The sequence below is a fragment of the Scyliorhinus torazame genome, chromosome 21 (genome assembly GCF_047496885.1).
Source record: "Scyliorhinus torazame isolate Kashiwa2021f chromosome 21, sScyTor2.1, whole genome shotgun sequence".
Classification (NCBI taxonomy): domain Eukaryota; kingdom Metazoa; phylum Chordata; class Chondrichthyes; order Carcharhiniformes; family Scyliorhinidae; genus Scyliorhinus; species Scyliorhinus torazame.
In genome coordinates, this window is record NC_092727.1 from 134038871 (window position 1) to 134183049 (window position 144179).

General features: G+C 54.4%; 1 protein-coding gene across 2 annotated transcripts; it reads right to left on the minus strand.

Moving 5' to 3' along the window:
* Nucleotides 1–3900: 3900 nt before the first annotated feature.
* On the minus strand, nucleotides 3901–111480 carry cntnap1 (contactin associated protein 1). 2 transcript variants are annotated; one of them, XM_072487709.1, is made up of 25 exons: nucleotides 111375–111480; nucleotides 108691–108784; nucleotides 108637–108644; nucleotides 103500–103693; nucleotides 102446–102593; nucleotides 93329–93532; nucleotides 82411–82595; nucleotides 67801–67944; nucleotides 64308–64584; nucleotides 63697–63846; nucleotides 53796–53967; nucleotides 51996–52102; nucleotides 47285–47407; nucleotides 40557–40760; nucleotides 37969–38125; nucleotides 37668–37795; nucleotides 36567–36761; nucleotides 35948–36166; nucleotides 34520–34759; nucleotides 29401–29628; nucleotides 26120–26253; nucleotides 22733–22826; nucleotides 20708–20935; nucleotides 17426–17473; nucleotides 3901–5511 (listed from the first exon to the last, which is right to left on the minus strand). In XM_072487709.1, the coding sequence occupies exons 1-25, from the start codon at nucleotides 111421–111423 to the stop codon at nucleotides 5321–5323; spliced, it is 3921 nt and encodes a 1306-aa protein (XP_072343810.1). In that variant the 5' UTR covers nucleotides 111424–111480; the 3' UTR covers nucleotides 3901–5320. The 2 variants fall into 2 exon arrangements, with proteins under 2 accessions (XP_072343810.1, XP_072343811.1); XM_072487710.1 differs by lacking the exons at nucleotides 93329–93532; nucleotides 102446–102593; nucleotides 103500–103693; ... (1 more) ...; nucleotides 108691–108784; nucleotides 111375–111480 and adding an exon at nucleotides 75059–75306 and having other exon boundaries at nucleotides 82411–82546.
* Between the last annotated feature and the right edge of the window lie 32699 nt (nucleotides 111481–144179).

The window sequence follows — 144179 nt, forward strand, 5'->3', positions numbered from 1 at the left end:
CAGTGCGGCACTCCCTCAGTACTGACCCTCTGACAGTGCGGCGCTCCCTCAGTACTGACCCTCGGACAGTGCGGCACTCCCTCAGTACTGACCCTCTGACAGTGCAGCACTCCTTCAGTACTGACCCTCTGACAGTGCGGCACTCCCTCAGTACTGACCCTCTGACAGTGCGGCGCTCCCTCAGTACTGACCCTCGGACAGTGCGGCACTCCCTCAGTACTGACCCTCGGACAGTGCAGCACTCCCTCAGTATTGATCCTCTGACAGTGCGGCACTCCCTCAGTACTGACCCTCTGACAGTGCGGCACTCCCTCAGTACTGACCCTCTGACAGTGCAGCACTCCCTCAGTACTGACCCTCTGACAGTGCGGCACTCCCTCAGTACTGACCCTCTGACAGTGCGGCGCTCCCTCAGTACTGACCCTCGGACAGTGCGGCGCTCCCTCAGTACTGACCCTCGGACAGTGCGGCACTCCCTCAGTACTGACCCTCGGACAGTGCAGCACTCCCTCAGTATTGATCCTCTGACAGTGCGGCACTCCCTCAGTGCTGACCCTCTGACAGTGCGGCACTCCCTCAGTACTGACCCTCTGACAGTGCGGCACTCCCTCAGTACTGACCCTCTGACAGTGCGGCGTTCCCTCAGTACTGACCCTCGGACAGTGCGGCACTCCCTCAGTACTGACCCTCTGACAGTGCGGCACTCCCTCAGTACTGACTCTCTGACTGTGCAGCGGTCCCTCAGTACTGACTCTCTGACAGTGCGGCACTCCCTCAGTACGACCCTCTGGCAGTGCAGCGCTCCCTCAGTACTGACTCTCTGACAGTGCGGCACTCCCTCAGTATTGATTCTCTGACAGTGCAGCCCTCCCTCAGTACTGACTCTCTGACAGTGCGGCACTCCCCTCAGTACTGACCCTCTGACAGTGCAGCACTCGCTCAGTACTGACCCTCTGACAGTGCAGCGCTCGCTCAGTACTGACCCTCTGACAGTGCAGCGCTCCCTCAGTACTGACCCTCTGACAGTGCAGCACTCGCTCAGTACTGACCCTCTGACAGTGCAGCACTCCCTCAGTGCTGACCCTCCGACAGTGCAGCACTCCCTCAGTATTGACTCTCTGACAGTGCAGCACTCGCTCAGTGCTGACCCTCTGACAGTGCGGCACTCCCTCAGTGCTGACCCTCGGACAGTGCAGCACTCCCTCAGTATTGATCCTCTGACAGTGCGGCACTCCCTCAGTGCTGACCCTCTGACAGTGCGGCACTCCCTCAGTACTGACCCTCTGACAGTGCGGCACTCCCTCAGTACTGACCCTCTGACAGTGCAGCACTCCCTCAGTATTGATCCGCTGACAGTGCGGCACTCCCTCAGTATTGACTCTCTGACTGTGCAGCGGTCCCTCAGTACGACCCTCTGGCAGTGCAGCGCTCCCTCAGTACTGACTCTCTGACAGTGCAGCGGTCCCTCAGTACGACCCTCTGACAGTGCGGCACTCCCTCAGTACTGACTCTCTGACAGTGCGGCACTCCCTCAGTACGACCCTCTGGCAGTGCAGCGCTCCCTCAGTACTGACTCTCTGACAGTGCGGCACTCCCTCAGTATTGATTCTCTGACAGTGCAGCCCTCCCTCAGTACTGACTCTCTGACAGTGCGGCACTCCCTCAGTACTGACCCTCTGACAGTGCAGCACTCGCTCAGTACTGACCCTCTGACAGTGCAGCGCTCGCTCAGTACTGACCCTCTGACAGTGCAGCGCTCGCTCAGTACTGACCCTCTGACAGTGCAGCGCTCCCTCAGTACTGACCCTCTGACAGTGCAGCACTCGCTCAGTACTGACCCTCTGACAGTGCAGCACTCCCTCAGTGCTGACCCTCCGACAGTGCAGCACTCCCTCAGTATTGACTCTCTGACAGTGCAGCACTCGCTCAGTGCTGACCCTCTGACAGTGCGGCACTCCCTCAGTACTGACCCTCTGACAGTGCAGCACTCCCTCAGTATTGATCCTCTGACAGTGCAGCACTCGCTCAGTGCTGACCCTCTGACAGTGCGGCACTCCCTCAGTACTGACCCTCTGACAGTGCAGCACTCCCTCAGTATTGACTCTCTGACAGTGCAGCACTCGCTCAGTGCTGACCCTCTGACAGTGCAGCACTCCCTCAGTATTGACTCTCTGACAGTGCGGCACTCCCTCAGTACGACCCTCTGACAGTGCAGCACTCCCTCACTGCTGACCCTCTGACGGTGCAGCGCTCCCTCAGTACTGATTCTCTGACAGTGCGGCGCTCCCTCAGTACTGACCCTCTGACAGTTCGGCACTCCCTCAGTACTGATTCTCTGACAGTGTAGCGCTCCCTCAGTACTGACCCTCTGACAGTGCGGCACTCCCTCAGTACTGATTCTCTGACAGTGTAGCGCTCCCTCAGTACTGACTCTCTGACAGTGCAGCGCTCCCTCAGTACTGACCCTCTGACAGTGCAGCACTCCCTCAGTACTGACTCTCTGACAGTGCGGCACTCCCTCAGTACGACCCTCTGACAGTGCAGCACTCCCTCACTGCTGACCCTCTGACGGTGCAGCGCTCCCTCAGTACTGATTCTCTGACAGTGCGGCACTCCCTCAGTACTGACCCTCTGACAGTGCGGCACTCCCTCAGTATTGACTCTCTGACAGTGCAGCACTCGCTCAGTGCTGACCCTCTGACAGTGCGGCACTCCCTCAGTACTGACCCTCTGACAGTGCAGCACTCCCTCAGTACTGACTCTCTGACAGTGCGGCACTCCCTCAGTACGACCCTCTGACAGTGCAGCACTCCCTCACTGCTGACCCTCTGACGGTGCAGCGCTCCCTCAGTACTGATTCTCTGACAGTGCGGCGCTCCCTCAGTACTGACCCTCTGACAGTGTAGCGCTCCCTCAGTCCGGACCCTCTGACAGTGCGGCACTCCCTCAGTACTGATTCTCTGACAGTGTAGCGCTCCCTCAGTACTGACTCTCTGACAGTGCAGCGTTCCCTCAGTACTGACCCTCTGACAGTGCAGCACTCCCTCAGTACTGACCCTCTGACAGTGCAGCACTCGCTCAGTATTGATTCTCTGACAGTGCCGATCTCTCCCATCACTGACATTGATGGTTTCTGAATGAAGCAGTCACTGGGGAGGAATAAAAACATTCAAGGAATCAGCTCTGTTGCCAAAAATCTAAACCTAAAGGAGCTGAATTCCCCTCAGTGATGCCAAATGTTTAATATACACATTTCTCTTTGCCACTTTGCTCGGATATTAATGTTGAAACTGAGCTTGTGACTACATCAGCGTCACACCTGCTGCATTTTGCACTTGAGCGAAACCAAGTCAGTCTCCACTCCATTCCGATACGGTCATGTCTCATCAATCTGGTTAATTCATCGCCTATCTGCCCACTGACCCACATTTCCCATTCTGCCAGCGCATCCATTCCAAAATCCTGACAATACTCGCCACCTCCTCGCACCGCCGCCTCCTCCTCGCACCGCCGCCTCCTCCTCGCACCGCCGCCGCCTCCTCGCACCGCCGCCGCCTCCTCGCACCGCCGCCTCCTCCTCGCATTTTTTTTTTTTTACACAGAGGGTAGTAGGTGCCAGGAACTCGCTACCGGAGGAGGCGGTGGAAGCAGGGACGATAGTGACATTTAAGGGGCATCTTGACAAATACATGAATAGGATGGGAATAGAGGGATACGGACCCAGGAAGTGTAGAAGATTGTAGTTTAGTCGGGCAGCATGGTCGGCACGGGCTTGGAGGGCCGAAGGGCCTGTTCCTGTGCTGTACTTTTCTTTGTTCTTTGGTTCAGTTTGGAGCTCAATCTCAATGCCAGTTAGCCCTGGATTACAACCATTTTTTAACATGCCCAGCAACCAAACTATTGATGGCATGAGTTTAATACATAAAATGCACAAATAACAGAAACATTAATAAAACCGTTACATCAACTGGAAAGACAATGTTAGACACAGTGAGAAAGGCACAGAGGCAGACAGAATAGAGTGAAAGGGTGAAGGGAGAGAGATGGGGTGGCCAGGAGGAGAGGGAGAGGCACCAGTTTGTGGATTAAATCCTCTTCAGGACACACTTTGCATTCTGTCAGCGTTCTTTCCACTTGTTGACATTAGTGTCAGTTCAATCATCCAGCCAATGGTGTCAGAACAGGAAGAACCTTTTCCAGTTTTGTGGGGGGGGGGGGGGGGGGGGGGGGGGGGGGGGGTAAAACAACCTCAATCCAGTCTAGACTAACGCAGTCTAACAGCCTGAATCCAGTCTAGACTAACAGTCTGACAATCTGAATCGTGTCTAGACTAATACCCCCTGTGACAGCCTAAATCCAGTCGAGACTAACACCCCCTCTGACAACCTGAATACCGTCTAGACTGACAGCCTGACCCCAGTCTAGACAAACATTGTCTGACAGTCTAGACTAACACTGTCTGACAACCTGAATCCACTCTAAACTAACACCTCCTCTGACAGCCTGACTCCAGTCTAGACTAACACTGCCTGATAGACTATATGCAGTCTAGACTAACACTGCCAGACTAAATCTAATCTTAACTGACATGTGTGCTTCTAGTTTTTTCAACAATGGCAGTATTGCTGCCGGCCGATAGGGCAGATATTCTTGGTGTGACCCAACACTGGACGTTCTGTCGCTGAATGTGAGAGTGGGCCGTGTGGAGGAGGGTGTGGGGGCAACATTGGCTCACAGCCATTCACACAAAGCCCAGTCAGAGGCCTCATCATCTGCTGCACCCTCTCAATTTCATTTGCTTCACTCACTCCAGGATGTTACAGCCATTTACAAAATATTACAATAGGATTTTTAAACAATGTTGACTCATATTTGACAAAAAAGTAAAAATACAATGCAAGTGATTGTGTCTGTCAAAGTGAGGTGCATATTGCAGATATTGGGCATGCACTAGGTTAGCCAATAGTACAGCAGTGCATCGATTATAGTTTTAACAAGGATCCCAGTCCCCGTGTAACTAGCAGCAATAATTCATAAATAGATATGTTTATACTCATTTGTATCCTTAATTAGCAGCATTAGATTCCATATGAACTTTAAAAAAAATGCCAATTAGAAATATCTCCTCAGGTGAGAATACAGCACATTTTACCATAACCATGTGTTTTGGCTTTGTAAATTATTTTGCCTGTTTTTCTGTAAATAAACCTTGTTCACAAATCAGGAATGTTGATCAGTTGAGACAGTAGAACATGGAGCTCCATCTTAATCAGAGATTTTCTTAACACTGTCTCTTGGTAAAACACAAACTCAGTTTCAACTATTCGGTTTTAGTCTCTTCCAGGATCTGTGGAAGGTTCTGGTCCTTCTTCAGTGAGGTGTGTTTGGGACTCTTCGAAGGCTCGAGGGGTTTGGCCTCATTAGTGTGATAGCTGCCCTTGTGACGGTAATAGTAGAGGAAGATGAGCACCAAGAGGGCGAGGATGGTGAAGAGGATGACAGCGACAATGACTAGAGGAGAAAAGGACATAAACCAGGTTAGTGGAAAATCAAAGCACATCATTGCTGCCCATCTGGGCTCAGAAACTAGCACTTCTCCCAGAGCCTGGCAAAATAAGGTTGTTTATACTCTTTCCCAAAAAATATATCAAACAAGGGGCTGGATTCTCCGTTTTCAGGACTATGTCCCCACGCCGTTGTGGAAACTGGTCTTTTACTCCAGGAAAACTGGTGTCAAAAGGTCACAGATCCACCATTTTGCAGGGGGCCAGCAGGCAGCAGCCGATATGGCCCCCAGCACTTCCGGGTCAGAGGCCACGCATGCGCGGGGCGGTGGCCTCCAGCAGCCACGCGTGCTCCATGACAGACTCAGCCTGCGGACCTGGACCGCTGAAATAGTGCCCCCGATCGGCCGCTCGCCCACCCCGGACCGCCCGCACACATAGCCCCCAATGAGGCCCCTCCCCCCCTCCGATCGGCCCTCCCCCGACTGTGGCGGCCCCGGACTGATTCGGACCAGATTAGAACCATGCCGCCGGGAACCCGGTCGGTCAGGGATGGAGAATAGCGGGGCAGGCCTCAGGCCTGAGGTGGTGAATACTCGGTGCGGCGTACTCCACGAGTCCGCCGCTTTTCGGGGCACCGGACCCGATTACGTGCGGGAAAGTTGATTCTCCGCCCTGTCACCGAACGCGATTTCGGAGTCAGGGTGTCAGGGTGCGGAGAATCCAGCCCATCATCTTTTCTGAACAGATTCGGGCTGAAGCATTAAACCTAGAATGACATGTTTGGTCCTGGTCAGAGACACAAAGAATATTTTCCAGTTCAGGAATCAATCCATCAGGGAATCCTTGACCCTGACCCACCTTCTCCTCCCCTCCCAATATGCCCTCCGAGGGTCAGTATTTTCACTCGTGACGACCACAGGGATGAACAGATGCAGTGATGTATTGTCTAGGTGGTAGTCAGCTGCAGCCTGTCAGCCTGTTAGCAAAGCAAACAAGAGCCTTAAGGCTATTGGGACTCCTTCACACAACTTTCCAGAAGCTCTTGGAATTGCTGCCCAACTAACCAAGCTCAGGAGATGCCCCCTGTTGTGCCCCTGGCTCCTGGCACCAGACCCGATCTGTTCAGAGTCCATGCCAATGGCTCAAGACAACAAAGTGAGGTGGGTGTGGGACGGCAGGGTGCACGGGTGGGTGTGGGACGGCAGGGTGCACGGGCGACATGGCCCAGATACAGGCGAGGCAATAACCAGGACCCAACGTTACTTCTCTGCTTGTTCTTGAGAGCAGAAAATGAGAAAGAAAAGGAAGTGAAAGGTTTACAAACCAATTATCAATATTAAACCACGGCTGCAGGTCACAAATAGATAAAGCTTTAAATAGTGGGGCAAAGAATCACAAGAGAGAAAATATGGTAACAGGAAACAACAAAGTAATAGAAGAGGGCAGCAAATGGGTAATAAACAAGATAGTGACAGAAAGGGACGGAACGTACAAACGTGAGAGTGGGCATCGCAAAAAACTTCACAAAAAATAGTTTACGGCCTTATATCTGAATGCTTGCAGCATTTGTAACAAAATGGGTCAATTCTTAGCACAGATGGCGTTAAATCTGTGACCTGACCGGCTTACAGAGACATAGTTGAAAAGTGACCAGGGTTGGCACCTGAATGTTGAAGGGTATTTGAATTATTGGAATGACAGGATTCTAGGAAAAGGCAGGAGAGCTCTGTTAATTAAAGGTGACATTAGTTCAGTATTGAGAGATGATCTTAGCCTGAAAGATCAGAATATAGAATCAGTTTGGGTAGAGATGAGAGAATAATAAATGTAAGAAGTTGGTGAACCTATAGAATTCTTTACCACAAATATATTTGAGAAGGAAATGGATTTCTGGACACTAAATGCATCAAGGGATATGGGGAGAAAGCAGGAGTATGGCATTGAGATAGGTGATCAACCATGATCATATTGAATAGCGGAGCAAGTTGGAGGGACCACATTGTGGGCGTTGCTGGCTGGGCAATACCCATCCCTACTTGTCCTTGACAAGGTGGTGGTGAGCTGCCTTCTTGAATTACGATGTGGAGATGCCGGCGTTGGGACTGGGGTGGGCACAGTTAGAAGTCTCACAACACCAGGTTAAAGCTCCAAAAGCTTCTGATGTCAAACAAACGTGTTTTGATTTGATTTATTGTCACATGTACCGAAGTACAGTTAAAAGTATTTTTCTGCGGCCAAGGAAAGTACACAGTACGTACGTAGTAGACACAAGAATAACCAACAGGGAACAGTGACAAATGATACATCAACAAAACAGTGATTGGTTACAGTGCGGAACAAGGGGCCAAACAAAGCAAATACATGAGCAAGAGCAGCATAGGGCGTCGTGAATAGTGTTGTTACAGGGAACAGTCCGAGGGGGAGTCGTTGAGGAGTCTTGTAGCTGTGGGGGAGAAGCTGTTTCTATGTCTGGATGTGCGAGTCTTCAGACTCCTGTACCTTCTGCCTGATGGAAGGGTCTGGAGGAGGGCAAAGCCTGGGTGGGAGGGGTCTCTGACAGTGCTGTCTGCCTTCCTGAGGCAGCAAGAGGTGTATACTTTAACCTGGTGTTGTGAGACTATTTCTTGAACTGCTGCAGTTCCAGAGGTGGAGGTACCCTCACAGTGGCTTATGTTAAAAGAACCACTAGGCAATCGCAATGATAAGGTTTGAAAGTGAGAAGCGTGGGTCCATAACTAGTGTTTTAATCCCAAATAAAGGTAACTGAGGTTATGAAGGCTGAGCTAGAAACTGGTTTAAAAGTAGAGCTGCAGTGGCAGACCGTTAAGGAGATTTTTAATAATTCTTAGCAAAGATTTATCCCAATGACGGAAAATCGCCTCTTTGAGAACGATGTGCCATCCATGGCTAAATAAAAAAGCCAAGGATAGCACTAAATTCAAAGAAAACAACAAATCTGCAAAGATTTCTGGTAGAGCAGAGGATTGGGCAGACTTTAAGAACCAAAGACAGAGGGTGAGATTCTCCGCCGGCGGGATGCTCCGTGTGCCGGCGCTCGGGGGGGGGGGGTTCCCGACGGCGTGGGGCTGCCCCACAACGGGAAACCCCATTGACTGGCCGGCGTAACGGAGACTCCCGCCGGCGGGTCGGGGCAGGAATGTGGGGCTGCGGGGAGGAGAATCCCGCCGGCGGGTCGGGAATGTGGCGCTGCGGGGAGGGGAATCCCGCCAGCGGGTCGGGGCAGGAACGTGGGGCTGCGTGGAGGAGAATCCTGCTGGCGAGTCGGAGCGGGAATCTGGGGCTGCGGGGAGGAGAATCCCGCCGGCGGGTCGGGGCGGGAATTTGGGGCTGCAGGGAGAAGAGTCCCGCCGGCGGGTCGGGGCGGGAATCTGGGGCTGCGGGGAGGAGAATCCTGCCAGCGGGTCGGGGCGGGAATCTGGGGCTGCGGGGAGGAGAATCCCGCCGGCGGTCGGGGCGGGAATTTGGGGCTGCGGGGAGGAGAATCCTGCCAGCGGGTCGGGGCAGGAATGTGGGGCTGCGGGGAGAAGAGTCCCGCCGGCGGGACAGGAATGTGGGGCTGCGGGGAGGAGAATCCCGCCGGCGGGACAGGAATGTGGGGCTGCGGGGAGGGGAATCCCGGCGGCGAGTCGGAGCGGGAATGTGACGATGCGGGGAGGAGAGTCCCGCCGGCGGGGCAGGAATGTGACGCTGCGGGGAGGGGAATCCCGCCGGCGGGGTCGGGGCGGGAATGTGACACTGCGGGGAGGGGAATCCCGCCGGCGGGTCGGGGCGGGAATGTGACGCTGCGGGGAGGGGAATCCCGCCGGCGGGTCGGGGCGGGAATTTGGGGCTGCGGGGAGGAGAGTCCCGCCGGCGGGTCGGGGCGGGAATTTGGGGCTGCGGGGAGGAGAATCTTATAAGATCAAAAGATACAGGAGCAGAAGTAGACCATTTGGCCCATCGATCCTGCTCTGCCATTCATTGACATCGCCCAACATTCTCGACCATTGCTACACAAATATCAAGGGCGCCTACCGTTCCATCCCCCGACCGCACTTTGGGAAATCAGACCATAAGACGGTGCTCCTTCTCCCGGCATACAAGCAGAAACTCAAGCGGGAGAATCCAGCTAAGAAGGTCGTGCAGTGCTGGTCCGAGGAGACAGAAGAGCTCTTGCGTGACTGCTTAGAGACAGTGGACTGGTCCATATTTAAGAACTCAGCGACCAACTTAAATGAGTATGCCACCATCCGTCACAGACTTCATCAGCAAATGTGTGGATGACTGCGTGCCAAAGAAAGCAGTCCGTGCGTTCCCCAACCGGAAACCATGGCTCAATCGCGAGATTGACTCCCTACTGAAGGACAGATCTGAGGCGTTCAAGGCAGACGACCCTGACCTACACAAGAAATCCAGGTACGACCTCCGCAAAGCGATCCTGGGTGCCAAGAGACAATATTGGACCAAACTAGAGTCACAGACAGACTCTCGGCGATTGTGGCAAGGACTAAACAACATAACGGGCTACAAAGCGAAGCTGAACAGTATCTCTGGCAGCAGCTCACCCCTCCCCGATGAACTCAATGCATTCTATGCTCGGTTCGAGCAGGTAACCAACAATCCGCTGGCGAGTGCCCCAGCAGCCCATAATTCACCCATACCCACCATCACAGCTTCCGAAGTCAGATTGGCCTTCCTGAAAGTGAACCCTCGGAAGGCGTCGGGTCCAGACGGGATCCCTGGTCGTGCATTCAGAGCCTGCGCGGACCAGCTGGCAGAGGTATTCGCAGACATCTATAACCTGTCCCTACTTCGTTCCGAGGGCCCCACCTGCTTCAAGGAGTCCACCATCACACCGGTGCCAAAGAAGAGCCAGGCAACGTGCTTCAATGGCCCTGACATCGATCATAATGAAGTGCTTCAAGAAGCTGGTCAAAAGGCACATCAACTCCATACTCCCAAGATCCCGAGATCAACTGCAAATCCCACACCATCGCAACCGGTCCACAGCAAACGCCATCTCACTGGCCCTACACTCATCCCTAGAGCATCTCGACAACAAGGACTCTTACATCAGACTCCTATTTATTGTCTACAGCTCCGCCTTCAACACCATAATCCCAGCCAAGCTCATATCAAATCTCCAAAACCTAGGACTTGGCTCCTCACTCTGCAACTGGATCCTCGACTTTCTGACCCACAGACCACAATCAGTAAGGATAAACAACAACACCTCCTCCACAATAGTCCTCAATACCGGGGCCCCGCAAGGCTGCGTACTTAACCCCCTACTCTACTCCCTGTACACACACGACTGCGTGGCAAAACTTGACTCCAACTCCATCTACAAGTTTGCTGATGACACGACCAAAGTGGGTCAGATCTCTGATTTCTCCCTCTGTGTACATAAACAGGCGCCGGGGTGTGGCGACTAGGGGCTTTTCACAGTAACTCCATTGCAGAGTTAATGTCAGCCTACTTGTGACAATAAAGATTATTATTATTATTCAGTGGACCGGCTTCTGGAGCACCACACAATTACTGATGTACATCAGGTGGAGGCAGGAACCCCCAGGCGGGACAGCAGTGGGAAGGCTGGGTCCCAGCCTGATGCTGAGCCTCTGGTCACCCGGAGCTGATGGAGACGATAGGGAGCAGCCGGGACATTCAGAGGGAGATGTCAGCATCACTCCAGCAGGTCCATTGCCGCTTGGAGGAGTCCCAGAGGCTACGGGCACAGGAGATGTCGGTGACAATGAGTGGCACCGAGGCCAACACTGCCAGGGTGGTGACCGCAGTGGAGAACCTGGTGCACGACGTTGGCACCAGATGTGTGGGCGGCACCCTCGGGTGAGTGGGGGCAGCACCCTCGGGTGAGTGGGGGCGGCACCCTCGGGTGAGTGGGGGCGGCACCCTCGGGTGAGTGGGGGCGGCACCCTCGGGTGAGTGGAGTGGCACCCTCGGGTGAGAGGGGAGGCACCCTCGGGAGAGTGGGGGCGGCACCCTCGGGAGAGTGGGGGCGGCACCCTCGGGTGAGTGGGGGCGGCACCCTCGGGTGAGTGGGGGCGGCACCCTCGGGTGAGTGGAGTGGCACCCTCGGGTGAGAGGGGAGGCACCCTCGGGTGAGTGGAGTGGCACCCTCAGGTGAGTGGGGGCGGCACCCTCAGGTGAGTGGGGGCGGCACCCTCGGGTGAGTGGGAACGGCACCCTCGGGTGAGTGGGGGCGGCACCCTCGGGTGAGTGGAGTGGCACCCTCGGGTGAGAGGGGAGGCACCCTCGGGAGAGTGGGGCGGCACCCTCCGGAGAGTGGGGCAGCACCCTCCGGAGAGTGGGGCAGCACCCTCGGGTGAGAGGGGCAGTGGTGTACACTTGTACGAGAAGGTGGTGATTATTGGTTTCTTGTCATGCTACGGCGAGATCCCGATTTCGCCGACGGAAGCGGCTGGTCGGATTGCAAACTGTTTGGCACCTGGCGCGGATCTCGTTTTTGGCCTCTCCCGCTATTCATCGGCCTCGTTACGCTTGAGCAAGTGTAACGAGGCCAGAGAATCGTGCCCTGGTCTCCTTATTTGAAAAAAGATAGAATTCCATTCGGAGCAGAGAACATTCACTTGGCTCTTTCCTCAGGTGTGGAGCGAATCTTATGAAGAAAGGTTAGACACATTGGGCCTGACCCATTGGAGTTTAGAAGACTGAGCTTTATTGAAACATAAAAGATCCTGAGGGTGTTTACAGGGTGGCTGCCAGAGAATGTTTCCTCTTGTGGGTAAACTCAAACTCGGTGACAGTTTAAGAATAAAAGGTGGGCAGCACGGTCACAGTGGTTAGCACTGTTGCTTCACAGCGCCAGGGTCCCAGGTTCGATTCCCCGCTGGGTCACTGTCTGTGCGGAGTCTGCACATTCTCCCCGTGTGTGCGTGGGTTTCCTCCCACAAGTCCCGAAAGATGTGCAGCTTAGGTGGATTGGCCGTGATTAATTGCCCTTAGTGTCCAAAAAGATTAGGTGTGGTTCCTGGGTTACAGGGATAAGGTAGGGGTGTGGGGCTTAAGTAGGGTGCTCTTTTCAAGGGCCGGTGCAGACTTGATGGCCGAATGGCCTTCTTCTGCACTGTAAATTCTATAAAACTATGTGTCCCTTTAAGACAGAAATAGTTTCCCCTGAAGGGTGACCGATGTGCACAATTCTCAGTGAAAGTTGGTCATTCAATTTATTCAGGCTGCGTCGAACAGATTTTTGTTAAACCCAGGGAGTCAAAGGTTATGGGGGCCAGACAGGAGGTGGAGATGAGATCACAGATCAGCCCTGATCTCACTGAATGGCGGAGCAGGCTCGAGGGGCCGGATGGCCGACTCCAAATACTCCATGTGGAACATAGGACATAGAAAAATACAGCACAGAACAGGCCCTTCGGCCGACGATGTTGTGCCGAACCTTTGTCCTAGATTAATCATAGATTATCATTGAATTCACAGTGCAGGAGGCCATTCGGCCCATAGAGTCTGCACCGGCTCTTGGAAAGAGCACCCTGCCCAAGCCCACACCTCCACCCTATCCCCATTACCCAGTAACCCCACCCAACACTAAGGGCAATTTTGGACACTAAGGGCAATTTATCACGGCCAATCCCCTAACCTGCACATCTTTGGACTGTGGGAGGAAACCGGAGCACCCGGAGGAAACCCACGCACACACGGGGAGAACGTGCAGACTCCGCACAGACAGTGACCCAAGCCGGAATCGAACTTGGGACCCTGGAGCTGTGAAGCAATTGTGCTATCCACGATGCTGCCGTGCTGCCCTTAAGAACAAATAAATCTACACTATATCATGTTACCGCAATCCATGTACCTATCCAATAGCTGCTTGAAGGTCCCTAATGTTTTCGACTCAACTACTTCCACAGGCAGTGCATTCCATGCCCCCACTATTCTCTGGGTAAAGAACCTACCTCTGATATCCCTCCTATATCTTCCACCTTTCACCTTAAATTTATGTCCCCTTGTAATGGTTTGTTCCACCCGGGGAAAAAGTCTCTGACTGTCTACTCTATCTATTCCCCATATCATTTTATAAACCTCTATCAAGTCGCCCCTCATCCTTCTCCGTTCTAATGAGAAAAGGCCTAGCACCCTCAACCTTCCCTCGTAAGACCTACTCTCCATTCCAGGCAACATCCTGGTAAATCTCCTTTGCACCTTTTCCAAAGCTTCCACATCCTTCCTAAAATGAGGTGACCAGAATTGTACACAGTACTCCAAATGTGGCCTTACCAAAGTTTTGTACAGCTGCATCATCACCTCACGGCTCTTAAATTCAATCCCTCTGTTAATGAACGCGAGCACACCATAGGCCTTCTTCACAGCTCTATCCACTTGAGTGGCAACTTTCAAAGATGTATGAACATAGACCCCAAGATCTCTCTGCTCCTCCACATTGCCAAGAACTCTACCGTTAACCCTGTATTCCGCATTCAAATTTGTCCTTCCAAAATGGACAACCTCACACTTTTCAGGGTTAAACTCCATCTGCCACTTCTCAGCCCAGCTCTGCATCCTATCTATATCTCTTTGCAGCCGACAATAGCCCTCCTCACTATCCACAACTCCACCAATCTTTGTATCGTCTGCAAATTTACTGACCCACCCTTCAACTCCCTCATCCAAGTCATTAATGAAAATCACAAACAGCAGAGGACCCAGAACTGATCCCTGCGGTACGCCACTGGTAACTGGCATCCAGGCTGAATATTTGCCATCCACCACCACTCTCTGACTTCTATCGGTTAGCCAGTTCGTTATCCAACTGGCCAAATTCCCCACTATCCATGCCTCCTTACTTTCTGCATAAGCCTACCATGGGGAACCTTATCAAATGCCTTACTAATATCCATGTACACTACATCCACTGCTTTACCTTCATCCACATGCTTGGTCACCTCCTCAAAGAATTCAATAAGACTTGTGAGGCAAGACCTACCTCTCACAAATCCGTGCTGACTATCCCTAATCAAGCAGTGTCTTTCCAGATGCTCAGAAATCCTATCCTTCAGCACCCTTTCCATTACTTTGCCTACCACCGAAGTAAGACTAACTGGCCTGTAATTCCCAGGGTTATCCCTAGTCCCTTTTTTGAACAGGGGCACGACATTCACCACTCTCCAATCCCCTGGTACCACCCCTGTTGACAGTGAGGATGAAAAGATCATTGCCAACGGCTCTGCAATTTCATCTCTTGCTTCCCATAGAATCCTTGGATATATCCTGTCAGGCCCGGGGGGCTTGTCTATCCTCAAGTTTTCAAAATGCCCAACACATCTTCCTTCCTAACAAGTATTTCCTTGAGCTTACCAGGCTGTTTCACACTGTCCTCTCCAACAATATGGCCCGTCTCATTTGTAAACACAGAAGAAAAGTACTCGTTCAAGACCTCTCCTATCTCTTCAGACTCAATACACAATCTCCCGCTACTGTCCTTGATCGGACCTACTCTCGCTCTAGTCATTCTCATATTTCTCACATATGTGTCAATGGCCTTGGGGTTTTCCTTGATCCTACCCGCCAAAGATTGTTCATGCCCTCTCTTAGCTCTCCTAATCCCTTTCTTCAGTTCCCTCCTGACTATCTTGTATCCCTCCAATGCCCTGTCTGAACCTTGTTTCCTCAGCCTTACATAAGTCTCCTTCTTCCTCTTAACAAGACATTCAACCTCTCTTGTCAACCATGGTTCCCTCACTCGACCATCTCTTCCCTGCCTGACAGGGACATACATATCAAGGACACGTAGTACCTGTTCCTTGAACAAGTTCCACATTTCACTTGTGTCCTTCCCTGACAGCCTATGTTCCCAACTTATGCACTTCAATTCTTGTCTGACAACATCGTATTTACCTTTCCCCCAATTGTAAACCTTGCCCTGTTGCACGTACCTATCCCTCTCCATTACTGAAGTGAAAGTCACAGAATTGTGGTCACTATCTCCAAAATGCTCCCCCACTAACAAATCTATCACTTGCCCTGGTTCATTACCAAGTAATAAATCCAATATGGCCTCCCCTCTGGTCGGACAATCTACATACTGTGTTAGAAAAGCTTCCTGGACACACTGCACAAACACCACCCCATTAAAACTATTTGATCGAAAGAGATTCCACTCAATGTTCGGGAAGTTGAAGTCACCCATGACTACTACCCTGTGACTTCTGCACCTTTCCAAAATCTGTTTCCCAATCTGTTCCTCCACATCTCTGCTACTATTGGGGGGCCTATAGAAAACTCCTAACAAGGTGACTGCTCCTTTCCTATTTCTGACTTCAACCCATATGCCTCAGTAGGGTGATACTCCTCGAACTGCCTTTCTGCAGCTGTTATACTATCTCTAATTAACAATGCCAACCCCCCCCCCCCCACCTCTTTTACCACCCTCCCTAATCTTATTGAAACATCTATAACCAGGGACCTCCAACAACCATTTCTGCCCCTCTTCTATCCAAGTTTCCGTGATGGCCACTGCATTGTAGTCCCAAGTACCGATCCATGCCTTAAGTTCACCCACCTTATTCCTGATGCTTCTTGCGTTGAAGTATACACACTTCAACCCATCTCCGTGCCTGCAAGTACTCCCCTTTGTCAGTGTTCCCTTCCCCACTGCCTCATTACATGCTTTGGCGATCTGAATATCGGCTACCTTAGTTGCTGGACTACAAATCCAGTTCCCATTCCCCTGCCAAATTAGTTTAAACCCTCCCAAAGAGTACTAGAAAACCTCCCTCCCAGGATATTGGTGCCCCTCTGGTTCGGATGCAACCCGTCCTGCTTGTACAGGTCCCACCTTCCCCAGAATGCGCTCCAATTATCCAAATACCTGAAGCCCTCCCTCCTACACCATTCCTGCAGCCACGTGTTCAGCTGCACTCTCTCCCTATTCCTAGCCTCGCTATCACGTGGCACCGGCAACAAACCAGAGATGACAACTCTGTCTGTCCTGGCTTTTAACTTCCAGCCTAACTCCCTAAACTTGTTTATTACATCCACACCCCTTTTTCCTACCTACGTCGTTGGTACCAATGTGCACCACGACTTCTGGCTGCTCCCCCTCCCCCTTAAGGATCCTGAAGACACGATCCGAGACATCCCTGGCCCTGGCACCCGGGAGGCAACATACCTTCTGGGAGTCTCGCTCGCGACCACAGAATCTCCTATCTATTCCCCTAACCATTGAATCTCCTACTACTATTGCTTTTCTATTCTTCCCCGTTCCCTTCTGAGCCCCAGGGCCAGACTCAGTGCCAGAGACCTGGCCGCTAGGGCCTTTCCCCGGTAGGGTCATCCCCCCCCCAACAGCATCCAAAACGGTATACTTGTTTTGAAGGGGAACGGCCACGAGGGATCCCTGCACTGTCTGCCTGTTTGTTTTTTTCCCCCTGACTGTAACCCAGCTATTCTTGTCCTGTACCTTGGGTGTGGTTACCTCCCTGTAACTCTTCTCAATCACCCCCTCTGCCTCCCGGATGATCCGAAGTTCATCCAGCTTCAGCTCCAGTTCCCTAACACGGTCTGTGAGGAGCTGAGGTTGGGTGCACTTCCCGCAGGTATAGACAGCGGGGGACACCGGTGGTATCCCTCACCACCCACATCCTACAGGAGGAGCATGCAACGGGCCTAGCCTCCATCCCCTCTTACCTTACAGAATATAGCTGCCCTGTGGACCAACTGAACCTCCGCCCTCCGACCCTGCTCCCAGTCAGCTGCCCTCTCGGTAAACTCCTGGCTCCCTTCTCGCTCTTTGCGGAAATGTAAGAAACAAAATGAAAGGAGCACCTTCCTCCCTCCTCACCTAACTCCCTCAGTGACCAAACTCTCACTATCGCACTCAAATGCACCAAATTCAGCACTCAGTGTCCCAGTCGGCCTGTACTCACCGCCAATGATCGCTCCTGCCAAGTAATCGTATCCAAATCGTGGAGTCTCTGAAAAGGTTTAGAATTTCAGTTGATTAATATGGAATTTACAATCGAGGCAGCTCCGTCCAATCATCTGTCTGGCACAGTTCCATCTATCCTCAGCCAACCAATCAGACAATTGGACTGGGAAGAGGAGGGGCAAAAGGAGGGGAACAAGGATGAAGATGGGGGGCAAAGGGGGGGGGAGAGCGTGGGAGAAGAGGGGACAGCGAGTGGCAAGAGATGGAGGGAGGTAGGGAGGGAGGGGCAAGGGGGGGGAGGGGGGAGGGGGGGCCAAGACAGATGTTGCTCTTGATGTTTATACGGTCCCAAACATAAACCAGAAAACCTTCCTCTGTCACCCCCACTCTCCTCTGTCACCCCCACTCTCCTCTGTCACTCCCCCTCTCCTGTCACCCCCCCCTCCCCCCCTGCCCCTCCCTCTCCCCCTGCCCCTCCCTCTCCCCCTGCCCCTCACTCTCCCCTCTGCCCCTCACTCTCCCCTCTGCCCCTCACTCTCCCCTCTGCCCCTCACTCTCCCCTCTGCCCCTCACTCTCCCCTCTGCCCCTCACTCTCCCCCTCACTCTCCCCTCTGCCCCTCACTCTCCCCTCTGCCCCTCACTCTCCCCTCTGCCCCTCACTCTCCCCTCTGCCCCTCACTCTCCCCTCTGCCCCTCACTCTCCCCTCTGCCCCTCACTCTCCCTCTGCCCCTCACTCTCCCCCTCTGCCCCTCACTCTCCCCTCTGCCCCTCACTCTCCCCTCTGCCCCCTCACTCTCCACTTTGCCCCTCACTCTCCCCCCTGCCCCTGACTTTCCCCCCTGCCCCCGACTCCCCCCACCCTGCCCCTCACTCCCCCCTGCCCCTCACTCTCCCCCCTGCCCCTCTCTCGCCCCTGCCCCTCACTCTCCCCCTGCCCCTCACTCTCCCCCCCTGCCCCTCACTCTCCCCCCTGCCCCTCACTCTCCCCCCTGCCCCTCACTCTCCCCCCTGCCCCTCACTCTCCCCCTGCCCCTCACTCTCCCCCCTGCCCCTCACTCTCCCCCCTGCCCCTCACTCTCCCCCTGCCCCTCACTCTCCCTCTGCCCCTCACTCTCCCTCTGCCCCTCACTCTCCCTCTGCCCCCTCACTCTCCCTCTGCCCCTCACTCTCCCCCCGCCCCTCACTCTCCCCCCTGCCCCTCACTCTCCCCCCTCACTCTTCCCCCCTGCCCCTCACTCTCCCCCTGCCCCTCACTCTCCCCCCTGCCCCTCACTCTCCCCCCTGCCCCTCACTCTCCCCCTGCCCCTCACTCTCTCCCTGCCCCTCACTCTCCCCCCCTGCCCCTCACTCTCCCCCCTGCCCCTCACTCTCCCCCCTGCCCCTCACTCTCCCCCCTGCCCCTCACTCGCACCCTCACTCTCCCCCTGCCCCTCACTCTCCCCCTGCCCCTCACTCTCCCCCTGCCCCTCACTCTCCCCTGCCCCTCACTCTCCCCCCTGCCCTCACTCTCCCCCCTGCCCCTCACTCTCCCCCCTGCCCCTCACTCTCCCCCCTGCCCCTCACTCCCCCCCCCGCCCCTCACTCTCCCCCCCTGCCCCTCACTCTCCCCCCCTGCCCCTCACTCTCCCCCCCTGCCCCTCACTCTCCCCCCCTGCCCCTCACTCTCTCCCCCTGCCCCTCACTTTCCCCCCTGCCCCTCACTCTCCCCCCTGCCCCTCACTCTCTCCCCTGCCCCACTCTCCCCCCTGCCCCTCACTCTCCCCCCCTGCCCCTCACTCTCCCCCCTGCCCCTCACTCGCACCCTCACTCTCCCCCTGCCCCTCACTCTCCCCCCTGCCCCTCACTCTCCCCCCTGCCCCTCACTCCCCCCTGCCCCTCACTCTCCCCCCTGCCCCTCACTCTCCCCCCCCTGCCCCTCACTCTCCCCCCCTGCCCCTCACTCTCCCCCCCTGCCCCTCACTCTCCCCCGCCCCTCACTCCCCCCCTCCCCCCTGCCCCTCACTCTCCCCCCTGCCCCTCACTCGCCCCTGCCCCTCACTCTGCCCCTGCCCCTCACTCTGCCCCCTGCCCCTCACTCTCCCCCCTGCCCCTCACTCTCCCCCTGCCCCTCACTCTCCCTCTGCCCCTCACTCTCCCTCTGCCCCTCACTCTCCCTCTGCCCCCTCACTCTCCCCCCTGCCCCTCACTCTCCCCCCTGCCCCTCACTCTCCCCCTCACTCTTCCCCCCTGCCCCTCACTCTCCCCCTGCCCCTCACTCTCCCCCTGCCCCTCACTCTCCCCTGCCCCTCACTCTCCCCCCTGCCCCTCACTCTCCCCCCTGCCCCTCACTCTCCCCTGCCCCACTCTCCCCCCTGCCCCTCACTCTCCCCCCCGCCCCTCACTCTCCCCCCTGCCCCTCACTCTCCCCCCTGCCCCTCACTCTCCCCCCTGCCCCTCACTCGCACCCACACTCTCCCCCTGCCCCTCACTCTCCCCCTGCCCCTCACTCTCCCCCCCTGCCCCTCACTCTCCCCCCTGCCCCTCACTCTCCCCCCCTGCCCCTCACTCTCCCCCCCCTGCCCCTCACTCTCCCCCCCTGCCCCTCACTCTCCCCCCCCTGTCCCCTCACTCTCCCCCCCCCTGTCCCTCACTCTCCCCCCCTGCCCCTCACTCTCCCCCCCTGCCCCTCACTCTCCCCCCCTGCCCCTCACTCTCCCCCTACCCCTCACTCTCCCCCTGCCCCTCACTCTCTCCCCTGCCCCTCACTCTCTCCCCTGCCCCTCACTCTCTCCCCTGCCCCACTCTCCCCCCCTGCCCCTCACTCTCCCCCCCCTGCCCCTCACTCTCCCCCCTGCCCCTCACTCTCCCCCCTGCTCCTCACTCGCACCCTCACTCTCCCCCTGCCCCTCACTCTCCCCCTGCCCTCACTCTCCCCCCCTGCCCCTCACTCCCCCCTGCCCCTCACTCCCCCCCCTGCCCCTCACTCTCCCCCCCCCTGCCCCTCACTCTCCCCCCCTGCCCCTCACTCTCCCCCCCCTGCCCCTCACTCTCCCCCCCCCTGCCCTCACTCTCCCCCCTGCCCCTCACTCTCCCCCCCTGCCCCTCACTCTCCCCCTGCCCCTCACTCTTTCCCCATCGTTCCTCCTCAGCCACAGCTCAGATTGATTTGCCAATTTATGAAAATGTAATGCAGCTTAAAAGGCTTTTTTATTAAATGCAAGTTGTTGATGCAACAAGGAGATTTCAACTGGCAGTAATTTTGGGAACAGCTGTTTCACAGATTTTGACCCAGTCTGTACCTGACTGTAAGGCCCAAGGATCTTCCTCGTCCAGGACTGAGGACAGAATAATGGGGATGGCCCCACAATTCGATTCCACTAACTCCCCCAAAACTTCCACTGTCCGATTGGTGTCCGTTCTCAGGGCAACTTTTAATGGGGCGATTCCGTTAAAGTTGACTCCAGCCAGACACCCTGTAAAGCCTGGAGTGTTAAACCTTTGTATCTCTGGATCCAGGACACCGACCTCTGTCCAGGAATAATCAGCAAAACACAATAAATCACCAGAGGAAAGCTTGCACACAGTGTACACGTCAATGTTAAATAAACTGGAGAAGACTAGTGACCACCGATAGATATTATCCACATGGACTTCCAGACACATTTAATAAAATCCTTCACGAGATGACCCTCTGACAGTGCGGCACTCCCTCAGTACTGACCCTCTGACAGTGCAGCACTCCCTCAGTACTGACCCTCTGACAGTGCAGCACTCCCTCAGTGCTGACCCTCTGACAGTGCAGCACTCCCTCAGTACTGACCCTCTGACAGTGCAGCACTCCCTCAGTGCTGACCCTCTGACAGTGCGGCACTCCCTCAGTACTGACCCTCTGACAGTGCGGCACTCCCTCAGTACTGACCCTCTGACAGTGCGGCACTCCCTCAGTACTGACCCTCTGACAGTGCAGCACTCCCTCAGTACTGACCCTCTGACAGTGCAGCACTCCCTCAGTACTGACCCTCTGACAGTGCAGCACTCCCTCAGTACTGACCCTCTGACAGTGCGGCACTCCCTCAGCACAGACCCTATGACAGTGCGGCACTCCCTCAGTACTGACCCTCTGACAGTGCAGCATTCCCTCAGTACTGACCCTCTGACAGTGCGGCACTCCCTCAGTACTGACCCTCTGACAGTGCAGCACTCCCTCAGTACTGACGCTCTGACAGTGCAGCACTCCCTCAGTACTGACCCTCTGACAGTGCGGCACTCCCTCAGTACTGACCCTCTGACAGTGCAGCACTCCCTCAGTACTGACGCTCTGACAGTGCAGCACTCCCTCAGTACTGACCCACTGACAGTGCAGCACTCCCTCAGTACTGACCTTCTGACAGTTCTCCCTCAGTACTGATTCTCTGAGAGGCAGCTCTGCAATACGGGGGAGCCCGGGCAGGGGATGGGGTCCCGGGGGGAGTCGGGGCAGGGGGTGGGGTCCCGGGGGTAGTACAGGCAGGGGGTGGGGTCTCGGGCGAGCCCGGGCAGGGGGTCGTGTCCCAGGGGGAGCCCAGGCGGGAGGTGGGGTCCCAGGGGGAGCCCGGGCGGGAGGTGGGGTCCCAGGGGGAGCCCGGGCGGGAGGTGGGGGCTCGGGGGGGAGTCCGGACGGGAGGTGGGGTCTCGGGGGGAGTCCAGACGGGAGGTGGGGTCTCGGGGGGAGTCCGAACGGGAGGTGGGGGCTCGGGGGGAGTCCGGACGGGAGGTGGGGTCTCGGGGGGAGTCCGGACGGGAGGTGGGGTCTCGGGGGGAGTCCGGACGGGAGGTGGGGTCTCGGGGGAAGTCCGGACAGGAGGTGGGGTCTCGGGGGAAGTCCGGACGGGAGGTGAGGTCCCGGGGGGAGTCCGGATGAGGTGGGGCCTCGGGGAGAGTCCGGATGAGGTGGGGTCCCGGGGGGAGTCCGGATGAGGTGGGGTCCCGGGGGGAGTCCGGATGAGGTGGGGTCCCGGGGGGAGTCCGGATGAGGTGGGGTCTCGGGGAGAGCCCGGATGAGGTGGGGTCTCGGGGAGAGCCCGGATGAGGTGGGGTCTCGGGGAGAGCCCGGATGAGGTGGGGTCTCGGGGGGAGTCCGGATGAGGTGGGGTCTCAGGGGGAGCCCGGATGGGGTGGGGTCCCCAGTCACTGACCCACATCATTGAAGGTGCCGCCATGACAGAATCCAGAGGAGGCTTCCTCAGTTCCGTGGCCTGCGGAGAACCCTAAACTCAACTCAGTTCAGTGAGAGCTGCGATTGGAATAAATGGGCAGAGAAACCGCGGAACATTTTATAACCTCACCCATTACTCGACCCAGGAAAAGGGACCGCGGAGAATCAAAATTCTTATCTCCCCAGAGAGAAATACGGTCTCTGACAATTGGATACTCGTCCACCTGGTGGAAAAGCAGATTAAAGACAAAGTTGCAAAGATCATAGAATTTACAGTGCAGGAGGCCATTCGGCCCATCGAGTCAACACCGGATACTGAAAAAGCACTCTACTGAATCATAGAATTTACAGTGCAGAAGGAGGCCATTCGGCCCATCGAGTCTGCACCGGCTCTTGGAAAGAGCACCCTACCCAAGGTCAACACCTCCACCCTATCCCCATAACCCAGTAACCCCACCCAAAACTAAGGGCAATTTTGGACACTAAGGGGCAATTTATCACGGCCAATCCACCTAACCTGCACATCTTTGGACTGTGGGAGGAAACCGGAGCACCCGGAGGAAACCCACGCACACACGGGGAGGATGTGCAGACTCCGCACAGACAGTGACCCAAGCCGGAATCGAACCTGGGACCCCGGCGCTGTGAAGCAACAGTGCTAACCACTGTGCTACCGTGCTGCCCCCCCCCTTTTTTAACGATACAGTACCTGTGTTTGATCCGGGTCCAGTACCTGTGTTTGATCCGGGTCCAGTACCTGTGTTTGATCCGGGTCCAGTACCTGTGTTTGATCCGGGTCCAGTACCTGTGTTTGATCCGGGTCCAGTACCTGTGTTTGATCCGGGCCCAGTACCTGTGTTTGGTCCGGATCCAGTACCTCTGTTTGATCCGGGTCCAGTACCTGTGTTTGATCCGGGTCCAGTACCTCTGTTTGATCCGGGTCCAGTACCTGTGTTTGGTCCGGGCCCAGTACCTGTGTTTGATCCGGGTTTGATCCGGGTACAGTACCTGTGTTTGGTCCGGGTCCAGTACCTGTGTTTGATCCGGGTCCAGTACCTGTGTTTGATCCGGGCCCAGTACCTGTGTTTGATCCGGGTCCAGTACCTGTGTTTGGTCCGGGTTTGATCCGGGTCCAGTACCTGTGTTTGGTCCGGGCCCAGTACCTGTGTTTGATCCGGGTTTGATCCGGGTACAGTACCTGTGTTTGGTCCGGGTCCAGTACCTGTGTTTGGTCCGGGTCCAGTACCTGTGTTTGATCCGGGTCCAGTACCTGTGTTTGATCCGGGCCCAGTACCTGTGTTTGATCCGGGTCCAGTACCTGTGTTTGGTCCGGGTTTGATCCGGGTACAGTACCTGTGTTTGGTCCGGGTCCAGTACCTGTGTTTGATCCGGGTCCAGTACCTGTGTTTGATCCGGGTCCAGGACCTCTGTTTGATCCGGGCCCAGTACCTGTGTTTGATCCGGGTCCAGTACCTGTGTTTGATCCGGGTTTGATCCGGGTACAGTACCTGTGTTTGATCCGGGTCCAGTACCTGTGTTTGATCCGGGTCCAGTACCTGTGTTTGATCCGGGTCCAGTACCTCTGTTTGATCCGGGTACAGTACCTGTGTTTGATCCGGGTCCAGTACCTGTGTTTGATCCGGGTCCAGGACCTCTGTTTGATCCGGGTCCAGTACCTGTGTTTGGTCCGGGTCCAGTACCTCTGTTTGGTCCGGGTCCAGTACCTGTGTTTGATCCGGGCCCAGTACCTGTGTTTGATCCGGGCCCAGTACCTGTGTTTGATCCGGGTCCAGTACCTCTGTTTGATCCGGGTCCAGTACCTCTGTTTGATCCGGGTACAGTACCTGTGTTTGATCCGGGTCCAGTACCTGTGTTTGATCCGGGTCCAGTACCTCTGTTTGATCCGGGTACAGTACCTGTGTTTGATCCGGGTCCAGTACCTGTGTTTGATCAGGGTCCAGGACCTCTGTTTGATCCGGGTCCAGTACCTGTGTTTGGTCCGGGTCCAGTACCTCTGTTTGGTCCGGGTCCAGTACCTGTGTTTGATCCGGGCCCAGTACCTGTGTTTGATCCGGGCCCAGTACCTGTGTTTGATCCGGGCCCAGTACCTCTGTTTGATCCGGGTCCAGTACCTCTGTTTGGTCCGGGTCCAGTACCTCTGTTTGATCCGGGTCCAGTACCTGTGTTTGATCCGGATTTGATCCGGGTACAGTACCTGTGTTTGATCCGGGTCCAGTACCTGTGTTTGATCCGGATTTGATCCGGGTACAGTACCTGTGTTTGATCCGGGCCCAGTACCTGTGTTTGATCCGGGTCCAGTACCTGTGTTTGATCCGGGTTTGATCCGGGTCCAGTACCTGTGTTTGATCCGGGTCCAGGACCTCTGTTTGATCCGGGCCCAGTACCTGTGTTTGATCCGGGTCCAGTACCTCTGTTTGATCCGGGTCCAGGACCTCTGTTTGATCCGGGTCCAGTACCTGTGTTTGATCCGGGTCCAGGACCTCTGTTTGATCCGGGTCCAGTACCTGTGTTTGATCCGGGTTTGATCCGGGTACAGTACCTGTGTTTGATCCGGGTCCAGTACCTGTGTTTGGTCCGGGTTTGATCCGGGTACAGTACCTGTGTTTGGTCCGGGTTTGATCCGGGTACAGTACCTGTGTTTGGTCCGGGTTTGATCCGGGTACAGTACCTGTGTTTGGTCCGGGTTTGATCCGGGTACAGTACCTGTGTTTGATCCGGGTCCAGTACCTCTGTTTGGTCCGGGTACAGTACCTGTGTTTGATCCGGATTTGATCCGGGTACAGTACCTGTGTTTGATCCGGGTTTGATCCGGGTCCAGTCCCTGTGTTTGATCCGGGTACAGTACCTGTGTTTGATCCGGGTTTGATCCGGGTACAGTACCTGTGTTTGGTCCGGGTCCAGTACCTCTGTTTGGTCCGGGTACAGTACCTGTGTTTGATCCGGGTTTGATCCGGGTCCAGTCCCTGTGTTTGATCCGGGTACAGTACCTGTGTTTGATCCGGGTTTGATCCGGGTACAGTACCTGTGTTTGATCCGGGTACAGTACCTGCGTTTGATCCGGATTTGATCCGGGTCCAGTACCTGTGTTTGATCCGGATTTGATCCGGGTACAGTACCTGTGTTTGGTCCGGGTCCAGTACCTGTGTTTGGTCCGGGTCCAGTACCTGTGTTTGATCCGGGTACAGTACCTGTGTTTGATCCGGATTTGATCCGGGTACAGTACCTGTGTTTGATCCGGATTTGATCCGGGTACAGTACCTGTGTTTGGTCCGGGTCCAGTACCTGTGTTTGGTCCGGGTCCAGTACCTCTGTTTGATCCGGGTACAGTACCTGTGTTTGATCCGGATTTGATCCGGGTACAGTACCTGTGTTTGGTCCGGGTCCAGTACCTCTGTTTGATCCGGGTACAGTACCTGTGTTTGGTCCGGGTTTGATCCGGGTCCAGTACCTGTGTTTGATCCGGGTCCAGTACCTGTGTTTGATCCGGGTCCAGTACCTGTGTATATATTTCCCTGTCTTGTCTTGTGATGTTCACCCAATGAGCTTTGCCATCTGCTATGTTTTCCTTTACCAGGATCCTGGTGTAGGGATTGGGAAAAGAGCCAAGCTGATATCGGAGCACCAGACTTCCTGTGTGGAAAAAGCCAACAATGTAACTGCATTGATCCCGCCGGCGGGAGTCTCCGTTCCTCCCGCAGCGCGTTCCCGTCGGCGGGAGTCTCCGTTCCTCCCGCAGCGCGTTCCCGTCGGCGGGAGTCTCCGTTCCTCCCGCAGCGCGTTCCCGCCGGTGGGAGTCTCCGTTCCTCCCGCAGCGCGTTCCCGCCGGTGGGATTCTCTGTTCCTCCCGCAGCGCATTCCCGCCGGCGGGATTCTCCGTTCCTCCCGCAGCGCGTTCCCGTCGGCGGGAGTCTCCGTTCCTCCCGCAGCGCGTTCCAGTCGGCGGGAGTCTCCGTTCCTCCCGCAGCGCGTTCCCGCCGGTGGGATTCTCCGTTCCTCCCGCGCCGCATTCCCGCCGGCGGGATTCTCCGTTCGTCCCGGAGCGCATTCCCGCCGGCGGGATTTTCCCTTCCGCCGGCAGCACATTCCCGCCAACAGACTGCCCGGCGGGGTGGGGTGGCCCCAATGGGAAATCCCACTGGCCGCCACTGAGGACACGAGGCTGGGCAGGCGGAGAATTCACCACAATGTGTTCTTCTGAATTACAGCGAGAGTGACAATAAATACAAAAATAACTAGCGGAGAACAGCTGCCAAGGTAATAACTTCACCCAGAATCTGCTGATCAAAAACATCCAACTGTCACTGGAGTGAATTGGGAGGCCATTCAGCCCCTCTAGTCTGCTGTGCCATTGGCTGATCAATTGTTGCCTTAATTCTACTTTCCTGTCTTTGACTTCCTTGTCAAACACGAATCAATGAGCCCACCTGCACTGCTCTCTGGGAAAGAGCCTCACAGTCTGACAACCCTGACAAAGAAATTCTCCTCATCGCAGACTCAAATGGGAGATCTCTTATTTTTAAACTGTATCCCTGAGTGCACACATCCTGAGGTGCAGAGGGATCTGGGTGTTCTCAAGCATCAGGCACGAAACGTTAGTGTGCTGGTGCAGTGAGTAAGACTGTTAATGGAAAGTTGCCCTTTATTACAAGAGGGATTGAATATAAAAGTAATATTTGGCTGGATTCTCCGGGATGCTCCGTTTTGCCGGCAGCCCGGGGGATTTCCCGACGGCGTGAGGCTGCCCCACAATGGGAAACCCCATTGGCCAGCCGGTGTAACAGAAACCTGGCACGGCGGGAAGGACAACCCTGGCCATATTTTTCAGTTATACAGGACATTGGTCAGACCACATTGCAAATACTGTGAGCAGTTTTAGTCTCCTTATTTGAGGTAGCCTGTCAATGTGTTGGAGGAAGTTACTGGACTGATACCGGGAACGAGCACGTTGTTTTGTGTGGAAAGGCTGGCCAGACTGGGCTTGTTTCCACTGGAGTTTAGGAGAGTGAGGGATGACCTGATTGGAGAGGGTATGATCCTGAATGCTCTTGACAAGAGGGACGTGGAAAGGATGTTTCCTCCTGTGAGTGTGTCCAGAAATAGGGGGCAAAGTTTTACCGATTCGGACAGAGATGGTGAATTTCTTCTCTCAGACTCTCTGCCTCGGGCAGCGATGCAGGTGGGGCATTGAATATTTTTCAGGTGCATGTAGATATTCGTGTTAGGTAAGAGAATCAAAGGTTATCAGGCTAAATGGGGACGTGGAGTTAGAAACACAACACATCAGCAATTACCTGAATGAATGGCGAAGGAGGCTCGAGGGGCTGAATGGCCTATTTCAGCTATTTTATATGTTTGGATGTTTGAGTCTCTCTCACAGGGGCAACGTCCTCTCAGAATCCACCCTGTCAAATTCCCTCAGGATCTTACATGTTTCAATAGGATGATCTCTCAGTCTTCTAAACTCCAGTAGATACAGGCCCAACCTGTCCAACCTTTCCTCATAAAATAACCCCCCTATCCCAAAACCCCCCTATCCCAAAATCCCACTAATCCCAAAAAAAACCTATCCCAAAACCCCACTAATCCCAAAACCCCCCTAATCCCAAGAATCAGTGGCGTGAACCTTCTCTGAATTTCTGATACATTTATATCCAAAGCTGTGCACCCATTGTGGACTCACCCTGCAGCAAAATATTCCTACTTTTATATTCCACACTGTTTGCAATAAATGTAAATGGCAACATTCCTTGACTTGGCATGTCATAACATTCAAGGCTATGGACTGGCAAATGGGGTTGCATTGGTAGGTCAGGTGTTTATCAAGCGTCGGTGTGGACTTGATAGGCCCTCTCTGCGTATCGCTCTGATGTCCGATTCCTCCTCACTTGCTGTGGCTGCATTCCAACCTGAATCAGAGACGGGACATGGAGGCCACACAGTCAGCTGGAGCTCAGGGCTGCCAGAGGTAGTAACCAATTCTCTAATTCAGCCACCTTCATTCCCTCGAGAGGAGAAGTCTTGCCGTAAACCTGTCACTGGAACCATTTTAACTGTGCCTGATTGGTCACTTTTTCACTGTGACCCATAATCCTTCACATCAATTGAATGAGCAAAAAAAATCAGAAAAGACAAAATTCATTAAATTGTGTTAATTCACCTGAGTATTAATGCAAATATTAACATGTAAGTAGATGTCTGATTGTGTAAACCTGTGTGTACAATTGTGTTGCTGCTGTACATGGGGTTAATTGTGTTGCTGCTGTACATGGGGTTAATTGTGTTGCTGGTGTACATGGGGTTAATTGTGTTGCTGCTGTACATGGGGTTAATTGTGTTGCTGCTGTACATGGGGTTAATTGTGTTGCTGCTGTACATGGGGTTAATTGTGTTGCTGGTGTACATGGGGTTAATTGTGTTGCTGCTGTACATGGGGTTAATTGTGTTGCTGCTGTACATGGGGTTAATTGTGTTGCTGCTGTACATGGGGTTAATTGTGCTGCTGCTGTACATGGGGTTAATTGTGTTGCTGCTGTACATGGGGTTAATTGTGTTGCTGCTGTACATGGGGTTAATTGTGTCTTGTAGATGACGGACAGGCTTTGGGGGGTCAGGAGGTGAGTTACTGGCCTCAGGATTTCTGGCCCTTGACCTGCTCTTGTAGCTGCAGTTTTTATATGGCTGGGTCAGTTTATGGTCAATGGTAACCCCCAGGATGTTGGTGTTGTATGATGCAGTACTGCGTGTGCGCTGCATTTACATGTTGGTGTGTGTGCTTACCATCATGTTTGATAATCACTGCAAGATAATCTCTGGAGTAGGAGCTGATGTACATGAGGACACTTGGTGGCTGGGACGTTTTGAAACTGAAGACAATTTCCTCACTGGTTGAGTTAAAATCGTGACTCAGTGGAACCATCATATTGGCAAAGGTATTTGCCGCTGCTGTAAACGGCGATTGGAAACCATAACGTACATACGTCCCGGGCTCAAAATATCCACCAATAACTGGGAAGAGAGAGATGAGAGATACAATCAGATCGAGCAGCAGAGATTTTACATCATTCTCTGTTTACAACTGAACAAATGTGAAGGGACTGGAGAAAGATAAACATTGGATTTTCACAAAGCATCACCAAGAGGACCAGTTTCACGTTTCAGCGCAATTACACTGCAGCATGGCAACGATTCAGCTCAGAGAGGAAAATTCAAGGTGGTTTTTTGAGGGTGGGACAAAAGTTTAACTCACAGTAATCAGCCATCCACACACACCCCCACACACACCCCCACACACACCCCCACACACACACACCCACACACACCCACACACACACCCCCACACACACACCCCCACACACACACCCCCACACACACACCCCCACACACACCCCCACACACACACCCCCACACCCCCCCACCCCCACACACACACACCCACACCCCCACACACATACACCCCCACACACACACCCCCACACACACACCCCCACACCCCCCCACCCCCACACACACACACCCACCCCCACCCCCACACACACACCCCCACACACACCCCCACCCCCCCCCACCCCCACACACACACCCCCACACACACACCCCCACACACACACCCCCACACACACCCCCCCACACACACACACCCACCCCCACACACCCCCACACACACACCCACACACACCCCCCCCACACCCCCCCCACACACACCCCCCCACACACACCCACACACACACACCCACACCCACCCACACCCCCCCCACACACACACCCCCACACACCCCCACCCCCACACACACACACACCCACACACCCCCCACACACACACCCACACCCCCACCACAACACACCCACACACCCCCACACACACACACCCCCACACACCCCCCCACACACCCCCCCACACACACCCCCACACACACCCCCACACCCACACGCACACCCACACGCACACTCACCCCCACACACACACCCCCACACACACACCCCCACACACCCCCCCCACACACACCCCCCACACACACCCACACACACCACCACACACACCACCACACACCCACACACACCCACACGCACACACACCCCCACACACACCCCCCACACACATCCACACCCCCCACACCCCCCCCACACACACACACCCCCACACCCCCACCCACACACACCCACACCCACACCCACACCCACACCCCCCCACACACACACACACACACAGACCCCCACACACCCCCACAACCCCACACACACCCACACCCCCACCCCCACCCACACACACACAGACCCCCACCCCCACCCACACACACCCCCACCCACACGCACACGCACAGGCACACACACCCACCCCCCCCCCACACACACACCCACACACACACACACACACACACACACACACCCACCAACACCCACCACCCCCACACATACACACCCACCCCCACCCACACCCCCACACACACACACACCCCACCACCCCCACCCACACACTCCCACACACACACCCACACACGCACACCCCCCCACACACCCCCACCCCCACCCACACACACCCCCACACACACACACTCACACACACCCCCACCCACACACACCCCCACACACACACACTCACACACACCCCCACACATACACACCCACCAACACAAACACCCACCACCCCCACACATACACACCCACCCACACACACACCCACACCCACACACACCCCCACACCCCCCCCACACACACACACACACACAGACCCCCACACACCCCCACACCCCCACACACACCCACACCCCCACCCCCACCCACACACCCACAGACCCCCACCCCCACCCACACACACCCCCACCCACACGCACACGCACAGGCACACACACCCACCCCCCCCCCCACACACACACCCACACACACACACACACACACACACACCCACCAACACAAACACCCACCACCCCCACACATACACACCCACCCCCACCCACACCCCCACACACACACACACCCCACCACCCCCACCCACACACTCCCACACACACACCCACACACGCACACCCCCCCACACACCCCCACCCCCACCCACACACACCCCCACACACACACACTCACACACACCCCCACACATACACACCCACCAACACAAACACCCACCACCCCCACACATACACACCCACCCACCCACACACCCCTCCCACCCCGTCATACCCACACACACCCCCACCACCCCACCCACACACACACCCACCCACACACACCCACCACCCCCACATACACACCCACCCACACACACCCCCACCACCCCCACACATACACCCCCACACCCACCACCGCCACCCCCCATACCCACACATCCACTCTCCCCACACCCACGTGATACATGCTCACACACCCCTCCCACCCCCCACACCCACCATCACTCCACACTCCCCCCACACCCCCCTCCCCCCACACCCACCCTTGGAGGGACGAGTGTGGGAGGGGAGGCCTCAATCTGAAGGCCGCCTGTGACTGGGGGGTGCCCCAGGCCCAGTGACCCCCCTCCCTCATCGGCTCCCATTTCCAAGACCACAACTGCCCCTCTCGTGAACCCCACCCCCTCACGGAGCCAGCGGTTTGCTCAGACAATACCACCAGCTGCTGTAGCTGGGCGACAGTCGGCATTTGCAAAAAGCCCACTAATCCCAAAACCCCCCTAATCCCAAAACCCCCCTAATCCCAAGAATCAGTGGCGTGAACCTTCTCTGAATTTCTGATACATTTATATCCAAAGCTGTGCACCCATTGTGGACTCACCCTGCAGCAAAATATTCCTACTTTTATATTCCACACTGTTTGCAATAAATGTAAATGGCAACATTCCTTGACTTGGCATGTCATAACATTCAAGGCTATGGGCTGGCAAATGGGGTTGCATTGGTAGGTCAGGTGTTTATCAAGCGTCGGTGTGGACTCGATAGGCCGATGGGCCCTCTCTGCGTATCGCTGTGATGTCCGATTCCTCCTCACTTCAAGCTGGGAATCGAACCTGGGACCCTGGAGCTGTGAAGCAATTGTGCTATCCACAATGCTACCGTGCTGCCCTTGACATGCCTAAAACATCTAAATCCTGGAACATTTAGCTGCCAATCCTGTCCCTCCGTCATAGTTCCGAGTAGTTCATCTGCCTTACCCATTACACTTCTCGCTTTGAAACAAATGCACTTCAGATCAGCAGTCTCGCTGTGTTCAGCAACATCTCCCTACATATTCTCTACTTCCCCCTCAGTTATTTCACCTTCTGACCTATTGCTCCGGTTCCCACCCCCCCTGCCACACTAGTTTAAACCCTACCGTGTGACACTAGCAAACTTCCCAGCCAGGATATTTATGTCCCTCCAGTTTAGATGCAACCCGTCCTTCTTGTACAGGTCCCACCTGCCCCAGAAGAGATCCCAATGGTCCAGATATCTGAAACCGTCCCTCATACGCAAGCTGTTTAGCAACATGTTTAGCTGCACTATCCTCCTACTTTAGAGCAGCAAGGTAGCACAGTGGCTAGCACAGTGGTTTCACAGTGCCAGGGTTCCAGGTTCAATTCCCCGCTGGGTCACTGTCTGTGCGGAGTCTGCACGTTCTCCCCGTGTTTGCGTGGGTTTCCTCCCACAGTCCAAAGGCGTGCAGGTAAGGTTGATTGGCCATGATAAATTGCCCTTAGTGACCAAAAGAAGGTTCGGAGGGGTTATTGGGTGACTGGGATAGGGTGGAAGTGAGGGCTTAAGTTGGTTGGTGCAGACTCGATGGGCCGAATGGCCTCCTGCACTGTATGTTCTATTTCTAGTTTCACTGGCACGTGGCACAGGGAGTAATCCTGAGATTACAACCAGAGAGGTCCTGCTTTTTAGCTTCCTGCCTAACTCCCCCTGAACTCCATCTGCAGGACCTCATCACTCTTCCTGCCTGTCTTGAGTACCTATATGTATTGTGACCTCTGGCTGTTCACCTTTCCCCTTCAGAATGCTTGCTGCCCGTTCAGAGATATCCTGACCCTGATACCAGGGAGGCAACATAACATCCTGGAGTGCCTTCCGCATCCACAGAAGCGCCCATTGGTGCCCCTAAAAATAGAGTCCCCGATAACTATCGCTCTCCTGCACTTTGCCCCCATAATGTAGGAAAAAGAGGGGATTGGAAATGGTGACGGTCGTTTACACGGACTGAGGGGTCAAATGTTTTTTTGAGGAAAGGAATAATAACAGCTAATTTTAAAGAGAGGGAAACAGTTTGTAAGGAGAGAGAATATTAGCCACATGATGGGGGGCAGGATGGTAAGTTGGGTGATCAGCATTTTATTGGGAATAGGGTTGAGAGGGCAGGAGGTGGGTGTCATTGTCAAGAGGGGGAATGGGGAAGATAGAAGAAAAACTGGTGAAAGATACTGTTCACAGGATGACTTAGGCCTGTCGCTGGGGTCTGTGGCTGGGGAGGCCGGGCTCGTGGCTGGGGCCCGTGGCTGGGGAGGCCGGGCTCGTGGCTGGGGAGGCCGGGCCCTGTTGCTGGGGCCCGTGGCTGGGGAGGCCGGGCTCGTGGCTGGGGCCCGTGGCTGGGGAGGCCGGGCTCGTGGCTGGGGAGGCCGGGCCCTGTTGCTGGGGCCCGTGGCTGGGGAGGCCGGGCTCGTGGCTGGGGCCCGTGGCTGGGGAGGCCGGGCTCGTGGCTGGGGCCCGTGGCTGGGGAGGCCGGGCTCGTGGCTGGGGAGGCCGGGCTCGTGGCTGGGGCCCGTGGCTGGGGAGGCCGGGCTCGTGGCTGGGGAGGCCGGGCTCGTGGCTGGGGAGGCCGGGCTCGTGGCTGGGGAGGCCGGGCTCGTGGCTGGGGAGGCCGGGCTCGTGGCTGGGGAGGCCGGGCCTCTCGCTGGGGCCCGTCGCTGGGGAGGACGGTTCTGTTGAGGAGCTGGTACCTTTATTGCAGAATGTTCCATCAAACGCACTGGAATTGCAGTCACATGTGTAGGTGCTATATCTCTCGACACATCTCCCTCCATTCTGACACAGCACCTCGGAACTGCTGCACTGTCCTACACAGCCGGCATTCACTCCCTCCGTCATATTGGCTTCACGTTCCAGGTTCAGGATTTCTCCGTTCATTTTTAGCCCACGCAGACAGCCAAAGAACGCGTCCAGTCTGTATTCAGCGGCTCCTATCACACACAACACCAACAGCCTCAGCAAGAAAGGCAGGAATATCATCACGTCTGGACTGTGAGAGATACACAGACAGTTTCCAGAGACAGACTGGAATCACATTACAGCTTCGTACCCTCTCAACCTTCTGTTAACCTCCCAACCAACAAAAAACACAAATAATACAGCAATGAATAAGAAGTAAAACGCGTTTGGGATGGAGGATTGGGGCAGATCCCAGCACATTCTCCGTTAACTAACGTCCCCACTCTGCAATGTCACTTTCCTTTGCTGACTGGCTGCTGAATGGGGATTCCAGCATCCCTGGAATTTCCTTCTATCTGTCAGGCAGGAGGCAATCCCAAACCAGGAAATCCAGCCAATTCCACAATTCAGGAACATAAAAATTTCCCTCTCCGCTCCTGCCTTCTGTTACCCACACCAAGAGTCATCTTTGCAATGTTCACGATGAACTCTTGGACTGGAATCTGATCCTCATTGCTGAAAACATTCCGGGCTTGGTTCTTCATTTCAGCGGCTAAGTGCCGGCTCGAACAGAGAATTTGTGGGCGTTTACGGTGCAAAAAATCGCCGCCGATCCCTCACCGATTCTGGGACCAGTGAGGGGCTAGCAGCGGCGTACAAACCCCCGGCCCCCGAGCCGGAACAAGTGGCCGGGTTCCGGGCTGCACAGGCGCACTGCGACGACCTGCAGCAGTCGCACCAGACAACATGGCGCCGGCCGTGCGCAGACTCGTTCCGCCATCCATGACCCCACAGTTCACCCCCTGACCACCCCCCACCGGACCCCCCAGCCCTCGCGGAAGCCCCCCCGGCCAGTGGCACGGATCCCGGCCGGGTGCGGCGGCACTGGACACAGTCCGCAGCGCCACACCGAGTCCCTGACCGCTGAGACCACACGTGTCCCACGCAGTCGGGAACCCGGCCTATCGGGGGCGGAGCATCATGGGAGGGCCGGCCAATGACGCGCCAACGGAGTTGCAACGGTGATGACGCCATTTTGGAGGGGCGGAGACTCGCAAGCCGGCGGCACACCGCCGCTGGCCCCCATTCCAGCATCGGAATCAATTCTCCGCCCAATCGGCCATTGCGATTTCCGCATCGGGCTGCGGAGAATCCCGCCCAACTTTCTCCATCGTTTTTGCCCTTCACTGGAACCCGGAGCGGAGGAATTTGAAACTTACCAACAAACAGCGGTTTTTCCAGTTTCAGTGAAACGTAGCTCTGTGGTGGCGCCTGCCTCACTCGCCATGGCAACTCATCCACACGCAAACGGGCAAACTTCACATTGATCTCCGCCTCCAGAAAATGCCAGGCGTCATCATTGAGCGGGGTCACAGACTCCACCTGCAGCTCCTCTGGCCCATCACCCACGTTGAAGGAGAACGCAACCATCATCTCGGCTGCAAAACACCGGGGGGGGGGGGGGGGTCACAGGGTCACTTACTGAACACAAGGGTCAGGGGTCATGCAGCAAACCTGTGGGGTCAGAGGTCACATACTGACCCAAGGATGGGGTTGGGTCTGGGGACAGCGCTGACCGCCGGGTCTACACCATCGCGCAATCCCAGAGTGACGGATCCGAGCTGGACCCTGGTTATCAAATCACAACCAAACAGAGAGCTCAGGAGTCAAGATGTTCACTGGGCTTCGGGCCTGAATTGTTGCCTCTTGAGCTGCTCACAATTCTGTCCCGAATCGATGACATTATTTGAATAATTCCTCACTTTGGGTTGAAACCTTTTTTTAATATGTTTCAATTATTATTTTACTCCTTCCATAATTTCAAATAATAAAACTCACATTTCAGTTCGAGCCGGATAAAATTCCTTAATCTGGAATCCTCCAGGAAGCGCCAGTGTCCGGAATTCTCCAGGAAGACCCCGGAGGAAGATGTTGTTTTAAAGTAGAGAGAAATGTCAGCACTCGGGCCTGGAGTGAAGCTGGGGAATGTTAGATAATTCCCGTGAACAAAGGAAGCTGTGTTCCAGGAACCTCCTGTGCAAAAACATTTCAATGGGGGGGGGCATCAAACAACTATTTCAATAAAATACAATCATTATCACCAGAAAATCACCAACTTCCCCATCACCTCCCACCTCCCCCCCCAATCACCTCCCCCCCCCCACCCCATCACCTCCCACCTCCCCCCCACCCCCATCACCTACCCCCCCAATCACCTACCACCTCCCCCCCAATCACCTCCCACCCCCATCACATCCCACCTCCACCCCCACCCCATCACATCCCACCTCCACCCCCACCCCATCACATCCCACCTCCACCCCCACCCCATCACATCCCACCTCCCCCCCACCCCATCACATCCCACCTCCCCCCCACCCCCACCCCATCACATCCCACCTCCCGCCCCCCCATCACATCCCACCTCCCCCCCCCACCCCATCACATCCCACCTCCCCCCCCACCCCATCACATCCCACCTCCCCCCCCCCAACCCCATCACATCCCACCTCCCCCCCCCCCCCCACCCCCCCCCACCCCATCACATCCCACCTCTTCCCCCCCCCCCCCCGCGTCCAGCAACACAACCCCATCACACCTCCTTTGGGGGTAAGAGACACAGCTCCCCTTCCCCCTAACCCCTCCCCACTCAAGAGTCCAGCATCTCCTCAACCCGCCTCTGGGGCCCCCTTTTGACGATCCCTCCCCCCCTCCGATGCACCGTGTGCCACCATCGTGCCCACCTCCAGGAACCTATCAGCTGAAAGATCATTGACTCTGTTTCTCGCTCCACACAAGCTGTCAGACCTGCTGAATACTTCCAGAATTTTCTGTGTTTATTTCAGATTTCCTGCTTTCTGCTTCATTTTAACCTGGGGAACCTGCTGCTCATGTCCATCACTCCCTGCCCATGACACCCCCTGGCCCTCGAACACTCACCATCTCCATAGCAACGCAAAGGGCCCACATTAAACCGGGCCTCAGAGCCCGAACGAAATGTGTCGCCAACAACAACTTTAGTAACCGGTAAATCCTCCTTATACTTCAGCAAACCTTGATCAGATTTCCTGTGGAAGACAGAAAGATTAATTGTACAGAGAGAGAGAGTGAGAGAGAGATCCGGGGCTGGATGGGAACAGGGAGCGAGACATTTTCCAATATCCTTAACTAAACAGAATGAAATAATAGACAGGACGGGTTGTGCTTCTTTCAGTGACAGCAATCACACAGCTAAACTCACCACAGTCCATAGTCTGCATCACAGTTGCAGTAATACTTTGGGTCTGTGCAGCTTCTGTCCATCCCACAGGCACATCTCTGACTCCCAGGACTTGCGCCTCCCCAATAGAAATGTTTCTCAGACCCTCGGCCCAGCCACCAGGAAAAAGGCAGCCCAGCTAAGAGGAGAGATCACAGAGAGAGGCAGACTTATCAGAGAGAGGCAGCCGGGGAATCCGGGAGAGGCAGGCCGGGGAATCCGGGAGAGGCAGGCCGGGGAATCCGAGAGTGACAGGCGGGGGAATCCAGGAGAGACAGGCCGGGGAATCCAGAACCAGGCCAGGGAATCCTGGAGCGGCAGGCCGGGGAATCCGGGAGAGGCAGGCTGGGGAATCCGGGAGAGGCAGGCCGGGGAATCCGGGAGAGGCAGGCCGGGGAATCCGGGAGAGGCAGGCCGGGGAATCCGGGAGAGGCAGGCCGCGGAACCCGGGAGAGGCAGGCCGCGGAACCAGGCCAGGGAATCCTGAACCAGGCCGGGGAATCCGGGAGAGGCAGGCCAGGGAATCCGGGAGAGGCAGGCCAGGGAATCCGGGAGAGGCAGGCCAGGGAATCCGGGAGAGACAAGCCGGGGAATCCAGGAGAGGTAAGCCGAGGAATCCAGGAGAGGTAAGCCGGGGAATCCAGAACCAGGCCAGGGAATCCTGGAGCGGCAGGCCGGGGAACCCGGGAGAGGCAGGCCGGGGAACCCGGGAGAGGCAGGCCGGGGAATCCGGGAGAGACAGGGCGGGGAATCCGGGAGAGACAGGCCGGGGAATCCGGGAGAGGCAAGCCGAGGAATCCGGGAGAGGCAAGCCGAGGAATCCGGGAGAGGCCAGCCGGGGAAACCGGGAGAGGCAAGCCGGGGATTCCGGGAGAGGCGGCTCGAGGAATCCGGGAGAGGCAGGCCGGGGAATCCGGGAGTGACAGGCCGGGGAATCCGGGAGAGACAGGGCGGGGAATCCGGGAGAGGCAAGACGAGGAATCCGGGAAAGGCAAGCCATGGAATCCAGGAGAGACAAGCCATGGAATCCGGGAGAGGCGGATCGAGGAATCCGGAAGAGACAGGCCGGGGAATCCGGGAGAGGTAGGCTGGGAAATCAGGGAGAGGCGGCCGGGGAATCCGGGAGAGGCGGCCGGGGAATCCGGGAGAGGCAGGTCCAGGAGAAGTGGATCGAAGAATCCGGGAGAGAGGGACCGAGGAATCTGGGAGATGCAGGCCGGGAACTCCGGGAGAGGCAGGCCAGGGAATCCAGGAGAGACAGGCCGGGGAATCCGGGAGAGACAAGCCGGGGAATCCGGGAGAGGCAGGCCGGGGAATCCGGGAGAGACAAGCCGGGGAATCCGGGAGAGGCAGGCCGGGAACTCCGGGAGAGCCAGGCCGGGGAATCCGGGAGAGGCAGGCCGGGGAATCTGGGAGAGGCAAGCCGGGGAATCCGGGAGTGACAGGCTGGGAAATCAGGGAGAGGCGGCCGGGGAATCCGGGAGAGGCGGCCGGGGAATCCGGGAGAGGCAGGTCCAGGAGAAGTGGATCGAAGAATCCGGGAGAGAGGGACCGAGGAATCTGGGAGATGCAGGCCGGGAACTCCGGGAGAGGCAGGCCAGGGAATCCGGGAGAGACAGGCCGGGGAATCCGGGAGAGACAAGCCGGGGAATCCGGGAGAGGCGGCCGGGGAATCCGGGAGAGGCAGGTCCAGGAGAAGTGGATCGAAGAATCCGAGAGAGAGGGACCGAGGAATCTGGGAGATGCAGGCCGGGAACTCCGGGAGAGGCAGGCCAGGGAATCCGGGAGAGACAGGCCGGGGAATCCGGGAGAGACAAGCCGGGGAATCCGGGAGAGGCAGGCCGGGAACTCCGGGAGAGCCAGGCCGGGGAATCCGGGAGAGGCAGGCCGGGGAATCTGGGAGAGGCAAGCCGGGGAATCCGGGAGTGACAGGCAGGGGAATCTGGGAGAGGCATGCAGGGGAATCCAGGAGAGGCAGGCCGCGGAATCCGGGAGAGGAAAGCCGGGGAATCCGGGAGAAACAGATGGGAAATCCGGGAGAGGCAGGCCAGGAAATCCGGGAATGTCAGGCCGGGAATCTAGGAGATGCAGGCCGGGAATCTGGGAGGGGAAGGCCAGGGAATCCGGAATGACTGGCCGGGAATCTAGGAGATGCAGGCCGGGAATCTGGGAGAAGCGGACAGAGGAATCCGGGAGAGGCAGGCCGGGGAATCCAGGAGTGACAGGCCGGGAATCTGGGAGAGGCAGACCGGGAAATCCGGGAGAGGCAGACCGGGGAATCCGGGAGTGGCAGACCGGGAAATCCGGGAGAGGCAGACCGGGAAATCCAGGAGAGGCAGACCGGGGAATCTGGCAGATGCAGGCCGGGAATCCGGGAGTGGCAGACCGGGGAATCCGGGAGAGGCAGACCGGGGAATCCGGGAGAGGCAGACCGGGAAATCCAGGAGTGGCAGACCGGGGAATCTGGCAGATGCAGGCTCCAGACAGGCTGTGTGGTATCTGGCGCAGGACAGAGCTACAGGAGGTTCTCCTGGTGAGTTTGAGTTCAACAGCAACAGCTGATTTCTCACCTGGGCTATTGAGGAGCCGTGACCTGTAGCAGGAGAAAGAGAGACTCTGTTCACAGTACTCAGCGGCGAGAGTTATTGCAGAGATCTCCTCCTCGGTGTTGTTGTAATATTTGATCTGACCCACAAAAGGTTTCTCCAAAGAAGATCCTATAACTTTAGTCTCGTATTGTTGGAGGTGGTAGACGATAGTCCAAGCTTTGTGCTCTGTCAATGGAGGGTCACGGGGTCAGTTCGAAGCTTATCACCTTAATCTAGCACCACCCACACTCCCCATCCCAGCATCCACTCCGACACCACCACATACTGTCTGATCTAGCACCTCCCCCAAACCGGCAACCAAACCCCCCACCCCCACTCAGGCACCATATCCCCAAAACAACCCTCCCAATCCAATCCAGCACCCTTCCATTTCCCCAATCCACTGCACTGATTTACCCACACCCCAAATCCATCCCCTCCGAATACATCACCCCCCAATCCATCACCCCCCCAATCCATCACCCCCCCAATCCATCACCCCCCCAAACCATCACCCCCCCAATCCATCACCCCCCCAATCCATCACCCCCCCAATCCATCACCCCCCCAATCCATCACCCCCCCAATCCATCACCCCCCCAAACCATCACCCCTCAAACCATCACACCCCCAAACCATCACCCCCCCAAACCATCACCCCCCCCAAACCATCACCCCCCCAATCCATCACCCCTCAATCCATCACCCCCCCAAACCATCACCCCTCCAAACCATCACCCCCCCAATCCATCACACCCCCAAACCATCACCCCTCCAAACCATCACCCCTCCAAACCATCACCCCTCAAACCATCACCCCTCCAAACCATCACCCCCCCAAACCAACACCCCTCAATCCATCACCCCCCCAATCCAACCACTCCGAATACATCACCCCCCCAAACCATCACCCCCCCGAACCATCCCCTCCGAATACATCACCCCTCAAACCATCACCCCCCCAATCCATCCCCTCCGAATACATCACAGCCCCAATCTATCACCCCCCCAAACCATCACCCCTCAAACCATCACCCCTCCAAGCCATCACCCCCCCAAACCATCACCCCCCCAAACCATCACCCCCCCAATCCATCACACCCCCAAATCATCACCCCTCAATCCATCACCCCCCCAATCCAACCACTCCGAATACATCACCCCCCCAAACCATCACCCCCCAAACCATCCCCTCCGAATACATCACCCCCCCAATCCATCCCCTCCGAATACATCACAGCCCCAATCCATCACCCCCCCAAACCATCACCCCTCAATCCATCACCCCCCCAATCCATCACCTCCGAATACATCACCCCCCCAATCTATCCCCTCCGAATACATCACAGCCCCAATCCATTACCCCCCCCAAACCATCACCCCTCAATCCATCACCCCCCCAATCCAACCACTCCGAATACATCACCCCCTGTAACCATCACCCCTAAAAATCCATCCCCTCCGAATACATCACCCCCCAATCCATCACCCCCCCAAACTATCACCCCTCAATCCATCACACCCCCAAACCATCACCCCCAATCCATCACCCCCCCAATCCATCACCCCCCCAATCCATCACCCCCCCAATCCATCACCCCCCCAATCCATCACCCCCCCAATCCATCACCCCCCCAATCCATCACCCCCCCAATCCATCCACTCCGAATACATCACCCCCACAATCCATCACCCCCCCAAATCATCACCCCCCAAACCATCACCCCTTAATCCAACACCCCCCAATCCATCATCCCCCAATCCATCCACTCCGAATACATCACACCCCCAAACCATCACCCCTCAATCCATCACCCCCCCAATCCAACCACTCCGAATACATCACCCCCCCAAACCATCACCCCCCCGAACCATCCCCTCCGAATACATCACCCCCCCAATCCATCCCCTCCGAATACATCACAGCCCCAATCCATCACCCCCCCAAACCATCACCCCTCAATCCATCACCCCCCCAATCCATCCCCTCCGAATACATCACCCCCCCAATCCATCCCCTCCGAATACATCACAGCCCCAATCCATTACCCCCCCCAAACCATCACCCCTCAATCCATCACCCCCCCAATCCAACCACTCCGAATACATCACCCCCTGTAACCATCACCCCTAAAAATCCATCCCCTCCGAATACATCACCCCCCCAATCCATCACCCCCCCAAACCATCACCCCTCAATCCATCACACTCCCAAACCATCACCCCCAATCCATCACCCCCCCAATCCATCACCCCCCCAATCCATCCACTCCGAATACATCACCCCCACAATCCATCACCCCCCCCAAATCATCACCCCCCAAACCATCACCCCTTAATCCAACACCCCCCAATCCATCCACTCCGAATACATCGCCCCCCCAAACCATCACCCCCCCAAACCATCACCCCCCCAAACCATCACCCCCCCAAACCATCACCCCCCCAAACCATCACCCCCAAACCATCACCCCCCAAACCATCACCCCCCAAACCATCACCCCCCCAATCCATCCACTCCGAATACATCACACCCCCAAACCATCACCCCCCCAATCCATCCCCTCCAAATACATCACCCCAAAATCCATCACCCCCCAATCCATCACCCCCCAATCCATCACCCCCCAATCCATCACCCCCCAATCCATCACCCCCCAATCCATCCACTCCGAATACATCACACCCCCAAACCATCACTCCCAATCCATCACCCCCCCCAATCCATCCACTCCGAATACATCACCCCCCAATCCATCACCCCCCCAAACCATCAACTCCGAATACATCACACCCCCAAACCATCACCCCCCCCCAATCCATCCCCTCCGAATACATCACCCCCCCAATCCATCACCCCCCCAAACCATCACCCCTCAATCCATCACCCCCCCAACCCAACTACTCCGAATACATCACCCCCCCAAACCATCACCCCCCAATCCATCCCCTCCCAATACATCACCCCCCCAATCCATCACCCCTCAATCCATCACCCCTCAATCCATCACCCCTCAATCCATCGCCCCTCAATCCATCGCCCATCAATCCATCACCCCCCCAATCCAACCACTCCGAATACATCACCCCCCCAAACCATCACCCCCCAAACCATCACCCCCCCAAACCATCACCCCCCCAATCCATCACCCCCCCAATCCATCACCCCCCAATCCATCACACCCCCAATCCATCACACCCCCCAAACCCATCACCCCCCCAAACCCATCACCCTCCCAATCCATCAGCCCCCCAATCCATGCCCTCCGAATACATCACCCCCCCAATCTATTACCCCCCCAATCCATCCACTCCGAATACATCACACCCCCAATCCATCCCCTCCGAATACATCACAGCCCCAATCCATCACCCCCCCAATCCATCACCCCCCCAATCCATCACCCCCCAATCCATCCACTCCGAATACATCACACCCCCAAACCATCACCCCCAATCCATCACCCCCCCAATCCATCCACTCCGAATACATCACACCCCCAAACCATCACCCCCAATCCATCACCCCCCCAATCCATCCACTCCGAATACATCACACCCCCAATCCATCACCCCCCCAAACCATCACCCCCCCAATCCATCCACTCCCAATACATCACACCCCCAAACCATCAACCCCCCAATCCATCCCCTCCGAATACATCACCCCCCCAATCCATCACACCCCCAAACCATCACCCCCCCAAATCATTACCCCTCAATCCATCACCCCTCAATCCATCACCCCCCAATCCAACCACTCCGAATACATCACCCCCCAAACCATCACCCCCCCCAATCCATCCCCTCCGAATACATCACCCCCCCAATCCATCACACCCCCAAACCATCACCCCTCAATCCAACCACTCCGAATACATCACCCCCCAAACCATCACACCCCCAATCCATCCCCTCCGAATACATCACCCCCCCCAATCCATCACCCCCCCAAACCATCACCCCCCCAATCCAACCACTCTGAATACATCATCCCCCCAAACCATCACCCCCCCAAACCATCACCCCTCAATCCATCACCCCTCAATCCATCACCCCTCAATCCATCACCCCTCAATCCATCACCCCTCAATCCATCACCCCTCAATCCATCACCCCTCAATCCATCACCCCTCAATCCATCACCCCGCAATCCATCACCCCGCAATCCATCACCCCGCAATCCATCACCCCGCAATCCATCACCCCGCAATCCATCACCCCTCAATCCATCACCCCTCAATCCATCACCCCTCAATCCATCACCCCCCCAATCCATCACCCCCCCAATCCATCACCCCCCCAATCCATCACCCCCCCAAACCATCACCCCCCCAAACCATCACCCCTCAATCCATCACCCCTCAATCCATCACCCCTCAATCCATCACCCCCCCAATCCAACCACTCCGAATACATCACCCCCCCAAACCATCACCCCCCAATCCATCCTCTCCAAATACATCACCCCCCCAATCCATCACACCCCCAAACCATCACCCCCCCAAACCATCACCCCTCAATCCATCACCCCTCAATCCATCACCCCTCAATCCATCACCCCTCAATCCATCACCCCTCAATCCATCACCCCTCAATCCATCACCCCCAATCCATCACCCCCCAATCCAACCACTCAGAATACATCACCCCCCCAAACCATCACCCCTCAATCCATCATCACCCCCAAACCATCACCCCCCAATCCATCTCCCCCAAACCATCACCCCCCAATCCATCTCCCCCCAAACCATCACCCCCCCAATCCATCACCCCCCCAATCCATCAACCCCCCAATCCATCATCCACCAATCCATCACCCCCCCAAACCATCACCCCCCCAAACCATCACCCCCCCAAACCATCACCCCCCCAATCCATCACCCCCCCAATCCATCACCCCCCCAATCCATCACCCCCCCAATCCATCACCCCCCCAAACCATCACCCCACCAAACCATCACCCCACCAAACCATCCCCTCCGAATACATCACCCCCCCAATCCATCATCACCCCCAATCCATTACCCCCCAGCCCATTAGGGCAGCACGGTAGCCTTGTGGATAGCACAATTGCTTCACAGCTCCAGGGTCCCAGGTTCGATTCCAGCTTGGGTCACTGTCTGTGCGCGGAGTCTGCACGTCCTCCCAGTGTGTGCGTGGGTTTCCTCCGGGTGCTCCGGTTTCCTCCCACAGTCCAAAGATGTGCAGGTTAGGTGGATTGGCCATTCTAAATTGCCCATAGTGTCCAAATTGCCCTTAGTGTTGGGTGGGGTTACTGGGTTATGGGGATAGGGTGGAGGTGTTGACCTTGGGTAGGGTGCTCTTTCCAAGAGCCGGTGCAGACTCGATGGGCCGAATGGCCTCCTTCTGCACTGTAAATTCTATGATAATCATCACCCCCAATCCATCATCACCCCCAATCCATCATCACCCCCAATCCATCATCACCCCCAATCCATCATCACCCCCAATCCATCATCACCCCCAATCCATCACCCCCCATCCATCATCACCCCAAACCATCATCGCCCCCCAAACCATCCCCTCCGAATACATCACCCCCCAATTCATCATCACCCCCAATCCATCATCACCCCCAATCCATCGCCCCCCATCCATCATCACCCCAAACAATCATCGCCCCCCAAACCATCCCCTCCGAATACATCACCCCCAATTCACCATCACCCCCAATCCATCATCACCCCAATCCATCATCACCCCAATCCATCATCACCCCCAATCCATCATCACCCCCAATCCATCATCACCCCCAATCCATCATCACCCCCAATCCATCATCACCCCCAATTCATCATCACCCCCAATTCATCATCATCCCAATCCATCATCACCCCAATCCATCAGCACCCCCCATCCATCACCCCCCTATCCATTAGCACCCCCCCATCCATCACTGCCCCCAAACCATCATCACCCCCAAACCATCACCCCAATCCATCATCACCCCCAATCCATCACCCCCAATCCATTAGCACCCCCCCATCCATCACTGCCCCCAAACCATCATCACCCCCAAACCATCATCACCCCCAATCCATCACTGCCCCCCATCCATCATCACCCCAAACCATCATCAGCCCCCCAAACCAACATCACCCCCAATCCATCATCACCCCCAAACCATCATCACCCCCAAACCATCACCCCAATCCATCATCACCCCCCATCCATCACTGCCCCCCATCCATCACTGCCCCCCATCCATCATCACCCCAAACCATCATCAGCCCCCCAAACCATCTCCCCCCCAACCCATCACCCCCCCCAATCCATCACCCCCCCAGTCCATCACTCCCCCAATCCATCACTCCCAGCGTGATCCAGTGATATCCCACCCTGGGGTGACAGTGCAGTGTGATCCAGTGATACCCCACCCTGGGGTGACAGTGCAGTGTGAACCAGTGATACCCCACCCTGGGGTGACAGTGCAGTGTGATCCAGTGATATCCCACCCTGGGGTGACAGTGCAGTGTGATCCAGTGATATCCCACCCTGGGGTGACAGTGCAGTGTGATCCAGTGATACCCCACCCTGGGGTGACAGTGCAGTGTGATCCAGTGATACCAAAACTGGGTCCGTGACTCCTGCTGTAGGAGGTGCCTGTCGCAGAGGAATGCAGGTTATTGGGATGTTAGCAGAACAGAATGGGCCGAGTAAAGGTGCTGGAGGAATGCAGTCAGTACCTGTCATTGTGCAGCGAACAGTAAAGGGTCTCGATGGACCACTGCCATCAGGGTCAATGGTGTAGTTTCCAGATGTTCGGAGACCCAGCTTTTTATACCCATCGCATGACTCTGGATAAAGGGCTTGAAATTGATTGAAAAAATAAAATGAGAAGGAAAGGGGGAATGAAGAAGGAGAGGCGGGAACAATGAATGGAGGGATAGAGTGATAAAGGAGGAGAAAAAGAGAGAGTCACAAACTCACTCCAGGCATAACCACAGCAACTGTATTCCCCACCATTCTGCCCAGCCACAGTCTCACACTTTCCAGTAAGTTTTGTTTTGGTAAAGGTTCAGCTTATCCAGCTGGACAAAATACCATTAACAAAATCATCAAACACTCCCAGGACAGGTACAGCACGGGGTTAGATACAGAGTAAAGCTCCCTCTACACTGTCCTCATCAAACACTCCCAGGGCAGGTACAGCACGGGGTTAGATACAGAGTAAAGCTCCCTCTACACTGTCCCCATCAAACACTCCCAGGACAGGTACAGCACGGGGTTAGATACAGAGTAAAGCTCCTTCTACACTGTCCCCATCAAACACTCCCAGGATAGGTACAGCACGGGGTTAGATACAGAGTAAAGCTCCCTCTACACTGTCCCCATCAAACACTCCCAGGACAGGTACAGCACGGGGTTAGATACAGAGTAAAGCTCCCTCTACACTGTCCCCATCAAACACTCCCAGGGCAGGTACAGCACGGGGTTAGATACAGAGTAAAGCTCCCTCTACACTGTCCCCATCAAACACTCCCAGGACAGGTACAGCACGGGGTTAGATACAGAGTAAAGCTCCTTCTACACTGTCCCCATCAAACACTCCCAGGATAGGTACAGCACGGGGTTAGATACAGAGTAAAGCTCCCTCTACACTGTCCCCATCAAACACTCCCAGGACAGGTACAGCACGGGGTTAGATACAGAGTAAAGCTCCCTCTACACTGTCCCCATCAAACACTCCCAGGACAGGTACAGCACGGGGTTAGATACAGAGTAAAGCTCCCTCTACACTGTCCCCATCAAACACTCCCAGGACAGGTACAGCACGGGGTTAGATACAGAGTAAAGCTCCCTCTACACTGTCCCCATCAAACACTCCCAGGATAGGTACAGCACGGGGTTAGATACAGAGTAAAGCTCCCTCTACACTGTCCCCATCAAACACTCCCAGGACAGGTACAGCACGGGGTTAGATACAGAGTAAAGCTCCCTCTACACTGTCCCCATCAAACACTCCCAGGACAGGTACAGCACAGGGTTAGATACAGAGTAAAGCTCCCTCTACACTCTCCCGATCAAACACTCCCAGGACAGGTACAGTGTGGGATTAGATACAGAGTAAAGCTCCCTCTACACTGTCCCAATCAAACACTCCCAGGGCAGTACAGCACGGGGTTAGATACAGAGTAAATCTCCCTCTACACTGTCCCCATCAAACACTCCCAGGACTGTTACAGCACGGGGTTAGATACAGAGTAAAGCTCCCTCTACACTGTCCCCATCAAACACTCCCAGGACAGGTACAGCGTGGGGTTAGATACAGAGTAAAGCTCCCTCTACACTGTCCCCATCAAACACTCCCAGGACAGGTACAGCGTGGGGTTAGATACAGAGTAAAGATCCCTCTACACTGTCCCCATCAAACACTCCCAGGACAGGTACAGCACGGGGTTAGATACAGAGCGAAGCTCCCTCTACACTGTCCCCATCAAACACTCCCAGGACAGGCACAGCACGGGGTTAGATACAGAGTAAAGCTCCCTCTACACTGTCCCCATCAAACAATCCCAGGACAGGTACAGCGCGGGATACAGAGTAAAGCTCCCTCTACACTGTCCCCATCAAACACTCCCAGGATAGGTACAGCATGGGGTTAGATACAGAGTAAAGCTCCCTCTACACTGTCCCCATCAAACACTCCCAGGACAGGTACAGCGTGGGGTTAGATACAGAGTAAAGATCCCTCTACACTGTCCCCATCAAACACTCCCAGGACAGGTACAGCACGGGGTTAGATACAGAGTGAAGCTCCCTCTACACTGTCCCCATCAAACACTCCCAGGACAGGTACAGCGTGGGGTTAGATACAGAGTAAAGCTCCCTCTACACTGTCCCCATCAAACACTCCCAAGACAGGTACAGCACGGGGTAAAATACAGAGTGAAGCTCCCTCTACACAGTCCCCATCAAACACTCCCAGGACAGGCACAGCACGGGGTTAGATACAGAGTAAAGCTCCCTCTACACTGTCCCCATCAAACACTCCCAGGACAGGTACAGCGCGGGATACAGAGTAAAGCTCCCTCTACACTGTCCCCATCAAACACTCCCAGGAGAGGTACAGCACGGGGTTAGATACAGAGTAAAGCTCCCTCTACACTGTCCCCATCAAACACTCCCAGGACAGGTACAGCGCGGGGTTAGATACAGAGTAAAGCTCCCTCTACACTGTCCCCATCAAACACTCCCAGGACAGGTACAGCGTGGGGTTAGATACAGAGTAAAGCTCCCTCTACACTGTCCCCATCAAACACTCCCAGGACAGGTACAGCACGGGGTTAGATACAGAGTAAAGCTCCCTCTACACTCTCCCCATCAAACATTCCCAGGACAGGTACAGCGTGGGATTAGATACAGAGTAAAGCTCCCTCTACACTGTCCCCATCAAACACTCCCAGGACAGGTACAGTGTGGGATTAGATACAGAGTAAAGCTCCCTCTACACTGTCCCAATCAAACACTCCCAGATGCAGCCTGGGGTTAGATACAGAGTAAAGCTCCCTCTGCAGCTTTTCAAGGAATGCATGGTTGAACAATTGTTTATTCCTATGACATGGGACTGTCCCTTTAAGAAATGTTTTTGTCTTATCACATGGCTTCAGTGATGTCATTGCGTGGGTGGAGCTGGGCTGTGGCTCTGGGAGTCGGTTTTACTTTTGTTTTGGTTTGGGCTTGTTTGTGGCTCTGAGTTTTTTTGCTTTTGTTTTCACATTTGGCTGCTGTATTCAGACGGAGAAGTATCTTGGGAGTGTCTCTCTGTCTTCAGTTTAAAAGGTGTTTCCAGACTGCTTGATAACTTGAAAATAAATAACTGTTTTCTGGAAGGAATTCAAAGCTGCTGTTTTGGAAAGGAAACAGGAGGATCCAGACCAGGTCTGAGTGCCGTGGGCTGGGCCACTCCTTTGAAAAGGGGTTTCTGGTATATGGGATCTTATTATTAAATTGGAACAGTTGAAGGGGGAATTTATTAAGGGTTATACATAGAGTACTGTAGCTGTGTGGGGTATTTATGTTTGTTGTTGATGAAATGCTTACTGTGTGTGTTTATAAAAATATTAACTAAATTTGTAGGATAAAATTTGTTTTTGATGAAAAGTGCTTCAGGCCTCTGTTGAATAACTCCTGAAAGGTCGGTCCTTGTGCTGATCGTAACCAAAATCCATAAACAGGTGTAGGTCAGGTGAACTCCATGATATACTTTGGAGTTTTCTAAACCCTGGCCCATAACACCTGTCTGGCACAAAAGTAAAACTGGAAAGGTGGCCAATCCATGGTTTAAAATGAAATGAAATGACAATGAAATGAAAATCACTTATTGTCATAAGTAGGCTTCAATGAAGTTACTGTGAAAAGCCCCTAGTCGCCACATTCCGGCGCCTGTTCGGGGAGGCTGGTATGGGAATTGAACCGTGCTGCTGGCCTGCCTTGGTCTGCTTTAAAAGCCAGCGATTTAGCCCAGTGTGCTAAAGCAGCCCAATTAGAGATAGTATTCGATCCAAGGAAGAAGCATACAAATTGGCCAAGAAAAACAACAGGTCTGGGGATTGGGAGCAGTCTAGAATTCAGCAAAGGAGGACCAATGATTGATTAAGACGGGGAAAATACAGTACGAGAGTAAGCTTGCAGGGAACATAAAAATTGACAGTAAAAGTTTATTTCGGTACATGAAGAGAAAAAGATTGGTGAAGACAAATGTAGGTCCCTTACAGCCAGAAACAGGGGAATTTATAATAGGGGACAAAGAAATGGCTGAGCAACTAAATACATACTTTGGTTCTGTCTTCACAAAGGATGACACCAATCAGATACCAGAAATGCTGGGGATGCAGAGAGATCAATATTAGTAGAGAAATGGTGTTGGGGAAATTAATGGGATTGAAGGCGGATAAATCCCCAGAGCCTAATAATCTACATCCCAGAGTACTTAAGGAAGTGGCTCTAGAAATAGTGGATGCATTGGTGGTCATCTTCCAGGATTCTATAGACTCTGAAACAGTTCCTGCAGATTGGAGGGTAGCTAATGTGACTCCACTATTTAGAAAGGGAGGTAGAGAGAAAACAGGGAATTATAGACCAGTCAGCCTGACATTGATAGTGGGGAAAATTCTAGAATCTACTTTCAAAGATTTTATAGCAGAGCACTTAGGAAACAGTGACAGGATCGGACAGAATCAGCATGGATTTATGAAGGAAAAATCATGCTTGACAAATCGACTGGAATTCTTTGAGGATGTAACGAAGAGAGTTGATGAAGGGAAGAGAGTGGATATGATATATTTGGACTTTAAGAAGGCTTTTGACAAAGACCCGCATAAAAGATTAGCGTGTAAAATTAAAGCACATGGGATTGGGGGAGGTGTATTGAGATGGATAGAAAACATTACTCACAGTTGTGACAAGTTGGTCCTTTATATCCCGTCCTCTCACAATCACAGACAAAATTCTCTGAGGTCTGCAGACAGATTCCTCCATGTTCACACAAATTTGGGGTACATCTGTCAATAATGAAAACAGAGAAAATAACATGAATAAGACAGTGAATGACACAAAACAATCAGTTCACAACCAACAACTATTTTGTTAACAAAAAGTTGTGCGAGCAAAGTCTCTGTTTATTCAGGGTAAGGATCACTCACTGTGTAACTGTACAGTGTCACTGTTTATTCAGGGTGAGGATGACTCACTGTGTAACTGTACAGAGTCACTGTTTATTCAGGGTAAGGGTCACTCACTGTGTAACTGTACAGAGTCACTGTTTATTCAGGGTGAGGATCACTCACTGTGTAACTGTACAGAGTCACTGTTTATTCAGAGTGAGGGTCACTCACTGTGTAACTGTACAGAGTCACTGTTTATTCAGGGTGAGGATCACTCACTGTGTAACTGTACTGAGTCACTGTTTATTCAGGGTGAGGATCACTCACTGTGTAACTGTACAGAATCACTGTTTATTCAGGGTGAGGATCACTCACTGTGTAACTGTACAGAGTCACTGTTTATTCAGGGTGAGGATCACTCACTGTGTAACTGTACAGAGTCACTGTTTATTCAGTGAGGATCACTCACTGTGTAACTGTACAGAATCACTGTTTATTCAGGGTGGGGGTCACTCACCGTGTAACTGTACAGAGTCACTGTTTATTCAGGGTGAGGGTCACTCACTGTGTAACTGTACAGAGTCACTGTTTATTCAGGGTGAGGGTCACTCACTGTGTAACTGTACAGAGCCACTGTTTATTCAGTGTGAGGTTCACTCACTGTGTAACTGTACAGAGTCACTGTTTATACAGGGTGAGGATCACTCACTGTGTAACTGTACAGTCACTGTTTATTCAGGGTGAGGATCATTCACTGTGTAACTGTACAGAGTCACTGTTTATTCAGGGTGAGGATCACTCACTGTGTAACTGTACAGTCACTGTTTATTCAGGGTGAGGGTCACTCACTGTGTAACTGTACAGAGTCACTGTTTATCCAGGGTGTGGATCACTCACTGTGTAACTGTACAGAGTCACTGTTTATTCAGGGTGAGGATCACTCACTGTGTAACTGTACAGAGTCACTGTTTATTGAGGGTGTGGATCACTCACTGTGTAACTGTACAGAGTCACTGTTTATTCAGGGTGAGGGTCACTCACTGTGTAACTGTACAGAGTCACTGCTTATTCAGGGTGAGGGTCACTCACTGTGTAACTGTACAGAGTCACTGTTTATTCAGGGTGAGGATCACTCACTGTGTAACTGTACAGAGTCACTGTTTATTCAGGGTGAGGATCACTCACTGTGTAACTGTACAGAATCACTGTTTAAAGTAAAGTAATCTTTATTGTCACAAGTAGGCTTACATTAACACTGCAGTGAAGTTACAGTGAAAATCCCCTAGTTGTCACATTCCGGTGCCTGTTCGGGTACATTGAGGGAGAATTCAGAATGTCCAAATTATCTAACAGCAGGTCTTTCGGGACTTGTGGGAGGAAACCGGAGCACCCGGAGGAAACCCATGCAGACACGGGGAGAACGTGCAGACTCCACACAGACAGTGACCCAAGTCGGGAATCGAACCTGAGACCCTGGAGCTGTGAAGCAACAATGCTAACCACTGTGCTACCGTGCTGCCCTTATTCAGGATGAGGGTCACTGACCTGGTTTAGCAGTTTCAATTTGTTTTGAATTTTATAATTCACTAACCTGTCTGTTATCCCACATGTGTTAAACAGCATTTCTGCATATCTTCCTAGTTTGCGTCGTTTTACTAGTTCCAAATCCACAAGATAATTGTCCACGTGGATCCGCTGCATGCAACCGTGGAACACACTCACATTGGAGAAACAGCCCAAGTTCCGCACACTGGAGGGACAGCCTGTGCACAGTCAGGGTAGAAAGTGAGGGTGTGTGTTAGCATTTACAGAAAGAAGTCTTACAACACCAGGTTAAAGTCCAACAGGTTTGTTTCGATGTCACTAGCTTTCGGAGCGCTGCTCCTTCCTCAGGTGAATGAAGAGGTATGTCTCCACATCATAGCATTTACAGAGACAGAGGAAAGGCTCAATTTTCAATGAACGTGACACTCCAAAATTATAACCCAATTTGGAGGAATGATTCTACAGAGGGATAAACCAACAATGGCTAACCAAGGAAGTTAAGGAGAGTATTAAGTTGAAAGAAAAAGCAGAGAAGGAGCCAAAAAGTCAGTGATAGCCCCGAAGACTGAGATAAATTCAGAATCCAACAAAGGAGGGCTAAAAAGATAATCAAGAGAGAGTAAGTAAACTACGAGGGCAAATGAGTGAGGAATATAAAAGCTGACAATCAGAGCTTCTTTAGATATATAAAAAGGGAGAGGTCAAAGTGAACATCGGTCCCTTAGAGAATTAATCTGGGGAGATAGTTTTGGGGAATAAGGAAATGGCAGAGGAGTTAAACAGATATTTTTCATCAGTCTTTACGGTGGAAGATACTTTGAACATTCCATTAACACTAAAGAATACAGGGGAGGAATTAAATACCATCACCATCACTGGAGAAGTAATATTAGACAAACTAATAGGGCTAAAGACAGATATGCCCCCTAACCCTGACGGTTTCCATCCTGGGATCCTAAAAGAATTAGCTACAGATGTAGTGGGTGCATTGGTTGTAATTTTCCAAAAAATCTTTACTCGAACTCTGGAGAAGTAACAGAGGATTGGAAAACTGCCAAAGTGACACCCCCTTTCAAAAAGAGGAGGCAAAAAACAACAACAGGTTTTTAGACAATTTGCCTAACATCTATTATTGGACAGCACGGTAGCACAGTGGTTAGCACTGTCGCTTCACAGCTCCAGGGTTCCAGGTTCGATTCCCACTTGGGTCACTGTCTGTGCAGAGTCTGCACGTTCTCCCCGTGTGTGCGTGGGTTTCCTCCGGGTGCTCCGGTTTCCTCCCACAGTCCAAAGATGTGCAGGTTAAGTGGATTGGCCATGATAAATTGCCCTTAGTGCCAAAAAAAAAGGTTAAGTGGAGTTAGAGGGTTACGGGGATAGGGTGGAGGCATGGGCTTAAGTGGGGTGCTCTTTCCAAGGGCCGGTGCAGACTCAATGGGCCGAATGGCCTCCCTTCTGCACTATAAATTCAATGATTCTATTATTGGAAAAAATGTTGGAATCAATTATTTAGGAAGTAACAGCAGCACATTTGGAAAATCATAATCTAATCGAGCAGAGTCTGCATGGCTTCAAAAAACAATGTCTGACTAATTTATTCCAGTTTTTAATAGAGGGGAACAAGTAGATGTGATGGATTTGGGCTTGCAGAAGGCATTCAACAAGGTAACTCACAAAAGGTTAAGTCATAAGAAAAGAATCCATAGTGTGGGAGATAGTAAACATAGAAAATAGGCCATTTGGCCCTTCGAGCCTGCACCACTATTCAATGTGATCATGGCTGATCGTGCAAATTCAGTGTCCCACTCCCGCTTTCTCGCCACACACATTGATCAGTTTAGCCACAAGGGCCACGTCCTGCTCCCTCTTGAATATCTCCAACAAATTGACCCCAACACTGGGCATACAGGGCCTCCATGACAGCGCGGATGCACCTGTGCATCGAGGTCTGTGAGATCCCGGACATGTCCCCGTCAGCGCCTGGAAAGACCCTGTGGCATAAAAATTCAGCACTACCGACATCTTGACGGCCACCGGGAGCAGGTGTCCTCCCCCACTCCCCCGCAGTGCCTGGTGAGCCATGGTCTAGCAGATATACCGCACTGCCTCCCTGCTCAGCCGCAGTCTCTGATGGCATGGCCGGTCCGGCAGGTCCTCGAATGAAAGGCGCTGCCAGTATACACGAGCCTCATGTTGCGCCTACATTTCCCCTCCTCATCATCCTCCTCGGCCTGTTTGGTAGCCGGGACTCCATCCTGGGCAGCAGCCACCTGTTCCGCTGCTGCCCGCTCCGCTGCTGCTCGCTCCGCTGCTGCCCGCTCCGCTGCTTCCCGCTCCGCTGCTGCCCGCTCCGCTGCTGCCCGCTCCGCTGCTGCCCGCTCCGCTGCTGCCCGCTCCGCTGCTGCCCGCTCCGCTGCTGCCCGCTCTGCTGCTGCAGCTTCTTCCTGCTCCTCGAGCAGCTCCAGCTCGTACAGCCGCAGGGCATCCCCCAGCGCTGCGGCGACCAGCAGGAAGGCCCCCATTGCTGGCTGTATTCCAATATCCATTGTCTGCAGGGAGTGAAAGGCTGACATTTTAGCATGGTGCGTACCCCCGTGTCCAACCAGGCCCACCGGGCTACATGGTGCCTTCAGTTGGCACTGCAGACTCTGCTCCCTCATGCTTCACCCCCCCCACCCGGCAGCCATGTCCCTGTTGGTGCTCGGCACCATGGGGGCCACTGGCACTGGCACCCGTCCCTGCTGCCGGGGGTACCGCCGGCTGTCGCCGCCCTTGCCAGTGCTACGTTCCGCAGCACCATCCGATGCCCCTCATAGGGGCTACAGTGGGTGTTGCCTTGGGTGGGCCGCCTGATACCCCGCCTGCAGGTGGCGGCTGATTGGGCGTGGCAAAGGGGTGGGTGCGAGAGTGGGGGCACACACATGGCCAGTGTCACTCTGCAGAACCAAGGCCAAAGTGACTGGTCAGTGGGGTGCGCAGCAAGATGGCTGCCTTGCAGGCCGCGGCAATGGCGGTCCGTGACTGGACACTGTTCAGCCGTACGGGAGAGGGGGGTGGCATCCCGGCCAGACAGCACCCGCCCCCCCAACCCTGGCAGGTTGTCCGCCCCCCCCTCCCCCCGGGCCCTGGCAGGGTGTCGTCCCCCCACCCCCCCGGGCCCTGGCAGGATGTCCGCCCCCCACCCCGGCAGGTTCTCCCCCCCCCTCCCCCCGGGCCCTGGCAGGATGTCCGCCCCCCACCCCGGCAGGTTCTCCCCCCCCCCTCCCCCTGGGCCCTGGCAGGGTGTCCGCCCCCCCCCCCCAACCCTGGCAGGGTGTCTGCACCCCCCCCCGGGCCCTGGCAGGTTCCCCCTCCCCCCGGGCCTGGCAGGGTGTGTGTCTGCCCCCCACCCCCCAGGCCCTGGCAGGATGTCCGCACCCCCCCCCCCCCAGGGCAGGGTGCTCCCCCCCTGGCAGGATGTCCGCCCCCCCCCGCCCCCTGGCGGGGTGTCAGGACCGGCAGCCCACAGTCGCTCCTCTCTGTGTCCTACCTCCTCCCTCTCCTGCATCGGGCACAACGCCGGTTTCCGATTTTTAAAGGCACAAGTGAACTGCGGCGTCGGGAACTCTGCCCATCGGAGAATCGCGGAGCCCCAGAGAATACCGGCTCAGGCCCGCTAGTGATATGCAAACGGTGTTTACTGGACGCGTGTTCTGGACCAGAGGCAGAATCTCAGAATAAAGAGGAGCCAGTTTGTGTCTGAGAGGAGGGGGAATCTCTTCCCTGGGGGTTGTGAGGCTGTAGAGCTCCGTACCACAGAGAGCTGTGGGGACAGAGTCCCCATGTATATTTAAGGCTGAGATAGATAGACCATAGGAAGTGGTTGCGGCCAAGACATTCTGCGCGGGATTCTCCGTCACGTGACACTGGAATCGGGAAACACGATTGGGTGGACATACGGTTTTGACGCCAAAATAGTGGCGGGCGCCGGTTTCACGCCAAATTGCAATTCTCCGTTGCCCCGACAGCAGCGTCAATGCGTTCCGCTCCGCACGTTCAGTAAACATCCTTTACATCTGCGAGCTCGGCAAGCGTGACGGCTGAGAGGGGAGGTAGTGCTGTGGGCTGCTGGGTCTGACACTGGCCAGGCCGAATGGGCTGATCTCCCAGGGGACTGGGGCGTGTCCAGGCACAGAACCCCTTTGCCGCGGCCTGCAAGGCAGCCATCTTGCTGCGCACCCCACTGACCAGTCACCTTAGCCTCTAGTTCTGCAGAGATCGGTGCACAGGTGCATTAATGGCGTCACAAAGAACAAAGAACAAAGAAATGTACAGCACAGGAACAGGCCCTTCGGCCCTCCAAGCCCGTGCCGACCATACTGCCCGACTAAACTACAATCTTCTACACTTCCTGGGTCCGTATCCTTCTATTCCCATCCGATTCATATATTTGTCAAGATGCCCCTTAAATGTCCCTATCGTCCCTGCCTCCACTACCTCCTCCGGTAGTGAGTTCCAGGCACCCACTACCCTCTGCGTAAAAAACTTGCCTCGTACATCTACTCTAAACTTTGCCCCTCTCACCTTAAACCTATGCCCCCTAGTAATTGACCCCTCTACCCTGGGGAAAAGCCTCTGACTATCCACTCTGTCTATGCCCCTCATAATTTTGTATACCTCTATCAGGTCGCCCCTCAACCTCCTTCGTTCCAGTGAGAACAAACCGAGTTTATTCAATCGCTCCTCATAGCTTATGCCCTCCATACCAGGCAACATTCTGGTAAATCTCTTCTGCACCCTCTCTAAAGCCTCCACATCCTTCTGGTAGTGTGGCGACCAGAATTGAACACTATACTCCAAGTGTGGCCTAACTAAGGTTCTATACAGCTGCAACATGACTTGCCAATTCTTATACTCAATGCCCCGGCCAATGAAGGCAAGCATGCCGTATGCCTTCTTGACTACCTTCTCCACCTGTGTAGCCCCTTTCAGTGATCTGTGGACCTGTACTCCTAGATCTCTTTGACTTTCAATACTCTTGAGGGTTCTACCATTCACCGTATATTCCCTACCTGCATTAGCCCTTCCAAAATGCATTACCTCACATTTGTCCAGGTTAAACTCCATCTGCCATCTCTCCGCCCAAGTCTCCAGACAATCTAAATCCTGCTGTATCCTCAGACAGTCCTCATCGCTATCCACAATTCCACCAACCTTTGTGTCGTCTGCAAACTTACTAATCAGACCAGTTATATTTTCCTCCAAATCATTTATATATACTACAAAGAGCAAAGGTCCCAGCACTGATCCCTGTGGAACACCACTGGTCACAGCCCTCCAATTAGAAAAGCATCCCTCCATTGCTACCCTCTGCCTTCTATGGCCTAGCCAGTTCTGTATCCACCTTGCCAGTTCACCCCTGATCCCGTGTGACTTCACCTTTTGTACTAGTCTACCATGAGGGACCTTGTCAAAGGCCTTACTGAAGTCCATATAGACAACATCTACTGCCCTACCTGCATCAATCATCTTAGTGACCTCCTCGAAAAACTCTATCAAGTTAGTGAGACACGACCTCCCCTTCACAAAACCGTGCTGCCTCTCACTAATACGTCCATTTGCTTCCAAATGGGAGTAGATCCTGTCTCGAAGAATTCTCTCCAGTAATTTCCCTACCACTGAAGTAAGGCTCACCGGCCTGTAGTTCCCGGGATTATCCCTGCCACCCTTCTTAAACAGAGGAACAACATTGGCTATTCTCCAGTCCTCCGGGACATCCCCTGAAGACAGCGAGGATCCAAAGATTTCTGTCAAGGCCTCAGCAATTTCCTCTCCAGCCTCCTTCAGTATTCTGGGGTAGATCCCATCCGGCCCTGGGGACTTATCTACCTTAATATTTTTTAAGACACCCAACACCTCGTCTTTTTGGATCACAATGTGACCCAGGCTATCTACACCCCCTCCTCCAGACTCAACATCTACCAATTCCTTCTCTTTGGTGAATACTGATGCAAAGTATTCATTTAGTACCTCGCCCATTTCCTCTGGCTCCACACATAGATTCCCTTGCCTATCCTTCAGTGGGCCAACCCTTTCCCTGGCTACCCTCTTGCTTTTTATGTAAGTGTAAAAAGCCTTGGGATTTTCCTTAACCCTATTTGCCAATGACTTTTCATGACCCCTTCTAGCCCTCCTGACTCCTTGCTTAAGTTCCTTCCTACTTTCCTTATATGCCACACAGGCTTCGTCTGTTCCCAGCCTTTTAGCCCTGACAAATGCCTCCTTTTTCTTTTTGACGAGGCCTACAATATCATTCGTCATCCAAGGTTCCCGAAAATTGCCGTATTTATCTTTCTTCCTCACAGGAACATGCCTGTCCTGTATTCATTTCAACTGACACATGAAAGCCTCCCACATGTCAGATGTTGATTTGCCCTCAAACATCCGCCCCCAATCTATGTTCTTCAGGTCCCGCCTAATATTGTTATAATTAGCCTTCCCCCAATTTAGCACATTCATCCTCGGACCACTCTTATCCTTGTCCACCAGTACTTTAAAACTTACTGAATTGTGGTCACTGTTACCGAAATGCTCCCCTACTGAAACATCTACCACCTGGCCGGGCTCATTCCCCAATACCAGGTCCAGTACCGCCCCTTCCCTAGTTGGACTGTTTACATATTGTTTTAAGAAGCCCTCCTGGATGCTCCTTACAAACTCTGCCCCGTCTAAGCCCCTGGCACTAAGTGAGTCCCAGTCAATATTGGGGAAGTTGAAGTCTCCCATCACCACAACCCTGTTGTTTTTACTCTTTTCCAAAATCTGTCTACCTATCTGCTCCTCTATCTCCCGCTGGCTGTTGGGAGGCCTGTAGTATACCCCCAACATTGTGACTGCACCCTTCTTGTTCCTGATCTCTACCCATATAGCCTCACTGCCCTCTGAGGTGTCCTCTCGCTGTATAGCTGTGATACTCTCCTGAACAAGTAACGCAACTCCGCCTCCCCTTTTACATCCCCCTCTATCCCGCCTGAAACATCTAAATCCTGGAACGTTTAGCTGCCAATCCTGCCCTTCCCTCAACCAGGTCTCTGTAATGGCAACAACATCATAGTTCCAAGTAGTAATCCAAGCTCTAAGTTCATCTGCCTTACCCGTAATGCTCCTTGCATTAAAACATATGCACTTCAGGCCACCAGACCCGCTGTGTTCAGCAACTTCTCCCCGTCTGCTCTGCCTCAGAGCCACACTGTCCCTATTCCCTAGTTCTCCCTCAACGCTCTCACCTTCTGACCTATTGCTCCCGTGCCCACCCCCCTGCCATACTAGTTTAAACCCTCCCGTGTGACACTAGCAAATCTCGCGGCCAGGATATTTATGCCTCTCCGGTTTAGATGCAACCCGTCCATCTTATACAGGTCACACCTGCCCCGGAAGAGCTCCCAGTGGTCCAGATAACAGAAACCCTCCCTCCTACACCAGCTGTTTAGCCACGTGTTTGTCTGCTCTATCTTCCTATTTCTAGCCTCACTGGCACGTGGCACAGGGAGTAATCCCGAGATTACAACCCTCGAGGTCCTGTCTTTTAACTTTCTGCCTAGCTCCCTGAACTCCTGCTGCAGGACCTCATGCCCCTTCCTGCCTATGTCGTTAGTACCAATATGTACAACGACCTCTGCCTGTTTGCCCTCCCCCTTCAGGATTCCCTCTACCCGTTCGGAGACATCCTGGACCCTGGCACCAGGGAGGCAACATACCATCCTGGAGTCTCTTTCACGTCCACAGAAGCGCCTATCTGTGCCCCTGACTATAGAGTCCCCTATAACTATTACTCTTCTGCGCTTTGACCCTCCCTTCTGAACATCAGAGCCAGCCGTGGTGCCACTGCTCTGGCTGCTGCTGTTTTCCCCTGATAGGCTATCCCCCCCGACAGTATCCAAAGGGGTATATCTGTTCGAGAGGGGGACAACCACAGGGGATTCCTGCACTGACTGCCTGCCCTTTCTGGTGGTCACCCATTTCTCTGCCTGCACCTTGGGTGTGACCACACTTACATAACTGCGATCTATGACGCTTTCCGCCACCTGCATGCTCCTAAGTGCATCCAATTGCTGCTCCAACCGAACCATGCGGTCTGTGAGGAGCTGCAGTTGGGTGCACTTTCTGCAGATGAAGCCATCCGGGACGCTGGAAGCCTCCCGGACCTGCCACATCTCACAGTCAGAGCACAGCACCCCTCTAACTGACATTGCGTCAATTAATTAAAATTAAAATTTGTCTTTTTTTTTTATAAATACTTTTTTTTTTTTAAATTACAAAGTTACTGTCAACTATCTGTTTCCTAGCACTAGATTTCTAATAGAAATGCGATAGCTAACTATAATATTCTCCGATCTCTGGCTTAGATATCCTCTAAATTATAATTAAGTTATTATGTTTAATTAGTTCCCAAATACTCAAAAAATTTAGGTTAGAATCCCAACCAGCCACTCAGGTCACAGCTTTTCTGTGATGTCACGGAGGCCCTGTATGCTCATTCGGCACAATACATCCATTTAAACGTGGACCGGGCCCACCAGGATTCACCGCCATGCCGGGTCCAGGGGGTGATCGACAGGATGCATGTCGCCCTACGAACACCTGCAGATGACAGGCTGCATTACACAAACCGAAAGAGGTTCTATTCGATGAACGTGCAGCTGATACGTGACCATCAGCTGCACATCGTACACGACTCCGCCCGATACCCGGGCAGTGTGCACGACGCTTTCATCCTGGCACTCAACGATTCCTGACATGTTGGAGACCCCCCCCAGGCTGGGCGTTGGCTCCTGGGTGACTGGGGTTTACCATTGCTGTCGTGGCTGATGAGGCCTATCCAAAGGCCACAGACCGACGCAGAGACCCGCTGCAATGAGACCCATACAGCGACCAGGAGTGTGATCGAGCAGTGCTTCGGTCTCCAGAAGATGCAGTTCAGGTGCCTGGGCCGCTCTGGAGGGGCCTCCTTTATAGCCCTGGGCCAGTCTGTGGGATGGGGGAATAATGACCCTCTGCCAGTGCGACACGCCCTCAGTACTGACAACCGGCTCTGCGATGAGCTCTCGTGCTCTGCATCGTTTGACAACTTCTGTCTCCTGCCCACAGTAGCACTTTCCACCGTCCACTTGGGTGATCCCTGCATGTGAGATGGCCAGTCCATCACACGGTGCCATCAGATCCCTGAGGTGACGGTGTTGGGGCTGAGTGGGGGGTGGGGATGGGACTCTGGACCGGTGAGCCCTGGCTGAACTGCAGTCCCTCAGCCAAGCTCCAGGGCATTTATCAATTTTCAACCAGATTAATTTCTCCTCTCATTTCTATCAGTTCCTCATTGTTGCCTTCTGGTTCTCCAGTATTTTGGGGGATTTCTTTGCATTTACCTCTGTGAAGATGGACACAAAGGACGAAATTCTTTGGCCTCTCCGTGGTGTGTTCCTTGGGGCTGGGAGTTGGCCGCTGGCAGAACTTTCTGGTCAATGCCGCTGTCAATCGGATGTTCCAATGTATCCCACACTGCCGGCAAACCCACAATAGGGCTGCACCACCGGCGGGAAGGGTCAGACCATCTCCCCTGGAGCATTTGTTTTGTTTCTTTGCCATTCCCTTATTCCCCATTAGAAAATCCCCCGACTCGGCCTGTACCAGGGCCACATTTGTCTTTGCTAATCTTTTCCTTTTACAAAACTGTAGAAGCTTTTACAATCTGCTGTTTTTATATAGGGCTAGTCCCAAGCAGTTTCTGGTCAGTGGTAACCCTCCAGATGCTGTTGGTGGGGATTCAGTGACGGTGATGCCATTGAGTGTGAAGGGGAGATGGTTAGATTCTTTCTTGTTGGAGATGGTCATTGCCTGGTACTTTGTGCTGTAAGTTATACCTTTAAGAAAATGCAAGAGTAAAGAAATTGATCAAATAAATTGACACCCACCTCCAAAGTAGTATTGATCACCAGTTTGTACCCGTAAAGCGTGGTTTATGCGAACTGGTGAATCCTCCTTCTCATCAATGACAACAACAACAGAATCCATCCGTGCCAGCAGCTGTACCGAGTGCCAATGTCCATCGGTCAGATTATAACCTGGCACAGTAAAGGGAGAGTTAGTCTGCTACTAACAGAATGACTCTACACCAGCCGGTAGTTCACCTTTCAGTCAAAAATCTAAATAATTGACCACCTCAGGTACCAGACCAAAACAACAATCTTTCCATAAATACATCCCATTTTCATCCCTGGTCCCCTGAAGCATCCACAATGTCTAAGAAGAGGAACCTCGGCCAGTGCCCCACAATTCAGGTACCGAATAGAGTGTCACTGGGGCAAAACACACTCTCACGTGTCCACATTCACGAAAACACACACTTTCCAAAGCATCACCAAACAACATCAGAAGGTTTGGATAATCCCTCACGTTCATCACTACTGATTCTACACCCAATAGCTTCCCTCAGCTGTGCTCTAGACTGGGTGAAGCATCTCATACCACAGGGGGGCGTCATTGAGACCTGGTTGCTGAGGGAGGTGAACCATGAATATTGTACCTGCAGCAAACTCCAGCCGTTTCTTGCCAGTCTGTTGGAACGATATGTTGATCTGCCCTTCGCTTAAACCCATCTCCAGCCAACCAGCACCTTCAGAAAAATTGCTGAAAAGAAGCAGGCCACTTGTGTCTAACGATCGGAAAGTGAAGTTGACGGACAGCTGGTTCTGCAGAGGTAGCCCTGGCACCTGAATGAAGCTGGCTGGTGTTGGGAAGGTTATCGGGTAATACGGCCGGTCCTTATCGAAGAATCTCGGGCAGTGAAATCGTACATCACCCTGAGTGAAGGAATAGATAAACACCGATTAATGACACCAACTTATACCAACAGCAGAACCATGCCTCGCATTGCCTCAATGCAGCATTGCTGTGGGCTGATACATTCCATCTTATAATGACCATGTGAAAAACTTCCTTTCTCACTTTATATCTGCCTCATATTAACCCCATGTTGACCCAATTCACCAGCGGTGAAAACAATCTCTCGCTATTTACCATTTAAAAAAACTTCAAAAACTCTGATAAATTTCCCATTACAATTCTGTGAATACAACAAAAACAGAAAATACTGAATCTCAGCAGGTCTGACAGCCTCTGTGGAGGGAGGGAGGGTGAACGGCCCGAGTCTGGGTCACCCTGACTGACACCCCGGGGACTGCAGTGGTCAAGGCGGCAGTTCATCACCTGCTGAAGGGCAACTAGGGATGTGCAATAATTGCTGACCTGGCCAGCGACACCCATATCCCGGGAATGAGGTCCGGATTATAATGAGAGGGGGGGGGGGGGGATAGGGGCCAGTGACACCCATGTCCCGGGAATGGGGTCCGGATTATACTGGGGGGGGGGGGGGGGGGGGAAGATAGGGGCCAGCGACACCCATATCCCGGGAATGGGCTCCGGATTATACTGAGGGGGGGGGGGGAGGGAGGGGGATAGGGGCCAGCGACACCCATATCCCGGGAATGGGGTCCGGATTATACTGAGGGGGGGGGGATAGGGGCCAGCGACACCCATATCCCGGGAATGGGGTCCGGATTATACTGAGAGGGGGGGGGGCGGGATAGGGGCCAGCGACACCCATATCCCGGGAATGGGGTCCGGATTATACTGTGGGGGGGGGGGGAGGGTAGGGGCCAGCGACGCCCACATCCCGGGAATGGGGTCCGGATTATACTGTGGGGGGGGGGGGGATAGGGGCCAGCGACACCCATATCCCGGGAATGGGGTCCGGATTATACTGTGGGGGGGGGGGGGGGGAGGGTAGGGGCCAGCGACGCCCACATCCCGGGAATGGGGTCCGGATTATACTGTGGGGGGGGGGGATAGGTGCCAGCGACACCCATATCCCGGGAATGGGGTCCGGATTATACTGTGGGGGGGGGGGAAGAGATAGGGGCCAGCGATGCCCACATCCCGGGAATGGGGTCCGGATTATACTGGGGGGGGGGCGGGGGAGATACGGGCCAGCGACACCCATATCCCAGGAATGGGGTCCGGATTATACTGTGGGGGGGTGGGGGGAGGGGGAGATTGGGGCCAGCGATGCCCACATCCCGGGAATGGGGTCCGGATTATACTGGGGGGGGGGGGGAGATTGGGGCCAGCGATGCCCACATCCCGGGAATGGGGTCCGGATTATACTGTGGGGGGGGGGGGGGAGAATAGGGGCCAGTGACGCCCACATCCCGGGAATGGGCTCCGGATTATACTGGGGGGGGGGGGGGAATAGGGGCCAGTGACGCCCACATCCCGGGAATGGGGTCCGGATTATACTGGGGGGGGGGGGGGAATAGGGGCCAGTGACGCCCACATCCCGGGAATGGGGTCCGGATTATACTGGGGGGGGGGGGAAGTAGGGGCCAGCGACTGGTGGACATTGACAAAGATGTGGAGGTCAGAGCTGAGAGGGGAGCTGATAGCAGCACATAGAGATTTGAATCTTCTGTTTTTGTTTTGGTTACCAGTATTCTCAGTAATTTGCTTTTATCTCTGTGAACAGTGAACACAGAAGGCCGAACAGCTGGCTTGTAATGCAGAACAAGGCCAGCAGCGTGGGTTCAATTCCCGTACCAGCCTCCCCGAACAGGCGCCGGAATGTGGCAACTAGGGGCTTTTCACAGTAACTTCATTTGAAGCCGACTTGTGACAATAAACGATTATTATTATTGAATACAGCAATGTTTTTTCTCCAAATCTCTGCTATAAACATGTCATCCAGTAGTTTCAGCGCAGAATCTGATAATGAGGAACACAGCACTGCACGTTCTTCGACAAATCTACAGCTTCACGTTATCCTCTCCCTGCCCCTAAAGTTAAGAATGAAAGTTCCAGTGAGGGGATGATGCACATACAATTCAATGAGTTATTTTCTGGCTTGCTCTACTGGTATCAAGTGGATTGTCGGCTTTTGCCCCAAGGGGCTGGAATACTAATGTGTGCAAGTTACGCTTTAGTTGTGTAGATCCCAAGTCCAGGTGTAGCACACACACGGTCTGGTGTGACAGCTGTGCGTGTGTCTATTTCACCCACCTACCCCTCCCTTTCATTTACTGCACTGAGAATTTTACTATTTTCAACCTCTTCATTTTCTAGAAAGCTCCACATTTCTCAATGTTGACCTACACAACCCGATCTATATCCACCCCTGTTCATTATTAGTTTGCTGAGCTTAATTTGGTGTTTGCAATTACTGATTGTATCCCGTCCATATCATTTCTATTTATGGTACAAGAGATCCGAATGGACTGAGCTCATTAACACTACACCCTTGTCTGCTTCATCCGATGCCGGTGCTTATGTAGTGGAGATGCCGGCGTTGGACTGGGGTGAGCACAGTACGAAGTCTTACAACCCCAGGTTAAAGTCCAACAGGTTTGTTTCGATGTCACTAGCTTTCGGAGCGCTGCTCCTTCCTCAGGTGAATGAAGAGGTACCTTCAGCAGCGCTCCGAAAGCTAGTGACATCGAAACAAACCTGTTGGACTTTAACCTGGTGTTGTAAGACTTCGTACAGTGCTTATGTAGTTACATTGTATATGTTGTGTTGCCCTATTATGTAGTCACTTTTATTCCTTTTTCTTCCCATGTACTTAATGATCTGTTGAGCTGCTCGCAGAAAAATATTTTTCACTGTACCTCGGTGCACGTGACAATAAACAAATCCAATCCAATCCAATCCAATGTTAACGTGAACATTTCAGTCTCCCACAAGGAAATGGAAAATGGCAAATTGACACAACTTGAAAGGGGGCCCAGAGAACGGGTTAGTCTGTCAGACATCCCTTTTCCTGATATTTCCCATCTTTCATATTTGCTACAAACTATTTTCAAATCACCTTTAACAGATCTGATAACTGGTTCAGAACAGGATCAGTTCTTTCAAAAATACAAACATGATTGGCAGGACGGGAGATTCTGTCAGGTAGTTGCCATGGATTTAGGAGCCGCGAACGAGTCCGACATTCATTTATGCCGGATTTTCTGACTGTTCCTTACCAGGCTCTGTGTTTGTGAATGTCGTGCTCTCGCCAGGTCAATCACACTGATATTGTTGTACAAGATGTTCTCCACACAGCCTCGGAAGTTTGGTTTGTCGACCAGTCGGAGTCTTTCAGTGGTTATCAAGCCACCAAAGAATATCTAAAATAAAGGTAAAGTGCGACCAAGTAAGAAGCTATTGAGTGAAGCAATTTAATTAAATTGCAATTGAATTCTACTAGTGTGGTACCTGGCAAGGCCGAGATTTGGGGCCCAATAAAATTCAAGGCAGCACAGTGGTTAGCACTGGGGCATCACAGCACCAGGGACTCGGGTTCAATTCTAGCCTTGGGTGACTGTCTGTGCGGAGTTGGTACGTTCTCCCCGTGACTGCGTGGGGGCTGGTTTATCACAGGGCTAAATCGCTGGCTTTTAAAGCAGACCAAGGCAGGCCAGCAGCACGGTTCAATTCCCGTACCAACCTCCCCGAACAGGCGCCGGAATGTGGCGACTAGGGGCTTTTCACAGTAACTTCATTTGAAGACTACTTGTGACAATAAGCGGTTTTCATTCATTTCCTTTCCAGGTGCCGTTTCCTCCCACAGTCCAAAGATGTGCAGGTTTGGTGGATTGGCTGTGATAAATTGCCCTTAGTGTCCAAAGATGTGTAGGTTAGACGGTGTTATGGGAATAGGACCAGGGAATGGGACTCGGGAGGGATTCTTTCAGACGGTCGGTGCAGACACAATGGCCTCCTTCTGCACTGTATGAATTAGATGAAAAAATTGGCCATCTTAAATTAAGAATTGGAAACTTTAAATCAAACTATAGTCGACCTGCAAACTGCAATCAAACTACATCCCACCCCAGGCGTCAGCGAAGGCGCTTGATGAATTATCCTCCGCTATAAATAACAGTGAAGAACACTTCCGGTTGCGGCGATGACCAGCTAAGCCGCACGTTTCGGCGGCTCCAGCTCGAACGGACCTTCGGGCTCTTTTAAGAGCCCCAACGGGGAATTTTTTCGGGACGAAACCCGGTGTGGGGTGAGACAACAGGGAGTCCCCCCCCAGCGAAAAAGAAAAATATCGGCGGCGGCGGCCAGATCGCGAAGAATCCTCGAGGACAGGGGCAGAAGGAAAAAGGAGCAAGATAGCGGCGGAGGGAGCCCAGGCGACATGGGGGCCGGACCAAGACAAATTTTTAAGACGGTGTGTGGAGCTGCTTAAGAAGGAGGTGCTGGCCCCGATGCTACAGGCAATTGAGGGGCTTAAGGAGGCACAAAAGGCCCAGGAGATGGAGCTCCGCGTGGTGGAGCAGAAGGTGACGGACAACGAAGACGACATCCTGGGCCTGGCGGTCAAAACGCTGACGCACGAGGCGCTCCACAAAAAGTGCATTGAAAGGATTGAAGTCCTAGAAAACAGATCACGGAGAAAGAACCTTCGGATCCTGGGTCTCCCCGAGGGAGTGGAAGGAGCGGACGGCGGGGCTTACGTGAGCACGATGCTACGCTCGCTAATGGGAGCTGAGGCCCCCTCGGGCCCCTTGGAAGCGGAAGGGGCTCATCGGGTCCCTGCGAGGAGACCAAAGGCAGGGGAACCACCTAGGGCGACGATCGTGCGATTTCACCGCTTCAATGACAGAGAGGTGGTTCTGAGATGGGCCAAAAAGGTACGAAGTAGTAGATGGGAGAATGCGGTGGTACGGGTGTACCAGGATTGGAGTGCGGAGGTGGCGAGAAGGAGGGCGAGTTTTAATCGAGCCAAGGAGGTGCTACACAAGAAGAAGGTGAAGTTCGGGATGTTGCAGCCGGCGCGACTATGGGTCACGCACCAGGAGAGGCATCACTACTTCGAAATGGCGGAAGAAGCATGGACCTTTATTAAAAACGAGAAACTGGATCAGAACTGAGGGACTGATGTTAGAGGGGGAATGACAATGCCGATGTATATAGAGATGTAAATTGGGGAGGGGGAGACACTAAGAAATGTGGGCGCCGGTGGGGGGGGGGGGGGGGGGGGGAGAAGAAGAGACATAGGCGGGGGATGGGGAATGGGAGTGGGGCGGCAGAGGGAGCTGCGCCACAAGGGGCGGGACAGCTATAGAGAACACGGGGCTTACTGTTCTTGTTCCCGCACCAGAAAGATGATGGCGGGAAGATAGGCGCAAGGTAGATGGGAGTTCCCCACACAGGGGGGTCAAGGAGTGAGCGGGAGAAGCCGGGGTCAGTTGAAGTCAGCTGACTTTCGGAAGCAATATGGGGGGAGCAATCATGCTAGATGGGGATCTAGCGGGGGAGGGGGGGATAGCTGGGTTGCTGCTGCAGAAATCAAAGGGGAACTGGTTAAAGAAAGGGTGGTCGGGGCTGGAATGCGCCACCTGGGGAACGGGTGGGAGCGCGGAATCGGGACGTGGGACTGGCCGAGAGAGGGTGATGGCTAGTCGTCAGGGAAGGGGGCAGGTAGCCCCCCCAGTTCGGCTGATCACGTGGAACGTGAGAGGCCTAAATGGGCCGATTAAAAGGGCCCGAGCGCTCGCGCACTTGAAAGGACTGAGGGCAGACGTGGCCATGCTTCAGGAGACGCACCTGAAGGTGGCGGACCAAGTTAGGTTAAAGAAAGGATGGGTGGGACAGGTGTTCCACTCAGAGCTGGATGCAAAGAACAGAGGGGTGGCCATACTGGTGGGGAAACGGGTGTCATTCGAAGCTAGGAACATTGTAGCAGACAGCGGAGGCAGATATGTGATGGTGAGTGGCAGACTGGAGGGAATGGAGGTCGTGTTGGTTAATGTATATGCCCCGAATTGGGATGACGCGGGATTTATGAAGCGGATGCTGGGCCGTATCCCGGACCTGGAGGTAGGAAACCTGATAATGGGGGGGGGGGGACTTCAACACCGTGTTGGACCCAGGGTTAGACAGATCTAGATCTAGGACCGGAAGAAGGCCGGCAGCGGCCAAGGTGCTTGGGGGGTTTATGGACCAAATGGGGGGAGTGGATCCGTGGCGATTTGTTAGGCCGAAGGCCAAAGAGTTCTACTTCTTCTCCCATGTTCACAAGGTGTACTCCCGGATAGATTTCTTTGTTTTGGGAAGGTCACTGATCTCGAGGGTGGAAGGAACTGAGTATTCAGCCATAGCTGTTTCAGATCATGCCCCACATTGGGTGGACCTGGAACTAGGAGAGGAGAGGGAGCAGCGTTCACTCTGGCGACTGGATGTGGGATTACTGGCGGATGAGGGAGTCTGCGGAAGGGTGCGGGGATGTATCGAAAGGTACCTGGAGGCCAATGACGACGGGGAGGTCCGAGTGGGAGTAGTATGGGAAGCACTAAAGGCGGTGGTCAGAGGAGAGCTGATCTCCATCAGGGTCCACAAGGGGAAAATAGAGGCCAAGGAAAGGGAAAGACTACTGGGGGAGATTTTGAGGGTAGATAAAGAATACGCGGAGGCCCCGGAGGAAGGACTGTACAGGGAGAGGCGACGACTCCAGACGGAGTTCGACCTGTTGACCACAAGGAGGGCGGAGGAACAGTGGAGGAAGGCACAGGGGATGAGGTATGAATATGGGGAAAAGGCGAGTCGCCTGTTGGCCCATCAGCTGCGAAAGAGGACAGCGGCGAGGGAGATAGGGGGAATTAGGGATGAAAAGGGAGCTACGGTGCGGAGAAGATAAACGAGGTGTTTAAGACCTTTTACGAGAGACATTATAGGTCCCAACCCCCGAGGGAAAAGAGGGGATGCAGCAGTTTTTGGACCAATTAAGGTTCCCGAGGGTGGAGGAGCAGGAGGTGGAAGACCTGGGGGCGCCGATTGGGGTGGACGAGGTTACCAAGGGGCTGGGGAACATGCAGGCAGGGAAGGCCTCGGGACCAGATGGGTTCCCGGTGGAATTTTATAGAAAATATGTGAACTTGTTGGCCCCGCTGCTGGTAAGGACCTTTAACGAGGCCAGAGAAGGGGGACCCTACCCCCGACAATGTCGGAGGCGGCGATATCGCTAATCTTGATGCGGGATAAAGATTCGCTGCAGTGCGGGTCCTATAGGCCTATCTCACTGCTAAATGTGGACACCAAGTTGCTAGCAAAGGTGCTGGCAACGAGGATAGAGGATTGTGTCCCGGGGGTGGTGCACGAAGACCAGACAGTGTTTGTAAAGGGGAGACAACTAAATGTCAACCTGCGACGGCTATTAGGGGTGATAATGATGCCCCCAGTTGAGGGGGAGGCAGAGATAGTGGCGGCAATGGATGCAGAGAAGGCATTTGATAGGGTGGAGTGGGAGTATCTATGGGAGGTGCTGAGGAGGTTCGGGTTCGGGGAGGGGTTTGTCAGCTGGGTTAAACTCCTCTATGGGGCCCCAACGGCAAGTGCGGTCACAGGTCGGAGTATTTTCGACTATACGGGGGAACAAGACAGGGATGCCCGTTGTCCCCATTACTGTTCGTGCCGGCAATTGAACCACTGGCCATAGCGCTGAGAGACTCCAGAAAATGGAGAGGGGTGATTAGAGGGGGAGAGGAACACCGAGTGTCACTCTACGCGGATGACCTACTGCTGTATGTGACGGACCCAGTGGGGGGGATGACAGAGGTCATGCAGATATTGAGGGAGTTTGGAGATTTCTCGGGATCTCGGCTTAACATGGGAAAGAGTGAGCTTTTCGTGATACACCCTGGGGACCAGAGTAGAGGGATAGATGGCCTACCGCTAAGGAGAGTGGAAAGAAACTTCCGATACCTGGGAATTCAGATAGCCAGTAGCTGGGGAACCTTACACAGACTTAATCTGACACGACTGGTGGAACAAATGGAAGAGGATTTCAAAAGGTGGGACATGCAGCCGCTGTCACTGGCGGGCAGAGTGCAGGCAATTAAGATGATGGTCCTCCCAAGGTTCCTATTTGTGTTCCAATGTCTCCCTATACTGATCACTAAGGCCTTTTTTAAAAAATAGATAGGAGCATCACGAGCTTCGTGTGGGCAGGGAAGGTCCCGAGGGGGTTCCTACAACGTAGAAGAGTCAGAGGGGGACTGGCGTTGCCGAATTTGGGCGACTACTACTGGGCCGCCAATGTGGCGATAATTCGTAAATTGATGATAGAGGGAGAGGGAGCAGCGTGGAAAAGATTGGAGATGAAGTCCTGCAAAGGGACGAGTTTAAAAGCACTGGTGACGGCTCTCACCAAAAATATTTACCACGAACCCAGTGGTGGCGGCAACATTAAGTATCTGGGGGGCAATGGAGGCGACAGAGGGGTGTGCTGGGAGCCTCGGTGTGGTCCCCGATCAGGAACAACCATAGGTTTGCCCCAGGGAGGCTGGACGGAGGATTCCAGAGCTGGCACCGGGCAGGAATCAGGAGAGTGGGAGATTTATTTATAGACGGGACGTTTGCGAGCTTGGGAGCGCTTGAGGAAAAGTATGAGCTGCCCCGAGGAAATTTCTTTAGATATATGCAGGTGAGAGCGTTCACGAAACAACTGGTGAGGGAATTTCCGCTGCTTCCGACACAAGGGATCCAGGACAGGGTGCTTTCGGGGGTGTGGGTCGGGGAGGGCAAAGTGTCCGAGATATACCGGGAGATGAGAGAAGAGGGGGAGGAGTTGGTGGGCGAACTGAAGGGAAAATGGGAAGAAGAGCTCGGGGAGGAGATTGAGGAGGGTCTGTGGGCTGATGCCCTAAGCAGGGTAAATTCCTCTTCCTCGTGTGCCAGGCTTAGCCTGATCCAATTTAAGGTGCTGCATAGAGCACACACAAAACGGGAGCAAGGTTGAGCAGGTTCTTCGGAGTGGAGGACAAGTGTGGGAGGTGCGGGGGAAGCCCGGCGAACCACACACACATGTTTTGGTCGTGTCCGGCACTGGAGGGGTATTGGAGGGGAGTGACGGGAGTGATCTCGAAGGTGGTGAAGGTCCGGGTCAAACCAGGCTGGGGGCTAGCTTTATTTGGCGTTGCGGATGAGTCGGGAGTGCAGGAGGCGAAAGAGGCCGATGTCGTGGCCTTTGCGTCCCCAGTAGCCCGGCGTAGGATTTTACTCATGTGGAAGGAGGCGAAACCCCCCGGACTGGAGGCCTGGATAAAGGATATGGCGGGGTTCATAAAACTGGAGCAGATGAAGTTTGCGCTGAGAGGATCGGCTCAAGGGTTCACCAGGCGGTGGCAACCGTTCCTCGACTACCTAGCGGAACGTTAGAGGGAAGATAGATGACCAGCAGCAGCAACCCAGGGGGAGGGGGGGGGGGGGGGGGAGGGGGGGGGTAAATTGTTTGGGTTTTTGGAGGGGGAGAGGGGGCGGGGGTGGGGGGGGGAGTATTACTTTGTGTTATTTGGTTAGTTTACTATGTTAGTTACAAAATGTTATATTGCAGTTATCATGTTACTTTTATTTTTATTTCTTTGAATTGTAAGGGAAAAATTTGTGTTTGAAAACTTTAATAAAATATATATTTTTTAAAATAAATAACAGTGAAACAGAACACCCGGAGGTTCACCGTGGCCGGGAACTTCAACCAGGCCAACCTCACGAGTGTGCTGCCAAATTTCCACCAACACATCTCCTGTCCCACCAGGGGCCCTAACATCCTTAACCACTGCTACACAAACATCAAGGCCACCGACCGATCCATCCCCCGACCAACAGGTCAGTAATTGGCTGGGTTTGATTTGTCCTATTTCTTGTGTATAGGACAGGCCTGGGCAATTTTCCACATTGCCGGGTAGATGCCAGTGTTGTAGCTGCACTGGAACAGCTTGTCTAGGGGTGCGGCACGTTCTGGAGCACATGTCTTCAGTACTATTGCTGGGATACTGTCAGGGCCCAGAGGCATATCCAGTACTTTCAGCTATTTCTTGATATCACGTGGAGTGAATTTTACTGGCTGAAGACTGACATCTGTGATGCTGGGGACCTCCAGAGGAGGCGGAGACGGATCATCCACTCGGCTATACATGCTGCGAATGCTTCAGCCTTGTCTTTGCACAGATGCGCTGGCCCCTCAGTCAATGAGGATGAGGAAATTTGTGGAGACTTCTCCTGGCACATTGCACAGTGAGGGGTGGCAAGGGGATGTGTACCCTCCTGACAATTGCCTCTAGGGTGCCGAGGGGGACCCTTCATGTGAGTGTGAGGTGGGGTCGGGGGGGGGGGGGGGGGGGCTTGTGCTGTGCTGAAGCAGCTCAGGTCGGGATGATGGTAGTTTGGTTGGTATTCCCATCTGCAGCCTTAATTATCACTAATTATTTCACTTCCTTTGCTATTTGCTTCCTTTACCTTGAAGGTGCACTGTGGGCCTTTAAAAGGATGTGGGTTAATCTGATGTTTGCTTGGTGTCACTTCACAGTCCTTGCTGTCCTCGTCTGAATAACTGATGCTATTATGTATATTTTCCTTCAAATCAGACATGCTCTGAGAAATATTTGCACTTGAAGTGAATGGCAGCGGGTTTACTGCAAGTGGCCGTAACACTTTTAGAAAAATCCAGTTCACTTTCTTCACCGATTCGCTGTCTTCTTTCCTAGCTTTGGAAAAATAACTTGCCATTTGTTCAAGATCAGTTAGTGACAGATCTATTACAGTCGCAGCTGTTTAACATTACTTCATAATCAGAAACAAAACCTGATTCAGAACTCTCGTCTGAATCTTCATCACTGTCATTACTATTAGATTTGGACTCCTCCTTCTTAGGGTCACCTTCAGTTTTGGAGTTCTCAGAATCTGGTTCTCTACCAGATTTTATCTTTGACAAACATCTGTGTGGAATCATTCTCGTGGAAATAAATCCATCAGTATCGGCAGAATCAGATTCACTGCCATCACCATTTGGCGAGTGATTAATGACTTTCGAAATTTCTTTTGAGTCATTTAATGCCCAATGGGTTTTCCTGATTCCCACATGCTCCGTCATTGATATCTCATGTGCTATCCGCTGTACTTCCCTCGGACTCTCTGTAATCATGGGTGAAGCTACAACGTTCACTCCTACCAAATCATTCCCCAAAAGTAAATCTACTCCGTCCACTGGGAATTTCTTAACCACTCTGACAACTGCTTGAGCTGACATTAAAACACACTCCAATTGTCCTTTATACAATGGAACAGGGATATAATCGCCACCTATTCCCTTCACTAATACTGTAGCTTTCATTGACCTCTCTGGAGGGAAAACCTAATCCTCTCCAGTAAGAGAGTTTGCATAACACCTGTGTCCCTTAAAATAGTTCTGGGTTTGGCTACATCAGTTGATGAAAATAAGGTGATCTTCCCCTGGAACAAAACCCTGCCTATCTCTCACCTACCTCGTTCATCACTCCTGCTCCCACAGCAGTATTTACCTCAGGTCTCCTAAGTCCCATTAAAGCTGCAGTCGGCCTTGTTCTCTCTGCTGCTTGCCTTAAAGACACATGTCCATTAAGCATCCAAGGATCAAAAATGATAATGGTAAAAATAAAGAGGAAATAAAGGAATAAACGGGAAAGACCCTTACACAACATAAATAAACTTTAAAAACTGACCAGGCCCACCTCAACCAATCACAGATTGATCACACACTCCTTCAGCCAATTATGAAGTAGCCTTGCCTCATTCCGGCTAATTAGAAATCAATAATATCATTGATCAGGCTGTGGGTTGTGGTTTGGAATGAGTTAATAAACAGAAGCTTTCACTGAGCAAGTGACATTATCTCGAGGAAAGCTGAAGTTACAGAAAGGAAACAGAAATCGAGGCTAGTACTCCAGAGAATCCATACTCCCCACTGGTGCTCCGAGTACCCTGACATTGGACCACCCGGGGTCCATGCTGCACCCGAGAGGGGCAGGGTGTGCACCTCAAAATCAGAATGCCCTTTTTTAAAGGGTGTTGTTGTTATGAGAGGTGGGGATCAGGGGGGCTTCACCTCCCATGACGGAGCCCCCCCCTTGGCAGCAATTGTTGGGAGGGTATTTGCCACCATTCCACCCCTCGGGCTGCTGGCCACCAGGCCCACGCTCCTCAGGACTTCCACCAATTCATGCCAGCCAGACTCTAGGCTGGGTGGGGGGCCGATGCTGGAGTATCTGACCTGACTGGTGAATGGTGCGTCCTGCCCGCCAATGGTATGCAGATCAGCTCTAACGGGCACTTCGCAGGGTCCTGCTGGGTCAGGGCGGAGAACCCAATTGGACCACTGGGACACCCGCTGTGGCAGACGGGGCCGGAGGGGGAGGGGGCACAGCCCCAATCCCGATTCCGCCAGTCGCGGGAGTCTCCTTCCAATCGGCATTCCCGATCTTCGAGGCGGGAAACAGGGAGTCCCAGCCCAAGTGCCCGAGGCTGGGTGGGAAAACTCGAGATGGAATGCCTCAGTCACATTCCGCCCTGTCGTTAGTAGGTACAACTTATTAATATCTCCTGAGTTACTTCACCAAATTGTCTCCTTAATCGTCTCCCTCAATGGAGAACGTCTGAAATGAACACAATTAAAATTTAAGTTCAAATAAATCTAGAACTTAGAGCTTTGATTCAACTCAGTAAATCGCTCGGCCATTTCAGAGTCAACCACATTGCTGTGGGTCTGGAGTCACATGTAGGCCAGACCGGGTGAGGACGGCAGATTTCCTTCCCATAGAATCCCTACAGTGCAGAAGGAGGTCATTCAGCCCATCGAACCTGCACCGACCCTCCGAAAGAGCAATGTAGGTCCACTCCCCCGCCCTATCCCTGTATCCTGTACACTCATACACACTAAGGGCAATTTATCATGGCCAATCCACCAAACCTGGACATCTTTGGATTGTGGGAGGAAACCGGAGCACCCGGAGGAAACCCGCGCGCACACGGGGAGGACGTGCAGACTCCACACAGTCACCCGAGGATGGGATTGAACTCGGATCCCTGGTGCTGTGAGGCAGCTGTGCTAACCACTGTGCCACCAAAGGAGGCATTAGTAAACCAGATGGGTCCTTAAGGTTATTAGATCTTTAATTCCAGATTTTATTTTAATTGAATTCAAATTCCACTTCTTATTGTCGTGGGATTCGGACACCGATTCACTCACCCAGTGACAATATCACTATGTCACCAAATCGCCTGTGATGCCAGATACATTGTAGAAGACTGACAGATGGTTAGTAGTAAGTGGGCTGTACACCAGCTGTATATGTCGGGATTGACCGGTTCACCAGGACAACGACACTCAAGCAGGAAAGGCTGCATCATTTAACACACACGCTCTCGCGCTCTCCCCCCTCACACGCTCTCGCGCTCTCCCCCTCACACGCTCTCGCTCTCCCCCCTCACACGCTCTCGCTCTCCCCCCTCACACGCTCTCGCTCTCTCCCCCTCACACGCTCTCTCCCCTCCTCACACGCGCGCTCTCTCCCCCCTCACACGCGCGCTCTCTACCCCTACCACGCGCGCTCTCTCCCCCCTCACACGGGCGCGCTCTCCCCCCCTCATATGCGCGCGCTATGTGACCCACACCCCCCACACACACACACACACACCCCGACACACACACACACACCCCCCCCCACACACACACACACACACCCCGACACACACACACACACCCCCACACACCCCCCCCACACACATACTCCCCCACACACACACCCCCCCCACACACACACACACACACCCCCACACACCCCCCCCACACACACCCCCACCCCACACCCCCCCCCCACACACACACACCTCACACCCCCCCCACACACACACACCTCACACACCCCCCACACGCACACAACCCCACACACACACACCCACTCCGCCACACCCCCACACACACACAACCCCACCCCCCCCACACACACACAACTCCACCCCACCCCCCACACACACACAAGCCCCACACACCCCACACCACATCCCCCCACACCCCCCACACACACCCCCCACGACCACCCCCCCACGCCCACCCCCCCACGCCCACCCCCCCACACCCCACCCCCACACCACCCCCCACCCCCCACCCCCACCCCCCCCACACCCACCCCCCCCACACCCACAACCACCCCCCCACACCCACAACCACCCCCCCACCCCCACAACCACCCCCCCACCCCCACCCCACCCCCACACCCCCCCCACACCCACACCCCCCCACACCCACCCCCCCCACACCCACACCCACCCCCCCCACACCCACCCCCCCCCACACGCACACACACCCCGACACGCACACACACCCCGACACGCACACACACCCCCGACACGCACACACCCCCCGACACGCACACACCCCCCGACACGCACACACCCCCCGACACGCACACACCCCCCGACACGCACACACCCCCCGACACGCACACACCCCCCGACACGCACACACCCCCCGACACGCACACACCCCCTGACACACACACACCCCCCGACACACACACACACCCGACACACACACACCCCGACACACACACACACCCCGACACACACACACACCCCGACACACACACACACCCCGACACACACACACACCCCGACACACACACACACCCCGACACACACACACACCCCGACACACACACACACCCCGACACACACACACACCCCGACACACACACACACCCCGACACACACACACACCCCCGACACACACACACACCCCCGACACACACACACACCCCCGACACACACACACCCCCACACCCCCGACACACACACACCCCCGACACACACACACCCCCGACACACACACCCCCAACACACACACCCCCGACACACACACCCCCGACACACACACCCCCGACACACACACCCCCGACACACACACCCCCGACACACACACCCCCGACACACACACCCCCGACACACCCCCCCCCGACACAACCCCCCCCCCGACACAACCCCCCCCCCGACACAACCCCCCCCGACACAACCCCCCCCGACACAACCCCCCCCCGACACACACCCCCCCGACACCACCCCCCCCGACACCCCCCCCGAGACACACACAGCCCCCCGACACCCCCCCCGACACACACACACCCCCCCGACACACACACCCCCCCGACACACACCCCCCCCGACACACACACCCCCCCCACACACACACACCCCCCACACACACACACCCCCCCCACACACACACCCCCCCCACACACACACCCCCCCCACACACACCCCCCCCACACACACACCCCCCCCACACACACACCCCCCACACACACACACACCCCCACACCCCCCACACACACACCCCCACACACACACACACCCACACACATACACCCCACACACACACACACCCCCCACACACACACACCCCCCACACACACACACCCCCCACACACACACCCCCCACACACACACACCCCCCCACACCCCCCACACACACACCCCCCACACACACACACCCCCCACACACACACACCCCCCACACACACACACACCCCCACACCCCCCACACACACACCCCCCACACACACACACCCCCCACACACATACACCCCCCACACACACACACCCCCCACACACACACCCCCCACACACACACCCCCCACACACACACACCCCCCCACACCCCCCACACACACACCCCCCCCACACACACACCCCCCACACACACACACCCCCACACACACACACCCCCCACACACACACACCCCCCACACACACACCCCCCCACACACACACCCCCCACACACACCCCCCCGACACCCCCCCCGACACACACACCCCCACCCCGACACCCACACACCCCCGACACCCACACCCCCCCGACACCCACACCCCACGACACCCCCCCCCCCGACACAACCCCCCCGACACCACCCCCCCGACCCCCCCCGAGACACACCCCCCCCCGACACCCCCCCCCCCGACACACACCCCCCCGACACCCCCCCCCCCGACACACACACCCCCCCGACACACACACCCCCCCGACACACACACCCCCCCGACACACACACCCCCCCGACACACACACCCCCCCGACACACACCCCCCCCCGACACACACACACCCCCCCGACACACACACACCCCCGACACACACACCCCCGACACAACCCCCCCCGACACAACCCCCCCCGACACAACCCCCCCCGACACAACCCCCCCCGACACAACCCCCCCCGACACAACCCCACCCCCGACACAACCCCACCCCCGACACAACCCCACCCCCGACACAACCCCCCCCGACACAACTCCCCCCCCCGACACAACCCCCCCCCGACACACACACCCCCGACACACACCCCCCCCGACACACACCCCCCCCCGACACTCACACCCCCCCGACACTCACACCCCCCGACACACCCCCTCGACACACCCCCTCGACACACCCCCTCGACACACCCCGACACCACCCCCCCGACACCCCCCCCCGAGACACACACAGCCCCCCGACACCCCCCCCGACACACACACCCCCCCCGACACACACCCCCCCGACACACACCCACCCCCCCGACACACACACCCCCCCCGACACACACCATCTCCCCGACACACACCCCCCCCGACACACACACCCCCCACACACACACACCCCCCCCCGACACACCCCCCCGACACACACACCCCCCCGACACACACACCCCCCCGACACACACACCCCCCGACACACACACCCCCCCGACACACACACCCCCCCGACACACATACCCCCCCGACACACACCCCCCCCGACACACACCCCCCCCGACACACCCCCCCCCCCGACACACACACCCCCCCGACACACACCCCCGCGCGCACACACCCCCGACACACACACCCCCGACACAACCCCCCCGACACACACACCCCCCCGACACACACACCCCCCCGACACACACACACACCCCCGACACACACACACCCCCGACACACACACACCCCCGACACACACCCGCGCGCGCACGCACCCCGCGCACACGCACCCCGCGCACACGCACCCCGCGCACACGCACCCCGCGCACACGCACCCCGCGCACACGCACCCGACACACACGCACCCGACACACACGCACCCGACACACACGCACCCGACACACACGCACCCGACACACACGCACCCGACACACACGCACCCGACACACACGCACCCGACACACACGCACCCGACACACACGCACCCGACACACACGCACCCGACACACACGCACCCGACACACACGCACCCGACACACACACACCCGACACACACACACCCGACACACACACCCCCCCGACACACACACACCCGACACACACACACCCGACACACACACACACCGACACACACACACCCGACACACACACACCCGACACACACACACCCGACACACACACACCGACACACACACACCCGACACACACACCCCCCCGACACACACACACCCGACACACACACACCCGACACACACACACCCGACACACACACACCCGACACACACACACCCGACACACACACACCCGACACACACACACCCGACACACACACACCCGACACACACACACCCGACACACACACACCCGACACACACACACCCGACACACACACACCCGACACACACACACCCGACACACACACACCCGACACACACACCCGACACACACACAAATTGTTGATATGTTTAAATTTGTAACCAATTTGAATCTCTTTCAACGGTACAGAAAATTTTCGCCAGAGTATATCAACCAGTGACAGCTCTAAATGGAAAACCAGCTTACCATAGAATCCAAATCCAGGTGGTCAAAATCACCATTAGTGTGCAGACGTTCAACTTGACCGTCAAGCGTGAAATTAACATCTTGCCCATAGCGCTCAATTTCAACCATGTGCCAATGTTGGTCATTGAGAAAACTGCCCAGTTTAATGGAGGTCTCGCCACTCACAGAATGGATGTTGCTGCTGCCTGCGAGGGAAATGGGGAATGCAAGAGACATAGTAACTCATAAAAATTACACCACATCTGGAAACATAGAAACTAGGAGCAGGAGGCCATTTGGCCCTTTGAACCTGCTACGACTTTCACTATGATCATGGTTAATCGTCAATCTCAGTGTCATAATCCGCATCCGCCCCTTCCCCATTGATGCCAGTAAAACCTAAAAATGTATCTCTCTCTTTCTTGAACACATTCAGTGACTTGGCCTCACAACCTCTCGTGGGAGAGAATTTCACAGGTTCACCACCCTGTAAGTGAAGAAATCTTTCCTCATCTTAGTCCTAAATGGTCAATCCTGTATCCTGACTCTCTGTTTCCTGGTTTGAGATTCTCCAAACAGGGAACACATCTGTTGTGTTGGGTGCTCTGGATCCGTGGAACACAGACAGGCCACCAATACTTCAAATAGTGCAACACTATTTTATTAAGTTAGAAATTGTTGAACATACTTTCACTGTGGGTTAACACGATGTTAGATTAAACTAAAGACCTATGCCTTGTCCTAACCAGTCGATGCACTCAGCACATGGTGAAGATCTGTGCTGCAGGCTGTGAGCTCTGTCCTACTAGGAGGCTGCAGCTCGAATGAACAGGAACTCTGATGCCCCCTGTCTTTATAGTGCGTGTGCTCTAACTGGTGATTGGCTGCGGTGTTGTGTGTGTTGATTGGTCCCGCTGTGTGTCCATCAGTGTGTGTCTGCACCATGATATACTGGTGTATATCATGACAACATCCTCCCTGCATCTCGTCTGTCCACCCTGTTAGAATTTTATACATTTCAATCAGATCGAACTCGAGTGAATACAGGCCCAGATAAACCAATCTCTCCTCATAGAACAGTCCCACCAACCAAACTGGAGGCCGGTGTCAACCTAGTGAACCTCCGCTGCACTCCCTCGGTGGCAAGTATGTCCTTCCTCGGGTAGGGAGACAAAAACTGGCCACAGTACTCCAGGTGTGGTCTTCCCAAGACCCTGTACAACTGCAGTAAGACATCGCTACTTCTGAACTCAATTCCTCTTGCAGTGAAGGCCAACAAACCATTCTCTAGCCTAATTACTGCTGCACCTCCCTCTCCACTTTCACTGAATGGTGCACTAGGACACCCAGAGCTCTTTGTGTATCCACATTTCCCAATATATCACCATTTAAATAACTTGGGCGGGATTCTCGGTTGCATGTAATCAGGGCATGTAATCGGGCGGAAAATAGGTTCCGACGCCAAATCACGATGCTCCGTCCCTCGAAAATGGCATCAATGTGACGCTTGCCGCCTGTACCGGAATACCTTAATCACCGTTCGCATATCATTAGTGGGCCCAGCCTGCGATTCTCCGCTTCCGATGGGCCAAGTTGCCGACGGCGCTGTCCACGTGTGCTCTCAAACATCGTAAAACTGGCATGGTGGCTGCTGAGAGAGCGAGAGAGAGGGCACACGGACAGTGTCCGGCACCGCCATACTTCACCGACAGCCGTGCCGCTGGCCGGGGGCTACTGCCAGGGCTGGGGGGAGTAGTGGGGGGTGGCCAAGAGGTGGCCTGTGGGATCGGGGTGGACGAGTACGGAACACCATTACCCCAGCCGGCAGGGCAGCCATGCGGCACCGCAGCCCGCTGACAGCCCTGGTGCCCTGGGTATAGGCGAGCCTCCCCGGGGCAACCCCATGGGTGCCCTCTGGCCCCAGCCGACCCATCAGCTGTATGGGCGCTCCAGCACAGCCAGCGCCATCTTTCCAGCCCCGATCAGTGTGTGTGTGGGGGAGGGAGGGGGAGGGAGGGTATAATTTAAGCGCGGCTACAGCTTGTCAGTCCTGCGAGTGTCCATCATGGACCCGGCAAATCCCGTTTTCCATGGAATCCAATGCCATTCCACAAGGCACTGGTTCTAACCTCTCACCGGTACCGGAATTGGTGCAGGTCCGTCACCGATTTTCCTGTCGTAGAAGTCCACGAATTCCCCATTGGCGTCAACACTTAGTCGCAGAAACGGAGAATCCAGCCCATTGTTTTTCCTACAAAAGTGGATAACTTGATGTCTAACCACTTTGTGCTGCACCAGCCTGTGTTTGCCCACTCACGCAACTTACCTGAATCACCGTGAAGCCTCCTGGATTCCTCCTCACATCTCACAATTCCACCCAGTTTTGTGTCTTGGCTTGGCGACCAAAGCCAAAAGGTAGTTGTCATAGAATTTACAGTGCAGAAGGAGGCCATTCGGCCCATCGAGTCTGCACCGGCTCTTGGAAAGAGCACCCTACCCAAGCCCACACCTCCACTCTATCCCCACAACCCAGTAACCCCACCCAACACTAAGGGCAATTTTGGACACTAAGGGCAATTTACCATGGCCAATCCACCTAACCTGCACATCTTTGGACTGTGGGAGGAAACCGGAGCACCCGGAGGAAACCCACGCACACACGGGGAGGATGTGCAGACTCCGCATAGACAGTGACCCAAGCCGGAATCGAACCCGGGTCCCTGGAGCTGTGATAAATGATTTGGAGGAAAATGCAACTGGTCTGATTAGTAAGTTTGCGGACAACACAAAGGTTGGTGGAATTGCGGATAGCAATGAGGACTGTCGGAGGATACAGCAGGATTTAGATTGTTTGGAGACTTGGGCGGAGAGATGGCAGATGGAGTTTAATCCGGACAAATGTGAGGTAATGCATTTTGGAAGGTCTAATGCAGGTAGGGAATATACAGTGAAGGTAGAACCCTCAAGAGTATTGACAGTCAGAGAGATCTAGGAGTACAGATCCACAGGTCATTGAAAGGGGCAACACAGGTGGAGAAGGTAGTCAAGAAGGCATACGGCATGCTTGCCTTCATTGGCCGGGGTATTGAGTATAAGAATTGGCAAGTCATGTTACAGCTGTATAGAACCTTAGTTCGGCCACACTTGGAGTATAGTGTTCAATTCTGGTCGCCACACTGCCAGAAGGATGTGGAGACTTTAGAGAGGGTGCAGAAGAGATTTACCAGGATGTTGCCTGGTATGGAGGGCACTAGCTATGAGGAGCGGTGGAATAAACTCGGTTTGTTCTCACTGGAACGAAGGAGGTTGAAGGGCGACCTGATAGAGGTCTACAAAATTATGAGGGGCACAGACAGAGTGGATAGTCAGAGGCTTTTTCCCAGGGTAGAGGGGTCAATTACTAGGGGGCATAGGTTTAAGGTGCGAGGGGCAAGGTTTAGAGATGTACGAGGCAAGTTTATTTACACAGAGGGTAGTGGGTGCCTGGAACTCGCTACCGGAGGAGGTGGTGGAAGCAGGGACGATAGAGACATTTAAGGGGCATCTTGACAAATACATGAATAGGATGGGAATAGAAGGATACGGACCCAGGAAGTGTAGAAGATTGTAGTTTAGTCGGGCAGCATGGTCGGCACGGGCTTGGAGGGCCGAAGGGGCTGTTCCTGTGCTGTACATTTCTTTGTTCTTGGTTGTTATCTTAGATTGCAACAGGATCTTGACCAATTGGCCTGTGGGCCAATGAAAGGCAGATGGAGTTTAATTTGGATAAACGAGGTGATGCATTTTGGTCGATCAAATCAGGGGCCTACTCAGTTAATGGTAGGGAGTTGGGGAGAGTTACAGAACAAAGCGATCCAGGAGTACTGGTTCATAGCTCCTTGAAGGTGGAGTTGCAGGTGGACAGGGTGGTGAAGGCATTCAGTATGCTTGGTTTCATTGGTCAGAATATTGAATACATAAGAACATAAGAACTAGGAGCAGGAGTCGGCCATCTGGCCCCTCGAGCCTGCTCCGCCATTCGATGAGATCATGGCTGATCTTTTGTGAACTCAGCTCCACTTTCCGGCCCGAACACCATAACCCTTAATCCCTTTATTCTTCAAAAAACTATCTATCTTTATCTTGAAAACATTTAATGAACGAGCCTCAATTGCTTCACTGGGCAAGGAATTCCATAGATTCATAGCCCTTTGGGTGAAGAAGTTCCTCCTAAGCTCAGTCCTAAATCTACTTCTCCTTATTTTGAGGCTATGCCCCCTAGTTCTGCTTTCACCCGCCAGTGGAAACAACCTGCCCGCATCTATCCTATCTATTCCCTTCATAATTTTATATGTTTCTATAAGATCCCCCCTCATCCTTCTAAATTTCAACAAGTACAGTCCCAGTCTACTCAACCTCTCCTTGTAATCCAACCCCTTCAGCTCTGGGATTAACCTAGTGAATCTCCTCTGCACACCCTCCAGTGCCAGTACATCCTTTCTCAGGTAAGGAGACCAAAACTGAACACAATACTCCAGGTGTGGCCTCACTAACACCTTATACAATTGCAGCATAACCTCCCTAGTCTTAAACTCCATCCCTCTAGCAATGAAGGACAAAACTCCATTTCCCTTCTTACTCACCTGTTGCACCTGTAAATCAATCCTTTGCGACTCATGCACTAGCACACCCAGGTCCCTCTGCACAGCAGCATGTTTTAATATTTTATCATTTAAATAATAATCCCTTTTGCTGATATTCCTACCAAAATGGATAATCTCACATTTGTCAACATTGTATTCCATCTGCCAGACCCTAGCCCATTCACTTAGCCTATCCAAATCCCTCTGCAAACTTCCAGTATCCTCTGCACTTTTTGCTTCACCACTCATCTTAGTGTCGTCTGCAAACTTGGACACATTGCCCTTGGTCCCCAACTCCAAATCATCTATGTAAATTGTGAACAGTTGTGGGTCCAACACTGATCCCTGAGGGACACCACTAGCTACTGATTGTCAACCAGAGAAACACCCATTAATCCCCACTCTTTGCTTTCTATTAATTAACCAATCCTCTATCCATGTTACTACTTTCCCCTTAATGCCATGCATCTTTATCTTATGCAGCAACCTTTTGTGTGGCACCTTGTCAAAATACAGGAGTTGGGACGTCTTGTTGAATTTGTACAAAAGATAAATAAGACCACTGTGTTCCGTTCTGGTCACCCTATTATCGGAAGGACATTGTTAAACTAGAAAGAGTGCAGGAGAGATTTACGAGGATGCTACCAGGACTTGATGGTCTGAGTTATCAGGGGAGGCTGGATAGGCTGGGACTTGTTTCCCGGGAGCGTAGGAGGCTCAGGGATGATCTTATAGAGGTCTATAAAATAATGAGGGGCATAGATAAGGTAGATGGTCAACATCTTTTCCCAAAGGTAGAGGAGTCTAGAACCTGGAGGGCATAGGTCTATGGTGAGCGGGGAGACCAGAAGGGAAATGTCTTCACACAGCGGGTGGGGAGCATCTGGAACGGACTTCGTGAGGCAGTGGCAGAGGCAGGTACGATTTTGTCCTTTAAAACACAGTTAGACAGTTACATGGGCAGGGTGGGTATAGAGGGATATGGACCAAATGCAGGTAAGTGGGACTAGCTTAGTGATAGAAACTGGGCTGCCAAGTCAGAATTTATTGCCCATCCCTAATTTCCCCTTGAGAAGGTTGTGGTGAGCTTCTTCTTGAGCCACTGCAGTCAATGTGGCGGAGATACACCCTGCGGTGTTGGTACACCCTGCGGCGCTGGTACACCCTGCGGCGCTGGTACACCCTGCGGCGCTGGTACACCCTGCGGCGCTGGTACACCCTGCGGCGCTGGTACACCCTGTGGTGTTGGTACACCCTGCGGCGTTGGTACACCCTGCGGCGCTGGTACACCCTGCGGCGTTGGTACACCCTGCGGCGCTGGTACACCCTGTGGCGTTGGTACACCCTGTGGTGTTGGTACACCCTGCGGTGTTGGTACACCCTGCGGTGTTGGTACACCCTGCGGCGTTGGTACACCCTGCGGTGTTGGTACACCCTGCGGTGTTGGTACACCCTGCGGTGTGGTGGATGTGCAAAGAGACTGGGGGGGGAATCAGGTGCAAAGATCCTTAAAATGTCACAAACAAGTGCAGAAAATAATCAAAAAGTCTTATGGAAAGCTGACCTTTATATCTAGAGGATTGGAGTATAAATACACAGGGATATGCTGCAGCTTTACAAAACCCTGGTTAGACCCCACTTGGAGTCTCTGGGAGCAGTTCTGGGCACCACACCTTAGGGAGGATATTTTGGCCTTGGAGGGAGAGCAACGTACGTTTACAAAAATTATACCCGGACTTCAGGGACTGAGTTGCAAGGAGAGATTACTTAAATTGTACCTGTTTTTGCTGGAAATTAGAAGGTTAAAGGGCTGACCAGATTGAAGTATTAATAGAACATAGAACAATACAGCGCAGTACAGGCCCTTCGGCCCACGATGTTGCACCGAAACAAAAGCCATCTAACCTACACTATGCCATTATCATCCATATGTTTATCCAATAAACTTTTAAATGCCCTCAATGTTGGCGAGTTCACTACTGTAGCAGGTAGGGCATTCCACGGCCTCACTACTCTTTGCGTAAAGAACCTACCTCTGACCTCTGTCCTATATCTATTACCCCTCAGTTTAAAGCTATGTCCCCTCGTGCCAGCCATTTCCATCCGCGGGAGAAGGCTCTCACTGTCCACCCTATCTAACCCCCTGATCATTTTGTATGCCTCTATTAAGTCTCCTCTTAACCTTCTTCTCTCCAACGAAAACAACCTCAAGTCCATCAGCCTTTCCTCATAAGATTTTCCCTCCATACCAGGCAACATCCTGGTAAATCTCCTTTGCACCCGCTCCAAAGCCTCCACGTCCTTCCTATAATGCGGTGACCAGAACTGTACGCAATACTCCAAATGCGGCCGTACCAGAGTTCTGTACAGCTGCAACATGACCTCCCGACTCCGGAACTCAATCCCTCTATCAATAAAGGCCAACACTCCATAGGCCTTCTTCACAACCCTATCAACCTGGGTGGCAACTTTCAGGGATCTATGTACATGGACACCTAGATCCTCTGCTCATCCACACTTTCAAGAACTTTACCATTAGCCAAATATTCCACATTCCTGTTATTCCTTCCAAAGTGAATCACCTCACACTTCTCTACATTAAACTCCATTTGCCACCTCTCAGCCCAGCTCTGCAGCTTATCTATGTCCCTCTGTAACCTGCTACATCCTTCCACACTATCGACAACACCACCGACTTTAGTATCGTCTGCAAATTTACTCACCCACCCTTCTGCGCCTTCCTCTAGGTCATTGATAAAAATGACAAACAGCAACGGCCCCAGAACAGATCCTTGTGGTACTCCACTTGTGACTGTACTCCATTCTGAACATTCCCCATCAACCACCACCCTCTGTCTTCTTTCAGCTAGCCAATTTCTGATCCACATCTCTAAATCACCCTCAATCCCCAGCCTCCGTATTTTCTGCAATAGCCTACCGTGGGGAACCTTATCAAACGCTTTGCTGAAATCCATATACACCACATCAACTGCTCTACCCTCATCTACCTGTTCAGTCACCTTCTCAAAGAACTCAATAAGGTTTGTGAGGCATGACCTACCCTTCACAAAGCCATGCTGACTATCCCTGATCATATTATTCCTATCTAGATGATTTTAAATCTTGTCTCTTATAATCCCCTCCAAGACTTTACCCACTACAGACGTGAGGCTCACCGGTCTATAGTTGCTGGGGTTGTCTCTGCTCCCCTTTTTGAACAAAGGGACCACATTTGCTGTCCTCCAGTCCTCTGGCACTATTCCTGTAGCCAATGATGACATAAAAATCAAAGCCAAAGGTCCAGCAATCTCTTCCCTGGCCTCCCAGAGAATCCTAGGATAAATCCCATCAGGTCCCGGGGACTTATCTATTTTCAGCCTGTCCAGAATTGCCAACACCTCTTCTCTACGTACCTCAATGCCATCTATTCTATTAGCCTGCGGCTCAGCATTCTCCTCCACAACATTATCTTTTTCCTGAGTGAATACTGACGAAAAATATTCATTTAGTATCTCGCCTATCTCTTCAGACTCCACACACAATTTCCCATCCCTGTCCTTGACTGGTCCTACTCTTTCCCTAGTCATTCGCTTATTCCTGACATACCTATAGAAAGCTTTTGGGTTTTCCTTGATCCTTCCTGCCAAATACTTCTCATGTCCCCTCCTTGCTCGTCTTAGCTCTCTCTTTAGATCCTTCCTCGCTACCTTGTAACTATCCATCGCCCCAACTGAAACTTCACACCTCATCTTCACATAGGCCTCCTTCTTCCTCTTAACAAGAGATTCCACTTCCTTGGTAAACCACGGTTCCCTCGCTCGACGCCTTCCTCCCTGCCTGACCGGTACATACTTATCAAGAACACGCAGTCGCTGATCCTTGAACAAGCCCCACTTATCCAGTGTGCCCAACACTTGCAGCCTACTTCTCCACCTTATCCCCCCCAAGTCACGTCTAATGGCATCATAATTGCCCTTCCCCCAGCTATAACTCTTGCCTTGCGGTGTATACTTATCCCTTTCCATCATTAACGTAAACGTCACCGAATTGTGGTCACTGTCCCCAAAGTGCTCTCCTACCACCAAATCCAACACCTGGCCTGGTTCATTACCCAAAACCAAATCCAACGTGGCCTCGCCTCTTGTTGGCCTGTCAACATATTGTTTCAGGAAACCCTCCTGCACACACTGTACAAAAAACGACCCATCTATTGTACTCGAACTATATCTTTTCCAGTCAATATTTGGAAAATTAAAGTCTCCCATAATAACTACCCTGTTACTTTCACTCATATCCAGAATGATCTTCGCCATCCTTTCCTCTACATCCCTAGAACTATTAGGAGGCCTATAAAAAACTCCCAACAGGGTGACCTCTCCTTTCCTGTTTCTAACTTCAGCCCATACTACCTCAGAAGAGGAGTCCCCATCTAGCATCCTCTCCGCCACCGTAATACTGCTCTTGACTAGCAGCGCCACACCTCCCCCTCTTTTGCCTCCTTCTCTGAGCTTACTAAAACACCTAAACCCCGGAACCTGCAACATCCATTCCTGTCCCTGCTCTATCCATGTCTCCGAAATAGCCACAACATCGAAGTCCCAGGTACCAACCCATGCTGCCAGTTCCCCTACCTTGTTTCGTATACTCCTGGCATTGAAGTAGACACACTTCAAACCACCTACCTGAACACTGGCCCCCTCCTGCGACGTCAAATCTGTGCTCCTGACCTCTATACTCTCATTCTCCCTTACCCTAAAACTACAATCCAGGTTCCCATGCCCCTGCTGCATTAGTTTAAACCCCCCCAAAGAGCACTAACAAATCTCCCCCCCAGGATATTTGTGCCCCTCAGGTTCAGATGTAGACCATCCTGTCTGTAGAGGTCCCACCTTCCCCAGAAAGAGCCCCAGTTATCCAGAAATCTGAATCCCTCCCGCCTGCACCATCCCTGTAGCCACGTGTTTAAATGCTCTCTCTCCCTATTCCTCATCTCACTATCACGTGGCACGGGCAACAACCCAGAGATAACAACTCTGTTTGTTCTAGTTCTGAGCTTCCATCCTAGCTCCCTGAAAGCCTGCCGGACATCCTTGTCCCCTTTCCTACCTATGTCGTTAGTGCCAATGTGGACCACGACTTGGGGCTGCTCCCCCTCCCCCCTAAGGACCCGGAAAACACGATCCGAGACATCACGTACCCTTGCACCTGGGAGGCAACATACCAAACGTGAGTGTCTCACGCTCCCACAAAATTTCCTATCTGTGCCCCTGACTATAGAGTCCCCAATTACTAATGCTCTGCTCCTCTCCCCCCTTCCCTTCTGAGCAACAGGGACAGACTCCGTGCCAGAGGCCCGTACCCCATGGCTTACCCCTAGTAAGTCCCCCCCCCACAAGTATCCAAAGCGGTATACTTGTTTCTCAGGGGAACGGCCGCAGGGGATCCCTGCACTGACTGCTTTTTCCCAGTATCTCTTACAGTTACCCACCTATCTCCAATCTTTGGTGTAACTAATTCCCTGAAGCTGCTATCTATGACCCCTTCTGCCTCCCGAATGATCCGAAGTTCTTCCAACTCCAGCTCCAGTTCCCTAACTCGGTCTTGGAGGAGCTGGAGATGGCAGCACTTCCTGCAGGTAAAATCAGCAGGGACACTAACTGCATCCCTCACCTCAAACATCCTGCAGGAGGAACATTGCACTCCCTTCCCTGCCATTCCTCTAACTTTCTACCAAGATCTGCCTAACAACTAAATTAAATTTTTTATAAAAAATAATAATATAATAAAATATGGTACTTACCTCAGACCAATGGGTTTTATTATTAGGTTAGAGGAGGAGGGCAGGTGGGAGACACTACACGTGTAGTGTCTCGGGTTTCCTCTCCACCAGAATTTATTGGTGAGGGTCTTCCCAGACGTCCGCGGGTCGACTTCCTGTTCCCGCCTAAAACACTAATTTTTTTTTTTAATTCTCAGCTCCTGCTGAAATTGACTAACCAGCCAGCTCCACTCCCGCCGAAATCGACTGGCCTGCCCCTGCAAAGAGAAGTGCTTTTAAAGGTTGACTTACCTCCCAGCAACCTCCTTCCGCACTGCTCCCGCTGAAACTGACTCACCAGCTGTTCTCCCGCCGAAATCGATGCAAGATAGTTTGTGTTAAGCAAAGATATTAAGGGATATGGGCCAAAGGCAGGTCTATGGAGTTGGGACACAGATCAGACATGGTCTCATTGAATGGCAGGACAGGCTCGTGGCCTCCTCCTGTTTCTACATCTTATAGTTTTACGTTAAATAGTGCAGTTCCCCAGATTAAATACCTAAATTCAAGTGAAACAGCAATTTGGCTCCCTGCAGCTCCACGGTCATATAATCTCCCTCTTGTCCCTCGCTGTGTAACAGAAGGCCATCCTGAACCATTGTTTTGAAGTTGAACGAGATGGAATCAAAGAGTGTGCGAGAAGTTCTATTCTCAAATTGGTAACTCAGAGAACTGTTCCCATCGAAAGAGACCACATCAGAATCTAAAAATTGAACAAATGTTTTCAGCATTAATCCTCGTCAAAGCCAAAAATATCAGTCATGGAAGGTCAGCAGCAGCAAGGACAGACACAGCAGCAGCAAGGACAGGCACAGCAGCAGCAAGGACAGGCACAGCAGCAGCAAGGACAGGCACAGCAGCAGCAAGGACAGGCACAGCAGCAGCAAGGACAGGCACAGCAGCAGCAAGGACAGGCACAGCAGCAGCAAGGACAGGCACAGCAGCAGCAAGGACAGGCACAGCAGCAGCAAGGACAGACACAGCAGCAGCAAGGACAGGCACAGCAGCAGCAAGGACAGACACAGCAGCAGCAAGGACAGGCACAGCAGCAGCAAGGACAGGCACAGCAGCAGCAAGGACAGGCACAGCAGCAGCAAGGACAGGCACAGCAGCAGCAAGGACAGGCACAGCAGCAGCAAGGACAGACACAGCAGCAGCAAGGACAGGCACAGCAGCAGCAAGGACAGGCACAGCAGCAGCAAGGACAGGCACAGCAGCAGCAAGGACAGACACAGCAGCAGCAAGGACAGACACAGCAGCAGCAAGGACAGACACAGCAGCAGCAAGGACAGGCACAGCAGCAGCAAGGACAGACACAGCAGCAGCAAGGACAGACACAGCAGCAGCAAGGACAGGCACAGCAGCAGCAAGGACAGGCACAGCAGCAGCAAGGACAGACACAGCAGCATTTCCATTGTGCTTCATGGTGCAATGGGCAGTTGTGAAGTCCAGTTACTGTTATAATGTTGGAAACTCTCACTCGCCAAAGATGTTTCAGTTACAATAACTGAAACAGATTGGCCAACAAAACATTAACATTAGGTTTTGAATGAGTGGAGACAGAGAATGATTCCTCACGGAGGAAGAGGGCAATCGAGAGAAGATCATCACCCCCACGCCCAGTCACCCAAAAACCCCGTCACCCCTACATCCCCACACCCAAAAGCCCCATCACCCCCACACCCAAAACCCCATCACCCCCACACCCAAAACCCCATCACCCCCACACCCAAAAACCCCTTCATCCCCACACCCAAAACCCCTTCATCCCCACACCCAAAAACCCCATCACCCCCACACCCAAAACCCCATCACCCCCACACCCAAAAACCCCATCACCCCTACATCCCCACACCCAAAAACCCCATCACCCAAAACCCCATCACCCCCACACCCAAAACCCCATCACCCCCACACCCAAAACCCCATCACCCCCACACCCAAAAACCCCGTCACCCCTACATCCCCACATCCAAAAACCCCGTCATCCCCACACCCAAAAACCCCGTCATCCCCACACCCAAAAACCCCATCATCCCCACACCCAAAAACCCCATCACCCCCACACCCAAAAACCCCGTCACCCCTACATCCCATCACCCAAAAACCCCATCATCCCCACACCCAAAAACCCCTTCATCCCCACACCCAAAAACCCCATCATCCCCACACCCAAAAACCCCGTCATCCCCACACCCAAAAACCCCGTCACCCCCACACCCAAAAACCCCGTCACCCCCACACGCACCCCTACATCCCCAAACCCAAAAACCCCGTCATCCCATCACCCAAAAACCCCGTCATCCCCACACCCAAAAACCCCGTCATCCCCACACCCAAAAACCCCGTCATCCCCACACCCACCCCTACATCCCCACACCCCAAAACCCCGCCACCCCCACACGCACCCCTACATCCCCAAACCCCAAAACCCCGTCATCCCATCACCCAAAAACCCCGTCATCCCCACACCCAAAAACCCCGTCATCCCCACACCCACCCCTACATCCCCACACGCAAAAACCCCGTCATCCCCACACCCAAAAACCCCGTCATCCCCACACCCAAAAACCCCGTCATCCCCACACCCAAAAACCCCGTCATCCCCACACCCACCCCTACATCCCCACACCCCAAAACCCCGTCACCCCCACACCCAAAAACCCCATCACCCCTACATCCCATCACCCAAAAACCCCGTCACCCCTACATCCCCATCACCCAAACACCCAGTCACCCCCACACCCAAAAACCCCGTCACCCCCACACCCAAAAACCCCGTCATCCCCACACCCACCCCTACATCCCCACACCCCAAAACCCCGTCACCCCCCCACACCCAAAAACCCCATCACCCCTACATCCCATCACCCAAAAACCCCCGTCACCCCTACATCCCCCATCACCCAAACACCCAGTCACCCCCACACCCAAAAACCCCCGTCATCCCCTACATCCCCATCACCCAAAAACCCCGTCATCCCCACACCCAAAAACCCCCGTCATCCCCCACACCCCAAAACCCCGTCACCCCCGCACCCCCCCTCACCCCCGCGCCCCCCCTCGCCCCCCGCGCCCCCTCGCCCCCTCACCCCCCGCGCCCCCCTCACCCCCCGCGGCCCCCTCACCCCCGCGCCCCCTCACCCCCGCGCCCCCTCACCCCCGCGCCCCCTCACCCCCCGCGCCCCCTCACCCCCGCGCCCCTCACCCCCGCGCCCCCTCACCCCCGCGCCCCCTCACCCCCGCGCCCCCTCACCCCCGCGCCCCCTCACCCCCGCGCCCCCTCACCCCCAGTCATCCCCACGGCCTCTCACCCCCAGTCACCTCCACACCCCAACAAACCCACGAGCCAACACCCCCACGAGCCAACATCCCCACGAGCCAACATCCCCATGAGCCAACACCCCCACCCCCCAACACCCCCATGGGCGTCACACAGAAACCCTGTCGCCCCCATCTGTGCATCTCTCTGTCTCTGTCTCTCTCTCGCTCTCCCTCGCTCCCTCGCTCTCTCGCTCTCCCTCGCTCTCTCGCTCTCTCTCGCTCTCTCTGCCCCTCGCTCTCCCTCGCTCTCTCTGCCCCTCGCTCTCTCTCGCTCTCTCTGCCCCTCGCTCTCTCTCGCTCTCTGCCCCTCTCTCTCGCTCTCTGCCCCTCTCTCTCGCTCTCTGCCCCTCTCTCTCGCTCTCTGCCCCTCTCTCTCGCTCTCTGCCCCTCTCTCTCGCTCTCTGCCCCTCTCTCTCGCTCTCTGCCCCTCTCTCTCGCTCTCTGCCCCTCTCTCTCGCTCTCTGCCCTCTCTCTCGCTCTCTGCCCCTCTCTCTCGTCTCTGCCCCTCTCTCTCGCTCTCTGCCCCTCTCTCTCGCTCTCTGCCCCTCTCTCTCGCTCTCTGCCCCTCTCTCTCGCTCTCTGCCCCTCTCTCTCGCTCTCTGCCCCTCTCTCTCGCTCTCTGCCCCTCTCTCTCGCTCTCTGCCCCTCTCTCTCGCTCTCTGCCCCTCTCTCTCGCTCTCTGCCCCTCTCTCTCGCTCTCTGCCCCTCTCTCTCGCTCTCTGCCCCTCTCTCTCGCTCTCTGCCCCTCTCTCTCGCTCTCTGCCCCTCTCTCTCGCTCTCTGCCCCTCTCTCTCGCTCTCTGCCCCTCTCTCTCGCTCTCTGCCCCTCTCTCTCGCTCTCTGCCCCTCTCTCTCGCTCTCTGCCCCTCTCGCTCTCTGCCCCTCTCTCGCTCTCTGCCCCTCTCTCTCGCTCTCTGCCCCTCTCTCTCGCTCTCTGCCCCTCTCTCTCGCTCTCTGCCCCTCTCTCTCGCTCTCTGCCCTCTCTCTCGCTCTCTGCCCCTCTCTCTCGCTCTCTGCCCCTCTCTCGCTCTCTGCCCCTCTCTCTCTCTCTGCCCCTCTCTCTCTCTCTGTGCCCCCCTCTCTCTCTCTGTGCCCCTCTCTCTCTCTCTGTGCCCCTCTCTCTCTCTCTGTGCCCCTCCCTCTCTCTCTGTGCCCCTCCCTCTCTCTCTGTGCCCCTCCCTCTCTCTCTGTGCCCCTCTCTCTCTCTCTGTGCCCCTCTCTCTCTCTCTGTGCCCCTCTCTCTCTCTCTGTGCCCCTCTCTCTCTCTCTGTGCCCCTCTCTCTCTCTCTGTGCCCCTCTCTCTCTCTCTGTGCCCCTCTCTCTCTCTCTGTGCCCCTCTCTCTCTCTCTGTGCCCCTCTCTCTCTCTCTCTGTGCCCCTCTCTCGCGCTCTGTGCCCCTCTCTCTCTCTCTCTCTGTGCCCCTCTCTCTCTCTGTGCCCCTCTCTCTCTCTCTGTGCCCCTCTCTCTCTCTCTGTGCCCTCTCTCTCTCTCTCTGTGCCCCTCTCTCTCTCTCTGTGCCCCTCTCTCTCTCTCTGTGCCCCTTTCTCTCTCTCTGTGCCCCTCTCTCTCTCTGTGCCCCTCTCTCTCTCTCTGTGCCCCTCTCTCTCTCTCTGTGCCCCTCTCTCTCTCTCTGTGCCCCCCTCTCTCTCTCTGTGCCCCTCTCTCTCTCTCTGTGCCCCTCTCTCTCTCTCTGTGCCCCTCTCTCTCTCTGTGCCCCTCTCTCTCTCTGTGTGCCCCTCTCTCTCTCTCTGTGCCCCTCTCTCTCTCTCTGTGCCCCTCTCTCTCTCTCTGTGCCCCTCTCTCTCTCTCTGTGCCCCTCTCTCTCTCTCTGTGCCCCTCTCTCTCTCTCTGTGCCCCTCTCTCTCTCTCTGTGCCCCTCTCTCTCTCTCTGTGCCCCCCTCTCTCTCTCTGTGCCCCCCTCTCTCTCTCTCTGTGCCCCCCTCTCTCTCTCTCTGCCCCTCTCTCTCTCTGTGCCCCCCTCTCTCTCTGTGCCCCCCTCTCTCTCTCTCTGTGCCCCCCTCTCTCTCTCTCTCTGCCCCTCTCTCTCTCTCTGTGCCCCCCTCTCTCTCTCTCTGCCCCTCTCTCTCTCTCTCTGTGCCCCTCTCTCTCTCTCTGTGCCCCTCCCTCTCTCTCTGTGCCCCCTCTCTCTCTCTCTGTGCCCCTCTCTCTCTCTCTGTGCCCCTCTCTCTCTCTCTGTGCCCCTCTCTCTCTCTCTGTGCCCCTCTCTCTCTCTCTGTGCCCCTCTCTCTCTCTCTGTGCCCCTCTCTCTCTCTCTGTGCCCCTCTCTCTCTCTCTGTGCCCCTCTCTCTCTCTCTGTGCCCCCCTCTCTCTCTCTCTGTGCCCCCCTCTCTCTCTCTCTCTGCCCCTCTCTCTCTCTCTGTGCCCCCCTCTCTCTCTCTCTCTGCCCCTCTCTCTCTCTCTCTGTGCCCCTCTCTCTCTCTCTGTGCCCCTCCCTCTCTCTCTGTGCCCCCTCTCTCTCTCTCTGTGCCCCTCTCTCTCTCTCTGTGCCCCCTCTCTCTCTCTCTGTGCCCCTCTCTCTCTCTCTGTGCCCCTCTCTCTCTCTCTGTGCCCCTCTCTCTCTCTCTGTGCCCCTCTCTCTCTCTCTGTGCCCCTCTCTCTCTCTCTGTGCCCCTCTCTCTCTCTCTGTGCCCCCCTCTCTCTCTCTCTCTGCCCCTCTCTCTCTCTCTCTGTGCCCCTCTCTCTCTCTCTGTGCCCCTCCCTCTCTCTCTGTGCCCCCCTCTCTCTCTCTCTGTGCCCCTCTCTCTCTCTCTGTGCCCCTCTCTCTCTCTCTGTGCCCCTCTCTCTCTCTCTGTGCCCCTCTCTCTCTCTCTGTGCCCCCTCTCTCTCTCTCTGTGCCCCTCTCTCTCTCTCTGTGCCCCTCTCTCTCTCTCTGTGCCCTCTCTCTCTCTCTGTGCCCCCTCTCTCTCTCTCTGTGCCCCTCCCTCTCTCTCTGTGCCCTCTCTCTCTCTCTGTGCCCCTCTCTCTCTCTCTGTGCCCCCTCTCTCTCTCTCTGTGCCCCTCTCTCTCTCTCTGTGCCCCTCTCTCTCTCTCTGTGCCCCTCTCTCTCTCTCTGTGCCCCTCTCTCTCTCTCTGTGCCCCTCTCTCTCTCTCTGTGCCCCTCTCTCTCTCTCTGTGCCCCCCTCTCTCTCTCTGTGCCCCTCTCTCTCTCTCTGTGCCCCTCTCTCTCTCTCTGTGCCCCTCCCTCTCTCTCTGTGCCCCTCTCTCTCTCTCTGTGCCCCTCTCTCTCTCTCTGTGCCCCCCTCTCTCTCTCTCTGTGCCCCCTCTCTCTCTCTCTCTTGCCCCTCTCTCTCTCTCTGTGCCCCCCTCTCTCTCTCTCTCTGCCCCTCTCTCTCTCTCTCTCTGCCCCTCTCTCTCTCTCTCTGTGCCCCTCCCTCTCTCTCTGTGCCCCCCTCTCTCTCTCTCTGTGCCCCTCTCTCTCTCTCTGTGCCCCTCTCTCTCTCTCTGTGCCCCTCTCTCTCTCTCTGTGCCCCTCTCTCTCTCTCTGTGCCCCCTCTCTCTCTCTCTGTGCCCCTCTCTCTCTCTCTGTGCCCCTCTCTCTCTCTCTGTGCCCCTCTCTCTCTCTCTGTGCCCCTCTCTCTCTCTCTGTGCCCCTCTCTCTCTCTCTGTGCCCCCTCTCTCTCTCTCTCTGCCCCCTCTCTCTCTCTCTCTGTGCCCCTCTCTCTCTCTCTGTGCCCCTCCCTCTCTCTCTGTGCCCCCCTCTCTCTCTCTCTGTGCCCCTCTCTCTCTCTCTGTGCCCCTCTCTCTCTCTCTGTGCCCCTCTCTCTCTCTCTGTGCCCCTCTCTCTCTCTCTGTGCCCCTCTCTCTCTCCTGTGCCCCTCTCTCTCTCTCTGTGCCCCTCTCTCTCTCTCTGTGCCCCTCTCTCTCTCTCTGTGCCCCCTCTCTCTCTCTCTGTGCCCCTCCCTCTCTCTCTGTGCCCCTCTCTCTCTCTCTGTGCCCCTCTCTCTCTCTCTGTGCCCCTCTCTCTCTCTCTGTGCCCCTCTCTCTCTCTCTGTGCCCCTCTCTCTCTCTCTGTGCCCCTCTCTCTCTCTCTGTGCCCCTCTCTCTCTCTCTGTGCCTCTCTCTCTCTCTCTGTGCCCCCTCTCTCTCTCTGTGCCCCTCTCTCTCTCTCTGTGCCCCTCCCTCTCTCTCTGTGCCCCCCTCTCTCTCTCTCTGTGCCCCTCTCTCTCTCTCTGTGCCCCTCTCTCTCTCTCTGTGCCCCTCTCTCTCTCTCTGTGCCCCTCTCTCTCTCTCTGTGCCCCTCTCTCTCTCTCTGTGCCCCTCTCTCTCTCTCTGTGCCCCTCTCTCTCTCTCTGTGCCCCTCTCTCTCTCTCTGTGCCCCTCCCTCTCTCTCTGTGCCCCTCTCTCTCTCTCTGTGCCCCTCTCTCTCTCTCTGTGCCCCTCTCTCTCTCTCTGTGCCCCTCTCTCTCTCTCTGTGCCCCTCTCTCTCTCTCTGTGCCCCCCTCTCTCTCTCTCTCTGCCCCTCTCTCTCTCTCTCTGTGCCCCTCTCTCTCTCTCTGTGCCCCTCCCTCTCTCTCTGTGCCCCCCTCTCTCTCTCTCTGTGCCCCTCTCTCTCTCTCTGTGCCCCTCTCTCTCTCTCTGTGCCCCTCTCTCTCTCTCTGTGCCCCTCTCTCTCTCTCTGTGCCCCTCTCTCTCTCTCTGTGCCCCTCTCTCTCTCTCTGTGCCCCTCTCTCTCTCTCTGTGCTCCTCCTCTCTCTCTGTGCCCCTCTCTCTCTCTCTGTGCCCCTCTCTCTCTCTCTGTGCCCCTCTCTCTCTCTCTGTGCCCCTCTCTCTCTCTCTGTGCCCCTCTCTCTCTCTCTGTGCCCCTCTCTCTCTCTCTGTGCCCCTCTCTCTCTCTCTGTGCCCCTCTCTCTCTCTCTGTGCCCCTCTCTCTCTCTCTGTGCCCCTCTCTCTCTCTCTGTGCCCCTCCCTCTCTCTCTGTGCCCCCCTCTCTCTCTCTCTGTGCCCCTCTCTCTCTCTCTGTGCCCCTCTCTCTCTCTCTGTGCCCCTCTCTCTCTCTCTGTGCCCCTCTCTCTCTCTCTGTGCCCCTCTCTCTCTCTCTCTGTGCCCCTCTCTCTCTCTCTGTGCCCCTCTCTCTCTCTCTGTGCCCCTCTCTCTCTCTCTGTGCCCCTCCCTCTCTCTCTGTGCCCCTCTCTCTCTCTCTGTGCCCCTCTCTCTCTCTCTGTGCCCCTCTCTCTCTCTCTGTGCCCCTCTCTCTCTCTCTGTGCCCCTCTCTCTCTCTCTGTGCCCCCCTCTCTCTCTCTCTCTGCCCCTCTCTCTCTCTCTCTGTGCCCCTCTCTCTCTCTCTGTGCCCCTCCCTCTCTCTCTGTGCCCCCCTCTCTCTCTCTCTGTGCCCCTCTCTCTCTCTCTGTGCCCCTCTCTCTCTCTGTGCCCCTCTCTCTCTCTCTGTGCCCCTCTCTCTCTCTCTGTGCCCCTCTCTCTCTCTCTGTGCCCCTCTCTCTCTCTCTGTGCCCCTCTCTCTCTCTCTGTGCCCCTCTCTCTCTCTCTGTGCCCCTCCCTCTCTCTCTGTGCCCCTCTCTCTCTCTCTGTGCCCCTCTCTCTCTCTCTGTGCCCCTCTCTCTCTCTCTGTGCCCCTCTCTCTCTCTCTGTGCCCCTCTCTCTCTCTCTGTGCCCCTCTCTCTCTCTCTGTGCCCCTCTCTCTCTCTCTGTGCCCCTCTCTCTCTCTCTGTGCCCCTCTCTCTCTCTCTGTGCCCCTCTCTCTCTCTCTGTGCCCCTCCCTCTCTCTCTGTGCCCCCCTCTCTCTCTCTCTGTGCCCCTCTCTCTCTCTCTGTGCCCCTCTCTCTCTCTCTGTGCCCCTCTCTCTCTCTCTGTGCCCCTCTCTCTCTCTCTGTGCCCCTCTCTCTCTCTCTGTGCCCCTCTCTCTCTCTCTGTGCCCCTCTCTCTCTCTCTGTGCCCCTCTCTCTCTCTCTGTGCCCCTCCCTCTCTCTCTGTGCCCCTCTCTCTCTCTCTGTGCCCCTCTCTCTCTCTCTGTGCCCCTCTCTCTCTCTCTGTGCCCCTCCCTCTCTCTCTGTGCCCCCCTCTCTCTCTCTCTGTGCCCCTCTCTCTCTCTCTGTGCCCCTCTCTCTCTCTCTCTGCCCCTCTCTCTCTCTCTGTGCCCCCTCTCTCTCTCTGTGCCCCTCTCTCTCTCTCTGTGCCCCTCTCTCTCTCTCTGTGCCCCTCTCTCTCTCTCAATCTGATGTGAATTCCACACACACAGCCTGGCCCGAGTGCCGATCCATTGCCGAGCTCCCTGACTCATGGACCCATGAAGGAGGATGAGCAATATGGGTACTTGCCGTAATGGCAGCCATAGACTTCGACACGGAGCCCAACGTACCGACCCGGCCTCCAACTGATTGCTACGAAGCGGAGTGAGCGTGCGAGAACTGGCCGCCATAACTCATGTCGAACCACATCATCAGAATTCCGGTTTCCTGCGAATGTCTTCAACAAAAGTATCATTATTGACAGTGGAGGGGTGGGGGTGAGGTTGGAAGGCGGAGAGCTTGGTGTATGTAGAATTGGAGCATTTATCACCCACATTATCATGAAAACGGTTTATTAAATCTTCACATATCTTCACTTTCAAGAAAGTCACACCCACTCCCAAAAGCTTTATTGGACCATGTGTCAATCCTTTCACAGAATCACTGAATGGTTACGGTGCAGGAGGCCAATCTGCCCATCGGGTCTACACCGACCCTCCAAACGAGCATCGAGCCTTTGTGCCTTTCCCCCGTACCCCTGTGTTTCTGTTCAAATTATCATCAACGCCCTCATTAATGCCCGAGTGAACCTGCCTCCACCTCACACCTCCCGTCCGTGCGTTCCAGACCAAACCACTCGCTGTGGCAAGCCATGGGGGGTTGGGGTGAGGGGGAGGTGCGATCAGGGTTTGGGCTATGGGGTGTGATGGGGGTTCGGACCATGTGGTTGGTGGGCCCGGGGGGGTGGGGGGGGGGGGGGGGGGGGGGGGCGCATGCAAGGCTGGGGTCCAGGTTTTTTAAGTAGTTATACTGGAGGTGTAAGCAATTCTTTTTCCCTCTAACTCTTTCAGACAATCGGGGTAGAACAAGCAGAACCTGTTGGCAGGTTCCCCAGGCCAGCACTATTGTCCAGAGGAAGGTAGTGCTTCTGGGCAATTGCCAGGTAAACCCTCAGGTAGGAATTTCCTCGATGGATTCCCAGCGCATCATTGAGGTATTCCTAAATGCGTCACCTGGAGAACAAGGAGGTTATGGCCATAATAAAGAATCCAGGCCCCCCAAAGACAATGCCTTTGAAATATAGTCTGCATTTTGGACATTTTTAAGTCTGTATAAGAAGTGTATTTGTGAGTGCCGGACGTACCCAGTTGTGTCCCTGTTGATAGAACGGTTTCCAGTTGTCTGGCCGGTCACCATATAGGAAGAGGTACCTGGTCACCCAATCGTAAGAGTTGTAAGTTCCTTGTGTGGCGATTGCAGTAATTTTCGATCTCTGGGACAGGTTAATCTGTAACCATGGGAGCCGGTCAGAAATCTGCGGCGACCAACCACCTCTCGCTGAAAAACAAAGCCAAGGACAGCGGGTGAGGCCAGGATCGCTGACACCAAACCGTTTGCCTGCCTCAGCTGGCAGCAGCTGGGGAACAGAGGGCAGGCCAGACACAACGCTCATTTCCCAAGATGCATAGAGGGAGCAGATTGAACAGCTGCAAACCACTGCCCTCTTCAACACAGCAAGGGGGCATCCTCCTGGTGTTAATGTTATCACCACTTGCCTTCCATTGTTGATGGGAGGATGTGAATAAATGTGGGCTTTTTCCCCTCACCCCATCTCTCCCCTTCCCACTTCCACCAATTTTTTATCCTCAACCCACCCCTCATCACACCACATCCCTCACCCACACGTCTACACCAATGCCCTTCAATCCACTCCCACATCCCCTCCCCTCAACTCAGTCACTGTACATCACCTCCTTTCCCCACCGACCTCCCTCAACCCTTTGGCCAATATTCTTTAACCTCACCCCCTTCCACCTCTCCCCACCCCCCTCTTCCTTACATGTGAACTTACGGACAAAGAGCAGAGGGAGGCCATTCATCCTCTCCAGCCACTTAATAAAGTCACGGTTGATCTGACAGTAACCTCAAGTCTGCATCCTACCAACCCTCGATAACCTTTCACCCCCTTGTCTGCAAAGAATCTACCCACTTCTGCCTTAAAAATATTCAAAGACTTTGCTTCCACTCCCTGCCACAGGAAGAGAGTTCCACAGGCTCAGAGTGAAACATTTCACCCCATCTCCATTGTAGATGGCAGCCGCCGTATTTATAAAGTGACCCTTGATTCTAGATTCTCCCACAAGAGGAAACACCCTCTCCGCACCCACCTTCAGCATCTTATACGTTTCACTCAAGTCACCTCTTGCTCTTAATTCCAGCCTCTCCACCCTTTCCTCATCAGACAACTCGCCCATTCCAGCACTCAGTCTGGTAAACAGACCGATACTGTCCACAATACTCCAGATGTGGTCTCACCAATGTCCTGCACAACTGAAGCATAACCTCTCTACTTTTGTAATCAAAACCCTCATAATAAAAGCTAACATTCTATTAAGTTTTCCGAATTACTTGCTGTACCTGTACAAAGAACAAAGAAAATTACAGCACAGGAACAGGCCCTTCGGCCCTCCCAGCCTGCGCCGATCCAGATCCTTTATCTAAACCTGTCGCCTATTTTCCAAGGATCTACTTCCCTCTGTTCCCCGCCCGTTCATATATCTGTCTCGATGCATCTTAAATGATGCTATCGTGCCCGCCTCTACCACCTCCGCTGGCAAAGCGTTCCAGGCACCCACCACCCTCTGCGTAAAAAACTTTCCGCGCACATCTCCCTTAAACTTTCCCCTCTCACCTTGAAATCGTGATCCCTTGTAATTGACACCCCCACTCTTGGAAAAAGCGTGTTGCTATCCACCCTGTCCATACCTCTCATAATTTTGTAGACCTCAATCAGGTCCCCCCTCAACCTCCGTCTTTCCAAACGAAAACAATCCTAATCTACTCAACCTTCCTTCATAGCGAGCACCCTCCATACCAGGCAACATCCTGGTGAACCTCCTCTGCACCCTCTCTAAAGCATCCACATCCTTCTGGTAATGTGGCGACCAGAACTGCACGCAGTATTCCAAATGTGGCCTAACCAAAGGCCTATACAACTGTAACATGACCTGCCGACTCTTGTACTCAATACCCCGTCCGATGGAGGCAAGCATGCTGTATGCCTTCTTCACCACTCTATCGACCTGCGTTGCCACCTTCAGGGTACAATGGACCTGAACTCCCAGACCTCTCTGTACATCAATTTTCCCCAGGACTCTTCCATTGACCGTATAGTCCGCTCTTGAATTAGATCTTCCAAAATGCATCACCTCACATTTGCCTGGATTGAACTCCATCTGCCACTTCTCTGCCCAACTCTCCAATCTACCTCTATTTTGCTGTATTCTCTGACAGTCCTCCTCGCTATCTGCAACTCCACCAATCTTAGTATCATCTGCAACCTTCCTAATCAGACCACCTATACCTTCGTCCAGATCATTTATGTATATCACAAACAACAGTGGTCCGAGCACGGATCCCTGTGGAACACCACTAGTCACCTTTCTCCATTTTGAGACACTCCCTTCCACCGCTACTCTCTCTCTCCTGTTGCCCATCCAGTTCTTTATCCATCTAGCTAGTACACCCTGAACCCCATAAGACTTCACTTTTTCCATCCACCTGCCATGGGAAACTTTACCAAACACTTATTCTTTGTTCTCCCACCTCCCCCCCCCCCCAAACTCTCCCACCTCACCCCCCCCCACTCTCCAACCTCTCCCCCCCCCCACTCTCCCAACTCTCATCCCCCCCCCACTCTCCCCACTCTCCCCCCCCACTCTCCCACCTCTCACCCCCCCACTCTCCCACCTCCCCCCCTCCACTCTCCCACCTAACCCCCCCACTCTCCCACCTCTCTCCCCCCCCACTCTCCCACCTCCCCCCCTCCACTCTCCCACCTAACCCCCCCACTCTCCCACCTCTCCCCCCCCACTCTCCCACCTCCCCCCTCCACTCTACCACCTAACCGCCCCCCCCCACTCTCCCACCTCATCCCCCCCACTCTCCCACCTCCCCCCACTCCCCACCTCCCGCCCCCCCCACCACCACCCCCTCCACTCTCCCACCTCTCCCCCCCCACCCCCCCCCCCACTCCACAACTCCCCCCCCCACTCCCCCCCCACACCCCCACCTCTCCCCCCCCCACTCCCCACCTCTCCCCCCCACCCTCCCACCTCTCCCCCCCCACACTCCCACCTCTCCCCCCCCCCCACTCTCCCACCTCTCCCCCCCCACCTCCCACCTCTCCCCCCCCCACACTCCCACCTCTCCCCCCCCACTCTCCCACCCCACTCTCCCACCTCCCCCCCCCCACTCTCCCACCTCTCCACCCCCACTCTCCCACCTCTCCCCCCCCACTCTCCCACCTCTCCCCCCCCACTCTCCCACCTCTCCCCCCCCACTCTCCCACCTCCCCCCCCACTCTCCCACCTCTCCCCCCCCACTCTCCCCCCCACTCTCCCACCTCTCCCCCCCCCACTCTCCCACCTCTCCCCCCCCACTCTCCCACCTCTCACCCCCCACTCTCCCACCTCTCCCCCCCTCTCCCACCTCTTCCCCCCCCACTCTCCCACCTCTCCCCCCCCACTCTCCCACCTCTTCCCCCCCCACTCTCCCACCTCTTCCCCCCCCACTCTCCCACCTCTCCCCCCCCACTCTCCCACTCTCCCCCCCCACTCACCCTCCCACTCTCCCACCTCTCCCCCCCACTCTCCCACCTCTCCCCCCCCACTCTCCCACCTCTCCCCCCCACTCTACCCCCCCACTCTCCCACCTCTTCCCCTCCCACACTCTCCCACCTCTCCCCCCCCACTCTCCCACCTCTCCCCCCCCCACTCTCCCACCTCTCCCCCCCCCACTCTCCCACCCCTCCCCCCACTCTCCCACCCCTCCCCCCACTCTCCCACCTCTCCCCCCGCCCACTCTCCCACCTCTCCCCCCACTCTCCCACCTCCCCCCCCACTCTCCCACCCCTCCCCCCCACTCTCCCACCTCTCCCCCCGCCCACTCTCCCACCTCTCCCCCCCCCACTCTCCCACCTCTCCCCCCGCCCACTCTCCCACCTCTCCCCCCCCACTCTCCCACCTCTCCCCCCCCACTCTCCCACCTCTTCCCCCCCACTCTCCCACCTCTTCCCCCCCACTCTCCCACCTCTTCCCCCCCCTCTCTTCCCCCCCCCACTCTCTTCCCCCCCACTCTCCTCCCCCCCTCTCCTTCCCCCCCCACTCTCCTTCCCCCCCCCACTCTCCTTCCCCCCCCACTCTCCTTCCCCCCCCACTCTCCTCCCCCCCCACTCTCCTCCCCCCCCACTCTCCTCCCCCCCCCACTCTCCTCCCCCCCCCACTCTCCTCCCCCCCCACTCTCCTCCCCCCCACTCTCTACCCCCCCCACTCTCCCCCCTCTCACTCTCCCACCTTCCCCCCTCATCTCCCACCTCTCTCCCCCCCCACTCCCTTCCCACTCTTCCACCTCTCCCCCCCCACTCTCCCACCTCCCCTCCCCCCCACTCTCGCACCTCTCCCCCCTCCCACCCCTCCCCCACCACTCTCCCACCTCTCCCCCCGCCCACTCACCCACCACTCCCCCACCTCCCCTCCCCCACCCCCCCCTCCCACCTCTCCCCCCCCTCCCACCTCTCCCCCCCCTCCCACCCCTCCCCCACCACTCTCCCCCCGCCCACTCTCCCACCACTCCCCCCGCCCACTCTCCACCACTCCCCCCCCGCCCACTCTCGCACCTCTACCCCCCCCCCCACCTCTCCCACCCTCTCCCCCACTCTCCCTCCCACTCTCCCACCTCTCCCCCCCACTCTCTTCCCCCCCCCCACTCTCTTCCCCCCCCCACTCTCTTCCCCCCCCCACGCTCTTCCCCCCCCACTCTCCTCCCCACTCTCCCACCTTCCCCCCTCATCTCCCACCTCTCCCTTCCCACTCTCCCACCTCCCTCCCCCCCCACTCTCCCACCTCCCCCCCACTCTCCCCACCTCCCCCCCACTCTCCCACCTCCCCCCCACTCTCCCACCTCCCCCCCCACTCTCCAACACTTCCCCCCGCCACTCTCCCACCTCCCCCCCACTCTCCAACACCTCCCCCCCACTCTCCCACCTCCCCCCCACTCTCCCACCTCCCCCCCCACTCTCCTACCTCCCCCCCCCCCACTCTCCCACCTCCCCCCCCCCCACTCTCCCACCTCCCCCCTCCACTCTCCCACCTCCCCCCCCCACACTCCCACCTCCCCCCCACTCTCCCTCCCTCCCCCCCCCTCCTCTCCCTCCCTCTCCCCCCACCCCCCCTTCCCCATCCCGCCCACTCCCCAGGGCATGATTTGAACTTTGACCTTACTGTAGAGTTTTCCGTAGCTGGGGGAATACGAGTATGAGTAATGTGAGGAAGCTCTTTCCGTAGCTGGGGGAATACGAGTATGAGTAATGTGAGGAAGCTCTCAGCGCGCTCGAGTATTCCTGTTCAATCAGGGCCTCCTTGCATCGTTCTGAAAGAAAGAACAAAACTTACATGTTTTTGCTTCTTTATAAGTTTCAGATTTTGACTATCTACCTCAGAACTAGTTTGAAAAAATTGGGGAAAAACAACAGAACTCCGATCCTGATCTAATTCGGTCAAAGTTTTCCCCTTTTCACAGAATTCCAAATAAAACAATCCAATTGGACGAATTGATCAGGTTCCTCACAATGACAACTAATTCCAACTACTCCCAGGCAAATGGGAGAAATCTGACAGAAATATACTCAGTAGAACGTGAGCCCCCCCCCCCCACCCCCCGCCCCCCCGCCCCCGATAACCCAACCCCACTGACTCCACCCGACAGTGGACGTGATTTATTTAGATTTCCAGAAGGCCTTTGACAAGGTGCCACATAGGAGACTGTTAAATAAGTTAAGAGCCAATGCTGTTAAGGGTAAGATGCTGGCATTGATTGAGGATTGGCTGACTGGCAGAAGGCAGAGAGTGGGGATAAAGGGGTCTTTTTCAGGATGGCAGCCGGTGACTAGTGGTGTGCCTCAGGGGTCTGTGCGGGGACCACAACTTTTCACAATATACATTAATGACCTGGAAGAAGGAACTGAAGGCACTGTTGCCAAGTTTGCAGATGATACAAAGATATGTACAGGGACAGGTAGCATTGAGGAAGCAAGGGGGCTGCAGAAGGACTTGGACAAGCTAGGGGAGTGGGCAATGAAGTGGCAGACGGAATACAATGTGGAAAAGTGTGAGGTTGTGCACTTTGGAAGGAGGAATGGAGGCATAGACTATTTTCTAAATGGGAAGATACTTAGGAAATCAGAAGCACGAAGGGACTTGGAAGACCTTGTTCACGATTCTCTCAAAGTTAACGTGCCGGTTCAGTCGGCAGTTAGGAAGGCAAATGCAATGTTAGCATTTAAGTCGAGAGGATTAGAATACAGGACCAGGGCAGTACGTCTGAGACAGAGATAGATAGGTTCTTTTTTTAAAATTTAGAGTACCCAATTATTTTTATTCCCAATTAAGGGGCAATTTAGTATGGTCAATCCACCGAACCTGCACATCTTTGGGTTGTGGGGGTGAAAGCGACACAGACACGGGGAGAATGTGCCAACACCATACGGATAGTGACCCAGAGCCGGGATTCGAACCCGGGTCCTCTGCGCTGTAAGCAGCAGTGCTAACCACTGTGTTGTCCGATAGATTCTTGATGAATATGGGGATCAGGGGTTATGGGGAGAAGGCAGGAGAATGGGGATGAGAAAATATTAGCCACGATTGAATAGCGGAGCAGACTCGATGGGCCGAGTGGCCTAATTCTGCTCCTATGTCTTATCATCTTACGACACTGACCTTTGGAACAACTCCCGTCCCCCCCACTGGTCACCCCCCCCCCCCCCCCCCACTGGTCACCCCCCCCCCCCCACTGGGCACCCTCGCCCCACCCACTGGGCACCCTCACCCCACCCACGGGGTGCACCCTCACCCCACCCACTGGGCACCCTCGCCCCCCCCACTGGTCACCCCCCCCCCACTGGTCACCCCCCCCCACTGGGCACCCTCGCCCCCCCCACTGGTCACCCTCACCCCACCCACTGGTCACCCTCACCCCACCCACGGGGTGCACCCTCGCCCCACCCACTGGGCACCCTCGCCCCACCCACTGGGCACCCACGCCCCACCCACTGAGCACCCTCGCCCCACCCACGGGGCACCCTCGCCCCACCCACGGGGCACCCTCGCCCCACCCACTGGACACCCTCGCCCCACCCACGGGGCACCCTCGCCCCACCCACTGGACACCCTCGCCCCACCCACGGGGCACCCTCGCCCCACCCACTGAGCACCCTCGCCCCACCCACGGAGCACCCTCGCCCCACCCACGGGGCACCCTCGCCCCACCCACTGGACACCCTCGCCCCACCCACGGGGGCACCCTCGCCCCACCCACGGGGCACCCTCGCCCCACCCACAGGGCACCCTCGCCCCACCCACGGGGCACCCTCGCCCCACCCACGGGGCACCCTCGCCCCACCCACTGAGCACCCTCGCCCCACCCACGGGGGGCACCCTCGCCCCACCCACGGGGGGCACCCTCGCCCCACCCACAGGGCACCCTCGCCCCACCCACTGGTCACCCTCACCCCACCCACGGGGGGCACCCTCGCCCCACCCACGGGGCACCCTCACCCCACCCACGGGGCACCCTCGCCCCACCCACGGGGCACCCTCGCCCCACCCACGGGGCACCCTCGCCCCACCCACGGGGCACCCTCGCCCCACCCACGGGGCACCCTCGCCCCACCCACTGGTCACCCTCACCCCACCCACGGGGGGCACCCTCGCCCCACCCGGGGGGCACCCTCGCCCCACCCACGGGGCACCCTCACCCCCACCCACGGGGCACCCTCACCCCACCCACAGGGCACCCTCACCCCACCCACGGGGCACCCTCACCCCACCCACGGGGCACCCTCGCCCCACCCACGGGGCACCCTCGCCCCACCCACGGGGCACCCTCGCCCCACCCACGGGGCACCCTCGCCCCACCCACGGGGCACCCTCGCCCCACCCCCCGGTGGATCCCGGGCCCTTACCACCGCTGCAGCAGCTGAGGCCCAGCAGGAGAATCGGGAGAATCTCCATCTTCCCGGCTCCAGTCCCGCTCCCGCTCCGCAGCAATGCAGCAGTCCCGGCCCCGCCCCCGGCCCCGCCCCCCGGCTCCAGTCCCCGCCCCCCCGGCACCGGCCCCGCCCCCCGGCTCCAGTCCCGCCCCCCGGCACCGGCCCCGCCCCCCGGCTCCAGTCCCGCCCCCCCGGCACCGGCCCCGCCCCCGCCCCGCCCCCCGGCTCCAGTCCCCGCCCCCCGGCCCCCAGTCCCGGCCCCGCCCCCCGGCTCCAGTCCCGCCCCCGGTCCCCGGCCCCGCCCCCCCGGCTCCAGTCCCGCTCCCGCTCCGCAGCAATGCAGCAGTCCCGGCCCCGCCCCCGGCCCCGCCCCCCCGGCTCCAGTCCCCGCCCCCCCGGCACCGGCCCCGCCCCCCGGCTCCAGTCCCGCCCCCCCGGCACCGGCCCCGCCCCCCGGCTCCAGTCCCGCCCCCCCGGCACCGGCCCCGCCCCGCCCCCCGGCTCCAGTCCCCGCCCCCCGGCCCCCAGTCCCGGCCCCGCCCCCCGGCTCCAGTCCCGCCCCCCCGCCCCCGGCCCCGCCCCCCCGCCCCCGGCCCCGCCCCCCGGCTCCAGTCCCGCTCCCGCTCCGCAGCAATGCAGCAGTCCCGGCCCCGCCCCCGGCCCCGCCCCCTGGCTCCAGTCCCCGCCCCCCCGGCCCCGCCCCCCGGCACAGGCCCCGCTCCCGCTCCGCAGCAATGCAGCAGTCCCGCCCCCCCGCCCCGCCCCCCGGCCCCCAGTCCCGCCCCCCCGCCCCCCGGCCCCGGCCCCCGCCCCCCCGGCCCCCATTCCCGCCCCCCCGCCCCCCGGCCCCCATTCCCGCCCCCTGGCTCCAGTCCCCGCCCCCCCGCCCCCCGGCCCCCAGTCCCGCCCCCCGGCTCCAGTCCCCGCCCCCCCGGCCCCCAGTCCAGGCCCCGCCCCCCCGGCACAGGCCCCGCCCCCCCGGCACCGGCCCCGCCCCCAGCCCCGCCCCCAGCCCCGCCCCCCCGGCTCCAGTCCCGCTCCGCAGCAATGCAGCAGTCCCGGCCCCCCGCCCCCCCCGGCACCGGCCCCGCCCCCCGGCTCCAGTCCCGCCCCCCCGCCCCCCCCGGCACCGGCCCCCGCCCCCCCGGCTCCAGTCCCGCTCCGCAGCAATGCAGCAGTCCCGGCCCCCGCCCCCCGCTCCAGCCCCGCCCCCCGCTCCAGCCCCGCCCCCAGCCGCTGCAGGGAGAGCCGGAGCCCCTCCCCCTCCCTCCCATGGGGGTGAGGGGCCGGTCGCAGGGTCCGGGGTTAATGTAAATACAACTCAGTAACCACTGGAGGGAGCACCAGAGCTGTGATGACAACACACAGCCAATGGGTAATCAGGACACCCAGAGGTGGCATTACCACAAGGGGGCACTACACAACCCATATAAAAGCACAGGGCACGCAGGCTCTGCCCCGTCCCCCAGACAGACATCCAGAGAGTACATCAGGGCCGCACAGTGGTTAGCACTGTTGCTTCACAGCTCCAGGGTCCCAGGTTCAATTCCGGCTTGGGTCACTGTCTGTGCGGCGTCTGCACATCCTCCCCGTGTGTGCGTGGGTTTCCTCCGGGTGCTCCGGTTTCCTCCCACAGTCCAAAGATGTGCGGGTTAGGTGGGTTGGCCATGATAAATTGCCCTTAGTGTCCAAAACAGCCCTTAGTGTTGGGTGGGGTTACTGGGTTATGGGGATAGGGTGGAGGTGTGGGCTTGGGTAAGGTGCTCTTTCCAAGAGCCGGTGCAGACTCGATGGGCTGAATGGCCTCCTTCTGCACTGTAAATTCTATGAAAAAATAAATTCTATGAAACAGCATCACACCCAGCACGTGGCTTAAAGCAGGCTGGTAAAGATAGACTGAGTTACTACAGTTAGATTAGCAGAGAGTCGAACGCACCTAAGAACTGTGTTAATAGTTCAATAAACACGTTGAACTCATTTCGTAGTCTGGAGCTTCCTTTGTCAAAGCGTACATCAAGGAAGCAGTTTATGCTACACGAAGCAGCGTAACACAACAGTAATCTCTGGATTACTTCCAGTGCCACGTGTTACTGAGGGTAAGCGTGTTACTGAGGGTAACAGCAGGAGAATATGGCAGATCAATGTTTGGCTAAAGAATTGGTTCGGGGCAGAGATTCAGCTTCTCACATCATTGGGATCTTTTCTGCGGCACAGGTGAGCTGTTTAAGAGTGACAGGTTTCATCTGAACTGGAGGGGGATAAATGTCCTGGGGGGCAGATTTGTTAGTGTTACAGGGGAGGGTTTGAATTAGACTGGCCGGGTGCGGGGGGGGGGGGGGGGGTCCTCAGCAGCAGGGAAGCGAATGAGGGGCTGAAAGGAGATGCAGTGCTCGGCAACATCAAGCTATGATAGGCAGGAGCATGGCAGGGAGCGGGGAAGACCTGGTGGATTAAATTGCATCTCTTTCAATGCGAGAGGGCTGACAGGTAAGGCTGATGAACTCAGGGCATGGATAGGTACATGGAACTGGGATATTATAACCAGAACTGAAACATGGCTACGGGAGGACAGGACTGGCAGCTTAATGTTCCAGGGTACAAGTGCTTTAGGTGGGACAGAGGTGAAGGAAAGAGAGGAGGGGAAGTTGTATTTTTGATTAAGGGGAGCATCACGGCAGTAATCAGAGATGAAATAACCGAGGGATCATCCAGCGAGGCTTTGTGGGTGGAACTGAGAAATAAGAAGGGAATGATGACCTTATTGGGGTTGTACTATAGGCCCCCAAATAGTCACCGGGAATTAGAGGAACAAATATGCATGGAGATTGGGAAGACGTGCAGGAATAACAGGGTTGTCACAATAGGGGATTTTAATTTTCCTAACATAGACTGGGACTGCCATTGTGTTAAGGGCTTAGATGGGGTGAAATTTGTTAAGTATATTTTGGAAAGTTTCCTCAGGCAGTATGTGGAGGGTCCTACTCGGGAAGGGTAAATAGTGAGGAGGATAGCCTTCGATTACAGGAGGATATAGACGGGATGGTCAGATGGGCTGATCAGTGGGAAATGAGATTCAATCTGGATATGTGTGAGGTGACGCACCTCGGCAGGACAAACAAGGCCAGGGAATACAGGAAAAACGGCAGGACCCTGGGAAGCACCGAGGATCAGAGGGAGCTTGGTGTGTATGTACACCCGTCCCTAAGGTAGCAGAGCAGCTGGATACAGTGGTTAAGAAGGCTTATAGAATCATAGAATTTGAAGGAGGCCATTCGGCCCATCGAGTCAGCACCAGCCCTCGGAAAGAGCACCCTACTTAAGCCCACACGTCCACCCCATCCCCGTAACCCACCTAACCGTTGGATATTAAGGGGCAATTTAGCATGGCCACCTAACGTGCACATCTTTGGACTGGAATCCGGAGCACCCGGAGGAAACCTACGCAGACACGAGAAGAAAGTGCAAACTCCACACAGTCACCCGAGGCCGGAATTGATCCCGACCCTGGAGCTGTGAAGCAGCAGTGCTAACCACTGTGCCACAGCGCCGCCGCATGTGGTATACTTTCCTTTATTAGCCGAGGCACAGAGTTTAAGAGCAGGGAGGTTATGCTGGAATTGTATAAAATGTTGGTTAGGTCACAGCGAGAGTATTGTGAGCAGTTCTGGAATCCAAATTATAGGAGGCATGTGATAGCCACTGGAAAGGGTGCAGAGGAGATTTACCAGGATGTTGTCCGGGCTGGAGAGTTTCAGCTATGAAGAGAGATTGGATCGACTGGGGTTGTTTTCCTTGGAGCAGAGGAGACTGAGGAGGGACAGGATTGAGATGTATAAAATTATGAGGGGCAGAGATAGAGTAGACAGGAAGCAACCTTTTCCCCTTGGTGGAGGGATCAGTGACCAGGGGGCAGAGATTTAAGGTGAGGGGCAGGAGGTTTAGAGGGGATGTGAGAAAAAGCCTTTTCCCCCAGAGGGTGGTGGGAGTCTGGAACTCGCTGTCTGAAAGGGGGGTGGAGGCAGAGACCCTCAGAACATTTAAGAAGTATTTAGATGTGCGCTTGTGATCCCAGGGCAGACACGGCGATGGGCCAAGTGCTGGTGAGGATTCTTTTGAAGCCAGTCTGGATGACATGATCAGTCGAACACCTCGTTACTTTAACATACGTTTATTTCTCGGCCGGGGCTAAGACCACTGTATCTCTTGAGAGTTACAATAGCAAGCCCAAATCAATACATCTAACAGCAGTTCTTATACAGTTTCTGGCTCATTTCTGAGGGCAGCTCCCTCGCATTCAATCTGTGCCTTTTAGCTAATATATGATTATTTTCAAGCCTAGCGCAACCCTTCCCAAGGCCGTCTGCAATTTGTCTGGTACTAAAACAACCGTGTTATCAGAAGCCTGTGACAGCCTGTCTTGACATTTCTTCACACAAAGCTTTACCTAACATTTTGTTTTTCCCATAAAGTTCCAATCCCATCTTGACCCAAACTCTCAAAAACTCTCACTGGGAAATGGGATTAGAATAGTTCGGTCTCAGAATCCAAGATGGCGCCGGAGCGTGGCGACTCTCTGCGAGCTCTCCCAAACAGATCCTCTTTTTACATCTCTTATAACCGTAATAATCTCTTCCCTATTATGTATTTTATTTTATGAACTAAATGATCTGTTTGAGCTGCTCACAGAAAAATACTTTTCACTGTCCCTTGGTACACGTGACAATAAACAAACCCAATCCAGGTGGTTGTTTCTGACCAGTGCAGACACGATGGGCCGAATGGCCTGTTTTGTACTGTGTGACTCAATCACTCTCTATGACTATAGGGGGCTCTTTAGGCGGGTCGGTGCAGACCCAATGGGCCAAATGGCCTCCTTCTGCACTGTAGAAATTCTATGTTTCTGATGCACGGTCAATGACCACTAAAGCGAGGTTGTAGTCCAACTGAAGGCTTTACTAAGCTAGATGTTTCCCCCAGCAGCTCAGGTACAGAAAGAAGGCTGCTGGAGCGGCACGGGCTCTTATACCCCGCCTTGCAGGGCGGAGCTACCATACAGCTTGACCAATAGGACACATACCATATCTACCAAAGGTGTTCCAGCATTACCAGATACCGTAATACCTCTACACAGACTACCACATTCACCCCCTGTTAAAAAAGAGTCCGGCGGGGTTGGTGGCTTGATATTACAACATGGTAACGTGGTAGAGATTATAGTTATGGAGGGACCGAAATACCTCCGTACAGTGTTTTGTAACTATTTACAGATTCGTAATTAACTATACACTTTAAAATGAAGCAATCAGTCGATCGGAGGCCCCTGGTCGTCCTCTGTGATCGTCGCAGCTTCGGTGGTGACTCCGGTGGAGGCTCGGGGTCTGTGACTCCGGGAGCGTGGCCTCGATCTCTGTGGCAGCTTCGGCACCCCTAGACGGCGCTGGTGGGGAAAACGGTTGACCTGGGAAGGGAGCGTCTGCGGGGTACGTCGGTGGGTGGGGGGGTCTAGACAGGGCCGGCGGGAGGACCGATCCTCCTGTAAGGTGCACTGGTGGGAGGGAGGGTGGGACTGGTGGCTGGGATGTACGTGGGGATCCGGTGGGCGCCAGGTCTCATAGGGAGACCGTATCTTGTCGGCCATCGGGGTACGTACTGGGGGGTTAGCGTGGAGAAGATGAACCCTCTCGACCAACGGGTCCGACTTGTGCGCCCGCACGTGTTTTCGGAGCAGGATGGGTCTGGGAGCTGCCAGCCAGGTTGGGAGCGAGGTCCCAGAGGAGGACTTCCTCGGGAAGACAAGGAGATGTTCGTGAGGTGCTTGGTTGGTCGTGGTACACAGCAGTGACCGGATGGAGTGGAGGGCATCCGGGAGGACTTCCTGCCAGTGGGAGACTGGGAGATTCCTGGATCATAGGGCCAATAGGATGGTCTTCCAGACCGTGCCGTTCTCCCTCTCTACCTGTCCGTTACCCTGGGGGTTGTAACTGGTCATCCTGCTCAAGGAGATGCCCTTGCTGAGCAGGAACTGACACAGTTCGTCGCCCATAACGGAGGACCCCCTATCACTGTGTATGTAGGCGGGGAACCCGAACAGTGTAAAGATGCTATGGAGGGTATTGATGACTGTGGAGGCGGTCACGTCGGGGCAGGGGATGGCGAAAGGGAACCGGGAGTACTCGTTAATCACGTTCAGGAAATACGTGTTGCGATCGGTGGAGGGGAGGGGGCCTTTGAAGTCCATCTGAGGTGTTCAAAGGGACGGGAAGCCTTTATCAGGTGCGCTTTCTCTGGCCGGTAGAAGTGCGGTTTGCACTCTGCGCAGATTTGGCAGTCCCTGGTGACTGTCCTGACCTCCTCGATGGAGTAGGGCAGGTTGCGGGTCTTGATAAAGTGGAAAAAGCGAGTGACCCCCGGGTGGCAGAGGTCCTCGTGGAGGGCTCGGAGGCGGTCCACTTGTGCAGTGGCACATGTGCCGCGGGACAGGGCGTCAGGAGGCTCGTTTAGCTTCCCGGGACGGTACAAGATCTCGTAGTTGTAGGTGGAGAGTTTGATCCTCCACCACAAGATCTTATCGTTTTTTATCTTGCCCCGCTGTGCATTATCGAACATGAAAGCTACCGACCGTTGGTCAGTGAGGAGAGTGAATCTCCTGCCGGCCAGGTAATGCCTCCAATGTCGCACAGCTTCTACTATGGCCTGGGCCTCCTTTTCGACTGAGGAGTGGCGGATTTCGGAAGCATTGAGGGTACTGGAGAAGAAGGCAACTGGTCTGCCCGCTTGGTTGAGGGTGGCCGCCAGAGCTACGTCGGACGCATCGCTCTCGACCTGGAAGGGGAGAGACTCGTCGATGGCATGCATCGTGGCCTTTGAAATGAAATGAAATGAAAATCGCTTATTGTCACAAGTAGGCTTCAAATGAAGTTACTGTGAAAAGCCCCTAGTCGCCACATTCCGCCGCCTGTTCGGGGAGGCTGGTACAGGAATTGAACCGTGCTGCTGGCCTGCCTTGGTCTGCTTTAAAAGCCAGCGATTTAGCCCTGTGCTAAACCAGCCCCAATGTCTGCTTTGATGCAACTGAAGGCCTGGCGGGCCTCTATCGACAGGGGAAAAACTGTGGATTGGATCAGGGGACGGGCCTTGTCCGCATAGTTGGGGACCCACTGGGCATAGTAAGAGAAAAATCCTAGGCAGCACTTCAGGGCCTTGGGGCAGTGAGGGAGGGGGAACTCCATAAGGGGGCGCATGCGTTCAGGGTCAGGGCCTATAACTCCATTTCGCACTACGTAGCCGAGGATGGCTAGGCGGTCGATGGTAAAGACGCATTTATCCTTGTTGTATGTAAGGTTAAGGATCTTTGCGGCCTGGAGGAATTTTCGGAGGTTGGTGTCGTGGTCCTGCTGGTCGTGGCCGCAGATGGTGACATTATCGAGATACGGGAATGTTGCCCGTAAACCCTACCGGTCAACCATTCGGTCCATCTTGCGCTGGAAGACCGAGACCCTGTTGGTGACACCGAAGGGAACCCTTAAGAAGTGACAGAGCCGCCCATCTGCCTCGAAGGCAGTGTATTTGCGGTCACTAGTGCGGATGGGGAGCTGGTGGTAGGCGGATTTCAGATCCACCGTGGAGAAGACCTTGTAATGCGCGATCCTGTTTACCAGGTCGGATATGTGGGGGAGAGGGTGCGCGTCCAGCTGCGTAAACCTGTTGATGGTCTGACTGTAGTCGATGACCATCCATTACTTCTCCCCGGTCTTTACCACCACTACTTGAGCTCTCCAGGGGCTGTTACTGGCTTCGATGCCTCCTTCCCTCCGTAGCCTTTGGACCTCTGACCTAATAAAGATCCGATCCTGGGCACTGTACCGTCTGCTCCTGGTGGCGACGGGTTTGCAATCCGGGATGAGGTTCGCAAACAGGGAAGGCGGGTCGACCATGAGGGTTGCGAGGCCGCAGACAGTGAGGAGGGGTATAGGGCCGCCGAATTTGAAAGTTAGACTTTGGAGATTACACTGGAAGTCTAACCCTAGGAGTGTGGCCACGCAGAGGCGGGGAAGGACGTAGAACCGGTAATTTTTTAACTCCCTTCCCTGGACTGTGAGGTTTGCGACACAAATCCCCTTTATCGCTGCTGAGTGTGAACCGGAGGCCAGGGAGATTTTTTGATTAACGGGGTGGACGGGGAGAGAACAGCACCTTACCGTGTCGGGGTGTATGAAGCTCTCCGTGCTCCCAGAGTCGATTAAGCAGGACGTCTCGTGCCCGTTGATTAGTACCGTTTTGTAGCAGTTGAGAGTGTCCGAGGCCGGGACTGGTCCAGGGTCACCGAGGCTAATCGCAGCAGTTGAGTGTTCTCTTCGGGCGGTGTGCGGTCAGCCGCGCTGGGGTCCTGGGAGTCCATCCAAGATGGCGGCTCCCATTGGTCACACATGGCTGGGGGTGCACAAAATGGCGGCGCCCATCCATCGAACGAGGTGTCCGCGGGACAAGGTGGCGGTGCCAGGGGGCCGCACGTGGCCCTGGAGGAGGAAGATGGCAGCGCCCGCTGGCCGCACGGGGACCATGCAGAGGATTGTGGTGGCGGTCCGCATTCGCCGCCGGAGACCGCGGCGGCCGCATGGGCCTGGCATACCACCACGAAGTGGCCCTTTTAACCGCATCCCTTGCGCGGGCCGGGCAGCGCTGCCGGGGGTGCTTGGCCTGCCTGCACAAGTAGCAGCGGGGCCCCCTGAGGTTGCCAGGCCGCCTTGCAGCACAAGCTTGTGGGGGGATGGGGGATGTCTCGGGGTCGACCGCGGGGGGGGGGGGGTTCCACGCTGCCCAGGGGGCTGCCGCGGGGTCGGGTACGTAAGCTCATTGTGCTTACATTGTGCTCAATGACACCCTCATTGTGCTTTGGGGCTTGGTTGAGGGGGGGAGGGGGGAGTTCTGCCGGGGCTCCTGAGGAATTTCCTGCTCCCCTGAGGGCCCTGGAGGGTCAGCCACTGGGCAGCCAGTGCTGCCTGGGTGGAAGTGGCAGCAGCCATCAGCTCGGGCAGCGTGACCAGGTGGACCCACACCCAGTGCCCGTAAGAAGGTCAACAACCTACACTGGACCACACAGGGAGGTTGGCACTGCTCCCCATGAGACTGCACCTGGCACCCCCTCCGCCCAGCACTGTGCCGTGCCCTGGCCCACCCATACCCTTCCCCAAAACCTTCTTCCCTGGCACCCACAGCAGCCTCCCCGACCACCCCCCCTGAACCCACCCCCAGAACCTCTCTCCCGTCCGCCCGCGGTGAATCACGCCCTCTGTGTCCCGCAGGAGATGTTGTCCCACACTGTCAGGTGAGGGCCCAGATGGACAGCGGGGGGCCGGGCATTAGAATCCTCACCACCCTCAAGGAATGGGCCTTGGAGGTGACGGGGGAAGCCAAGGACAGAACAGTCACCAATGTGGAGGTCGGCACATGCCGCAGAGGTGAGGGTTCACCAGGCTCCACCCAGATGGACTGTCACATGTGAGTTGTTGTTGCCTTAGTGACTGACCCATCCCTCCCACTGACCACATGTCCATTCTCCCGCAGGTCCTCCAGCCGACGGCACCGGCCCATCCCGGGCGGCCCCCTCCCCAGATTCCCATCTGAACACTTCAGAGGGGAGCTCCGAGGAAGCCACGATCGGAGCGTCAGAGCTGTCACCCCCACCCTCCCCCAGCGCAGAGACACGCCCCTCGGTGGGACATGTCAGTGGACAGGCTCCTGGGGCACAGTCTGAGCACCACACAGCTGCTGATGTACATCAGGTGGAGGCAGGAACCCCCCCAGGCGGGACAGCAGTGGGAAGGCTGCTGGTCCCAGGACCCAGCTGGGTCCCAGCCTGATGCTGAGCCTCTGGTCACCCGGAGCTGATGGAGACGATAGGGAGCGGCCGGGACATTCAGAGGGAGATGTCAGCATCACTCCAGCAGGTCCATAGCTGATTGGAGGAGTCCCAGGGGCTACGGGCACAGGAGATGTCGCCGGCAATGAGTGGCACCGAGGCCAACACTGCCAGGGTGGCGACCGCAGTGGCGAGCCTGGTGCACGATGTCGGCACCGTGAGTGAAGGTGTCCAAGACGTCGCGCAGTCAGTGACGGTCACGGCTGAGGGTCTCGGCAGAATGTCCGACTCACTGGGGGATGTCACCCAGTACCAGGCCGACCTTGATGGGGTTCTGCAGGACATGTTCCGCTCCTGGACAGGCCGAGGCACTGCGGAGTGAGTTCCAGTCACTGAGGAGCATCGCCGAGGGTGTCGACACAATGGTGCAGATATCGGGGAGCCAGGGCTGGCAGAGTGGATGATGCAGGGGCAGCCGGGGCTGGAACCAGCTTCCCCACCCTCCCCAGGTGAACCCTCAGGCCCTATGGGCACTGACCGGGAGGAGGGGCTGACCTCACCTCATAGTGTGGCGACGGGGCCACCAGCTCCCCGAGTTCCACTCCGCTGACAACTCTGCCCCTCGAAGTCAGCACACAGGACAGGACAGCTCGACTGAGCATGTGTCACCGGCAAATGAGCCGGGGCCCTCCAGCCCCAGAGGATGCCCGTCAGCAGCATCGAGGACCACAAGACAATATCAGCAGCTCATGTGTCCCTCAGATGTGCGAACTGGGGACACATCTAGACGTAGCAGTAGAGCTGGGAGGGCCAGGCACTTTGAGGATCACTGAGGGCACTTGGGGGGGGTGGGTGAAGCGGTGGGTAGGGGGTAGGGGATAAGGGGAGGGAGTGTGTGTTGGGGGAGGGGTGGGGGGAGTGAGAGGGTGATGGGGAGAGTGGGGCAGTGGTGGACATTTACGTGAGATACATTGAACCATTCGATACATCAGTATGCCTCCTTCTGTCACTTTCTTCTGCAATGTGGGCTGACCTCTGAACCCTTACCCCATCTCTCCAGGCGTGGGGGTCACTCCCCACCCCCCTCTCCAGGCACACGGCGTGCAGATGATGGGTGTGAGCGAGCACTCCGCAGACAGGCAGTGGTCAGACTCGGCCGAGATTGAGGAGCACCAGCTCCCAGCACTCTGCGGGTTATCGCTACCCGCCTGCCCTCGACTGTGACCTCCCCGGGAGCGTCCTCCGGTCCCAGCTGGTCCGGTGCCTCGTCCTCCTCGGTGGCCACATGTTCCTCATCCTCCACCTCCAGCACGTCACCTCACTGTTGCGCCAGGTTGTGGAGGACACATCAGGTGAGACTCTGGGGGGCGTACTGCAGGGCACCACCGGAAGGGTTGAGGCAACAGGACCGCATCATGAGGAGTCCGATGCTCCGCTCAACCACAGCCCAGGTGGCTAATGGGCCTCGTGGTACCGGATCTCCACATCCGGCCTCCGTGCGGGCACCATTACCCAGGTCCTCAGCAGGTACCACTTATCTCCCAGGAACCAGCTGCCCATCCTGGGGTGCTCCTCGAAGAGGCCGGAAATGACCGATTGCCCCAAGGTGTAGCTCCATGGGAAGTATGCATACATGTGCATGATCTTCACATGTTTCAGCGGGAGCAGTGCGGAAGGAGGTTGCTGGGAGGTAAGTCAACCTTTAAAAGCACTTGTCTTTGCAGGGGCAGGCCAGTCGATTTCGGCGGGAGTGGAGCTGGCTGGTTAGTCAATTTCAGCAGGAGCTGAGAATTTTTCTTTTTTTTAAAATTAGTTTTTTAGGCGGGAACAGGAAGTCGACCCGCGGACGTCTGGGAAGACCCTCACCAATAAATTCTGGTGGAGAGGAAACCCGAGACACTACACGTGTAGTGTCTCCCACCCGCCCTCCTCCTCTAACCTAATAATAAAACCCATTGGTCTGAGGTAAGTACCATATTTTATTATATTATTATTATTTTTTATAAAAATTTAATTTAGTTGTTAGCCAGATCTTGGTAGAAAGTTAGAGGAATGGCAGGGAAGGGAGTGCAATGTTCCTCCTGCAGGATGTTTGAGGTGAGGGATGCAGTTAGTGTCCCTGCTGATTTTACCTGCAGGAAGTGCTGCCATCTCCAGCTCCTCCAAGACCGAGTTAGGGAACTGAAGCTGGAGTTGGAAGAACTTCGGATCATTCGGGAGGCAGAAGGGGTTATAGATAGCAGCTTCAGGGAATTAGTTACACCAAAGATTGGAGATAGGTGGGTAACTGTAAGAGGGACTGGGAAAAAGCAGTCAGTGCAGGGATCCCCTGCGGTCGTTCCCCTGAGAAACAAGTATACCGCTTTGGATACTTGTGGGGGGGACGACTTACCAGGAGTAAGCCATGGGGTACGGGCCTCTGGCACGGAGTCTGTCCCTGTTGCTCAGAAGGGAAGGGGGGAGAGGAGCAGAGCATGAGTAATTGGGGACTCTATAGTCAGGGGCACAGATAGGAGATTTTGTGGGAGCGTGAGAGACTCGCGTTTGGTATGTTGCCTCCCAGGTGCAAGGGTACATGATGTCTCGGATCGTGTTTTCCGGGTCCTTAAGGGGGAGGGGGAGCAGCCCCAAGTCGTGGTCCACATTGGCACTAACGACATAGGTAGGAAAGGGGACAAGGATGTCAGGCAGGCTTTTAGGGAGCTAGGATGGAAGCTCAGAACTAGAACAAACAGAGTTGTTATCTCTGGGTTGTTGCCCGTGCCACGTGATAGTGAGATGTGGAATAGGGAGAGAGAGCATTTAAACACGTGGCTACAGGGATGGTGCAGGCGGGAGGGATTCAGATTTTTGGATAACTGGGGCTCTTTCTGGGGAAGGTGGGACCTCTACAGACAGGATGGTCTACATCTGAACCTGAGGGGCACAAATATCCTGGGGGGGGAGATTTGTTAGTGCTCTTTGGGGGGGTTTAAACTAATGCAGCAGGGGCATGGGAACCTGGATTGTAGTTTTAGGGTAAGGGAGAATGAGAGTATAGAGGTCAGGAGCACAGATTTGACGTCGCAGGAGGGGGCCAGTGTTCAGGTAGGTGGTTTGAAGTGTGTCTACTTCAATGCCAGGAGTATACAAAACAAGGTAGGGGAACTGGCAGCATGGGTTGGTACCTGGGACTTCGATGTTGTGGCCATTTCGGAGACATGGATAGAGCAGGGACAGGAATGGATGTTGCAGGTTCCGGGGTTTAGGTGTTTTAGTAAGCTCAGAGAAGGAGGCAAAAGAGGGGGAGGTGTGGCGCTGCTAGTCAAGAGCAGTATTACGGTGGCGGAGAGGATGCTAGATGGGGACTCTTCTTCCGAGGTAGTATGGGCTGAAGTTAGAAACAGGAAAGGAGAGGTCACCCTGTTGGGAGTTTTTTATAGGCCTCCTAATAGTTCTAGGGATGTAGAGGAAAGGATGGCGAAGATCATTCTGGATATGAGTGAAAGTAACAGGGTAGTTATTATGGGAGACTTTAACTTTCCAAATATTGACTGGAAAAGATATAGTTCGAGTACAATAGATGGGTCGTTTTTTGTACAGTGTGTGCAGGAGGGTTTCCTGAAACAATATGTTGACAGGCCAACAAGAGGCGAGGCCACGTTGGATTTGGTTTTGGGTAATGAACCAGGCCAGGTGTTGGATTTGGAGGTAGGAGATCACTTTGGGGACAGTGACCACAATTCGGTGACGTTTACGTTAATGATGGAAAGGGATAAGTATACACCGCAGGGCAAGAGTTATAGCTGGGGGAAGGGCAATTATGATGCCATTAGACGTGACTTGGGGGGGATAAGGTGGAGAAGTAGGCTGCAAGTGTTGGGCACACTGGATAAGTGGGGCTTGTTCAAGGATCAGCTACTGCATGTTCTTGATAAGTATGTACCGGTCAGACAGGGAGGAAGGCGTCGAGCGAGGGAACCGTGGTTTACCAAGGAAGTGGAATCTCTTGTTAAGAGGAAGAAGGAGGCCTATGTGAAGATGAAGTGTGAAGTTTCAGTTGGGGCGATGGATGGTTACAAGGTAGCGAGGAAGGATCTAAAGAGAGAGCTAAGATGAGCAAGGAGGGGACATGAGAAGTATTTGGCAGGAAGGATCAAGGAAAACCCAAAAGCTTTCTATAGGTATGTCAGGAATAAGCGAATGACTAGGGAAAGAGTAGGACCAGTCAAGGACAGGGATGGGAAATTGTGTGTGGAGTCTGAAGAGATAGGCGAGATACTAAATGAATATTTTTCGTCAGTATTCACTCAGGAAAAAGATAATGTTGTGGAGGAGAATGCTGAGCCGCAGGCTAATAGAATAGATGGCATTGAGGTACGTAGGGAAGAGGTGTTGGCAATTCTGGACAGGCTGAAAATAGATAAGTCCCCGGGACCTGATGGGATTTATCCGAGGATTCTCTGGGAGGCCAGGGAAGAGATTGCTGGACCTTTGGCTTTGATTTTTATGTCATCATTGGCTACAGGAATAGTGCCAGAGGACTGGAGGACAGCAAATGTGGTCCCTTTGTTCAAAAAGGGGAGCAGAGACAACCCCGGCAACTATAGACCGGTGAGCCTCACGTCTGTAGTGGGTAAAGTCTTGGAGGGGATTATAAGAGACAAGATTTATAATCATCTAGATAGGAATAATATGATCAGGGATAGTCAGCATGGCTTTGTGAAGGGTAGGTCATGCCTCACAAACCTTATTGAGTTCTTTGAGAAGGTGACTGAACAGGTAGACGAGGGTAGAGCAGTTGATGTGGTGTATATGGATTTCAGCAAAGCGTTTGATAAGGTTCCCCACGGTAGGCTATTGCAAAAAATACGGAGGCTGGGGATTGAGGGTGATTTAGAGATGTGGATCAGAAATTGGCTAGCTGAAAGAAGACAGAGGGCGGTGGTTGATGGGATATGTTCAGAATGGAGTACAGTCACAAGTGGAGTACCACAAGGATCTGTTCTGGGGCCGTTGCTGTTCGTCATTTTTATCAATGACCTAGAGGAAGGCGCAGAAGGGTGGGTGAGTAAATTTGCAGACGATACTAAAGTCGGTGGTGTTGTCGATAGTGTGGAAGGATGTAGCAGGTTACAGAGGGATATAGATAAGCTGCAGAGCTGGGCTGAGCGGTGGCAAATGGAGTTTAATGTAGAGAAGTGTGAGGTGATTCACTTTGGAAGGAATAACAGGAATGCGGAATATTTGGCTAATGGTAAAGTTCTTGAAAGTGTGGATGAGCAGAGGGATCTAGGTGTCCATGTACATAGATCCCTGAAAGTTGCCACCCAGGTTGATAGGGTTGTGAAGAAGGCCTATGGAGTGTTGGCCTTTATTGGTAGAGGGATTGAGTTCCGGAGTCGGGAGGTCATGTTGCAGCTGTACAGAACTCTGGTACGGCCGCATTTGGAGTATTGCGTACAGTTCTGGTCACCGCATTATAGGAAGGACGTGGAGGCTTTGGAGCGGGTGCAGAGGAGATTTACCAGGATGTTGCCTGGTATGGAGGGAAAATCTTATGAGGAAAGGCTGATGGACTTGAGGTTGTTTTCATTGGAGAGAAGAAGGTTAAGAGGAGACTTAATAGAGGCATACAAAATGATCAGGGGGTTGGATAGGGTGGACAGTGAGAGCCTTCTCCCGCGGATGGATATGGCTGGCACGAGGGGACATAACTTTAAACTGAGGGGTAATAGATATAGGACAGAGGTCAGAGGTAGGTTCTTTACGCAAAGAGTAGTGAGGCCGTGGAATGCCCTACCTGCTACAGTAGTGAACTCGCCAACATTGAGGGCATTTAAAAGTTTATTGGATAAACATATGGATGATAATGGCATAGTGTAGGTTAGATGGCTTTTGTTTCGGTGCAACATCGTGGGCCGAAGGGCCTGTAATGCGCTGTATCGTTCTATGTTCTATGTTCTATGTTCTAAGTGTGAGGTTGTCCATTTTGGAAGGACAAATATGAATGCGGAATACAGGGTTAACGGTAGAGTTCTTGGCAATGTGGAGGAGCAGAGAGATCTTGGGGTCTATGTTCATACATCTTTGAAAGTTGCCACTCAAGTGGATAGAGCTGTGAAGAAGGCCTATGGTGTGCTCGCGTTCATTAACAGAGGGATTGAATTTAAGAGCCGTGAGGTGATGATGCAGCTGCACAAAACTTTGGTAAGGCCACATTTGGAGTACTGTGTACAGTTCTGGTCGCCTCATTTTAGGAAGAATGTGGAAGCTTTGGAAAAGGTGCAAAGAAGATTTACCAGGATGTTGCCTGGAATGGAGAGTAGGCTTACGAGGAAAGGTTGAGGGTGCTAGGCCTTTTCTCATTAGAACGGAGAAGGATGAGGGGCGACTTGATAGAGGTTTACAAGATGATCAGGGGAATAGATAGAGTAGACAGTCAGAGACTTTTTCCCCGGGTGGAACAAACCATTCCAAGGGGACATAAATTTAAGGTGAAAGGTGGAAGATATAGGAGGGATATCAGAGGTAGGTTCTTTACCCAGAGAGTAGTGGGGGCATGGAATGCACTGCCTGTGGAAGTAGTTGAGTCGGAAACATTAGGGACGTTCAAGCAGCTATTGGATAGGTACATGGATTACGGTAAAATGATATGGTGTAGATTTATTTGTTCTTAAGGGCAGCACGGTAGCATTGTGGATAGCACAATGCTTCACAGCTCCAGGGTCCCAGGTTCGATTCCGGCTTGGGTCACTGTCTGTGCGGAGTCTGCACGTCCTCCCCGTGTCTGCGTGGGTTTCCTCCGGGTGCTCCTGTTTCCTCCCACAGTCCAAAGATGTGCAGGTTAGGTGAATTGGCCAATGATAAATTGCCCTTAATGTCCAAAATTGCCCTTGGTGTTGGGTGGAGGTGTTGGGTTTGGGTGGGGTGCTCTTTCCAAGAGCCGGTGCAGACTCGATGGGCCGAATGGCCTCCTTCTGCACTGTAAATTCAATGATAATCTATGATTAATCTAGGACAAAGGTTCGGCACAACATCGTGGGCCGAAGGGCCTGTTCTGTGCTGTATTTCCTATGTTCTATGTTCTATGTTCATGTGGTGGTTACACATGTGCTGTTGTTCAGGGTGTGGAAGCCCTTCCTGTGAACGTCTACCAGCCCCTGGACCTGGGGCATCCCGGTGATGGTGGAGAATCCTGCAGCCCGGGCATCTTGTTGGGCTTGGCCTATGTCAAATTTGATATAGTTTGCTGCCCGGGCAAACAGGGCACGGTGACGTGCCAGGTACTCCTGTGGGCTGTGGCCTGCGAGATCTCGTCTGTGGCCACACAGATCTTGGCTCTGGATTGCTCCTGAGGTGTAAACATTCAGAGCTGCAGTGACCTTAAGCGGGAGCGGGTGTCCCCCTCTCCACGTGGTGCCAAATCCGCGAGGACATGGCACAGGTGCTGCGCCATCTCCTTGTTGAGGCGGAGCCTCCTGCGGCACGCGGTGTCCGTCATCTGTTCAAACGTCCAGCGACCCCTGTCCACCCTGGGCCATTGCGGGCCTCCCTCTCTGGGTCCTGTAGTGATCTCTGTATGTGTTAATACATGTTCAGTCAATGCAAAGTAAGTACAGACAAATGATCACTAGATGGCAACACTGACAGGAACTATATAAGGAGTTTCCCGCTCTTTCTTTAGTTAGTGTGTGTGTGGAGAACAGTTAGACTGAAGATGTGAGCAGATCAGAGTGCAGTGTATTATCATAATTGTTAGTTTAATCTAAACTTACTTATTTGTTTTACTAGTCAAAGTATTGAAGTGAAAGAACTCACTAGTTTATTATATATTACTCAATAAACATTTTGCTATCATCTGGAAGCCTTTGACTATTTCTCATCAGAATTCAATACAGCTCGGCCAGACAAAAGAGTAATATTTATATTACAATTTAGTAATATAACAGGCCCCTCCCTGGCCTGATGGGCGGCTGGGTCCTCAGGGTGTGGGGAGGGGCCCGGCACATGGGCCGCTGCCTCGAGCATCTGCAGACACCACTGCCGCCGCCGTCTCTGGCGTCTGGCCGCCCGGCCAAGCAGCAGCACTAGGGCCTGTTGCATGGGGTCCAAAATATCGTCCATACCTTTCAGTATCTAAGGAATTGGGAGAGGGTGTGACACTGACAAACAGCGGTGGCTCCCACCCCGGGATCCTCCATTCCCTATTGATTCCCCCCCCCCCCCCACACTCACCTGGAACGCCCTGCCCACGCACACCCGGCAGAAATGGGGGCCCCTCTTCACCGGACTCCAGACCCTGTATCCCTGACACCCGCACATGACATTACCTGGACCGGGGCTGACCCCTCCCCAGTGCACTCACCCACCCTCTATCTGGGGACATGTCCCGGGACTGGAGCCCAGCCCCTGGGTGTTTGGATGTTGGCCGCTATGCCCATGGTGTGCCTCCAGCAGTGACCAGGCAGAGTGACCAGGCAGAGTGACCAGGCAGAGTGACCAGGCATCGAGGTCTGATTGGCAATGACTCCCACATATTACATGGCCGGCCCACCCACGGTAATCCACTCGAGATGTGTTAATTTCCTATTAGCAATAGCTTCAGTCGCAAGGCCAGAGGCCTGTGCGCAGTGGGGGTTATGGGCGGTCGGTGGGGCAGACAGGCAGGAACTAGGGTTGCCCCCAGAACAGGTACACAAGATCCAGGGGTTGGCATTGCAGAGCTGCACACAGTTGCCCCCCCCCCCAGCGAAGCCCCCCAAGCCTCGATAACCCCACCCCAATTGAGGGTGGACCCCCCGCATAGCTCACTGCCTGTGAGCGAAGATGACCGCTCCCCTCCTCAGATCCCCACAGCGCCCATTCCGTCAGATTCACATTTTTTAAAAGGAGCATTAATCAACGCCAGCGTCAGCACTCGCTGGGGAGGCCATTAGATTGGGTTTGATCTGATTTATTGTCACGCGTACTGAGGTACAGTGGAAAGTGTTGTCCTGCGTACAGTCCAGACAGATCATTCCATACATGAAAAAGCAAAGGTTATACATAAATACACAATGTAAATACATGTGGGGTGGCCCCTGTTAATTGTATGGAAATCAGGGCAGCATGGTGGCGCAGTGGTTAGCACTGCTGCCTCACGGCGCCGAGGTCCCAGGTTCGATCCCGGCTCTGGGTCACTGTCCGTGTGGAGTTTGCACATTCTCCCCGTGTCTGCGTGGGTTTCGCCCCCACAACCCAAAGATGTGCAGGGTAGGTGGATTGGCCACGCTATATTGCCCCTTAATAGGACAGAAATTAATTGGGTGCTCTTAATTTTTTAAAAAATTGTATTAAAATGGGGTTTAAGTGGTGAGAATTGGTTTCTCGCTGCAGCAAGATCCCAATTTTGCCCCCGGGACCAGCCGCTTGCATCGCAAACTGTTTAACCCCTGGCGCGTTTCTCGTTTTCGGCCTCTCCCGCTATTCACCGGCCTTGTCGCGCTCTCACTTGAGCGGAATGAGGGCACTGGATCGCGCACCCTGATTCAAGTTAGCTCCTTTTCGCTCTCGGGGGCTGCTACGCACTGTGAGCATTTCCAGTATTTCTATTTTTTTAAACATTTCCAGCATTCACAGTAGCTTCTTTTTGTTTTGTGTGCCAAAGAAATGTTTTTGAGTGGTTTAGGGTACATCATGATTAGAGATAATGCCTTTGTTTTGAGGAACAGGTTTTTTGATCGCAATCATTGTTGTTTCTAACATAGCTGACATCATAAATTATTTTCAATCTGCTTTTAGAAGCTATTGGAAGCTATTTCCTTATCACGACAGTGAATATCTGAACAAATGGTCTTAATTATATGCATCTTAAGTTAAAGTTTATTTTGAAGATGGCTTTTCTGTTAAAAAAATAGTTCAAAAATGCAATAATTCAGAGTTTGGTTTATTTTAATTTAATTTTAATGTGTTCTGATAGGTCCAAATTCTATCAAAGATATTTGACAAATATTTGTGCTTTAGAAACGCCAAGTTCTCATTTTGTGGTTCCCAATAGTTTTTATTTCAAACAATTTTTTTTAAAAGGCTCTTCAGGTAAGAAAAGGCTACCAGCCCTCTCTCAGACTTCAATTAAAATGTCCTCACCGTGGCTGTTTCGCTGCTACAGTCCCCAAAACTACTCCCTGAAATCCAAGGAACGCAGACTTGAAAGAATATGGAGGACAATTGGTTTAACCATTGACCACCAGACCTGGTTGGACCAAGTAAAACTCTATCAGAGTCCTGCTCTCCTAGATACCCGAAAATGCCAAGATTCCCCACAGCTTCTTATCTCTACTGCAGACCCCTCTCCCATCTCCTCCATTCTCACCTTTGAATGTTAGTGCAGGAGCTGATGGACTTCTTTGTCACGAACATCAAGACCATCTGATCAGCTGCCTCTAATCTGGTCTTGAAACCCACCTCCTGCTCCCTCGTCTCCCATTAAACTATTGGTCATTATTACGATCAGGTGGGGTGGGGATGGGTGGAGGAGCGTAAATTGGCACGGAGTGGATTCCTTCAGGAATCTTGCTCACCCTGACCCGGATGTGATTTTCCGGTGGGTGTAGAAGCCAGGTATTTCGAATACAACTAGTATAGGTAAAAGATAGCTGTTTAAGCATAAATGTTGAGCCCCAGTTTTAAATACCCATTTTACAGCATAATTCACTTTTACTGAAGTCCATTGTTCTGGCAAATGCATATTTTCAAAGACAGTGTGACATTAAAACAGCACAGTTGCAAAACAATTTGACACTGCTTGTGCTGATTGTCAAGGCCAAGGACTGAGTTCCATGGCAACTAGGTGGCAAGAGTCCAATGCAGTTTGTAAGAGCATTGAATCATATATATATTCTCGATATGAAGTCTCAATTGTTACATTAGCCAAGCCAGCTAAAAGATTAGCAAAATATCACATTCCATAACATGTAGCCATGAAACAATTAAAAAGCTGATGTTGCCCATTGAAGATGGACGGCTTGCCATCAAATCAAATGTGTTTGAGTCTAACCCAAACCAATTAGGATTATATTGGGGTGTAATTAGATGACTTAAGACAGATATGAAAGTGTATAACTGAAAAGTTTCCGCCCGCCATTTTAGAGATGTCTTTTGGTGTTGTCTGTCCTTAATTTCTGTCTTTGATTCTAGTCTCCATTTTAGAGATGTCTTTTTGGGGTTCTGTCAGTCTACCAGTCTGTGTCAGTGATGTTAGTCCACTTTTGATTTTGAGTTTGAGTTTAGCTGAAGATTAGCTTTCTCTCTCTCTTCATGTTTCATTGCCAGACTTTGACCTTTTAAAAGTTACTTTCGAGCTGTCTGCCTAAGCAAAGAAAGATAATGTCTGTAATTCTCTGAAAGCTTCGAATTGTCTACGAATTGCCTTTTAAATGACTTTCAAATTGTAATCAAGCGACTACAAATAAAACAATTCCTTTTGGCACCTGAGGAGTTTATACTGCAAATTTCTGCTGAGTTCCAGTATTCGCAAAGTGCTACTGATAACCGAATAGCAGAGATAATATAAATTCCTTCAACTATACACAGTCGAATAATACAAGGAATCGAACAACTTGGCATAGTCCAGAAATAGTACAAATCTTATAACTTGTCGTATTGCGCCAGGACTTGATTCATCAACTAAGCTTCTCCCAAACTTGGCGTAGTTCGACAGGTTAAGATCCCATAAATTAAAGATTCCTTCAGTGGGGTCGACAGGGCCTTGGACTGGAATTCTGCCCATTCCCCAATTAATGCAGGTGGGCGCCCAATGACTGAGGGTGGGAAACAGTGGAAGTTCTCACCTTTAATCTTGGGGGGGAAGGCAAGCACCTCAATGGACCAGAGTGCTCTGGCCTCCCCTCGACATACTCCCTGTCCCCCCATGTTACCAAAACATGGTCATAGCAAGTTGATTCCAGATCCATGGTTTGACAGGATTGGATTGTGGCTGGACGAGTTCCTTTCTCGGCATAGATTCTTGTCTAAAGTGTCTAATGGCTTGTTCCCCTGAGGTGATTGTGGTAGTCACCACAGTTGTATTATATTGTATATATGGGTATTACGGTAAGGCCCCTGTACTACAGGTACGGGGGTAGATCCCTGCCTGCTGGCTCCGCCCAGTAGGCGGAGTATAAATGTGTGTGCTCTCCGAACAGCAGCCATTTCGTAAGCTGCTGTAGGAGGCCACACATCTCTGTGTAATAAAGCCTCGATTACTCTCTACTCTCGTCTCGTCGTAATTGACAGTGCATCAATTTATTACACAGAGATTTTTCTGAGATGGATCTCCGCATCGAGCCAGTTCGCCTGCAGCTCCATCCTCAAGCAGACAACGCCAAAAACGACTTCGCACATTGGCTAGCTTGCTTTGAAGCATACATCGGGTCTGCGCCAGACCCAACCTCAGAAGCACAGAAGCTCCAGATTCTGTACACGCGGCTGAACTCCAACGTTTTTCCCCTCGTCCAGGACGCGCCGACCTACGCAGAGTCCATGGCGCTACTGAAGGAGAATTACGCTCAGCAGACCAACAAGATCTACGCCAGGCACCTCCTATCCACACGGCACCAACTTCCCGGTGAGTCTGTGGAAGAGTTCTGGCGTGCCCTGCTCGCCCTGGTGAGAGACTGTGACTGCCAGGCCGTTTCGGCCACTGAACATTCAAACCTGCTAATGAGAGACGCGTTTGTTACGGGCATAGGGTCTGACTACATCCGCCAGCGCCTCTTAGAAGGCACGCTTGACCTCGCAGCGACCAAGAAACTAGCGCTCTCGCTCACGGTCGCCTCAGGCAATGTACAGGCTTATGCTCCCGACCGCACGGCCCAGCCCCCCCTGTGCATTGTGGACCCCGCCAGCGACCAGCCCATCGTGGACCCCATCAGCGACCGCCCTCAGCCGACCCTGCGCTGCGCGGCAGCCAACCAACCCCGGGGGACCGAAGTGCTAGTTTTGCGGACATTTTGCTGCAGTGTGCCAGGCCCGCTCAATCGCTGCTTTTGTCCCGGCACCCCCCACGTGTGGCCAGGGAGCGCCGTCATCTTCCTCTCCTCAGACCACGTGCGGCCCGTGGGTGCCGCCATCTTGCCTGTCCCAGGACACGTGCGGCCCATGGGCGCCACCATCTTACCCGTCTCAGGACCCCTGCCCGTCGGGCACCTCATCGGGCCGCTCATCGCCTGCAACCGCCGACGACCAGCTGCGTCTCGCCTCGGTCACGATCGACCAGTCTCGACCGCACAACCTCGCGACCGCTTCGACAAAGGTGAAGGTCGACGGGCACGAGATATCCTGCCTTCTGGACTCCGGGAGCACTGAGAGCTTCACCCACCCCGATACGGTAAGGCGCTGCTCCCTCGCGGTACACCCCGCTAACCAGAGAATCTCCCTGGCCTCCGGATCCCATTCCATAGCGATCCGGGGGTACTGCATCGCCACCCTCACCGTCCAGGGTGTAGAGTTCAGCAGCTTCCGGTTCTACGTCCTCCCCAACCTTGCTACTCGGCCTGGACTTCCAGTGCAACCTCCAGAGCCTAACCCTGAAATTCGGCGGGCCCCTACCACCCCTTACTGTTTGCGGCCTCACGACCCTTAAGGTCGACCCACCTTCCCTGTTTGCAAACCTCACCCCGGATTGCAAACCCGTCGCCACCAGGGGCAGACGGTACAGCGCCCAGACAGGACCTTCATCAGGTCCGAAGTCCAGCGACTGCTGCGGGAAGGTATCATCGAGGCCAGCAACAGCCCCTGGAGAGCCCAAGTGGTAGTGGTGAAAACGGGGGAGAAAAACAGGATGGTCGTTGACTACAGTCAGACCATCAATCGGTACACGCAGCTCGACGCGTACCCCCTCCCACGCATATCTGATATGGCCAATCAGATTGCGCAATACCGGGTCTTCTCGACAGTGGACCTGAAATCTGCCTACTACCAGCTCCCCATCCGTAAGGCGGACCAACCATACACTGCATTCGAGGCAGATGGCCGCCTTTACCATTTCCTTTGGGTTCCCTTCTGCGTCTCAGTCTTCCAACGGGAGATGGACCGAATGGTTGACCGGTACGGGCTGCGGGCCACTTTCCCATACCTGGACAACGTCACCATCTGTGGCCACGACCAGCAGGACAACGACGCCAACCTTTCCAAATTTCTCCACACCACCACACTCCTCAACCTAACTTTGTGTTTGAGAAAGTTTCCCATGGCAGGTTGATGGAAAAAGTGAAGTCTTATGGGGTTCAGGGTGTACTAGCTAGATGGATAAAGAACTGGCTGGGCAACAGGAGACAGAGGGTAGTGGTGGAAGGAAGTGTCTCAAAATGGAGAAAGGTGACTAGTGGTGTTCCACAGGAATCCGTGCTCGGACCACTGTTGTTTGTGATATACATAAATGATCTGGACGAAGGTATAGGTGGTCTGATTAGCAAGTTTGCAGATGATACTAAGATTGGTGGAGTTGCAGATAGCGAGGAGGACTGTCAGAGAATACAGCAAAATATAGATAGATTGGAGAGTTGGCCAGAGAAATGGCAGATGGAGTTCAATCCAGGCAAATGCGAGGTGATGCATTTTGGAAGGTCTAATTCAAGAGCGGACTATACGGTCAATGGAAGAGTCCTGGGGAAAACTGATGTACAGAGAGATCTGGGAGTTCAGGTCCATTGTACCCTGAAGGTGGTAACGCAGGTCGATAGAGTGGTCAAGAAGGCATACAGCATGCTTGCCTTCATCGGACGGGGTATTGAGTACAAGAGTCGGCAGGTCATGTTACAGTTGTATAGGACTTTGGTTAGGTCACATTTGGAATACTGCGTGCAGTTCTGGTCGCCACATTACCAGAAGGATGTGGATGCTTTAGAGAGGGTGCAGAGGAGGTTCACCAGGATGTTGCCTGGTATGGAGGGTGCTAGCTATGAAGAAAGGTTGAGTAGATTAGGATTGTTTTCGTTGGAAAGACGGAGGTTGAGGGGGGACCTGATTGAGGTCTACAAAATTATGAGAGGTATGGACAGGGTGGATAGCAACAAGCTTTTTCCAAGAGTGGGGGTGTCAATTACAAGGGGCCACGATTTCAAGGTGAGAGGGGGAAAGTTTAAGGGAGATGTGCGTGGAAAGTTTTTTACACAGAGGGTGGTGGGTGCCTGGAACGCTTTGCCAGCGGAGGTGGTAGAGGCGGGCACGATAGCATCATTTAAGATGCATCTAGACAGATATATGAACGGACGGGGAACAGAGGGAAGTAGATCCTTGGAAAATAGGCGACAGGTTTAGATAAAGGATCTGGATCGGCGCAGGCTGCGAGGGCCGAAGGGCCTGTTCCTGTGCTGTAATTTTCTTTGTTCTTTGTTTACAACAAGGAGAAGCGTGTGTCCAGCGCGAACCGATTAGCCATCCTTGGCTATGTGGTTCAGAACGGAGTTCTATGGCCCGACCCCGATCGCATGCGCCCCCTCATGGAACTCCCCCTCCCCCACTGCCCCAAGGCCCTCAAACGATGCCTGGGGTACTTTTCGTACTACGCCCAGTGGGTCCCAAACTATGCGGACAAGGCCCGCCCACTCATTCAATCCACCGCTTTCCCACTGACTGCCTAGGCTCACCAGGCCTTCAACCTTATCAAGGCCGACATCGCCAAGGCCGCAATGCACGCGGTCGACGAGACGCTTCCCTCCCAAGTTGAGAGCGATGCATCAGACGTCGCTCTGGCCACCACCCTTAACCAGGCAGGCAGACCCATGGCATTCTTTTCCCGCACCCTCCATGCCTCCGAAATTCGGCACTGCTCCGTCGAAAAGGAGGCCCAAGCGATCGTTGAAGCTGTGCGACATTGGAGGCATTGCCTGGCCGGCAGGAGATTCACTCTCCTCAGTGACCAATGGTCGGTTGCCTTCATGTTTAACAACATGATAAAACCTTGAGGTGGAGGATCGAGCTCTCCACCTACAATTACGAGATTTTGTATCGCCCCGGTAAGCTCAACGAGCCCCCCGATGCCCTGTCCCGAGGTACATGTGCCAGCGCACAAGTGGACGGACTCTGGACCCTGCACGACGATCTCTGTCACCCGGGAGTCACCCGCTTTTACCACTTCATTAAGGCCCGCAATCTGCCCTACTCCATTGAGGAAGTCAGGGCTATCACCAGAGACTGCCAGGTCTGCACAGAGTGAAAACCGCACTTCTACCGGCCAGACCGTGTGCGCTTGGTGAAGGCCTCCCGCCCCTTTGAACGCCTCGGCGTGGACTACAAAGGGCCCCTCCCCTCCACCGACCGCAACACGTACTTTGTTAATGTGGTCGACGAGTATCCCGATCCCCCTTCGCCGTCCCATGCCCCGATATGACGTCTGCCACCGTCATCAAAGCACCTCAACACCATCTTCGCTCTGTTCGGTTTCCCCGCCTACATCCACAGTGACAGGGGATCCTCATTCATGAGTGATGAGCTGCGTCAGTTCCTGCTCAACAGGGGTATCGCCTCGAGCAGGACGACCAGCTACAGCCCCCGGGGAAACGGGCAGGTGGAGCGGGAGAATGGGACGGTCTGGAGGGCCGTCCAGCTGGCCCTACGGTCCAGAAATCTCCCGGCCTCCCGCTGGCAGGAGATCCCCCCCAACGCACTTCACTCCAATCGGTCACTCTTGTGCACCGCGACCAACGAAACCCCCCACGAACGTCTCTTTGCCCTCCCCAGGAAGTCCACCTCCGGGGTTTCGCTCCCAACATGGCTGGCAGCTCCAGGACCCGTTCTCCTCCGCAAGCACGTGCGGCTGCACAAGGCTGACCCATTGGTTGAGAGGGTACAGCTACTCCATGCGAACCCGCAGTCCGCCTGACGGCCGCCAAGACACAGTCTCCCTCAGGGATCTGGCACCAGTTGGGTCCCCACATCCCCCCCCCCCCTCCCCCGGCGCACCCCACTGCAGCCCCCGCTCCAGGACAATCCGTGCTCCCCTTGCTCCCACCCGGGGATGAAGAGGATTTCGACACGCTCCCAGAGTCACCGAAGACCGAGCCGACGCCTGAGTTGCCACCAGCACTGCGGCGCTCTCAACGACAGATCAAGGCACCCGATCGTCTAAATTTGTAACCTTCTCTGTAATTTCAAAACCAATCTGTATGTATATAGTTTTCCACCTACCCCGCTGGACTCAGTTTTAACAGGGGGTGAATGTGGTAGTCGCCACTGTTGTATTATATTGTATATATGGGTATTACGGTAAGGCCCCGGACTACAGGTACGGGGGTAGATCCCTGCCTGCTGGCTCTGCCCAGGAAGCGGAGTATAAATGTGTGTGCTCTCCGAACAGCAGCCATTTTGTAAGCTGCTGTAAGAGGCCACACATCTCTGTGTAATAAAGCCTCGATTACATTCTACTCTTGTCTCGTCGTAATTGATAGTGCATCAGTGATTGTCTAAATAAATTCTTCAGACAGGCTGCCTCAAGCGGCACAGTGGTTCGCACTGCTGCCTACGGCGCTGAGGACCCAGGTTCGAGCCAGGCCCCAGGTCACTGTCTGTGTGGAGTTGAAATGAAAATGGAATGAAAATCGCTTATTGTCACAAGTAGGCTTCAAATGAAGTTACTGTGAAAAGCCCCTAGTCGCCACATTCCGGCGCCTGTTCGGGGAGGCTGTTACGGGAATTGAACCGTGCTGCTGGCCTGCCTTGGTCTGCTTTAAAAGCCAGCGATTTAGCCCTGTGCTAAACCAGCCCCTGTTTACACATTCTCCCCGTGTCTGTGTCGGTCTCACCCCAACTCAAAGATGTGCAGGGTAGGTAGATTGGCCAACGCTAAATTGCCCCTTAAATGGAAAAACAATGATTGAGCACTCTAAATTTATTTTTAAAAAGACAGGCTGACTCCATTTTGTTTTTTAATTTAGAGTACCCAATTCATTTTTTCCAATTAAGGGGCAATTTAGCGTGGCCAATCCACCTACCCTGCACATCTTTGGGTTGTGGGGGTGAAACCCACGCAGACACGGGGAGAATGTGCAAACTCCACACGGACAGCGACCCAGAGCCGGGATCGAACCTGGGACCTCGGCGCCGTGAGGCAGCAGTGCTAACCACTGCAGGCTGACTCCATTTGAATGGCTTTAGAATGTCGAATGACCAATGAAGCCAGTGGAAGGAAGGAAAGGATTTATTTTACTTTTAACAATAAGCTGCCCATGACAGGAACTATCTCCAATCACAATCCCGCCAACATGCCGGTCCCTCCTCGGGCCGGCTTTTCTGCTTGGTTCTAACGAGCCCCAGCTGGGTGGTTCCCCCCCTTACCTGGGAAGCTGGTACTCTGAAAGCCCTGTGGGGAGATTGATAATAGTTTCCCCGTGGGCCTCGTGGGGATTTTGACAGAATGTATAAGGTTCAGTCATGCAAATGTTTAGCCCTCTTAGAAGCTGTTGTTTTAAGTCTCTGGAAATCTGTTTCAGATCTTTTAAAACTCAACTGGTGGTTTCAGCCCAATAATTAAATAAAGTCATTTCCGATATACAATCACCCAATTTCCCCTCCTGGCCTCTGTGTTACCCAATATTGTTAACAATGTGATCTCTTCACGTGTTGTCTCTTTCTCCTCTAAATCTGTCACCACCACCCTCTCCTCAAAATATCTACCATAATTTTTGCAAACCACAGTTCCATCTTTAACCTCCCATTCTCCTCCAAAGTCCTTGAATGTCGTAAAAATCAATGCCTGTTTTCTCCAGAACTCCATGTTTGAATTCCTCCAATCAGATTCCTGCTCCAACCACAGTATCAAAATGGCTCAGAAATCAGATCCTTTGTGACGGTGACAAAGATGAATTCTTGTGCTTTCTGACCTGTCTACACTCTTTCACATGGTTTAACACACAATTCTTTTCCAACAGCTCTCCACTGTCACCCAAAGGTGGGGTGACTGGGTTATGGGTATAGGGTGGAGTTGTAAGCGTAAGTAGGGTGCCCTTTCCAAGGGCCGGTGCAGACTCAATGGACCGAAAGACCTCCTTCTGCACTGTAAATTAATTTTATGATTTACTTAAGAACATAAGAACTAGGAGCAGGAGTCGGCCATCTGACCCTTCGAGCCTGCTCCGCCGTTCAATGAGATTGTCATAATATACATCTATGTATATAATGCAGTGCAGACAGGCAGTGATTGACACACAGGATGACCAGTGAGTACACAGAACAGAGCAGCCAATCACCAGACAGGACACAACCACTATAAAGCCAGAGGGCACCAGTTTTCCCGCTCTCTCGGGACCCAGCCTCTGAGACAGTCAGAGTCCGTGAGCTGGCCAGTGCAAACACCATGTGGTAGCTAAGTGAGTCTGGTTAGGCTAGTATCAGGTCTCCAGTCAAGTCAGCATAGTGTCAACCCACAGTTAAACATGTATAATAGTTTGGATGTTAAATAAAATCGTGTTGCATCTTATCAAGTGTTGGAGGTCTGTCTCTCGCAACACTGCATCAAGTGCAGTCCACATCGACCCAGCCTACCCAACACATCATGGTATCAGTTGTTATACGTTTTAGTTACCGTTGTATGAAGAGTCAAAAGTCCTGTTCCTTTTCACCAAACACCATTTATTTCACTTCCACCGCTTCTGCACAAAATTCTAACAACACACCACCTGACACAAGAGCCACCTGAAGCCCCTTTACATATCAGTGTCAATCATTGGATACTTAACATAAATGAGACAACTAATTGCAATGACTCTTAATGCATTACTTAACTCTTAACCCATTACTTAACAGTCTCCCCTTCCTTGGAGAAAAAAATAATTAGGTGAAAACAAAATTTAAAGAAACTCAAAAACACACACGCAATTTCCCCCCTTCTTTTTTTTCCCTTTTTTTTTTGAAGAAAAAAAAACAAGTCACAGAAACAGGCGCCCTTCATTAACAATGTCCAAAAGTTAAATTTCTGTCAATATCTGAGATATATAAAAGGCCATATCCACCGCCTCTACAAAGCTTAACATCTCAGCAGCCAAACTGCTTTCGACCACTTTCCTTATTTTCTTGGTCTCCCACACAAGAGGACAGCATTTACCATTGTTCCCCAAGAGGAAAATGATAAAACCTCCTGTGCTTGATTTGCATCGGACGCATCACTATAAACTATGAATTTCAAGTGCCTAAGGTCACCTAAAACCGGGAACCTCAAAACACACTCCTGCATTTTTAGTTTGGCCAAACGCTTTATTTGCTCTTATTATGTCTTCCACTTTGGGATCATTCATTTTTGTACTCAACTCTGAGACATCAAGACTCACGTCCGGTCTAGTCTGTCTACCTAATCAATTCAGTTGCCCAATTAAACTTCGCAGTTGCTCTTTTTCCATCTTTGAAACCTTCCATCTTTTTGTGAAACTCGGCCACGACTAATTGCTATTGGGCTGATGCTTTCCAAATAAGGTTGCTGATGTAAAGTTGCCCCTAACTTAGTCTGTCCCATTTCCAGTCCAATATATTTAAATGCACCGGATGCCTGACTTCCAACCCTGAATTCTTTCCTCAAACCAGAGATTACAATAGCTTCAAAATCACTAGTCACACCCCACAAAATTTATTTGACATGCATCATAAAGATGCCAGAAAGGTTCCCTTTACAGTGCCAGTAAAACATTACCGGATCTACTTTCAACTGGTAACAGCCTAACTTTAACAAAACTGACCTTACCAAAAAATCCCAGACTCTAGATGCATCATTTAATCCATATACACATTTGTTCAACTTCCAGAGTACCCCTTCTGTGTTAGCTGCTTCTTTAGGAGGACGGAGAAAAATGTCTCTCTGGAGCTGATGCCCCTGCAAGAAGGCAGCTTTTATATCTATAGATTTGCATTCCCATGCCTTTGTGGCTAAAATAAGATCTTTAAAATTAACCTTTCCTGCTGTAGGTGAATCTACCCTTCAATCCTGATCTTCTAAGTTTTCTTCAAATCCCCTTGCCACAAGCCTGGCCTTTGCCGTTCCATCCGGAAGAACCTTTTCCGTGCAAATCCATCGGTGGGACAGAGCTCTTTGTCCCCTATCCGGTACTTCCGTGTATACCCCAAATTCACTCCAACTATGCAGTTCTTGCTTTTTTAGCATCTTTGATAACCTTTCATATAATTTATTGGAAGCCACCAAAATCTCACGTGCATGTGGGCTTCTACTCCTATTAGTATTCGTAGTCTTACTCATGTTCCGAGACCTTGGTAAACTACGTCCCCTCTCCTGCCTGGTATCTCGTTCTGTACTGCTACTGCTTGATCTTTCCTCTCTGCTGTGGGATGTCCTTTCAAAATTCTCGACCTTTTCCTGCGGACCTGTTCACTATCCGATGTACTATCTGAATTGGCACTGTGTTTCTGTGACCTCCATTTTTGAACTTTGTGTTCCCAATCCATTGTCTTAACTTCCTCCCCTGAATGCTGTACATTCAACCAGTGTTTATACTTTCCAGTGGCCTTCCCTGCTCTAATAACAGTTGCATCCTTCCATTGACTAGACCCTTCAGGCAAGTATGTCACCTTTGTACCAACTTTTGGTAGTTATCCTTTCGGAAAGATGGCCTTATCCCAGATCTTAAGGTCCACAGCCTCGTTAAAATCCCTGGCCAAAGGTAGGGTTAATATCGGTCGTGCTGGTTTCCTTCTGTACTTCCTACAAACTTCACAGCAATCACTAACCTGTTCTATCAGTTTAGTATAGTCTTCATCCCTTACCCCTGCATCCTTTAATAAATTTTTCAGCCTCTGAGGAGACGAATGTGCAAATTGCCTATGCAGTTTTAATACAAGAAGTTTTTTATCAGCGAAAGTCCCATTTTCAACTGCCATTAACACATCCTTAACCACTCTGCTTGAAATATTATTTGTCAGTAATGGAATACAATAGTGTCCCGACTGTGTAAATTGTAAGTCCACCGTCTTTCCAAAAACTGTTGCCTTATCCTGTTCCATATCCAGTTTCATGTGTGCTTTCTTCATCGACGGTCTGCTCAGAAGCAAAGGTATCTCATTTGATACAACATCCGTGCGAATGAAGTGATTCGCTCCGGCAATATTGCAAGGGATCACCACTCTTTTCAGCGACTTCAGAGTATTATCATCCCCAAACCTGAAACTTGTGGAACTTTCAAATTCCTTAACCTTGTTACGATTTTCAGCATTCAAAGAGTCCAGGTAACATTTTAACCAGTCAATTCCACACACAGTAGATGTGCAGCCACTGTCCAATACAGCACAGTTGAAGGATTCTGCAACCAACACCCTCATTACCGGCATAAAACTGCTTGTCAATAGGACAATGTCTTCTTCCTGGTCACTATCTTTTTCCTCTTCTGACTCTTCCGTGTCATGTGTCGCTTCAAACACTCTATCATAACGTTTTGGACAGTTGAAGACATAATGGTATTGAGAGTCACATCGAAAACATCGATTTATCATGCCCCGTGTGTTTCTGGGGTTCATCTTCCTACTGTAAGTTCTAACTGGGTTTCTGCCTTCATAATTTCCTTGTCTCGATCTCCTTCTATATCTTGGGCCCTGTTCGTATCCGTACAATTTCACCATCCTGTTAGTAGTGTATCTTCCATATTCTGCTTTATAGCAGACTGAACTATTTGGGTCATCAGAGCCATCGGAATCGAATATTTCCCCAGAAACTTCTTTAAAGCTTTTGTCATCTGATCGAATAAGGTATCCTTATCAGTAAACTGAACTCTTGTCAAAACCAGGAGCCTATCCATGTTGCTCACTCTAGCACAGTCAAGTAATTTAAAGGCCAACGCAGACTGTGGAAATTCCAGGTTGTATTTCTGCAGCCTTTTATATAGTCTGTCAAATTCCATTATATAGTCTTCAATGGAGATATCCTCCATTTTCCGGAACTTATCAAATTCTGACCATGCTTCATACGC

Bases quoted from the DNA above. Each gene is read 5' to 3' on its own strand.
- cntnap1 (XM_072487709.1), bottom strand. From the start codon at position 111,423: ATGGAGATTCTCCCGATTCTCCTGCTGGGCCTCAGCTGCTGCAGCGGT. The intron at 67,945-82,410 runs GTAAGCTGGTTT...CCTTTATTTTAG, and splicing joins ACCTGGATTTGGATTCTATG to ATATTCTTTGGTGGCTTGAT. The intron at 64,585-67,800 runs GTAAGGAACAGT...TCCTTCACTCAG, and splicing joins ATTCACAAACACAGAGCCTG to GGTGATGTACGATTTCACTG.